This window comes from Oryctolagus cuniculus, chromosome 20 (genome assembly GCF_964237555.1).
Source record: "Oryctolagus cuniculus chromosome 20, mOryCun1.1, whole genome shotgun sequence".
NCBI classification, from domain to species: Eukaryota; Metazoa; Chordata; class Mammalia; order Lagomorpha; family Leporidae; genus Oryctolagus; species Oryctolagus cuniculus.
In genome coordinates, this window is record NC_091451.1 from 9,521,798 (window position 1) to 9,665,976 (window position 144,179).

The 144,179-nt window shown below is 43.3% G+C and overlaps 3 protein-coding genes across 5 annotated transcripts in view; 1 reads left to right on the plus strand and 2 right to left on the minus strand.

Annotated features, from left to right (window-relative positions):
- Positions 1-8,675: 8,675 nt before the first annotated feature.
- On the minus strand, positions 8,676-81,521 carry SLC38A6 (solute carrier family 38 member 6). 3 transcript variants are annotated; one of them, XM_017349424.3, is made up of 17 exons: positions 81,382-81,521; positions 80,317-80,447; positions 76,874-76,947; positions 74,159-74,246; positions 60,110-60,162; positions 56,132-56,171; positions 40,295-40,373; positions 30,357-30,439; positions 29,810-29,868; positions 20,082-20,147; positions 19,786-19,839; positions 17,934-18,013; positions 17,501-17,601; positions 11,041-11,165; positions 9,784-9,928; positions 9,578-9,672; positions 8,676-9,402 (listed from the first exon to the last, which is right to left on the minus strand). In XM_017349424.3, the coding sequence occupies exons 2-17, from the start codon at positions 80,348-80,350 to the stop codon at positions 9,322-9,324; spliced, it is 1,257 nt and encodes a 418-aa protein (XP_017204913.1). In that variant the 5' UTR covers positions 80,351-80,447; positions 81,382-81,521; the 3' UTR covers positions 8,676-9,321. The 3 variants fall into 3 exon arrangements, 2 of the variants coding, with proteins under 2 accessions (XP_017204913.1, XP_002719593.1); XR_011384849.1 differs by lacking the exon at positions 74,159-74,246 and having other exon boundaries at positions 10,334-11,165; positions 81,382-81,515; XM_002719547.5 differs by lacking the exon at positions 74,159-74,246 and having other exon boundaries at positions 81,382-81,515.
- A 71-nt stretch (positions 81,522-81,592) lies between these two features.
- TRMT5 (tRNA methyltransferase 5) lies at positions 81,593-88,649 on the plus strand. Its single transcript, XM_008271876.4, has 5 exons — positions 81,593-81,750; positions 83,022-83,677; positions 85,976-86,100; positions 87,384-88,035; positions 88,423-88,649. The coding sequence occupies exons 1-5, from the start codon at positions 81,746-81,748 to the stop codon at positions 88,494-88,496; spliced, it is 1,512 nt and encodes a 503-aa protein (XP_008270098.1). The 5' UTR covers positions 81,593-81,745; the 3' UTR covers positions 88,497-88,649.
- Positions 88,650-93,585: 4,936 nt separating this feature from the next.
- Positions 93,586-144,179, minus strand: part of MNAT1 (MNAT1 component of CDK activating kinase) — a 224,839-nt gene continuing 174,245 nt past the window's right edge. The window contains exon 8 of the mRNA XM_002719546.5: positions 93,586-94,047. Coding sequence (XP_002719592.1) covers positions 93,927-94,047 — 121 coding nt within the window. The 3' untranslated portion in view covers positions 93,586-93,926. The remainder of the gene's footprint in view (positions 94,048-144,179) is intronic.

Below are 144,179 nucleotides of genomic sequence, written 5' to 3' on the forward strand. Positions count from 1 at the left end.
TTGGGCTGATCTGAAGCTAGGAGCAAGGAGCTTCTTCTGGGTCTCCCATGTGGGTTTGCGGGCCCAAGTGCTGGGGCCATCTTCTGCTGCTTTCCAGGCCATAGCAGAGAGCTGGATGGGAAGAGGAGCAGTATATATATATATGGTGTGTGTGTATATATATATATATATATGATGCTGGTGCTGGAGGTAGAAGCTGTGTGTGTGTGTGTGTATTCTTTCATATTTAGAAAATCTAAATCAGGGTCCTAGGAATCCGTAAGTTCCCTTGAAAAAGGGCTAGAGCTTTTGTTCCTCACATACTTTGTGTTCCAAAAGTCTAACATCATTGCTAAAAAAGCTGAGGTCAGAATATGTTGATAACATTTACGACAAAGCTATGAGAGTTGCTTTTCCCTGGGAGAAGATCCTATCCGTAGTGAGAATAAACGCATCCATCAGGATATTTCTAGGATACTGTTTTCTGATCAGGCTGCTGACGAAGTGGCTGAAGCAGAGACACTGAGAGATTTGTGATTGGAAGCCATGCACAAGTACCCCGTATTCAGTACTGAATAGCTTACTCAGGCGAGTCCTAAATCTCATGGTAGCTAACTTAGAAACAAAGTACAGTTCCCCTGGTTGAGACAGAGCTCAGTCTTCAAATACTGAAAGTCTTGAGCAGGCCGGCGCTGCGGCTCACTAGGCTAATCCTCCGCCTTGCGGCGCCAGCACACCGGGTTCTAGTCCCGGTTGGGGCGCCGGATTCTGTCCCGGTTGTCCCTCTTCCAAGCCAGCCCTCTGCTGTGGCCAGGGAGTGCAGTGGAGGATGGCCCAGGTGCTTGGGCCCTGCACCCCATGGAAGACCAGGAGAAGCACCTGGCTCCTGCCTTCGGATCAGCACAGTGCACCTGCCGCAGTGGCCATTGGAGGGTGAACCAACGACAAAGGAAGACCTTTCTTTCTGTCTCTCTCTCTATCACTGTCCACTCTGCCTGTAAAAAAAAAAAAAAAGTCTTGAGCAAGCTTGAATTAAAGTGGCATGTCCAAAATGAGACAGAGGCAGAGTTGGGATCGGAACACCACTACGTTTGACTCCAAAATCTTTTTTTAAAAAAATTATATATAAATAGGTAAGTTTTTCCTTTGTTAAGCAGTTTCACTCATCAAGTCTGTCTGTAAAAATGTTTCATCACAAAATAAAAAGCAAATCTTACTCAAGGTTTTCCTCCCACAGGCAACATAGGTATCTTACTTAGTTTTACAACCTTGCGATTGCACAACTCCTAGGATGTAACACGCTCAGTGAGTAAGCTGCTGAATGAACTAACCAACCTCTGTCCTTGCACTGTGCATCAGCTTGATATGGGCAGGCATACAGGTTAAAATTTGTTAGGTTTGTGAGCTAGAAGACCACACCTTCCCCACGCCCCTGTGTGACCTCACGCCCCCACCTGGCCACACCTGAGCACCCACGGGCCAATCAGGTTAATTAACCACTCCCCCTTGAAAGTTTTCCCTCCCTTCCTTTCCTTGGCCTCCTGCCAGAACAGGACTTGCTGCGGCCCTGTGTCTCCAGGGCTGTGGCCTTCAGGCCACCTCTCCTCACCTCAGGCTTTCTGGCCTAGATGCTCCTCCACGTGGCTGGTTCCTGGTACTCAATATGAACCCAGATTTCCTTTAGATAAAGCCCTCACTCTCCTATGCATTGCTCTCACTAAATAAAAGCTTAAAAATGTACCTTGCTGCCTCGTTCATTTATGCCAGTATTCAGAATTCTTCTCTGAATATTAGGCAAGAACCCATATGTGCTTACTAATATTGGGGATTTATTAATAAGCATATGGTGATATCATATGGCACCCCAAATTCTGATAACATATGGCACCCCAGATGGGACCTTTTGGGGACCTTAAGGGGGCCGAATTCCAGCATTCTGGTATCATATTTTAAGGGGGTCAATATTGATTTCAAGCTCACAGGTGAACAGCAATAAATTATATACAATCAGGGGCCTGCGCTGTGGCACAGTGGGCTAAGCCTCCATCTGCAGCGCCGGCATCCCACATGGGCACCAGTTTGTGTTCTGGCTGCTCCACCTCTGATCCAGCTCTCTGCTGTGGTCTGGGAAAGCAGTAGAAGATGACTCAAGTCCTTGGGGCCCTGCACCCACATTGGAGACCCAGAAGAAGCTCCTGGCTCCTGGCTTTGGATCTTCCCAGCTCTGGCCATTATGGCCATTTGGGGAGTGAACCAGTGGATGGAAAACCTCTCTCTCTGTCTCTCCCTCTGTTTGTAACTCTACCTCTCAAATAAATATTTTTAAAAATAAAGTAAAAACAATACATACACAGTCCAGCAAGCCAGAGACATTTCTCTGCAAGTCTATCTTCTTCGTGGCATCTTATTACAATGCTTTTAAATTCAGTGTTTGTGTGTGTGTGTGTGTGCCCGCGCGCGTGTGTTTTCCTGGCAACTCCATCCCCCTCTCCACCCATTTACTGAGTCCCATTGGCGAATAAACCTCTCACCCCCACCCGTCTACCTGGCCATCAGCCAGGATGAGTCTTCCTTCTCCTAATTGCTTGCGCTGACTGACAGCCCGGCGAACTCAGACAGCAGATCATCATGATAGTACACACACCAACCATATAGGAAGAATGGGAACCAGGAGGGATTCCCACTGCAGTGGAGAACCTGTACCCACAATATCTGCACTTCTCCCCTACCGAAATTTTGCTTTCCTACTCTTTCTACCTCGCCAAGGAAAGACTACACCTGGTACGGAATGCACAGACTTGAGTATTTAAAGCAGAAAAACAAATTTCTCAGTACTAAGTCCTGCGATCAAACATGCTGACAGCGAAAATCTAGGCAGAAAACTTTGCAGGAAGCCAAGTGTGCTTAACATCAGGCTGATTCCAACAGTCGCACAGTACTGTCCGCGTGCCAAGAAGAGAAACAGGCCGACATGGACTCCGTCCTTAGCATCTATGTTCTGTCTCCCCGTACTGCAGAGGCGACGTCAGCACCACAGACAGCCCAGGGCAGACACCCTCTCCTCGCCCTGCTACCCGGAGATTAGCCAGTAATCCGATCCCCTAAACGTGAAGGGCAGAGGAAGGAGAAGAGAAAAAGCTGTTTACATTAAAAAGAGACCTTCTGAATCCATTAACATCTCTTATAATGTGCCTAACTCCTGGGCCCTAAAATGAATCTTTTTCTGGGCCCAGTGGTTGTAGAACTTCCTAGGATTGAAAACACATTTGAACTCCAAAGAGTACGGGTTGGTGCAACAATACATTGAGAGAAATCACTCTTTTCTGACTGTCCTCTGCTCACTCCACTACCCCGGGAACGCGGGACAAGGCAGATGCTTCATGTGTAGGCAAATACAGAACACGCGGTTTTGCAAAGATGAAAATGTTTACGAGCACAGGAAAGCCAGTGGTTATCTCATAACCCATTGAAAGGCACACACGGAATATACCTGAAAATGGGTACTTTCTGCTTTTCCACTGATTAATTTGTTAGAGGAGAGCACAAACCAAAGTTTAATGTTTTGGGTTCTTGCTGTTCAGCAAGCGAAGTGCGGGCCAAGCAGCAAAAACAGTGGCCAGCTCAGCGCACTGCAGCCTCTTATCCACTTCCCAAAGGGGCGTGGCTACCGGTGGGTGGGTACAGACGAGATGACCCAGTGGGCAGGTGGGAGGGGGGCAGTGCATGTGGCCTCCAGCTCAGGAGCCTGATTCTATCTCCTTGGTTAGTCTCACATCAAGTTTACCAGCGTACTGAAATTTAAAAACTGCCGTAGTGGGGCTGGCACTATGACATAGTGGGTAAAGCCACCACTGCCTGCAACACTGGCATCCCATATGGCTGCTCCGCTTCCAATCCAGTTCCCTGCTAATGCGCCTGGGAAAGCAGTGGAGGATGGCCCAAGTGCTTGAGCCCCTGCACCCACAAGGAAGACCCGGAAGAAGCTCCAGGACAGCCAGCCCTGGCTGCTGCAGCCATCTGGGGAATGAACCAGCAGATGGAAGCTCTCTCTCTTTCTGTCCATAACTCAGACTTTCAAAATCAATCAATCAATCCTTAAAAACCAAGCTGCTGGCCGGCACCGCAGCTCAATAGGCTAATCCTCTGCCTAGCGGCGCCAGCACACTGGGTTCTAGTCCCGGTCGGGGTGCCAGATTCTGTCCCGGTTGCCCCCCTTCCAGGCCAGCTCTCTGCTGTGGCCCGGGAGTGCAGTGGAGGATGGCCCAGGTGCTTGGGCCCTGCACCCCATGGAAGACCAGGAGAAGCACCTGGCTCCTGCCTTCGGATCAGCACGGTGTGCCGGCCTCAGCGCGCCGGCCATTGGAGGGTGAACCAACGGCAAAAGGAAGACCTTTCTCTCTGTCTCTCTCTCTCACTGTCCACTCTGCCTGTCAAAAGAAAAAAAAACAAAACAAAACAAAACAAAACACCAAGCTGCTATAGTAGAAAGAAACTCGACAGTACAGGGGCAAAGCAAACTAGAGGTTGGGCTGATCTGGCATGAAATGCCAGACATGGAACTGCCAGAGAGTAGAGAACTGTGGTGCTTTCAAGACCTCCGTGCCAAACTTTCTAGGCTGCGTGAATTCTGGATCCTGCTTCTAGATGGAAATGAGGAGGAAAACGCACAACAAAGACTTCCAGACCTGGGGTGTTTAAAGGGCCTTCACACAGTAAATCAATCCACAGCCAAACTGGAATAATACAGCCCCGGCAGAGGTGTGAATTGCCCCCATTCATCTTAATGGAGTGTTAACTTCAAAGGCTTGTTTTAACCATTTAAATGCTAAACTTATGAGTAAACATTCTCCCCCCCCCCCAAATAGAATAAACATTCACCCTCAACATATGAAAGCAATTTATAGTCTTGGTACTTTGTCTTTTAATTTTGCAAACAAATCTCCAAATGCTAGAAAAGTCTATACTTGTGCTTTACTTAGTTTTATTTCTAATAGTTGTTACCTAATAAATTATGAACATTAAGCCATAACGAGAAGGCTCCATTTCCTAGGAAAAACACTTAGGGGTCCTTGAACTGGGATTTTTGGTCATCCCGGTGAAGGGGGCACTGCTCTCACCTGCAGTCCTGTTAGTTTTGTTCAAATGGAGAAAGTTGTGTGTCAGGATGGCCGAGTGGTCTAAGGCGCCAGACTTGAATGGAGAAAGTTGTGACTCCAAATAGCACCTGGACGTATCTAGTTCCAGCAAAGTAAACGGAAGAACACCTCCACCAAGCATTTGTCTTGTTATCAGTGAAGCTTCAGTATTCAATAGGTTAGTACTTTCCCACACCTCCCATAATCCTACTCGTGAGCAAGTGACAAAAAGTATGAACTGATGCCCAGCTGTCACCACACTTAACACTTGCCCCGAGGGGCATCCTTGCATCTGTTACAGATTTAGGGTTATTTTGGTATTTCTGGAGTCGGGTTTATTTGGGCAGCTGAATACCTATTTGTGTTTGGATCCATACTTTCCTAAGCACAAAGACAATACAAGTCGTAGCCTATCAGATTGATGGGCTCTAGCAGACCTGAAGCCACATGGGAGCCCAGGCCTGGCTGGGCCTCTGGGATCATGCCAGGTGCTTGGTTGTAACAGTACAGCGGGACTGGGCTGGCGAGAAAGCACTACCAACCGCGCACTCCGGCCCAGTGCCGCCATGAGTGAACACTACAGAAGGATTCTGGAGATAAAGTCGCACAAGGGGAAGATGAAGGAATTCGAGAGGTTTCACGTCCTTGGTTGAGAGCAAACTCATTTCACTGGCTCAGAGAACTGAGAAAAGGGCCATCTATGATCTTACCTACTAAGAAAGGCTTTTTTGGTCTGCACTAATGTATACCAGGCCATTTAATCCTCCCAACACAACCTTGCACAGTAGGTATTGACTCCATTTTCTAGATATAAAAGCGAAGGCTGGGAGAGGTTAAGCAGTTTGGTTAAGCCTTTCCGTGAGGTTCGGATCCAAGTCTTCCTAACCCCAGAGCTTGGTCTCTTCCTGTTCTCAGGCAGCCGAAGCAGTGTCTCTGTGACCCTCTGGAAAGACAAGCTCAGTTGACAATGTTTCATCCTGTTTCCAAAGTGGGGGGCAGGAGAGCACCTGCAAAACCGTGCACTTCCTTACATGCAAATTAGTCCTTTGCATGCAATTCCCTACTTTACATATGCACCGGGGTGGGATCACAGTTTTACTGATACACCTTGGCTTCCACAGGCTGCTACCAATGCGCCTCTCACACCACACACTGAGCACTGAGCTTCCAGGTTCCAACTAGAAACAAGCCAGGTCAGTGGGAAGACTGCCGTGAGTAACAGCCTCGAAGCAGAGTATGATGGGCGTGACCTGTATTTGTCTCTGCGACACAGAATGTCACAGGTGCTAGGGACAAACTGAGAAAGCTCAGAGAACTTTCAAATCCACAGCCAGTCACCCAGCTCTACCTTGTAATGAACAACAGAGAAAAAGTCAATCAGTCTTCGGATAGGATTTGGAGGTAGGGCAAAGCATCAGGTGGAATAATCTCACAGTTTTGTTATTAGTGATTGATGTTGACAACATTAACCCACAAGCTAACATTCAATTTTGTATGTAAGCTTGATACACTGATCTCTTTGAAAACAAAAGATTAATCCCATAATATTTAAGAACACTAAAAACTTCTGCTTTGTGAAACACATTGTTAAAAGAATGAAATGGCATGCCACAGACCGGGAGAATATCTTTGCAAAACACATATTTCATAAAGGACACACATCTAAAATATACAAAGAGTAGCCGGCGCCGTGGCTCACTAGGCTAATCCTCCGCCTTGCAGCGCCGGCACACCGGGTTCTAGTCCCGGTCGGGGTGCCGGATTCTGTCCCGGTTGCCCCTCTTCCAGGCCAGCTCTCTGCTGTGGCCCGGGAGTGCAGTGGAGGATGGCCCAAGTGCTTGGGCCCTGCACCCCATGGGAGACCAGGAGAAGCACCTGGCTCCTGCCATCGGATCAGTGCGGTCGCCGGCCACGGTGGCCATTGGAGGGTGAACCAACGGCAAAGGAAGACCTTTCTCGCTGTCTCTCTCTCTCACTGTCCACTCTGTCAAAAAATTAAAAAATAATAAATAAAATATACAAAGAATGCTTAAAACTCGAGAATGAGAAAACCACCCAGTTAAAACAGTGGGCAAAATTGTTGAATAGCTATCGTACCAAAGAACATATGCCGATGTTAACTAAGCATGGCTTATTTAGATGCTCTATGTTCTGTCATTGGGGAACTGCAAATTAAACTGGGATCCACTACGCACCCATTCGAATGGTGAAAATCCAAAACACTGATAATGCCAAATGCTGGTGAGGATGTGGACAAAACAGAACTCTCACTCACGGCTGGCAAGAATGTAAAATGCGACTACTTTAGAAGGCATTTTGGCAGTTTCTTTCTTTTTTAAAGATTTATTTATTTATTTTGAAAGAGTCAGGGCTGGCGCTGTGGCACAGTGGGTTAAAACTGCCCACATTCCAAATGGGCACTGATTTGAGTCCTGGCTGCTCCATTTCCGGTCCAGCTCTCTGCTAATATGCCTGGGAAAGCAGTGGAAGGTGGCCCACATCCTTGGGCCACTGCACCCACGTCGGGGACCTGAAGAAGCTCCTGGCTCCTGATCAGCTCAGTTCAGCTCCAACCGTCGCAACCTTTTCAGGGAGTGAACCAGCGGACGGACGATCTCTTTCTCTCTGACTCTCCCTCTCTCTCTGTAACTCTGGCTTTCAAATAAATAAATAAATAAATCTTAAAAAAAAAAGTCTTAGAGAGAAAGAGAAATATTCTATTTGTTGACTCGTTCCCCAGATGGCCACAGCTGCCACTGTGGGGCCAGGCCAAAGCCAGGAGCCAGGAGCTGCTTCCAGGTCTCCCACGTGGGTGGCAAGGGCTCAAGCACTTGGGCCGTCTTCCACTGCTTTCCCAGGCCATTAGCAGGGAGCTGGATTGGAAGTGGAGTAGCCAGGCTAAGAACTGGTGCTCATAAGGGGCTTTACCTGCTAAGCCACAGTGCTGGCCCCAGCAGTTTCTCAGAAAACTAAATATATTCTATATATACAATGCAGCAATTGTACTCCTTGGTATTTACTCAAATAATTTTACAACTTACATCTCCATGAAAATGTGCAAACAAATGTTGACAGCTACTTTAATCATAACTGTGTGAACAGGTAGATGACACAAACTGTGGGACAGCCACACAGTTGCAGTCTGTTTACTGCTAGACAGAAAAAGCTTCTCAGGTCATGAAAAGGCATGGAAAAAAACTCAATTGTACATCACCAAATGAAAGAAACAAGTCTGAAAACTACATGGTCCTAACCATGTGGTATTTTGGAAAAGGCAAAGTGACGGGGGCAGTGACTGCTAAGAATAAACCCTAATATCGACAAGGGCTTCAGTTAATAATATCAACATTGGCTCACTAAGTGTATCAAAATGCTACGCTAACGCAAGATGCTGAAAACAGCACGGCCTGCAGGTATTGTGGAAGTGAGGGAGTGGATAGGAGCTCTCGGCACTTCCCACTCAACATTTTTAGAAACATGAAACTTCTATAAAAAATAGTCTATTCATTTTTTTTAAAGCCTCAAACAAAAGATTGACACAATTCAAAGCTCATGACAAAATATAATTAGAAGGTTTTTATTTTTATTTTTAGACATTTCTTTGCTTCTTTATTTGAAAGGCAGAGTGACGCAGAGAGGAGAGACAGAGAGAGAGATTTTCCATCTGTTGGTTCACTTCGCAGATGCCTGCAACAGCTGGGCCAGGACAAAGCCAGGAGCACAGAACTCCAGCTGGGTCTCCTGTGCGGGGGTGGGGGGCGGGACCCAGCACTTGGGCTGTCTTCCTGTTTCCTCAGGCACGTTAGCAAGGAACCGGATCTGGAAGCAGAGCAGCTGGGACTCAGGCAGTCCTGGGGACTCCAATACGGGAGGCAGGCATCCCAAGTGTGGCTTAACCAGCTGAGCACCACCGCCTGCCCCGTGAGGGGAGCTCATTTTGGTGTGAGATCTTTTGAAATCCATGCTTCTCTTTCCTAGCAAGCTTTGCCATGAACTTCTCGTCCGTTTAACAGTGTTCTGAATTTATCTTTTATCGTGGTTAAAAGTAGTACACTCCGACCCTCTTCTACACAGTGCTGCTTCGCTCTGCTTTTTCTGTGACTGATTTTTATAAAAATATTATTTTTTATCCAAGGTGCTGCCCAGAATTATTCCATCTTGCATATGGAGGTAAACTATGCTTCAAAAGAAGAAGACAAGATTTCTTTCATTTATTAATCCAATCAAAAATGATGAGCGCTAAGCTGAAATTCCCAATCAAAATTCCAGAGAGGAGCAAAACAAATGCCTGTGGAAATAAGAAAAAAAGACCAAAAAATTAGAGTATTTTAAAATCTCTAACCTTACCCATGGATATATTTTATATTTAAAAATATTACTTTTTGACAGACAAAATAATATAAAACAACAAATTATTTCTTAAATATACAAATCTTCAAAGAAAAAAACCAAAAACAACCTACCCCAAACTTTTTCCTTGAGAGAAAATCCTCTCTGCTGAGTTTCAGATAAAACAGTCCTGGGAACACAAAGATCAAACACGTTGATGTACTGGCCCCTTGAAGTTAGAGGGAAAAAAATAAAAAAGAGAATGTTGTTGAATTCAGATGTGAGCCTAACAATTTCATCCATTTTATTATGCGGATTTTTTTTTAAATACAAAACTTACCAACGACACCGAAAACATTCCTAATGTCAGGAACATATATTGCAAGTAAAACAATGGTAACGTTGAGTGCTAGAGTGATCAGAAAATGGCGAATCCACGAGAACGGGAAGTTGGAGAAAAAGATCATCGTTACAGCTTTTCTGGCCTGTGTATCAGAGAAGGAAACAGGTTTAGGCAAAGAGGAAGTATCAGAGGCAAAATATTTGACGAAAGAAACCCAACCCATGCACAGTACCCATGATATTCTTAGCCTCAAAACCACTCAGATTTCAAAAACTACAGCATACACTTCATTCTGAATTCTTTGTGCACATAATAAGTGAACTGTTTATACACACAAACCTTGCTGTGTGAACTTCACAATAAAAATTATTTTGGTTGGATTCTAGACAATATTTTCACAAGCAATTTTTTTAGGTTGCATAACTTTAAAAATTACCAACAATAACGAATGTGTGATGAAATCTCAAAGAATCATTAAATTCAAGAGACTGAAAAACAAAGCTGCAAAACGGAAAAAAGGAATCACGCCATGGGAAGCACCACTTACTGGCTTCGGTGATGTCATCTGCTTCATACATGTAAACAGGGGAGAGCTCACTACCCCACCCAGTGCTCCAGGGGCAGCCGGCAGCCACAGCCCACGAAAGTCTGTCCAGCCCCACCGCATTCTTGGAGCTGCAGACCCCGAGGGAGGAGGCAAACAAGTCTCCAAGTCCCAGCTCACTGTTCTGAGATTCAAGACATCCAAGCCAAAGCAGTTATGCCCGAAGCCTTTGTTTTCATTTGCTCGGAAATTCTTCGGATTCTTCTGTGTCCCAACTAGATGCAGAACAAAATCTGTCCCTGCCCCTTAAGTGATAATTCTAGAGCAAATGAAGTATGTTGCCTGAGGTTAAACTAGAATATCCATGTGAAAATATATCTACAATAAACCAGAAGGGGCGTATTTTTGCAGGCTTGACTCTTCTCTCTTCATGCACATTCTTCTGACAAGAGAACACAGACAGGGAGGAACAAACCCCACGCTTTAGCACCACGCTCTGCAAACCGGAGACTGACTCTCGAGAAGCACGACAGCGTGGCGTGCACTGTGACCTTGTGCTTGCATGGGGCCTTATGCAGATGCGAGGTCTTTGACCAATTCCTGGACAAATCCAAAAGATGGACCAGAATGGCTGTGATTCAAATGTTCTAGTCAGCCAAGAATTAGTGCTGTTGCTCCAGTAAGCGACAAGAGCCTTGAGGCACACTTACAGGGAAGTGGATTAGGGGCACCGTCAAAAGCACAGCAAACAGCAGGCACAGCTTCACAGTCATGAGGACAACATCACGCGGCAAGTATTTACTATACCCTTGCAGTAATTCTGGTTCCACTTTGTCTGTGAGCGAGAAAACAGTGAGGGTCACATTAGGAACCACATCCCACGAGGTCAGTGATACCAAAATGATTTTCCTTTCCACTAATGGATCAAAACAGATGTTGTGTTCCTACTGCCAAATCCATCTCTGGCTTTTTTCCTTTCTATGAAATACAGAGACATTATTAGTTAAGTGTCTTCTTGAAATCTGTAATTCTTTTCATCTTTAATGAAATTAGGAACCAGAACGAGCAGGACCTCTAAAATTATGACAATGAACATTGATAAAATATATCCTTTTTAATGGGGTCAGCGTTGTGGCATAGAGGGTAAAGCCGGCCCCTGTGGCACCGGCATCCCAAGGGGCACTGGTTCTTACCTCAGCTGTTCCACTTCTGATCCAGCTCCCTAATGGCCTGGGAAAGCAGCAGAAGGTGGCCCAAGTGCTTGGGCCCTTGCACCCATGTGGGAGATCTGGAAGAAACCCCTGGCTCCTGGCTTTGGCCTTGCCAGGCCCTGACTGTAGCAGCCACCTGGGGGAGTGAACCAGCGGGTGGAAGATCCCTCTCTCTCTGTCTTACTCTCTCCGTAACTCTGACTTTTTTAAATAAATAAATATATTTTTAAAATATTTTAGGAATATATCCTTTTAAAAACTTTTCCATATCTGAGGGTCTTGAATTTTAATGTTGTTTTTCTGTAAAGTACTTCTAAGTATAACTTTGAATTTGGTCCCTATGACAATATAAGCAGGTGGGCTCAAATATTAAATATTAAAATAGCAAATGACTTGTCCAAGGTCATACAACACACAGGGGCTATACCCTCTGTGCTAAATCGTATTCCTCAATACCACGATATTTTTCTCAGTTTTGAGCACGCAGCCTGCTTCATCAACACTTTATCTGTGGATCCAGTCTATGAAAGCGGGAGTGAAGTGGCGAGGCAGTGACTCACTGGGCGGCCGTGACAGTGACAGTGACAGTGACAGGACAGACAGGCCCCGACTAGGCTGGCCTCCAGGGCTCTTCCATCCCCCCAGGACAAGTTGCAACTTGTACTTAACACAACATGGTGCTTTATAACTTGAGGATATGTTCTAGAAAGAATGCTTTATGGGAAATAAAAAAACAAATCAAACATGCCTCTGTTGTCAAAGACCTTAAAGTCTAAAGGGGAGAGATGACAAGCACACACAGATATTACAGAAAGAACGCACACACAGTGCTATGGGCATTCTAAAGCAGGACATGCAGAGCCATGCCTAAACGTCACCACGGAACTTCTCTGCGGGTCGCACTCCGTTCCCCCATCTTTACACTGACTTCCGGTTACTGAGAGCACGCTGTCTGTGTATTTGTGGTAAATTCAAAGCTGTGGGGGGAGAGATTTTCTAGATTCAAGAAGCAGCAGTAGGGCACGTGCACTTGCAATGATGAGCAGCGCAGTCCACACCACGGTGGCCGACACACAGCGCGCCGCCGGCTGGACTGGGGAGGCAGGTGGCAGGCCTGGGAGTGCTGTGCGGATCCAGCCAGTCACCTACTGTGTGTGGGTCTGCATTCAATCTGGCAGGCCCCAGAGACGTAGGGAAGATTCAAGAACAGCTCGCTGCGATCTGGACCAAGCAGGGGTACGGGTGGAAGGAGAAAGAGACTCAAGTCAGGGATGCCAGGTAGAAAGCTACTAACACAATCCATGTAAGGGCGTGAGAATCTGGGGATGGGAGGGAAACGACCGGTCTAGGAGTTAAACACTGCACACAACGCGGGTGTAGGTGACTAAACAGGAGATTATTAAGAAGAGCCAGGAAAATCTGGTTCCTATTTCCACATCCGTGAGATAACCTCCCAGTCTTTACAGAAACATGGCAAACTATTTTATTTCCATTTTCTGAATCATAAAATGAGCTATGAATACTTCTTGCTTAGCAGCTTCAAATGGTCTGGCCATTACACAGCACGTGAGCCCTGGTGTGGTGCGCCAGAATAGTACTTCTCTCTTCCTCACCATGTAATGCTCTAATTTCCTAACAGGGTCACTATTATTCATGTGGGGACAGACTTGCAGGTCTCTCTAACCTGACAGAATTCCCACACTAAGTAAGCCTTGAAAGCTCTGGATAAAAGGATCCCAAGCAGTTCTCGCAGCCTGAAGAATCAGATTCATCACAAATTCCAAACAAACGTCACATGTGCACATCCCACCTCCCCAGGAGGGAAACCTTGCTGCTCGGGGAGTCACTGTGTTCTTAGCTGAGCCCTAACATATGTAAGGGATAGAGTGCCACACGCCCGTCTGGATCCAGACAAATCTCCACAAAGCTCACGGGGCCTCACAGCGATCTCAGCAAGTTCTGGATGCCACTGAAGTGCGGCGCTGTGCTGTTAACTCAGCCTGTCACGCAGGGCATGATGACCACAACCAACATAAGAACACTGCACCAGCACTTTCCACCCCTAAGACAAAGGGCTCCTGTTATCCTGAGATACCAAAAAGGTTTTCCTTAGTTATGACCAACTGCCAAAAAGAATCACCGAAGATAAAGTTAGTACCTGTATCTTTTGTTTTTAGAGAAGGAATTACTTTTGTATCATTGTCTAACTACCTGCCTACCTACCATGTAGTTTTGCTTCATGTATATAAAATTTGCATACTCTGAAGAATGCCCACAGGAGAAAGGAATTAAATCAGAGACAACTAATAGCTTGTCCTGATAACTGGGTAAATTCTTGTTTAAGAAACATTTTGTTTACATGGTGAAAACCTTCAGCTTTTGTGTTCAAGCAAAAGTGATAGACAGACAGATAAGACAGATAGATGGATGGATGCCTGGAGCTTATGTGACTTAAGTTTTCCTAAAAGTTCACTTCAACAAAAATGGAATGAAGGAAATCTGGATTTACAGACAGAAAAAACTAGATTCGAATCTCATCTCCATTATTCATTTATTGCAGATACTGGCCCAAGTCCTCAACCTACATGAACCTATGCCCACTTTACAGAGCTGTTACAAGAATTAGGTGGCTCACTAGGCTAATCCTCCGCCTTGCGGTGCTGGCACACTGGGTTCTAGTCCAGGTCAGGGCGCAGGATTCTGTCCCGGTTGCCCCTCTTCCAGGCCAGCTCTCTGCTGTGGCCAGGGAGTGCAGTGGAGGATGGTCCAAGTGCTTGGGCCCTGCACCCTATGGGAGACCAGGATAAGTACCTGGCTCCTGCCATCGGATCAGCGCCGTGTGCCAGCCGCAGCGCGCCAGCTGCAGTGGCCATTGGAGGGTGAACCAATGGCAAAAGGAAGACCTTTCTCTCTGTCTCTCTCTCTGTCCACTCTGCCTGTCAAAAAAAAAAAAAAAAAACAAAACCAAGAATTAGGTTAGGTGATGTACGTAAAAGGCCTGACACTGACACAAGTGTTAGCTCCCGCCTCCCCGTCCCTTCCATCTAAGCTTTCTTACGATTCAGTCCTAGAAGCCTGATGGCCCACGCTATTGATTTAACTATTTCTCACCATCCTCGACACTGGCAGGCCATCTGAAGTTCTTCCAGAGATGAGAGTTCCGCTCATCTACAGGGAGCAGAAGGCCAGTTCTTTTTTTTCTTCCCCCTTCAATGTTAAAGATACAGTTGAGCATCCCTAATCCAGAATGTTCTAGAATGTGTCTTGCTCTAGAAAGATTCAGATTTTAGCTGTTCAGATTAGGGAAGCTCAAATGATAAAGTCTACACAAAAATTCCAATGTCCAAAAAAAAATTAAGTCTAAAACATTTCCGGTCCCAAGAATTTCAAATAAGTAATATTCAATCAGCAATACTTGTGCCAGATGACTATTTAATGTAAAAAATATACACAACTATTCTATGTTAAATCTTTTTGAATCCCACACAGCAAAGGAAATGATCAATAGAGTGAAGAGGCATCCAACAGAATGGGAAAAAATACTGGTAAACCACCCACCCAACAAAGGATTAATATCCCAAATATACCAGCAACTAAATTTAATTAGTTAAAAACTAATTAAAATGTAAAATAAAATAAAATACTTTAAAAAGTCTTTTTGAACCCCAAGAAATCCTGCAATAGTATCTTATTGACACATAAAAGTCTTATTAAATCTGTTTTAAAAACTAACAAATCCAGGGCCTGCACTGTGGCTTAGAAGGTAAAGCTGCTGCCTGCAGTGCCAGCATCCCATATGGGCACTGGTTCGATACCCGGCTGCTCCACTTCTGATCCAGCTCTCTGCTATGACCTGGGAAAGCAGTAGAAGGTGGCCCAAGTCCTTGGGCCCCTGTACCTGCATGGGAGACCTGGAAGAAGCACCTGGCTCCTGGCTTTGGATAGGCACATCTCTAGCCGCTGCGGCCAACTGGGGAGTGAACCAGTGGATAGAAGACCTCTCTTGACCTCTCTCTCTCTTCCTTTCCTTCTCTCTCTGTGTAACTCTGACTTTCAAATAAATAAATTAAAAAAAAAAAAAAACACAAACAAATCCAACAACCAAAAATACAGCATATATATTTCACGTTTTGTTTTACTAGTAATGATCAAAAAACCCAAGAATCTGTTGTAACTGTCTTTGTAGTGTAGCCCGCAAGGCACCATGCTCACTCTGGAAATAACGCCGTTCCTGATGGTACACATAGAATTCCAAATCCCAAACCCAAACGCCAGCAAAAAATGCAGTAGATTCAGATTCACGATGGTTTTATTACTACTGAAATAACAACAGATACAACAAAACAAGGCCATTTAAGCAATTACAAGTTCCTGGAAGATAATACAGCACTTCCTGAAAAGTTACCATACTTATATTTACTTAAAGACAGGAGGAAGAGCAGTACAGTGCTGAGACAGAGTGTCTGAAACTACAAACTAACTATGATAATAGTGATGATGACGATGGTGATGATGATAGTAACGCACCCTGAGCAGCAGCTCTCATTTCTGGAGGACTCACGTCCTATTCCAGGCACTTACACCTCACTCACTTCTGCCTCAAAGCACCCATGCACAGTTATCCTCAAGTTACAGAGCCGGAGACACAGACTTCGCAGCGTGAACGCTCCTGTTCAGACAAAGTAGGAGCAGAGGCGTCTGAACCTGACTTCCTTCCACCAGGGTTAGGAAAGGAAGCCATACGCAAAAACTGTGCCAGCACTGTCAGACCTGGGGAAACTGTGGGAGAGAAGTCAAATGACGTACCAGTCACCCAGAATGCCTAAATCCTGAAACACGTGCACAGGGCTACCCACCATGCACTCAGAGTCAAAACTGTTGAGCACCACCAGAGTAGTAACAGCCAGTCCCAGCGGAGCGCGCGCAAGGGCACTCAGAAACGGACAAACTGAATGCGACTTACAATGTGTTTGTCTACAAACTAAGTAAGAGAGCTTACAATTTTTTCTTGTTCTAGACTTTTCTTCTTAAAATTTATTTATTTATTTGAAAGACAGATTACAGAGAGAGAGAGAGAGAGAGAGAGAGAGAGATAGAGACAGAGACACCTTCCATCTGCTGGCTTATTCCCCAGATATCTCCAATGGCCTGAGCTGGGCCAATCTGAAGCCAGGAGCCAGAAGCTTCATCTGGGTCTCCCACATGGGTGCGAGGGCCCAAGCGCCTAGGCCATCTTCAGCTGCTTTCCCAGGCCATGGCAGGCCATGCTGCAGGTGGTGGCTATACCTGCTATGCCACAGCACTGGCCCCTGTTCTAGACTTTAAAGTTTTACTTTTTCTTCAGGATCTTATCAAGAGAGAAAAAAATTCCAACATACTGAGTAGGCAGATTTTCCAAAGTAAGAGAATTTGATGTTCATTTTATGAATTTACAAGAGTTTTTCAAACGTTGAGGAGAGAGGTCAGGGTGTGTCATGGGGTGCCCATCTGCTGAATGCTGTGACACAGTGCAAAGCAGTGCGTTCGATACCTCTGAGTACAACGCAGCCCAGGGGAAAATCCTTCCCTTTCTAAGCTGTTCTTCAGAAATTAAGATGATTGATTCTCCCAACCGCCAAACTTCTGAACTGGACTCTAATTACATTGGATTTGCATTTAAAAAATCATTACTACACATTTTCTCTTATGGCAAGAGATCAGCATCCCTAAGCCTGAAGGTGCACTGAGGTGTTGAAGGAGACGCTCACATGAACTCATTGATCTGAAGCTCGATCCGCCTTCCCCAGAGACAGAATCGACACTTGAAAGCCTCTAGAGCAGCCCTGGAGGGGCCGCGCTGTCAGCCGGCGGCCTGAACAAACTCCCTCATTAAGAAAGGCAGAAAGAGGATCTACAGTGAGGCGTGAGATCACCTACACGACAAGTCATTTTGTTATCCATAATTAAAGAATATACTCACCATAAAAAGTGAGGTACCCAAAGAGCGCAGAGAGAGAGTAAATGAGGAAACTTAAAGCAACTGCTGCATTGGTGACATTCTGCATTCTTTTCTTTGAAGGGCTAAAAAACAAAAATGGTGAAAGTGTAGCAGTGATCTGATTTACATAGAAAGAAACAAGTATCTCCAAGCTAGCCAAGAGAATTCCTTCACTGACGGTCTAATCCATCCATAAGTACACACTACAACTCCAGTCTCAAATCAGCACACAAAGGCCAACAGTCTTGCAGGCCATAGTCTCAACCTGGACAGAATTCACTCTTGGCTGTTTCATTTTAAACTAACCCTTAGAATGCAACGATGGGAGGAAAAGATTCCTACGAGAGAATGACATTCAATCTGAAAGCCCTAAAGGGAAAAAGACACACAATACATTTAAAATACTTCAGGATACCTTTCAAGTTCACAGTAGATGGGCAAGATTGAGGTGTGGCAGAGAAATGAAAAAGCCATGGTTGGTATGGCATAAACACTCTGAAAAAAAGTTTTGAAATGACATGATTAGCAAATGCTACCGTACTGAAACCACATTTTCATTTCAACAACAAAGTCAGTCCTCAAAGTCAACTTGGCTAAATTTATTCATCTTTCATGCATTTATTTTTTACTATTTTTTTTAAAGAGAGACACATGTACGGCCACCAGCAGATGTTTTACTTGATAGCTGGCTTGCCCGTACTATTCAAAATTTCTTGGCTGGCTTCCCATACCACGTTGCTTTTACCACAATCACTTCTGCATTATTTGGGCATGATAAAAATAATTTAGGGAAAATAAATAATACTTAGGTTAAGATAAAAATAATAATTTAGCAATGTACTTACTCCAATTCTCATTTTTTCCTAATGTATGCACAACTGAAATACATTTATTACCATAAGCAACAGCAATAGTTAAGACTTTTGAATCTGCCTTCTCTAACTCTATCCAAGGGAACACTGAAAACATTAACCACGTCTTCCTACCAACAACATCTCCGCCTAGGATCTCTTAATGAAATGAATATCATTTATTCCAGACTATAAATTTTTAGAGACCCAATGGAACGCACAAGTGTATGTTTTATTTTGTTCTTAATTATTAGAATACTTAACAAAAGTCAGTACAAGCTATAAAGTACAACGGTTACCAGTGCAGTGGAAACACCGTCTTTACCAAATGCACGGTGGTGATTCATTTTCTCTTAACTGACTTTAGACTCTTCAGCGAAAGAAGTTCCAGGTGAAGACCCGTGTCTGGGGACACAAAGCCTGGACTCCTAAAGTACCTGAGCAGGGCTGGGAGGAAGGAAGCTGGGCTGTTTCCTGACGCTGGATTAAGGGAATGAGAGTTTAATTCACAAATTCTCTGTTTCATATATTGCTCAATTTCCTGGCTTGTCAATTACCCTACTCAGATCTTGAAGGCACATGGAGGTCTTTACGGGTCAAAGATGTGGGAAGCTCCCTTGTGGGGCCAGAGAGACACTTTTCTCATTTAAAAACTAAAAAGGGAAACTGCATGGAGTAGCCACACCGGCACACTACTGTCCTCCACAAACAGAGCTGTGCGTGGGCTGAGGGGCTTCCAGCACCTGCCACCTGCGGAAAGTGGCTGTTGGCTGGATCAGAAAGTGTGGATGTGCGGCCCTAGCAAGACTGCACAGCCCACCTGCTCACACCTCCTGTCTCCTGTGAGGACGCGGGTCTTTCAGGCCGTTCCAGGGTCCTGTGGCTCTCAGAGAAGGCAAGGGGACTGGGTCTTCCCGTCTTTGCTCCAGGCATCATAAACTTCCACTTTGGAATGTTGGCCAGAATGTATATTGGCATTGCTCAATGGCTGGTCCAATGATGAGGCTGTTCAGCAACAGACCAAGGTTCTACTCACAAGGGAGGAGTTTTCGATATAATTGGCTATTTAGCTTTACAAGTCCAGAGGGCAACAGGAAGTCTGGATCCACAGAGGACCTTATTGGCCAGAGCAGACATTCGGGAAATCTGTTCTTTTAGGCAGAAACCCATTTAAAACAGGCTGTGTTTAAAGGCACGCCAAAAGAAAAAAGAAAAGAAAAAAAAAAGGTGGCTGTTTCATAATGGGCCACCCTGCGTTAAATAATATTATTCTTCTGGTAGGCAATCCTACACTTAGCACTTTCATGAAAATTAATTAGTTACAGGTACAAAGACCTAAGAGACCCTGCTACACAAATCTCTTAAAACTTGAAATGTGAAAAATCAACCAAAAGTATCTGTTAATAACTTACACACCTCTTTGGAGAAATGAAAGAGCTTTGGTTTACAATCATCTGTAGCATTGGAAATCTGTTTAAGAGTATTGAGGGGAAAAAGAGAAACCAACAGCCATTAAAAGTCAGAATACATCAACAGAAATGATGAGTTTATTATTACTAGGTTTTCAAATCAAAACATTTTAAAACAAAGTTCCAAAATGAAATACAGCCATTACTTTTTTATTAACGAGTAAAAAAAAATCATTAGTCTGCCTTTTTTTTTCCTTCTTAGTTTAAAATAAAAACGAAGAAATTGAAAAGATAAGCTATTACCTGGAAGTATTCTTCTATGTCATTTAACATCAGAGGACAAGGGATGGACCATTTTTTAATTATTATCTGTAAGAATAAACAGATTCAGTACTCAGATTTCTTAAATAATTCATAAGAAATTGATTTCAAATGGGTGAGTATTAGTTCAATTAACCAAACACCATACCAAACAAGAAGCTAGCAGAAGATTCTTTACATATATGGAGGGTTTTCAAAAAGCTCACGGAAGGGGCCAGCGCTGTGGGTAAAGACTCCGCCTGTAGTGCCATATCCCATATGGGCGCCGGTTCAAGTTCCGGCTGCTTCTTCTGATCCAGCCCCCTGCCGTGGCCCGGGAGTGCAGTGGAGGATGGCCCAAGTGCTTGGGCCCTGCACCCACATGGGAGACCAGGAGGAAGCACCTGGTTCCTGGCTTTGGATCAGGCCAGCTCTGGCTGTTGCAGCCGTTTGGGGAGTGAACCAGCAGATGGAAGACCTTTCTCTCTGTGTCTCCCTCTCTCTGTAACTCTACCTCTCAAATAAATAAATAAATAAATAAATAAATAAATAAATACATTTCAAAAGAAAACACTATGCATGGATTCACATCACTTGCACCAACATAAACTTATCCTGTAATTCCATTTTCCATGAGCGGTCTGAAGTCACCTCGTGTGGCTTTCCCCACTTGGAATGGGGTCACCTGGGCTGCACACCTGTGTGGGGTCTTCCCCGCTGGAAACCGGAGTCCTCTCATGGCAACTCCGAAACTCCAGCAGCATCAAAGCTTTTTTTTTTAAAGCACAATTTTAAAATGAGAACATGATATTTTCACTGACAATGACACAGGGCATGGTTATTTGTGGGCCAGCTATCAAAAACGGAGAGAGAAATATCAGTGATATTTTTGGGAAGGGTCCCAGGCAGAGACAAGCAGAGACCTCATAGGAGGGGAAAGCCGAGCGGTTTCTGATGTGCGAGTGCTGTCCCTCCTTGCGTTTTCAGACTGGAGTTATTTTTGGTGGATGTGAAGAAAGCTGGCTAGAATGAGAGCGCAGAGCTAGGGAACTCCAGCTGGTAAAAATAAATTAAGAAAAACATTCGGAGAAATCCATAGGGATGCTGTTTCCCAGAAAGAATCAATGAAAATGTTTTAGGATTTCACTCTTAATTGTAGCCATCCTGTTCCCAGGCCTATGGTTGTGGCTATGTCAACATCACCATTGTTGCCCCTGTTTTGGGGCAAGTAATTACTCCGTAAATGTTTGCTCCAGGCTGAATCCCAGCATACAAAGGGGCAAGGGAGAAAAAATGCAATATTTGTCCTTTACCGGAGACCAGCAAGTAAACACTATTCCTATCCCTACTTGGTATTCATCTAGTTTTGGATTTAACTAATTCAATCAAAATTTTATGTTGTGATAAAACAAATCTTAAAAAAACATGTACTTCTAGGATTAAGTTAATGAGTGAACTAAAGAGTCTTTCTTAATTAAAAATCTCACCAAGGGAGAAAAAAGAATGTTACAAGGACCAACCAGGCAAGTTGCTTTATTTCTAGGCTAGTTTTCAACACAAGGCCAAAAAAAAAGTTACAAGGACCAACCAGGCAAGTTGCTTTATTTCTCGGTTAGTTTTCAACTAAAAGGCCAAATCACCAAGAAGAAAGAAAAGCAAAAGCAGTAATCTCACTAGCTTTTTTTTTTTTTTTTTTTTTTGGCTGATTGGTTTTCACAAAAAGGATGAGGATGGGGTGACATTCAGGCTTCACTGGGGTGCTGGCAGCATCTTCAGAGCACTTGCTGAGTACCAGGGACCTTAAAAAGCTATATTATATTATATTATATTATATTATATTATATTATATTACATTACATTATATCATATCATATCAAATCATATTAGCTACTTTACTTATTTTAGTTATTATTTCAAAAAATTTTTTTAAAGAATTATTTATTTAGAGAGTGAACCAGTGCCCGTATGGGATGTAGGTGACGGCTTTACCTGCTATGCCACAGTGCCAGCCCCATATTTCTAAACTTTCAAATCAAAATACTTCAAAATAATGCTCCAAAATGCAATATAATCATTGCTTTTCATTAATTAGAAAAAAACCATTACGGTTTGGTTTTATATTAATACAAAATTCAGCTAATTTCTTTGCAGAGACCCATCTGAAGCCCATGCCCGCAGGGTGGAGACGATGTCCTGCACAGCAGGCAAGGAAAGTCTCCCACAAAGAGCAAGTGCTCAGGATAGAGAGAATATGGTAAGAAGATAATTCCAGGCCTCAGAAAGACAAAGGTAAAGGAGAATAAGTGTTAAAAATAACTTGTTCAATTGCACCAAAGGTTCCAACTTCTTTTTCTGCTCTAAGAACTTCCTCCCACTTTAAAAAAAAAAAAAAAAGATTTATTTATTTGAAAGAGCTTCAGAGAGAGGAAGAGACAGTCTGAGAGGTCCTCCATTCACTGGTTCACTCCTCAAATGGCTATAATGGCAGGAGCTGAGCTCACCTGAAGCCAGGAGCCAGGAGCTTCTTCCGGGTCTCCCATGTGGGTGCAGGGGCCCAAGGACTTGGGCCATCTTCTACTGCTTTCCCAGGCCACAGCAGAGAGCTGGATCGGAAGCAGGGCAGCTGGTGCCCATACAGGATGCTGACGCTTGCAGGCAGGCGCTGCAGGCCGGGGCTCTAGCCTGCTGTGCCCCAGCGCCGGCCCCAGAATTTTCCACTTTTTAAGGCTCAGCTCAAAAGCCCTGAAAGCTTCCTAAAGCCTTCTGGACACTAGCTGCCAGTGATCCTTCTCTCAACTCTTGAAACTTTAACACGGAAGCAAATCAATCAGTATTTCGTTATGTATGTCCATATCGTTCTCTATCTCCCTCCAGTAAGTTGGTCTTATCTGCCCTACTAGACGGACAGATACTTAAGTGCTCAGGTTAAACTTCTACATCTATAATGTTGAACACAGTGCTCTGCAGGACAGCGTCGAAGATCCATTTAAACAGTTTACTATTTTGATTGCTGAATTACTGAAGTATGAATCAGAATACTACCATGTACTTATGATAAAACTTTTAGAAACAACTGCAATCTACTTGTACTCTAACATGGACCAAAAATGGTATAATTACCAAAAAAAAGGTCAAACCATTTGGTTACCATCATTCTGATCCATTGCTAAAATAAAATTTATTTCAACTGTTTTAGAAGTTTTATAGGGAGCAAAAATTTATGTTAAAATTTTTCCAAGAAAATAAGGATCTGGGAGAACCAACTGACTAAGGATTTTGACTTACGTAAGCTGAAGAGTATGACTGAGAAAATAATAGCTTTTTGGACTTATTTTTTTAAATGTCATACAAATGTTATACAGATTCATAAGCACATATTAGCAAAAGTAATCAAGTGAAAAAATGGTATCCTTCCAAAAATCTTTGAATACATACGCATGTTTCCTTTTGTAACCTAATACTTAGAGACTACCTAAGATAAACATGTCAATTAAAAAGAACATTCAGGGGCAGACATTTAGCCTGGCATAAAGATGCTCCTGTTCCACACTGGAACGTCGTGGGTTTGCTGCCTGGCTCTGGCCGTTGGTTCCAGCTTCCTGATAAGGCAGAAAATGGAAGGCAGCAGTGAGGGCTCAACCACCCACATGGGAGACCTGGGTTGAACCCCCAGCTCCCAGCTTCGACCTGGCCCAGGCTGGCTGATGCAGGCCTTTGGAGAATGAATCAGAGGATGGGATTTCTCTCTCTCTCAAATAAATAAAATACTCTTTTTAAATTATAAGAGCATAAAAAAGTGTACAATGTTCCTCACTGTCCCATTGTAAGCCAAATTTAAATTGTGCTCACAGGTAAAAATCTGAGCAGATGATTTGTAAAGCATTACAATAAATGCAGAAAAAGAGTAGAGTATTATTTCCATATGCCTGCTGCGGTAGAAATCTGTACTGAATTAAAGGGTATCTGCCATGACAAGAATGAAAAGTACAGTAGACATATCATACCCATATATTTCTCTTGCTTCAAACTATTGGCTATGAAAACTAAATTACTCCTACCTATGCAGTGCCTGGATTGCCAATTATCTGTGAAGGAAAAATGGAATATGTTATCTACACTGACTTTCTGTAACATCCAACATCCATACGCTCACTTGTGAATGCAGGCCACATCCAACCACTTCTCAACAAGTAGGCACTTCTCAACAATCAACTGATAATGACATTCTTGCTGTTTATCCTTTTACTATGGAGTCTAAAAATGTATGCTGGCACTGCAAACAGTTCATGGAAAACAGAACTGAAAAGATGTTTATTTTGGTGCAAAGAACTGAAATCCACACATAACTTTTCATAATACTTATTTTTTGAAGACCCTTGGTATGCATGGATTTCATTTTCTCCCTACCAGAATGAATGTACTTTTAAAATTCATTTTCCATGAAATTTTGAGGTACCTTTATATGTTCAATTCACTTATTTTTCCAAGATACGAGGATGAATGCTTTCAATGTTGATAAATTCAGGCCGGCACTGTGTTGTAGCAGGTAAAGCCGCCACCTGCAGTGCTGGTATCCCATATGGGCTCTGGTTCGAGTCCCGGCTGCTCCACTTCCAATCCAGCTCTCTGCTATGGCCTGGGAAAGCAGTAGAAGATGGCCCAAGTCCTTGTGCCCCTGCACCCACATGGGAGACCTGGAAGATGCTCCTGGCTCCTGGCTTCAGATTGGTGCAGCTATGGACGTTTAGGCCAATTGGGAACTGAACCAGCAGATGAAAGACCTCTCTCTCTCTCTCTCTCTGCCTCTCCTTCTCTCTGGGTAACACTTTCAAATAAATAATAAATCTTTAAAAATAAAAGTTGATAAATTCAACAATTAAATGCAAATTATATTACATATTTTTATGCTCCAGAGCATAAGATTACACATACTTATGTACACTGAAATCATCTATACCTCATTTGCATACTTTGTTTTATCCCTGTATCTCAGAAGATAGTTTAGCCTAAGCTAATTGTACCCTAGATAGTCCTGACAGCTTTGGAACCTTGTTTTGTTTACTTTCATATTTCTTTTTTAGAGATTTATTTATTTGAAAGTCAGAGTTACACAGAGATAGAAGGAGAAGCAAAGAGAAAGAGAGAGAGAGGTCTTCCATCCATTGGTTTAGCCCCAACTGGCCACAATGGCCGGAGCTGCGCCAATCCAAAGCCAGGAGCCAGGAGCTTCTTCCAGGTCTCCCACATGTGTGCAGGGGCCCAAGGACTTGGGCCATCTTCTACTGCTTTCCCAGGTCATAGCAGAGAGCTGGATCGGAAGTGGTGCAGTCGAGACTCAAACCGGTGCCCATATGGGATGCCAGCACTGCAGGCAGCGGCCTTACCCACTACGCCACAGCACTGGCCCCGGAACCTTGTTTTCTAATACTGCTTACCTACTGATGTGTTGTCTTGCTCTTATGTATTGCAATTTTCTTTCATTCATTTTTAATAATAAGGAAATATTTAACCAAGCTTATGAAAAGGTCATTTGGATATGCATATATTTGGCAAATTTTAAAAATGTTTAATCCTATTTAACGTTTGACATTTAGATAGTGGCTATGAAATAAACTGCCACAAAAAGAAAAAGAGGGAGTTCTAAAATTTTTTCACAAAAGGTGCTATATGTAGGATGTTAAGTTCTGTCTTAGAAAAATTAACAGAGAGGCCGGCGCAATGGCGCAGCGGGTTAAAGCCCTGTCCTAAAGCACTGGCATCCCATATGGGTGCCGGTTCTAGTCCCAGCTGCTTCATTTCTGATCCAGCTCTCTGCTATGGCCTGGGAAAGCAGTAGAAGATGGCCCAAGTCCTTGGGGCCCCCCTGCACCCACGTGGGAGACCCAGAAGAAGCTCCTGGCTCCTGCCTTCGGATTGGCACAGCTCTGACCTTTGAGGACATCTGGGAAGTGAACCATCGAAGGAAGACCTCTCTCTGTCTCTACTTCTCTCTGTAACTCTGTCTTTCAAATAAATAAAATAAATCTTAAAAAAAAAAAAAAAAAAAGAAAAATTAACAGGAAAAGCCAGTGCTGAAATGTAGCAGGTAAGCCGCCTGCGGTGCCAGCATCCAATATGGACACCAATTCCTAGTCCTGGCTGCTCCACTTCCGATCCAGCTCCCTGCTCAGGCATCTGGGAAAGTAGTAAATTTACCAAAAAAAGGTCAAACCATTTGGTTACCATCATTCTGACCCACTGCTAGAATAAAATTTATTTCAACAATTTTAGGTGATTTACAGGGAGTAAAAATTTAAGTTAAATTTTTGACTTGGAAGAAGCTCTTGGCACCTGGGCTTCGGCCTGGCCCAGTGCTAGCCGTTGTGGCCATTTGGGAAGTGAACCAGCGGATGGAAGATCTCTGTCTTCCTCTTTCTTTCTCTGTAACCCTGCCTTTCAAATAAATAAGTAAATTTTTTTAAAAAATTAAAGGAAATACATTCATATTCCTTTATTTTATAAATATCTAAATGAGTTAACATTACTATTTGATATTCTATAAGAATAAAAATGAGCTTATTTAAAATAAGAAAAAAATGTGAAGACCATATTGTTTTGCAGTAGTGTTTATACAGAGTCTCTCAATGAAAAAGCCAGAGCAGGTAGGAGAAATCAGGTACCGAAGTTGTTATTAAACCTCCCAGCCTGAAATCTCTGGTTTCATTAATGGAACAAAGACTCCAAAGTAAGGTGATGTGGGGAGCAATCCGGACTGGACTAAGTTACTGAAATTAAGACTTATTCTATGCATCTGCTCTCCCACAATATGGCGCTGGGAGAGAAGTAAACAGCTTCCGCACAGCTGCCTCCAGTTCAGCTAATAAACTGTAGGACTTGCTCCTGATTGGAGAGCAGCGTACTCGGCGTGTGGGCAGCCGAGTTGGGATTGGTGGAGAGGACTATATAGGAGGAGAGAGACGGCATGCACCGGGAACATCTATGGGGAACATCTAAGGGAACCCGTGCAGCCCCCGAGAGAGCCGGCCGGCGGTGTGCCGCTCCCCTGCGGAAGTGGGGAATGTGGCCAGGGGGAACTGCCCTTCCACGGAGGTGGAAGGGATAGTAGCCAACCCGGGAAGAACCAGCAGCAAACCCGGGGAGGGCCGAGCAGACGAGAGAACAGCGCAGGGTCCTGTGTTGTTCCTCCACGAAGAGGGGGAGCGACATAATGGTGCCGTGACTCGGATGTGAAGCCTAGGCAGGGCTTAGTGTCGTTCCTCCACGAAGAGGGGGAGCGACATAATGGTGCCGTGACTCGGATAGGAAACCTAGCTCGGATAGGAAACCTAGCTTGGATAGGAAACCTAGGATGGATAGCAAACTTAGGAGGGAAGAAACGGGAAGAAGCAGGAAAATACCAGAGAAAGAGACTAGCAAACAGCCTAGGGAAAAGCCGGACGAAAAGGGTGCCGGAAGAAGCTATTGAAAGCCTAGGCATAGATTCGGATACGGACTACGGGGGGAAGCTGGGAGAAATCTCTAAGGTCAAAAGCGAAAGTGAAAGCTAGAACAAACAGACTCGGACGCGGACTGTGGGGAGAGGCCAGGAGAAATGAGGGAGGAGATGTTGGAAGAAAACTTAGGGAAACATACCGGGTAGAGAAAAGTGTTAGGGAAATTGAAGCCGCGGGGGGCAGGCCGAGGCGGATACGAAAGCCACTTTGGGATTCTCAAGTTAGCCCGGGAATGGGGGGCGAAAAGTTGAAACCAGAAGCTGAAACGTGAGCCTGGTTGGGATCCGTCTGATTAGCCCGGGGAGCAAAGGACGGGAAGCCAAACCGTGGGGCGGAGACGTACGCTGGGTTGAATTCGCCAGGCTAGCCCGGGGAACTTAGATTGAATGCTAGTGGCGGACATGTAAGCTACGCTGTGTTACTCGCGGAAGCCGCCGCGTGCAGAGAGAGCACGGGGCGTGAATAGATAGGGAACGGGGCTGGCGTAGGCCGTGGTGCAGACGCGAAGGGCGTGGAGACCGCGGAGCGCGCGAAGCCAAGCCGCGGAAAGCCGGGAAGCTGCGCAGATGAAAGAGGCGCGGGCTGAAGCAGCTCAGCTGGGAAGCCGCCGAGAAGTAGCCTCGGGGCGGGCAGCGGGAAGCTGCGGGGATAAGAGAAACAGAAGTTTTAGAAGTAAAGTGAGAGAAATAGGAATGCTGGAAGATAGAAGTGGAATGGGAGAAATAGGAATGCCCGGAGATAGAGAAATAGAGAAATAGAAAGGCCTCCCCTCAACATGGCAACGAGAAAGTTTGGATTCGGTCTGCCTGATTAAGTGAGGCGATGAGCACGATGAGCACCTGCGGGCAGCTAGCAGCTTATGCGCCGCAGGTCACCGAAGACAGGCACGAATTAACATCAGTAAGGCTTCCCCACAATACAACAATGAGAAAGCTTGGATTCGGTCTGCCTAATTAAGGCGATAAGCGCCAGCAAGCAGCTCGACCAGAGTATGAGCTGCAGGTCACCGAAGATAGGCACAAACCAACACTAATAAGTCTCCCCCACAATACGGCAATGAGAAGGCTTGGATTCGGTTTGCCTGATAGGTTTTGTAAGCACCTGCAGGCAGTTCTAGCAGAGTAGAGCATGCGCTGCAGGGCACCGAACACAGGCATGCATCAGTGCCTAAAAACCTCCTCACAACATGGAGAAGAGAGGACCCGGATTCGGTTTGCCTGATTGATAGGACTTGTAAGAGCCTGTGGCAACTCTAGCAAGTAGAGCAGAGTGTGTGCCGCGGGACACCGAAGACAGGCGCGTATCAACGCCAAAAAATAAAAAGAAAGGGGGATCTGTGGGGAGCAATCCGGACTGGACTAAGTTACTGAAATTAAGACTTATTCTATGCATCTGCTCTCCCACAATATGGCGCTGGGAGAGAAGTAAACAGCTTCCGCACAGCTGCCTCCAGTTCAGCTAATAAACTGTAGGACTTGCTCCTGATTGGAGAGCAGCGTATTCGGCGTGTGGGCAGCCGAGTTAGGATTGGCGGAGGAGGACTATAAAGGAGGAGAGAGACGGCATGCACCGGGAACATCTATGGGGAACATCTAAGGGAACCCGTGCAGCCCCCGAGAGAGCCGGCCGGCGGTGTGCCGCTCCCCTGCGGAAGTGGGGAATGTGGCCAGGGGGAACTGCCCTTCCACGGAGGTGGAAGGGATAGTAGCCAACCCGGGAAGAACCAGCAGCAAACCCGGGGAGGGCCGAGCAGACGAGAGAACAGCGCAGGGTCCTGTGTTGTTCCTCCACGAAGAGGGGGAGCGACAAGGTGACTCGTATCAAACTGCTTTCACAGGCCAGAGCGCCGGACAGTCCTCACACAAGACGCTTGGGGAAATGCGCCGTATCTTTTAATTCCATTTTCCATGAACTTTCTGAAGCACTCTCGTAATGTACAGAAACAAACTGACAAACCCACTAAAGAGTCAGACTCCGCCCAGACTAGGTTGGTGTGCTCCCCTCCCTAGTGAGCCATGACAGAGACTGAATCTGAAATGCTGCTTTGGCTAAGCCTTCTCAAAAATAGATGCGGTGAAGGAAATAATTGTGGGGGAACCAAAGTGCTTTTAATAACACATTGAAATAAAATGGGATTCTCTTCTCAACATAAAACAGAGGTAAAAGAAAAAAAAGACATTAACACTATGAGTCCGACTTCAGGGAGGAGATAAGCAATGCATTATGTTGTAAACTTACCACGAGAGCAAAGAACACCATAAAGAAAAATGATAAACTACTTGTGTAGCCAAGAAAGCCTGTAAAATAACAGTAAAATAAAAAGCAATTTATAAGGCGAGTGATCCCTAACATACACTAAAGCTATACATCTCGGGCATGTTTTCCATTACGGCGCTTGGCATCTGGGGCTGAGGGCTCGGAATAACAACATTCCAACTATCTGTCACAGATCATTTAGGCGGCTCTGTACGGCAGAATTGGAACTGGCTTACCACTAATGGTACACTCTACGGAAAGGCTGCTCTTTCATGTTCCACTGTAAAGATTTTATTTTAGTGGGCCAGACAAAATACTACTGCAAACCAAGTAACAGGCTAACTAGGCAGGGCTGAAGGCTGAACAACCTAAAATAAGGCCAAGTTTAAAATGATTCACAGCCACTCCCCTTCTGCTCAAAATGTGGCCCTGCGAAATTTAAAAGCCCCTTGATACTTCTCTCTCTCCCTCCTTCCCTCCCCCTCCCCTTTTACTAAACAGATCACGTGCTCTTCTAATATAAACTTACCTATTTTGGGAAGAAGGGCAAGAGGGAACACAATGCCAACACAAATGATGATTAGTAGTGTCTGTCCATCAAGATACCAAGACCTATTAGAGAAAAAGTTCTATTTTAGGGACAGGACTCCAGTGTTTGTTCTAACATATGTGCAGAACACAATACAATCTTGACAATTACCTGAAAGGAAAAACCCACTTCTTTTGTTCTTATGGGAGCCTATTATTCTTATTCATGTATTTATGTTTAGGAAATGTATCAACATATTGGAATAGGGGTTGGTACTGCGGTGTAGCAGGTAAAGCCAACCACCTGCAATGCTGCTGCTCCACTTCCAATCCAGTTCTCTGCTATGGCCTAGGAAAGCTGCAGCAGATGGCCCAAGTCTTGGCTCCTGGCTTCAGGTTGGCGCAGCTCCGGCCGTTGCAGCCATCTGGGGAGTGAACCAGCAGATGGAAGACCTCTCTCTCTCTCTCTCTCTCTCTCTCTCTCTCTCTCTGCCTCTGCTCTAACTCTGCCTTTCAAATAAATAAAAATAAATCTTGAAAAAAATAATGGGATGCCACTTTTCAACTACTAAAACTACAAATATTTAAAAATAAGAAAAAAAGATAATACTCAATATTGTTAAGGAGTGAATGGTGTGTAACAAAAACTGATGAATGGACAGACTATGTAAATTATCTTTCTAGAAAGAAGCTGGGCAAAAGACATGGAGAACGTTCAAATAATTATATCCCTTAACACTTATAAAAGATCATGAAGCATAAGGAAACAATCAGCAATAATAACACAGTCTGTGGGGGCCAGTTCTGTGGTGTAGCGGGTTAAGCTGCCGCTTGCAACCCCAGCATCCCACACTGGAGTGCCAGTTTGAGTCCTGGCTACTCTGTTTCCAAGGCAGCTCCCTGCTAATGTGCCTGGGAAAGCAGCGGAAAATGGCCCAAGTACTTAGACTCTGCCCACCCACATGGGAGATCCAGGTGAAGTTCCGGGCCCCTGGCTTTGGTCTGGCCCAACCTTGACCACTGTGGCCTTTTGGTTAGTGAATGAGTGGACAGAAGATCTCCATCTCTGCCTTTCAAATAAACAAATAAACATAACAATGATTGGGGCCGGTGCTGTAGCGTAGTGGGTTAAGCCTCTGCTTGCCATGCTAGCATTCCATATGGGCGTTGGTTTCAGTCTCAGCTGCTCCACTTCTGACCCAGCTCTCTGCTATGGCCTGGGAAAGCAATGGAAGATGGGCCAAGTCCTTGGGCCCCTGCACCGGCGTCGGAGACAGGAAGAAGCTCCTGGCTCCTGATCAGTGCAGCTCCGGCTGTTGTGGGCCTCTGGGGAGTGAACCAGTGGACGGAAGACCTCTCTGTCTCTCCCTATCTCTGTAACTCTGCCACTCAAATAAATAAATAAATAAATCTTTTAAAAAATGATTTTTGTAAAGAAACGTTTACTGAAAACATTTAAAATAATGAAAATTATAAACAAACATGTAATACTACGACAATTTGGAAATAACAACATAATGAAAGTTCAGTAAATAGTGTGCATGTCAGTGTGTGTATAGTGTAATACTAATTTTGAGGAAGAATACAGATGCCCTAAAAATGGAAAAAAGTACAATATATCAATAACCATTATCTCTACATAGTAGGATGAGACAGGCAACTTTTCTTCTTTATAGTTGACTATACTTTTCCAAAGTTTCAGGAAAGGGCATGAGCTACAAGGTAAAAATATTAAAATTTCATATGAAGACACTAAAATACTGAATTTAAAAAGTAACTTAATAGTATGATTCTGAAAATTTAAAATAAGTCTGAAGGATATACTTAAAATACCAAAACTGAGTATTTCTATGTGGTAGCAATATAAGAAATTTTTATTTTCTCCTTGTTTGCATATTATATGGTTTCAATTTTTCAATTTAAAATACACATGTGGAAGTTTTAAAAACTTGAAGTTAATTCCCCAAAACCTTAGTAGATTTAAATGTAAACAAAACAATCCATGACATAAAATGAAGAATTGCTGGTATGGATTAAATAAATAATAAGATGCTGAAATTAAATTAGTAAAATTATTAAAAAGTACTATCCAAGGATGTGGCATGATTGATCCTTCATATACTGCTAGTGAACTTATCAACCACTACCCTCTTCAGGAAAACCAATGTGTAGCAAGAGCAATAAAAATACAGTGGCAATCTGCTTTAAGAAAATAACCTTGAGGGGCTGGCAATGTGGCATAGTGGGTAAAGCCACCACCTGCAGTGCCGGCATCCCATATGGGGGCCAGTTTGAGCCCCGGCTGCTCCACTGCCATTCTAGCTTCCTGCTAATATGACTGGGCCCCTGCACCCACATGGGAGACCCAGAAGAAGCTCCTGGTTCCTGACTTCAGATCAGCTCAGCTCCATCTGTTGTGGCAGATGTTGTGGCTGTTTCTATCTCTCTCTGTAACCTCTGTCTTTCAAATAAATAAATCTTAAAGTCTAAAATGGAAAAAATGATACTCTTACAATGTTAAAAAGCTGGGGGAAGCCGGCGCCGTGGCTCAATAGGCTAATCCTCCACCTTGCGGCGCCGGCACACCGGGTTCTAGTCCCGGTCGGGGCGCCAGATTCTGTCCCGGTTGCCCCTCTTCCAGGCCAGCTCTCTGCTATGGCCAGGGAGTGCAGTGGAGGATGGCCCAGGTGCTTGGGCCCTGCACCCCATGGGAGACCAGGAAAAGCACCTGGATCCTGGCTCCTGCCATCGGATCAGCGCGGTGCGCCGGCTGCAGCGGCGGCCATTGGAGGGTGAACCAACGGCAAAAGGAAGACCTTTCTCTCTCTGTCTCTCTCTCTCACTGTCCACTCTGCCTGTCAAAAAAAATAAATAAATAAAATAAATAAATAAATAAATCTTTAAAAAAAAAAAAAAAAAGCTGGGGGAAAACTCTATATTCCAAACAATAGAAAATGCTTACTGGGGCTGGCGCTGTGGCACACTAGGTTAATCCTCCGCCTGTGGAGCTGGCATCCCATATGGACGCCGGTTCTAGTCCCGGCTGCTCCTCTTCAATCCAGCTCTCTGCTGTAGCCTGGGAAAGCAGTAGAAGATGGCCCAAGTGCTTGGGCCCCTGCACCCACATGGGAGACCAGGAGAAGCACCTGGCTCCTGGCTTTGGATCGGCGCAGCTCCGGCTGTTGCGGCCATTTTGGGGAGTGAACCAACGGAAAGAAGACCTTTCTGTCTCTCTCTCTCACTGTCTGTAACTCTAGCTGTCAAATAAATAAATAAAATCTTAAAAAAAAAAGAAAATGCTTACTTAGGTCAATAACAACTAATCAATGGGAAGTTAAGCAACTTTAAAAAAAAAATACAACCTGGGGACCAGCACTGTGGCATAGTGCGTAAAGCCTCTGCTACCCACATGGGAGACCTAGAAGAAGCTCTTGGCTCCTGGCTCGACTGGCCCAGCCCTAGTTGTGGCCATCTGGGGAGTGAATCAGCAGACAGAGTATCTCTCTGCCTCTCCCTTCCTCTTTCTGTAATGGCATGACACCAGCCCCTAAACCAAGAATTTCAAGTAAATAAATAAAATAAATAAAATCAATAAAAATTTAAAAATACAACTTAGTAAAACAGAAAATGCTAATGGCAGAAACACAAAATATATGGTTACTAACTATATTTTTAAAGAGTTCTTAGGAAAAATTAAAAGGAAATAGAACCGGAAAGTTATATGTGATTTTTTCCTGATTTCTTGCTCATTCCACCACACATTCCTGTAATGCAGCCGTCATACTTTTTACACTTAAGGACAAGCACATATACTTGCACACACACAACAGTAAGAACATAAATCCATGCTAAGTGGGAGTTGCAAGCTTCAAAAACTAGTAAGGGACACTTTTCCCAGTCACTTTCGAGCTGGTCTCAGAAGCCGCTGCTGCGGTAATGCGTCCTCTTACTCCATCTCCGGGAGCCAGTCTCCCACTGCAATGTTATATTGCAGAAGGGTTTTCCTCTATGTGGGTTTCTTTTTTTTTTTTTCTTTAAATATTTATTTATTTATTCGAAAGTCAGAGTTACACAGAGAGAAGGAGAGGCAGAGAGACAGAGAGGTCTTCCATCTGATGGTTCACTCCCCAAATGGCTGCAATGGCCGGAGCTGTGCTGATCCGAAGCCAGGAGCCAGGAGCTTCTTCCGGGTCTCTCACGCGGGCGCAGGGGCCCAAGGACCTGGGCCATCTTCTACTGCTATCCCAGGCTGCAGCAGAGAGCTGGATCAGAAGAGGAGCAGCCGGGACTAGAACCGGCACCCATATGGGATGCCGGCGCTTCAGGCCAGGGTATTAACCTGCTGAGCCACAGCGCCAGCCCCTCTATGTGGGTTTCAACCCCTGGCTTCTAACATGGACTTTATGAGCCGCTGCATGTCTTGCACACTCTGGGTTATGAGGAAGCCTTTTCCAATGCACCCTGAATCACTACTTGGCAGGGGGGGGGGGGGCAGTGCTGGTTAACTTCCTCTTTACTAGAACGAGAGCGGGAGCAGCAGCAGAAATAGAAGTAGGATCACAATGTCCCCTTCTCCACTCTCATTCACGTCCTTAGGAGACGCACATGCCAGCAACTCGAACCCGTGCACAAGTGTTTCAAGCTCTAACGGACCTGAAGCTGTGCTCTCTGCAGGTGCACAAGTCCGCAACTGCGGGGACGCAGGAGGCACCGAGAGAGGCCAGACACTGAAAACACAAAGCTGTGCTCAACTTCCAGTCACTCCGAACAAGAATCAAAATGGGAACCTCAACACGTCCCTGGGAAACACCTGGCAACTAACCTTCCAAAGCTGGCACAAAGCCCAGTGCTGTGTGTCTGAAACGTCTTTCCTTCTGGGGTCTGATCCCAGCCCCCGTGCCAGGAGAAAACCGGCCCAAGGAGCAGCAGTTCTGCTGCCCCTGCTACGGAACAATATGGCATTGTATACTTGAAAGCTGCTACGAGGGCAGAGCTCATGTTAGGTAGTTCTACTATAATAAAATAAAATAAAATAAATTGCTATAAACCAATTTGCCTCTTGGAAACAAAGCAAGTGTTATGAAGGCACTCAAGGGAGCATGTCCGTTGTCAGTCACAGCATCCGGGACAATTTCCTCTTGCGTAAGAATAAAGGAACACTGTTGGAGATCCTGCAACGACAATTACGTTACACTATTTCGGATCGTGATTCGAAATAGTCGGCGAGGCACTGAACGGGCGTCTGAAGGTAACTGGGCCTCGTCCCGGAGGAACGCAGCATCACGGGTAACAGAGTGTGAGACTGCAAGAGGCCTCAAGACCGTCTGCAGCGGCTGCATTTGTGAAAATCAGCTGAAGACGGGTGGTGTGCGATGACCGCAGCCATGGAAACGCGTCTTCTGCTGCTGCTCCAAATTCAGGCTGTTTCTCAGCCGCTGTCTCATTTACTGCTCGATCACGCCTCATACTCTCCTTTTCACGGGATAGAACCTTAAGTTCTTAATCTAAAAGTAATTTTATCATAAAATATCACTTCTCTACCCCTGGCATGGCTACTGATTATTATAGATCACTTCTTAGCCTTCCTAATTTATGTTAATAAGCCAAGTGTAAAAAGAGTGCTGTTTTCTTTACCATTCGTTAACAAGAGAGGCTGCACAGCAATGCATAGTTTAGATTTCATGTTCATGTTGCATCATGAATTGTGTTTGGCAATGGAGATTTTCAAAGAACAGAAAAGATTAAGCTTACAAATAAAACCCCAGCCTAAGCAATACAACCAAGCAAAAAGAAATCTCAAAAAGTACATATTAGTAAATTTATTTTATAGATCAATAATTTATTTTTTAAAGATTTTTTAATTATTTGAAATAAATAGTTACAGAGAGAGGGAGGGAAAGACAAAGATCTTCCATCCACCGGTTTACTCCCCGTATGGCTGCGATGGCCAGGGCTGAGCCAGTTGGTTCAACCAGGTCTCCCACGTGGGTGGTAGGGGCCCAAACATTTGGGTCATCTTCTATGGCTTTTCCCAGGCTATTAGCAGAGAGTGGGATCAGAAGTGAGCAGCCGGGACACTAACTGGTGTCCATATGAGAAGCTGCCATCATGAGCAGCGGCTTTACCCACTACACCACGACACCAGCCCCTAAACCAAGAATTTAAGAAGAATGTCGTAATCTTAAATTTTTTCTAAGGGGAGCGGGGAAGAATTATCCAACAGAATCTATTTTCCTACTGTGATCCAAATATATATGCTCTTTAAGCCAAAAGAATTAGAGTAAAAAGTTTTATACTTCCTAGAAAACTTGTTTGATCTGTGGATTTAATCCTATATGATAAAAATGTTCCAAGTATGAAATATAGAGCATAAATCTTTAGCTGTATTGTAAATGCTTTGGCATGCAGATGTTTTTTCCATATTTTAATGAAAACCAGATTTATTTATAAGTTGCTTTAATTTCATTCTCGAATGGAATGGAACAAGAGTATCATATGTTCTGAATTAGGATCTTACTCACATCCCATATCAATTATGTAACTCAAATGCAAGACAACTTAATTGTGTCAATCATATTCCCCTGACAAGATCATTAAACGTTAACAGAGAGCTTCCAACTTTTAACAGCCATAGATTTAAAAAATACTAGATACCCTGTGAAAAATATAGATGTACCATAAAAGCTCAGTATAAGCATTATAGCTTCTGACTTCTAATCACAATTTTTGAAATCAGAATATAATGAGTACAAAGTCTTTTTGATAACATCTTTATAAAGGTCTATATTTCATAAAAATATATCAAAATCACAGATAACCCAGAAAATCAGCATACCTGAAAGATCTAATTACAATTGATCGTAAATTGGACCCTGACGTAGAAGAACATCGATATCAAATTGATCTCACAGAAGCTAGCACTGCTATGTAACCACCTAGAAGCAAACTGCTCTGTACGGACAACAATATCAATCACCATAACATGTGCTGCTTAACTATTTTACAGCATTAAGCTTTAAGATCAGTGACTAACTTGCATTCCAATTAATGTAATTCATCATTATTGTTCTTTAAAACTCTGAAATCCAAATAAGTGATTATATATACTTAAAATAAGATGAATTTGTTAAAAAGATGCAATTAAAAACATCATAACAGATATGATGCAAACTGCCAAAGCATTTTTGAAGTAGAGAGTTTGAAAATCCTTCAAGTATGTAAGATAACATTTTAATTTTCTACTAATACAAATGGGATAACATTTAATTTTATTCTTTGTTTTTCAAATGAGCCAAAAGAAAACCCAGTAATTTAAGTGACAAGTGATTTAGAATGGAGTGATGGTAAAAGTATAATTTTAATTTTTTAACTTTTATTTATTTAGTTGAAAGACAAGTGGAGAGAGAGAAAGAGAGATTTCCCATCCAGTGCTTCACTACCCAAATGCCCACAGCAGCCAGGTCTGGGCCAGGTGGAAGCCAGGAGCCCAGAGCTCAGTGCAGATCTCCCGGGCGGGTGGCAGCGCCCTGGCTAGCTGTGTCTGCACCTGCTGTCTCCCAGGGTGTGCACTGGCCAGAAGCTGGGAGTAGAGGCCCACACACTCTGATATGGGATATTGGCATCTTTTTTTTTTTTTTTTTTTTTTTTTTTTGACAGGCAGAGTGGACAGTGAGAGAGAGACAGAGAGAAAGGTTTTCCTTTGCCGTTGGTTCACCCTCCAATGGCCGCTGCGGCTGGTGCACTGCACTGATCCGAAGCCAGGAGCCAGGTGCTTCTCCTGGTCTCCCATGGGGTGCAGGGCCCAAGCACTTGGGCCATCCTCCACTGCGCTCCTGGGCCACAGCAGAGAGCTGGCCTGGAAGAGGAGCAACCGGGTCAGAATCCGGCGCCCCGACCGGGACTAGAACCCCGTGTCCCAGCACCGCAGGCAGAGGATTAGCCTATTGAGCCGCGGCACCAGCCAGATATTGGCATCTTAACCACCATACCAAATGCCCTCCCCAAAGGAGAATTTTAAGAAAAAGAAAGCATAAGCATCAATACCAGTTCTGTCACATACTGTTTTAACTATTCGTAAAAATTGTGCTTGTATTTATATCTCTTCTCTTTCCACAAAGACAATGTAAGTAGTAGTCATCAAATTCCAGGCAATAAAAGGTGGGAGGGAACACATGTTAAAATGGTGTTAACATTGTGTATGTGACACCTGGAGATATGAATCTGAGCTTCCTGGCGGTTGGAGCAAAAAGGGAAGTATTATCTTTAATGTAGTGACTGTGGAATGTCTTAATTCTCCACATTTACATTGTGCTGTCAGCATACAAAAGCACGAGGATGTGTAATATCTTACTTGACGATCCCATTAACTCGGCTAGGAAGGCAGTATTCGGTAACCCTAGTACACCAGGTAAAGAAACCTATGGTTCAAAGTTAAGTTATACGGCTAGGAGAAGCTACACTCCTGAAGTTAGTGACTATGAAATGGACAGGACAGAACATGTAATTCTACTCTAAATCTAGCATTGCTTATGCTACCTCAGAGTGCCTTAACTTCTTAGCCCTAAATTCTGAAACAAATTTCTCACATAGAATTCAAGTAATAGAAGTCGTCTTCAACCTTTTTACAGCAACACAATAGTGAATTTTACATAGCTATTTCTTATAGCAAGCCTTTATAAAACTAAGAGTATAAAATAGAAATGTAACTAGATAAAGCTGTAGATAAAACAAGGAAGCTGAAAGCATCAGATATGATAAAGTATGTGGAAACCCTGTAAGCCGTAAAGGCACAGTATCTTCTGATGGTGAAAGTCATTAAAGACTTCTATATCCTTTTTTCAACCACATTTTCTGGATGATTCCTATGCAGAGCAGAGTACACCATGCTTTCCTTACAAACACAAGCATACTTAAAGAGTGCCATGGAAAATGGAATTAAAAGATAAATTCATATTGGGGCAAAAAAAAAAAATTGAAATCCATACATATATGCAGTCTTCAAAAAGTTCATGGAAACTCATTATGAAACAACTACACATGGATTTCAGATTTTTTTTCACCGAAATAAAGTTCATAATTCTATCATCCACAAACTCTGTGAAGTACCCTTGTTAAATCTCTACAGTTATTAAGTAAAATTCTCTATCAGAGCCAAGTTGTCAAAGCTAAAATCTAAATTTTGAAAACTTGCCCTGAATTACTGGAGCAAAATAACCACTCAAATCTAGAAACCCAACATGTTTTATGTTATAGTTTGAAAACTTTGCGAAATAACTTCACACTGAGATTTAGCCTATCCTTTCAAGTTCATTAATCTGAAAATTTCTTGTCCTACATAGTGAAAGGAAAATCACAATTGATTTGCCTTTTTTTTTTTTCATTAAAAAAGAATCAATGGTCTTTAGGATCCAGGATTTTTTAAACAAAGAAGGCAAAAGGAGCTACAATGTACAGGTATAGTATTGTCTGTAATATCATTAAAAAGCAAAAAATAATAATAGTTGTGTCCTGCTGCATAAAAGGAGTCTCCCACAGGTGTGTGTGTGGCTGACACATCTTTCTCACTCTGACTTGCTGAGAAGTGGCAGTAACAGCACTCGCTCCCCCCTGAGTCGAGACCTTTCCTGTCAATACCTTCAGTCTTGCTGTTTCTCCGAGGCCCTGGCCCCGCCTCGCCCCATCGCCTGCCCAGGATGAGTCTTGCTGTTTCTCCGAGGCCCGGCCCTGCCTCGCCCCATCGCCTGCCCAGGATGCCAGGATCCTGTCTGGGGCGTCACGTCACAGCAGCTGGCAGACATCTGCTGAGTGTCTTCTCTATTCCCTCATGCACCTGCCTAACCTGCAAGTGTGCTGAGGACAAGGGCTACATTTGTTTTACTTGCCAATGGCCCTTAAGAAACATTTTTTTGAATTATAAATGTGAAATATTTTTTTTCTTACCCACTGTGGTCTCCATGCAAAAATGCTGAAATAGCAGCAGGTAGCTCTGTTTTAATAATTAAAAGATAAGATGACATAGCTGCAAAGGAATCAAGAGAGTTCCTATTAGTGTTTTATAATTTTAAATCATTTTTACAAAAAGATTTATTTGAAGGGCAGAGTGACAAAGAGAAAGGGGGGAAACAAACAGAGACGGATCTTTCTGTCTCTATTCAGCGGGTTCACTCCCCAAGTGTCGGCATCAGCCAGGGCTGGGCCAGGCTGCAGCCAGGGAGTCAGGAACTCTACCAGGAAGCAGGAAAACTGGGACTCCAAGGCACTCCGATGTGGAATGCAGGTGCCACAAGTGGTGGCTCAGCCCACTGGGCCACAATGCCAACCCCAATTTTCAATCGTTTTTCAGAAAAAAATTATCCCAGAACACAGATGTCCACTAGAGCTATGATAACATATGGAAGATTAACTCATAATGTACTGTCCCAAAGATATACAGACCATGAAAAGAGACACAACCCTTTTTTTTCCTTTCTGTGCTACCCACCCCCTACATCATAAACACATGTTATTATAAGAATGGAATGCATAACTTATATTTTAAACTGTCCTCTAAAATACATTTAAAAACATTCAATGGAAACCACTAAGCATATTAAAGACATGAAACTTCCAATTTTTATTCCATTTTATTAATGGGGCTCATCTATATTATGTAATCAGAACATGAAGCTAGCAATATTATATTTCATCTGACAGGATTCAAGAAATAACTAGCTCTTATAGCAATTTAATAATGACCCTATTTTTGATGTAGCTATAAAAACACAAATTCTATAAACCGTCTACTAGGAAAAGTTTTAATATGGTTACAGAATACAGTACTCATTTATATGTAAATACTGAGTTTAAGCTTAAACGCATAAATATATAGGAATGCAAATCATTTGGAGTCAGAACTTCAGTTTAACAGAGTAAGACTCTCCCTTTCTCCCAGAGATTAAGTATATATACATTAAAACAAAAACCAGCAAAAAATGCCCATGAAGAATAAAGAGTGAATTCTGTGTGCACATTAATTTTATTGCATTTTTATATTTCAGGAAACATTTCACTTTCTCCTTGGACCTATAAAACTAAGACCACAAATGAATGCCAAGTCTGAATGACAAAAATCTGGGAGAAACTCTGATTTAAAGGCTCTAAAGGTTAGAAGAATGTGCGTTTCGCAATCAACATATGTGAAAGTAGCTGAACGTCTTCCCAATTACAGTGTTGAAATGAGTTTAACTCTGTAACTCTGGAAGAAAAGAGATACTTACCAGTTTGTGCACAAATTTGTATGAATATAGATAATGGTATACACCGACACACACACACACAAACACACACAGTATTTTTAGTAAAGTAATAAAAACCCACGGCAAATTAAAATTTTCAACAGTGGCACACCCACTTCTCGGTAGAGAAAACACACAAACACAAAAGTGGCAGCTGCTTTTTCCCCAGCAGAAACAGAGCTGCAGACGAGGGCCCACGCAGACACAGCTGCAAACTCTTTTGAGTGCTGGGTATTCCGCCTGCTCGAGAAGAGATGTCCCACAGTGTCCACGTTCTCAGGAAGAAAGATGTTATCAGTGGGGCACAGGAGGAAGGCTTGGATTAACCTCCTCCACCCAAGGATTTGCAGTCTGTACAACATGTCGTCTACTGCAAAGAACCACACACACACATGGCGCAATGATGAAAATCATGAGGTGAATTTTCTGAAAATGGCCTAAAATGACTTAAGTGTATCTTGAGAGAAGGTTGAAAGAAAGAGAGAGAGGGAGGGAGAGAGAAAGAGAAAAGAGAGAGAGAGAGAGAAAGAGAGAGAAAGAAAGAAAGAAAGAAAGAGAGAGAGAGAGAGAGAGAGAGAGAGAGAGAAAAGTACCCTGAACACAAGGAACGCGGACTTCCTACACGATTTAATTTACTATTTGCTCATCATCAGTCTTTCTCGCTTGGATTCATCTACTGCATGAGTTCCCAAAGTTTCAGACATTCATCTATTTCAGTCATTTTCTATTATTTCTTTTGGATCTCTAGTTGTGAAAAGCTTCAATGAATATGAGATCATATTTCTTTCTAAAATGCAATCTGTCATTCTTCCCCGAATCTCTATTAGCCCCTGGCTAATCATTTGATCACTTTTACCCTCTGCTGCAGCCTTAGCTCTTTGGTTTTCAAATGGGAGTCCAATTTCATTAGATTCCGGTCTGAAAAATCATGTATATTTTAAGAAATTCGAACTCACCAAACATATGTTTCTCTCTCAAAAAAAGACCTCCACATACAAGAAACAGATATAATAAAACATGCAAATATATATATATTTTTTTTTTCTTAGAGAGTGCTGGTACATGTTTTAAGAGCTACAAAAAAACCCCAGAGCTTACAATGGGGAAAAAAGCTGACTGATTAAGCAAGTAAAACAAAGAAAGACACTATGCAATTCACTGCCAAAGTGATCTTTTCTTAACCACAGACTTCCACGCAAGGGAAGCTCACACACGCACTGTTTCCAGCTGAAAGGTTCATGAATTCAAAGAGCGCCTGCCATACCTTGCGTCTCATGTCTTCTACTGGCATAAGGAAAAGCTTACGAGACTTATTTTAGAGACAGGCCACGAGCAAGAATTTGTAAGTGATTTTTGCTGGCATTGAACACGGTGTGGACTCTGAATACAGGACACACCACGTGATGCTGGAAATGAATGGGAACAGGGTCCTCCATTAACGCTCCGATGATTGGGAAGCCAAGCTGGCCTCCATACCACCAAGGCCCACCTGAAAGCTATACCCTGGTGACAGGGACCCCGCCATTACAAATCACTTCGCTTCACCGTGTTAACTAAGGGAGTGTTTCTTCCCTCCTCATTTTAAGTAACTGATTTGCTAGAAAATTCCTTGGGAAGGAAACAAAACCAAACTCTTGTCAGCCTAATCAAGACACAGAAACTGAAAGCATTCTTTAGAAACCACACGGAGAAGCAACTGTTATATGAAAAGCCAGTTGGGTGAATCATGGGAGAAACACATGAGCTGAGCCAGAGAGGCTGACGGGAGAGATGTCAGCGACAGAGCAAAAGGGCAGGGGGTGGGGGTGGGACACCCACGAGAACAGCTCACAACCCTGGTTTTTTGGGGGTGCCTATGCTACATGATATGCAAGCTGTTTCCTCACTTCATTTTCACACAAAACTGTGAGGTAAATACTATTTATTTCACAGATGAAGAAGTGGAGGCACAAACAATTAACCTGCCAGACTGGTCTGAGAAGCTTCCATGACCGGCTGGTGCGCTATGGGCAAGTGCAGGGGTGGAAAAATAAAAAGTCATTAAAAATACACTCTCTAGAATTTTTTCTCCCATCGGCATTTAAATAACAAACTGCATTTAAATACAGAGTTCTACAGTAGGGTTTTTTTTTTTTTATTTATTTGAAAGATTTATTTATTTTAGAGGCAGTGATGCAGAGGGAGGGAAGAGAGACAGAGAGAGAGAATGAATTTTCCATCCCCTGTTCACTCCCCAGTTGGCTGCAATGGCTGGGACTGGGCCAGGCTGAAGCCAGGAGCCAGGAGCTTCACCTGGGTCTCCCATGTGGGTGCAGGGGCCCAAGCACTTGGGATCTTCCACTGCTTTCCCAGGCGGATTAGCAGGGAGCTGGATCAGCAGTGGAGCAGCCGGGACTTGAACTGGTGCCCATGGGATGCAGCGTTGCAGGTGGCGGCTTCGCTTACTGCACCACAGCACTGGCCCCACAGCAGGGTTCGAAGGAAGTCAGAGTCCCGGAATCCAGGACGTCAGCCAGAGGCTCAGTAACACTGATAACTTTCATTTCACCTTGAAACAGATTTTCAGTGAAGTCCCTTCCAGCTTTGTAGCTGGCTTTGTGAAGCGAAAATCCAAGATCCACGGGCTGTCTAGGAGTCTACTACATCTACTGCATTTACAGCTATGACGGTAGCTCTGAAGAGAAGGTTTCCTAGTCTCACACAATTTGCGATTTTAATACTACAGTGAAATCTGGACAATAAACACAAAAACCATTACCTTTGCCCCCAAACCCTGTACTCTTCCTGTGGACTAATCCATTCTCCACCCTTCCGGAGTTTGGGCAAAAGAAATCATGAGTTTACAAACAGAGTTATCCTTTTTATTAAATATTTGCAACGTGTGATGGAGGTAGGATTACTTACAGCTATTTTTAAAATAATTAGCTTTTCGGCACGTGGGGAAGTTCAGCAGCTTCTTAAAGGATTAGTGAGTTGGCCTTGAACAAACAGATATACTATGGGAGGAAATACGTTTGCCTTTCCATCTCAGGGAGGCTCCATTTTGTTTCAAAACTATTTAGTCATGGATGGTAACTGGTTTATTCAGCATGTCTTATTAATCCAGTATTCCCACTAAATGTTTAAATGCCTTTGAAATTCCATCCCACTTGAATAGCACATAACACAATCTCTTTTTTAAAAAGTTTTTAAAAACTCAAAAACAATGTCATTTCCCTACCTTGTGCACGAACAGAAATAAAAATATATGGAGGAAAATGTTTCCCCATAATCCTAATAAAAATATGTTTTACCAATTATCACAATCTTAAATTTGGATAAAAAGTGGTCAAAATAGCTACTATTGTGAAAATCTTACAATTAAACTTCAATATAAATCTTCACCAAGTAATAGATTATTTTCAAAGCCTTTATTCTTGCTTTTTTAATGACATGTTACTAATACATTTTGGCAAAGGAAGCACTTGTCAAAAAAGCTGTTCTGTTCTAAGAGTGTTTTCCCGAGTTCCCGACAATCATGCCCCGGGCACAAAAGAGCTGCAGTTTGATTAGAGACGAGCTGACCAGCAGATGGCGCTGTAACAGCACACCTATTCCCAGTTTCTCAAGAGGACAACACAAACCAGTTCATTTCAGACTCCTAGTACTTGTGTACTCCCGTTTCCCACTCCCCGCACCCGCCAAAAAACAAACACAGGAGGAAAGGAAATCCAAAGACTTTTATCAAATATTGATAACGTGAGATTCTTTTAGTTTTCTATTAAAATGCTCTTATCTATACCTTTCAGCTTGTGATTTATAAACTGTGCTAACTACACAAAGGGTTGCTGGGTCTCTTCCTTTTTAAAGATTTATTTTATTTATTTGAAAGGCAGAGTTACAGACAGGGAGAGACAGAGAGAGAGATCGGTCATCTGCTTGGTCATTACCGAAATGGCAGCAATGGCTAGGGCTGGGCCAGGCCAAAACCGAGGAGCCTGGAGTTCCATCTGTGTCTCCCATGTGAGTGCAGGGACATGAGCACTTTGGAAGTGGTGCAGCCAGGACTCAAACTGTCGTCACCCATTTGGGATGCCAGTGCTACGCAACAACCAACGCTGGCCCCTGGGTCTCTCCTAAAATTTGTATTCCTTTTTTTTTTTTTTTTTTTTGACAGGCAGAGTGGACAGTGAGAGAGACAGAGACAAAGGTCTTCCTTTGCCGTTGGTTCACCCTCCAATGGCCGCCATGGCTGGCGCGCTGAGGCCGGCGCACTGCGCTGATCCAAACGCAGGAGCCAGGTGCTTCTCCTGGTCTCCCATGGGGTGCAGGGCCCAAGCACTTGGGCCATCCTCCACTGCACTCCCGGGCCACAGCAGAGAGCTGGCCTGGAAGAGGGGCAACCGGAACAGAATCTGGCGCCCTGACCGGGACTAGAACCGGTGTGCCGGCGCCACTAGGTGGAGGATTAGCCTAGTGAGCCCCGGCGCCGGCCTAAAATTTGTATTCCTAAATGCAAGTGTTAGTCAAGGCTGCTAGAGTAAGGTCTGGGATTCTGTGCCATTCTGCGCCTGATGTGAAAGCTAGGTGATTTTAGTAAAGTCAGAAAGGTTCACTGAGACTAACATTTAGGATTCTTTCACCATGGTTAAATCTTTAATCTCCCTGACACTGGGACTTCACAGAGCTAAGGGAAGATTAGACTATCCACATTAGTCTTTCATATATTTTATAGAAGCCAAATAAGAACTTAACATACTCCTAGGATCCACCTATCCATCTATGTTTTGAGTTCAGCAAGATGTGAAACCAGATATAACATTAACTGATGGGGCCGGCGCCGTGGTGGATTAGGTAAAACCACAGCCTGCAGGACCGGCATCTTATATGGGCGCCAGTTTGAGTCCCAGCTGCTCCTCTTCCCATCCAGCTCTCTGCTACGGCCTGGGAAAGCAGAAGATGGCCCAGGTCCTTGGGCCCCTGCACCCACGTGGGATTCCCAGAGGAAGCTCCTGGCTCCAGATCGGTGCAGCTCCAGCAGTTGTGGCCAATTAGGGAGTGAACCAGTGGATGGAAGACCTCTGTCTCTAGCTCTCCTTCTCTCTCTGTGTAACTCTGACTTTCAAATAAATAAATAAATCTTTTAAAAAATTAATTGGTTTAAAAAAATCAACTGACTTGGCTTTTACCAAGATCCGATGGCCTTTCTGCGGTTTGACTAAGAAAATGAATTGGGGTTTACTGTTTGATTTCTGGTGACGTCCTAGACTACTGAATGGTCTGTTTCAGGAGTTCAAGAGACTGAAACTACCTCCCTTGGTTTTAGGAAATGAAACACATACTGCAACTCAGTCACCTATACTTATTTTCTACCACAGTTTTTTAAAGATTTATTTTGAAAGAGTTACAGGGTTGGGGGCAGGTGAGTCAGAATTAATCTTGTATCCACTGGTTTACTCCCCAGATAGTTGCAACAGCTAGCACTAGGCCAGGCTGAAGTCAAGAGCCAAGAGCTTCATCCCAGTCTCCCACATGGGTGGCAGGGGTCCAAACACTTGGGCCATCCTCTGCTGCTTTTCCCAGGCCATTAGCAGGGAGCTGGATTGGAAGTGGAGGAGCTGGGACTCGAATCGGCGCCCATATGGGATGCCAGCATCGCAGGAGTTGCTACAGTTCATAATCCTTCTACGAGTCAGTTCACCAAATTCAAGTTCTCTAACTAGAACTGTGATGCCTGTAACAGCATTAAATATTACAATTTCTAGATGCCTCTTTCTGGACTTCGCGTCCCAATCATATTTCCAGTGCTGGGGATATGGGCAGCATACGGCTAACTTTGGCTTGGGCCTGCTTCAGGTCCCCAATTTGTCATTCTTATGAGGAGACCAAGAATTGCTTTTGAGTAGTATTTCACAATACGGAACTTCATTTCCCAAAGGCAGGAGTGTCTATAATTTTAAAACACAAATGCTAAATTTCATGAGTTGCATTTTTTTCATTATAAAATTCATAGATTATCTGAAGACAGATCTCTCCTATCAGCTTTTAGACCACATGCCCTGTAACTAATACTTGTTGCCTGATTGATTTTGAGAGAAGAAAGAGTCTCTGTAAAGCAGTGACTGTGTTCTTTTTGCAAGACACTACACTCAGGCTGACTTATATGTGTGTATTCTGTGGACTTCCTGGTAGGTGATGTCTCTTTTCCTTCCTTAAGAAAGGTCGTTAGCTTCCCCAGTTTATGCTTCTCTTCTCCTTTCCTTTCTTTCTGTAAAAATGATCACTTATCGGGGTCGGCACTGTGGCACAGGGGGTTAACACCCTGGCCTGAGGTGCCGGCATCCCATGTGGGAGCCGGTTCAAGTCCCGGCTGCTCCTCTTCCCATCTAGCTCTCTGTTACAGCCTGGGAAGGCAGTAGAAGATGGCTCAAGTCCTTGGGCCCCTGCACCCGGAGGAGGCTCCTGGCTTCGGATCAGCACAGCTCTGGCCGTTGCGGCCAATTGGGGAGTGAACCATCGGATGGAAGATCCTCCCCTGCCCCATGTAACTCTGACTTTACATCTTTAAAAAAAATGATCACTTATTGAATGTGTACTGTGTGCTAGGGACGAGGGACGTAAATGAACGAGCAAATAACCTTGACTTGTGAACTATGGAAATGTAGAGAATAAACTGGGTCTTAACTGAGAGACTCATCGAACCAACACTGATCAAAGCACAAACTGTGCTCATTCTGCTTTCACCAGTTATTTTTTTAAAGATTTATTTTTGTATTTGAAAGGCAGAGTTAGATAGAGGAGAGAGAGAGAGAAATTTGAAACATGATCACCTAACCTAAAAAAGACAGATGCTCCTTCTCTTACAATGGGGTTGCATCCCCAACAAAGCCATCCTACACTGAAAATATCCCAAGAAATGCACTGCATACAGCTAATCTCCCACACACTCTAGCTTAGCCACATAAGGCTGACTGGGAACTGCTCGCTGCCTCCTACTGCGAGGTGCTAGCCCAGGAAAAGACAAACACTGAAAACTGCAAGTGCACTACTGACTGAACGCACGCTGCCTTCACCACATCGTAGGACTGGAGATACAGTAAGTCAGGGACTACCTATAGGCTGCAGAAATACTCCAGTCCACCTTAATCATTTACATAAGAGCTAACTCCAACACTTCGAACTTATAAGTTTTTTATATATAATACTATAGAAATCATTGTATAGGCTTCCAAGGTTTTTGTTTTTACCATTCGCTATGTGTATAAAATTGTCTTATGTACAGTCTTAGGCTTTTAAGTTGAACTATTAAAACTGTCTCATTATCAATTACTAAACTACTATTACTAAATCATAGCTAATTATTATCTCATCATGAAATTGTCTTATTATTAACATATTTTTTTAAATTTTTATTTTATTTTTTATTTTTTGATACTCAGAGTGGACAGTGAGAGAGAGACAGAGAGAAAGGTCTTCCTTTACTGTTGGTTCACCCTCCAATGGCCGCCATACTGCGCTGATCCGATGGCAGGAGCCAGGTACTTATCCTGGTCTCCCATGGGGTGCAGGACCCAAGCACCTGGGCCATCCTCCACTGCACTCCCGGGCCACAGCAGAGAGCTGGCCTGGAAGAGGGGCAACCGGGACAGAATCCGGCACCCCGACCGGGACTAGAACCCGGTGTGCCGGCGCCGCTAGGCGGAGGATTAGCCTAGTGAGCTGCTGTGTCTATTATTAACACATATTATTTATTGATTTCCTCCCAAAAACTAGTTAAGTTGGGAAAAGAAATGAAAATACAGTTCCTATCCTTACAGAGTTGTTTTGTTTTTAAAGATTTTTTTATTTATTTGAAAGGTAGGGTAAGAGAGAGGGAAAGACAGAAAATCTTCCATCAGCTGGTTCACTCTTCATATGGCTACAACAGCCAGGGCTTGGCCAGGCCAAAGTAAGGGTCCAGGAGCTTCTTCTGGGTCTCTCATGTGGGTGGCAGGCACCCAGGAACTTGGGCCATCTTCTGCTGCTTTCCCAGGTGCATTAATGGGAGGCTGGATTGGAAAAGTGGAGCAGCTGGGACTCAAACTGGTGACCATATGGGAGGCCAGCTGTGGCTTAACCCACTATGCCACAGTGCTGGCTCCCTATGGAGTTTTAAGAATCCTCAACATTTGATTTCAGTTTTTCAAATATTTACTGTACCACAGCAGAAGGGATAAGATGTTAGTAGTAGACTCACAGAGCAAGGCTCGAGTCCAGGCATCATGTGGTAAAAGTGAACGAGTTACTTATTCCCTCCATACACTGTGATCATTCTCAAGTGAGGATAATCTCAGGTACCTTGAAGAATCGTTTTCTCTTAAAAAATTTTATTTATTTATTTGAAAGGCAGAGTGATAGAGAGAGAGAGAGAGAGAGAGAGAGAGAGAGAGAGGGAGAGGGAGGGAGAGGGAGGGAGAGGGAGGGAGAGGGAGAGGGAAAGGGAGAGGAAAAGGGAGAGGGAAAGGGAGAGGGAAAGGGAGAGGGAAAGGCAGAGGGAGAGAGGGAGAAATAGAGAGCGCTCTTCCATCCATTGGTTCACTCCTCAAATGGCTGCAATGGCCAGCTGCTGGCAGGCTGAATCATTCTATCCAGGTCTCCTACATGGGTAGCAGGGGCCCAGAGAGGTTGGTCACCTTCCCCTGCCTTCTCAGGCACATTAACAGGGAGCTGGAGCAGAAGCAAAGGAGTCAGGACTCCCATCAGCACTCCAATGGAATGCTGGTATTACAAGCAGTGGTTCAATCTGCTCTACCACCATGCTGGCCCCAAAAAGCGTTTTCAGTGCAAGGATAGTGTCTAGTAGAATGCTTGATGTAAGTATGGTCCCTTGTGGGGCCAGGTTGTGGGGTAGTGGGTAAAGCTGTTACCCATGATGCCGGCATTCCATAGACACTGGTTAGAGCTTCCTCTCTATGTTAACTCTGATTTTCAATAAATAAATAAATAAAAAATTTTCATCTGTTGCATGGCTTTTCAGTTCAAATGTCCACTGCAAAAATTCCGATCATTTACAACTAATAATGAACGTATTATGTTTTGAAAATTCTATCTGAACTAAATTATATGCAGATGGGCAAACAGCCAATTTGGTGCCACACATCATGTAAACTTATAAATAGGCAATGGATTTTCAGTTCATAAAACATCAAAATGCATTTTGAAATAACATCAAAGTTGTGCACAGTATACTAAAGATTCTCCCAAGTAAGTAAGAGGGCACTTTAAAAAATTAGTGAAAAAATGGAATTAAAAAGATTAGTTTATTTTGGCACAAAATATTTCTGAAATTCATCCGCAGGTTTTTCAGAACAAGTATCTTCTGGGAGCTTTCTGAAGATCCCTCGTAAGTTGTTCCTTCTCAAGCACACAGGCGCTAGCAACTGACTCAATGCGTATCAATGAACAAACTGTTTCAAATTTTTAATTTATTTATTTGAAAGGTAGAATTACAGAGAGAGGGAGGGAGGGAGAGACAGAAAAAAGTTCTTCCATCTGGTGGTTCACTCTCCAAATGGCTGCAAAGGCTGGGGCTGGGCCAGGCTGAAGCCAGGAGCCAGGAGCTTCTTCCAGGTCTCCCACACTGGTGCAGGGGCCCAGGCACTTGGGCCATCCTCTACTGCTTTCCCAGGCTACAGCAGAGAGCTGGACTGGAAGAGGAGCAGCCAGGACACAAACTGATGCCCATAGGCAATGCTGGCACCCAGGCAGAGGCTTTGCCTACTATGCACATCGCTGGCCCTGAACAAACTATTTTCTACGGCTGAAGTTCCCGGACTTTTAATTTCAGAGGCTGAGAGACTGCCCTGAAGGATATTCCTAAGAACTAAAGTTCCTGTTTTCTTAGTGACAAAGAATAGTAAATACAAAGGCTTTTAGGGCAATTGTTATTGATTTATTCAAAATACCTATCAAAGCACAAATCTTCTCATGAAACAAGTATAATCCTCTCATTGAGCTTTCTTGTACCAAAATAAATTGATGTCTCAAAAGAATTAATATGCCTCCCAAAGTGCTAAATCAAAATTTTTATTTTGGCGTAAAAAGGGACCACAGCCTCCCTGATTCCTACCCTATACCTAACCATTTGACAAAGATAAAAATGAAGCCAGGAGAATGAATGAGGCATTTCCCCAAGACACAGGGCTGCGCAATGACAGAGACAGGAGTAAGCAGACAGAATTCAAGTTCCCTGACTTCCTATTAGGTGCTCGGCCTACAAGAGCAAGTAACCAATTTTTTTTTTTTTCTTTTTGACAGGCAGAGTGGACAGTGAGAGAGAGAGAGAGAAAGGTCTTCCTTTTCCGTTGGTTCATCCCCCCAATGACCGCTGCGGCCAGCGTGCTGTGGCCGGCGCACTGTGCTGATCCGAAGCCAGGAGCCAGGTGCTTCTCCTGGTCTCCCATGCGGGTACAGGGCCCAAGCACTTGGGCCATCCTCCACTGTACTCCAAGGCCACAGCAGAGAGCTGGATTGGAAGAGGGGCAACCGGGACAGAATCTGGCGCCCCAACTGGGACTAGAACCCGGTGTGCCGGCGCCGCATGTGGAGGATTAGCCTATTGAGCCGCGGCACTGTCCAGCAACCAATTCTATTAGAATAAAGAAATCATTTATGCACACCTAAGAAAAAAATTCTGAAAATGCATATTCAATTATAACCCAGGTGGGCTCTCCATAAAAAACTTTCAACTAATGTAAAAAAAATCATGAGAAGATATCACTCTAAAAACTAAAGAAATATTACTAACTTTTTGAATTTAAACAGACATTAAAAACTGATGTCTGTTTCTAAATCATGTTTTGAAAAAGTTGTAAAACAAAATCAAGCAAACCAACAAACTTTAAGAGGTGGAAGGACTGATGATTTATCCGACCACCAAATACACAAAAACCTTTCTAGAGAGCATTCTGATAATTGACCAACCAACGCTGAACATTTTCAGAGAAAAAGAATATTTTCAAAGGAGTGTGGGCCATCTCTACTGTCAAACAGCTCAGATACGAGGAAGACTGCTATGGTCTCAGTGTGTCTCCCAAAGGTCCTGTTTTGGAGACTTAAGCCCCAAAGCAATGACACTGGGGGCTGTGGCCTAATGGGAGATGTTAGGTCATGCGGCTCCTCCTCGTGAAAGGATTCACGCAGATCATAAACCGGCTACAGGCTGCGAGTTCCCTCTTGCCCTGTGCTGCAGGTGGTGTCTTCCTCCACCACGTCAGGTCCTCAGCAGCTGTGGCTCCTTGATCTTGGCTTTCCAGACTCCAGAACCACGAGCCAGATAAACTTCTCCTCGTTATACATTACCCATTCTGCAGTACTCCGTTAAGCAGCACAAAATGAACTACGACACGGTTCTAATTCGGAAACCTAAGCTTCTCTGTGGACTTCTATTCGTTAGAACTAGTTCTGCCCTCCGAATAATACTGAACTAGTCTCTCTTTTTACATTTCATGTTCAGTTTTTCAAATAACTGTAGCTGGTCTATGGCACTTCAACAGTCTTGATTAACAAAGGTTATTCAGAGTTGAACTTTATCGAGTCCCAGGAACTACAGGAGGTGCAGGGAGCTCAGAGGGAAATGTGATGTCCTGGAGGAGGACATGACATAGCAGGGGAGAGGACGTGAACAGAGATTAACTTCACTCTAACAGCGAGCAAGCACTGAAATAGAATCATGTCCCATAATAACTACAGACAAGACTAGAGAACAAGGAATAAGTCAAAGTAGAAAATACAACAGTGGGCACTGTGCCAGGGGACACAAATTAGGATCCAAATGCCTGAAATGGAAGTTCTATATAAATTGTTAAACAATGTTTCAATATAATACAAACATAATGTGATGGTCCTTAGTACAACAGAAAGGATAAGGAGGTATTGAAAATACCACAATATACATTCATATTCAGAAATACTACCAGTGTACATATTTGCTAAACAAGATAAATTATTCCAAAACAGATCCTAAATGACACTAAATAAATTCATAAAGAAATAGACTGGCTTTCCTGACCTCTATTGTGAAATATAAAATATTGTTTTGGAAGGAAATTACTGGTAATGGCATCTAAGGAAGCAGTCTTCTGTTGTGATAACCTACTCATTTTTTTTTTCCCATGAAAATTCAAAGAACTAAAACATGAACATTCAGAATTCCAAAATAATTGCAAGCACAATTCATCAGTAGATGTTAATTTTTCCTTGGCCAAGGAATTAAGATGGAATTTGAGTAACATTTACTGTGAAATAGCTCAGCACTCTTGACTACTAGAGCTGAATTTTATCAGAACTGTCACCTTTGGTGTGGGTCTCTGGCCTAGTGGGTAAGACACCGGTTAGGATGCTGGTGTTGCTCCCTGCTTCTGGGACCTTATTCCAGCTTCCTGCTAACGCAGACTCTAGGAAGCAGGGTGATGGCTCAAGAAAGTGGGTGCTTGACTGACCTGGGAGATTTGGGTTGAGTTCTGGGCTCCCAGCTTTTGGCATCCTTCATAGCTGCCTCCCTCTGCCCCTGCACAACACTGTGGGCATTTGGGGACTGAACCAGTGGATACGGATATTCAAACTCTTTCTTATAAACAATTTTTTTTAAAGTTTATTTTTTTTTAAGATTTATTTTATTTATTTGAAAGACAGAGTAGTAGAGAGAAGTAGAGTCAGAGAGAGAGGCCTTCCATCCGCTGGTTCACTCCCCAATTAGCCGCAACGGCCAGAGCTGTGCCGATCAAAAGCCAAGAGTCAGGAGCCTCCTCCAGGTCTCCCACGTGGGTGCAGGGGCCCAAGTACTTGGACCATCCTCTACTGCTCTCCCAGGCTGTAGCAGAGAGCTGGATTGGAAGAGGAGCAGCCGGGACTAGAACTGGCACCCATATGGGATGCCAACGCTTTTAGGCCAGGGCATTAACCTGCTGTACCACAGCGCCGGCCCCATAAACAATTTTTTTAAAAATAAAACCTATAATCTTTCGATTATATTCCATATAAAAATTACGATTATAACTTTCTCTGACCACATCATCTTGTGTGAGATACAAATTGCATTTCAACCTTCTCTGTGTACCTTCTTTAGGATTTATTTATTTATTTGAAATGCAGCATGACAGAGTAAGGAGAGAGAGAGAGAGAGAGGGAGAAAGAGGAGAGGGAGAGAGTTAGAGAGTTGGAGAGAATATGAATCTCCCATCAAGTAGTTCACTCCCCAAATGTCCAAACAGCCAGGTTTGGGCCAGGAGCCAGGAGCTCCATCCAGGTCTCCCAACTGTGTAGAAAGGACCTAAATACTTAGGCCATCATCTGTTGCTTTCCCATGTACATCAGCAGGGAGCTGGACTGAAAGTAGAGCACTCTGATATGGCATGCCATTTGCAGGCAGTGGCTTACCCCACTGTGCCATGATGCCAGCCCTCTGTGTATTTAAATAATAGCTTTATTTATCATTTCACATACTGGTGAGAAAAATCAAGACATTTTTCAGCACTGTGGTACTTCTTTACAACATACACATTCTTGATTCCGATATATTGGATTTAAATATTTAATACATTTAGTCAATATTTTATAATTAACAGTACTTTAAAAAATTCATTTGAAAGGCAGAGACACAGAGAGAGAGAGAGAGAGAGAGAGAGAGAGAGACAGAGAGAGAGAGAGAGAGAGAGAGACAGAGACTATCTCACACCTCCTGGTTCATTTCCCAAATACCTGCAACAGCCAGGGTAGGGCCGGGACAAGCCCAGGAGCTGAGAACTTAATTGAGGTCTCCAACCTGGGTGGCAGGGGCCCAGTGACCTGAGCCATCACCACTGCCTTCCAAGGGCTGCATCAGCGGAAAGATGGAGTCATGAGACAGGGGAAGGCAGCAAAGCCCAGCATTTCAACGTGGGATACGAGCTTCTGAATAGGCATTTTAACTACGAGGCCAAGTGCCCACCACAACAGTAATTTTTATTTCTACATAGTTCTCAATACGAGGTCACTTCTAGAATCAGTTTTTAATAGAAAAGATAAATATGCATGTGCTTTTTATTTGCCTTTGATTTATCTGTTAAACCCTTTGGTCATTTTTCGTTTCTTGGTTACATGAGGACATTGTTCACCCACACCTGATTTTCCACAGCCCATAGAACACCTCTGCCTCGGAAGCAGTATCTGCTGAAGGGGGAGATGAGGACAAATGGGGAGGAGAAATATTCTAGAACTAGGCCGAGTTTTTCTAAACTATACCGCACCATCACCACCACAGGAAGCCAATCCCTTGGCGGCGAGCTGCAGACCTAACGACTGGAATACAGCCAGTGTTAGCTGGGACTGACTTCAGGGGCTGCCGTCACGGATCCAGAAACGAGCAGTGAGGCAAACACAGGCACTCCGAGGGCAGCTGTGGCTGCACAGCTCCAGATCCCACATGAGAACTCAGTGCGGTAAGAAAGCAAAGGAAGAAGACGACATCCACACATCTGTGTATGCGCACAGCACTGCCCTTTCTTACCTCCTATATTCTGAATTATTATGGTGCCTGCCACCACCACCTATAAAAGAACAAATGGATTCAGAAGATAAAAGGGGAAACAATATAAAACGATCAGTATTCTATTAAAGGCCAATAACTAATAGTGAAAAACAGATGCAAAACTCATGAGTGAAGAGAAATTGGAAAGAATAAATTTTTCTGGCTATTTGCAACACATCAAATTAATAAATATCACATAAAAAGGCATTACTAGTTCCACAGTTACTCTAAAGAATACGTTTGAAATTTTTTGGCAGTCATTTCTGAATAGTGAAAAGTGTTAAAAGCTAGCAACAGGTGATTATCAAAACTTAAATTGATTCTACTAGTGGAGTCTCATTCTCCCTTTCTTACTGGTTTTACCAAGCTGCTTTCTCTTTCTTTCTCTTCTTTCTCTTCTTTTCTTTCTTTTCTTTCTTTTCTTTTCTTTCTCTCTCTCTCTCTCTCTCTCTCTCTCTCTCTTTCTCTCTTTCTCTCTTTCTTTCTTTCTTTCTTTCTTTCGACAGGCAGTTAGACAATGAGAGAGAGACACAGAGAGAGAAAGGTCTTCCTTCCGTTGGTTCATCCCCAAAACAAATGGCCGCTACTGCCGTTGCGCTGCGCGAATCTGAAGCCAGGAGCCAGGTGCTTCCTCCTGGTCTCCCATGTGGGTGCAGGGCCCAAGCACTTGGGCCATCCTCCACTGCACTACCGGGCCACAGCAGAGAGCTGGTCCGGAAGAGGAGCAACCGGGACAGAATCCGGTGCCCCGACTGGGACTAGAACCCGGTGTGCCGGCGCCGCAGGCTAAGGATTAGCCAAGTGAACTGCAGCGCCGGCCACCAAGCTGCTTTCATAGTTGATCAAGACAGACTGGGGTGTACTATCCTGCAAAAAAGAAATTATACAGGCTCCTGAGTCTATCAGTTCAGCATATAGCAAGCTTTTGTGCATCCCACTTCCAGGAATTAGTCTACAGCAGAAAATTCTACAGCCCAAACATTCTCAGATCTTGGAAACTTAAGCACAATGTTTCAAACATAATCATGTGAAGTGGGTTGGGTCTGAAACACCGGGAGATGGCAAGGACGATGGTGTCCTGGGGGCTCTTCCTCCCTCTTCGAAGTGGAGCAGCTGATGGCATATGAAAATGTAGATTAAATCTTCTGATTCTTAATAGAAAGTTAGAAATTAAATTTTTTCAGATTTTCATGACTCTTGGTTGCTAAGTAGTCAAGAATAAAAAGACTTGAGCTAAACAAAATATGCCTGAGGACGAGGTTAAGTTTGCAGTACTGTTCGCTTATGACCTTAATGAGTTTCCTGGGAAACCCCAGGTAGAATTCTGTCCATCTCTGACCATCATTCAGGACTCAGAGGCAATGATTAAACACTGTGCTTCCACCTGGGCCTTTTCATCGCTCAAATCTTGGTGGATCAGAATTCCTGACATGTGCGGTGTTGACTAGCTACCTCCTGTCATTTGGCCTCCATGGCTAGGGCACAGATCACCCTTCAGACCCGTCTCTGCTGGGATTCCATCTTGGCACCACGTCTGCCCAGCACAGATCCAGTCTGTTAGTGGGAGCCAGAAGCCTTGAGACCTGCAGAGCAACTCTAACGATATGAAAATGTGGCAAGGTGCCTTTGGACATGTCATTTCAATTTTCAGGTTTTCTAGAAAGAACTTTCCATTTCAGCTTACTTAAAAATTAATTTCAAAGTATCACAGATATTTGTGAAATAACTACTTTGAACTTGGGAACATTTTCAGTGATGACACTATCAGACATAAAACCTGGATTTATTTAAATTAAAATATTACAAAAGCAGTAATATCTTACTGATGACTATTTTTCTATTCTTTGGCTGTGTTTAAGCATTTTGTATCTAGAAAGCTGAAATGACTATCTATCACCTATCTATCTTCACAGTATACAGCACATATCTGCATAATAAATATCTACATGTCCAGTAAGGATATTTAGAAATAATTTTTAAAATACTTCCCAAAAAGTTCAAAATATTTCAAAAAAATTTTGATTCTCAGAAAAACATTACATATTATATTTCATAGCCATATAAATGAGAAGAGGAAATAAATTTTTTTTTTACGAAAACTGTAGAAGCAGAGGAAATACAAGCAAAAACCACAGCAGCTCTCAGAGCACTGCCTGTCTAGTGTGCCTGCTGCTATGAAGCAGAAGCACAAATAAATAATAATCAGACACCGTGGAGTGGTAGGAAGAAGAGAACCTCACCAATCCTTTCTCTTTTTTTCGATAGCTGCTACAGGGGAATGCAGGAAATACTCATTTGAAATGACACTTAATAATAATGTGATGCCAGCGATATTTACAGCCACGTTTGTAACATATTAAATCACTTGGGGCACCTTCTTGTACAATTAGAAATTTTTCTTCTTCCTTGGTTAACTTAGATGGGGGGCGGGTGGGCGGCATTGTGGCACACAAGGTAAAGCAGCCATCTGCAACATCGGCAGACACCAGTGTCCCACCTGCTCCACTTCTGATCCAGCTGCCTGCTTATTGGCCTGGGAAAAGCGGCTAAAAGTTGTCCAACTGCTTGGCCCCCGCCAGCCACATGGGATGAAGTTCCTGGCTCCAGGATTCCCAGCCCCAGCTATTGTGGCCATCTGGGGAGTGAACCAGTGGGTGGAAGATCTCTGTCTCTCTCTGTAACTCTTACAAATAAATGCATCTTCATAAATAAATAAATGCTAGATGTAGGAAAATGGCCGCTGATTACACCAAACATCCTGATCTCTAGGAAAAAGAAATTGTTACCAAAGATGATTAACAAAAACCCTTTATTTTCCAATAATGTATTCTGTTTTCTTCAAGTTTCAGGTTATTAAGGTTCAAGCCATGAAACTACATGGTACATGAGTTAAATATTCTCTTTTGAATTTTGAAAAAGGAAGTTAATAAGAATGTGTAAATAAAGTTTTTCCTTCCCACTACATGGCTATCTTTTTCTTCATGGACTCCCCTATTTGGAAGGTAGCTTAGTCACCAAAAATATGGTATCCTTTTTTGATTAAAAACCACATAAAATAAAAATCTGAGGTAATGCATATATCAATTACTAAAATTTAGTCATTCTACACTGGATACATATTTCAAAACATGCTGTACATAATAAATCTGTGTATTTTTATTAATTTAAAAATAAATAAAACAAAAAATATATAAACCACACATTTAGAAATAAAAATTCTTACTTGGAACCAAAATAAACATGTGTTTTTGAAGTATGGTAGTGCTTCAAAAAACCCAAACCAACCAAAGAACAATACTACAACATTAGTAGGAATGTTGAGTGCCTCCTTACCTATGGAAGACAACATTTTCCTCATTTCTTAATGAGTGCCCAATAAACGTTCCCATTTTCCCCCCTATGTACAAAGGGCACATTTGAAGCTTGGAACCCTTGGATGTGGGACAGGCTTTGTGTAATTATTGACAAATGGGCCCCTTCGTTGCTCTCGTCCTCAATTTCCTCTCCTATAAAAGGGGGGATAACTACATCATCCTTCAGCACTGTTCAACTCTTCCACTTACCGTTTTCACCAACAGCCATGCTATAATTTTAATTTTATGCAGTTTTCTTCTGTCTTTACAAGGATTTACTCCAAGAATACAATTAAAATTAGTAAGGGAAGAAACTTAAAAACAGGGCACTGGATACGATTTTGAAATTCTTAAAGAGTCTGCTTCATCCTTCATCAGGATGAAAGATACTAAAGACCGAAGCATTGAATTAAATTTAGTAATGCATTTTCAGGAAGAGCACACAAAGGTTTCTCCTCTTTCTCTTCCTGCTCCCATAATTCTTTTTCTTTTTGGCTTCCTTTAATGTTGTTCTCTTTCATACACTTTTCTCTACTAACTCCGAACACGGGAAAAAAATTGCCTCTTTGGTTTTGGACACAATGAGAAGAGAAAACAAAATTACCTTTCCCGGTAATCCAAATGCAAAGAGTCCAAGATCTTCATAAGATGTGACCGCTGTTAAAAGAAACGATAATTTTCACTTTCACACAAAGCTGTTCGTGTGCCAGGTCTTAAAGGGAAGGAGGCTATTCACTACTACAAATTAAGCTTAGTGTAATTCTTATGATCAGGACTAGACACAAGTGTGAGAAAAGAAAATTCTCTCCAGCATCCTTGAATAAAGGCTGTGACAAGAAGGAAGACTGAACTAGGCTGGCTACTTTCTGTAAACAGTTTTAATGATTTTCCTCATGTAATCTTTAATTTTCATGGCAACATATAATCTACAAGGTCCATGATTTCCAGATACGCCTTTTTACTCAGTAGTGATAGCTTTCACTTTTTGAACGTTACCAAGTACTCTTTTATCTGTCTCATGTTCTGAAAGATTTTGTCTTGCAAACTGTGCATATTAATAATTATTTTCCATTTTAACTAAGCAAAAATTTCTGGTCAATATGAAGTAACCCATATCAGCATATAGAATTTATGTCATCTTGGTCACCAACTAACAGCCATTTATCTATCCATCTGACATTTCCCTGTATCTAATTTTAAATTAATCTGTGCAGGCTGATGGTAGGTAAATACGTGAATTCCCTCAAGTATTCTTAAGTACTGAAAACAGCTCAGACACTTCCAATATTCATTAAGCAAACTCTTAGTAGCTTACATCCATCTAACTTCTATGCTATATATAAACTCCTAAGTGGAAGCGACCACTCTGGCAGGGGAAACTTTGGAAGATTTATGGTCTGTTAGAAAGAACTCTCCTAGGGAAATAGAGCTTAGCAATTTCCAAGGCTGTCTAACAACCACAGGCTGAACTAATTCAAAGGGAACAATTATTTGCTAAGACCTTCCTTCTCACTTTGCAGCACTTGCTTAGCCACTGCTGAAATGTTAGGTTTTCATTGGCGGTAGCGTCTACAAACTGGATGTGTAAACTGATGAGGTATGAAAGCTAATCACACTTTCAGAGATGGTCCAGGTATCTACGATGATGACAATATGTTCCAATGGAAACAATAGTCTTTATTCTTTAATTAGCAAGGCATGTACTTTTTGAAAAAAAAAAAAAATTTATTTGAAAGGCAGAGCTACACAGAGAGAGGGACAGGGATCTTCCATCTGCTGGTTCACCCCCAAAATAGCCACAACAACCAGGACTGGGCCAGGCCAAAGTCAGGAGCCAGGAGTTTCATCCAGGCCTCCCACATAGGTGCAGGATCAGAAGTGGAGTCTCCGGGACTTGAACCTCTATCCTTATGGAATGCTGGCATTGCAGGTGGTAGCTTCACCCACTATGCCACAATGCCAACCCCAGAACTTTAATTATTTTAAGACTTAAAAAAATTTATTTGAAAGGCCGAGTTACATAGGCGGAGGAGACTATGAGTATAAAACTTTAATAATGAAAGGCTTCAATAATAATTTTATAGAGGTAGATTTAGATATATTTTAGAAGACAAAATTCAAAAGTAGAATTATAAAACTAAGCACTGGCATTTTTTCCTATGTAAAATGCCAAAACTTCATTTTTTCTAATATCCTAAAGTAAATAACATCATGAAAATTAATAATTACCTTCATTAGTAAATCTTTGTGAGTTTGATAGTCTTTAGTTGAAAATGCTAAACTGGCACAATTCCTTATATTTAACATTCTAAATATTGGTATATGTATTAAATTAGCAAATTGACTAAATATTAGCTTCTATTTGACACTGAGAACATAATTTTGTTATGCATTATATTATGTAAACAAAGCCTCCAGAAGATTGCTACTTTGCCATTGAGACTTGAAATTTAAGAAATATCACTGGTTGGGGCTGGCGCTGTGGCATAGCTGGTAAAGCCGCCAGCAGTGCCAGCATCCCATATCGGCGCTGTTCAAAACTGGGCTGCTCTACTTCCAATCCAGCTCTCTGCTATGGCCTGGGAAAGCAGCAGAAGATGGCCCAAGTCCTTGGGCCCCTGCACCTACGTGGGAGACTGGGAAGAAGCTCCTGGCTCCTGGCTTCAGATTGGCACAGTTCCAGCCATTGCAGCCATTTGGGGAGTGAACCAATGGAAGAAAGACCTCTCTCTCTGTCTATCCCTCTGTCTATAACTCTACCTCTCAAATAAAATAAATAAATCTTTAAAAAAAATCACTCATTTTTAGCATCCCTTCTAAGAATTTAAAGCCAGGAGGTTTTCCAGTGTTACCTGTGGGAATGAATCAAAAATACCTGCTTTTCAAATGATCTATTTTGCATCAGTTTCTTAGTTAGTGACACAGTTATCAAATAAGTATTCCTCAAGATGCTGGCACTGTGGCTCAGTGGGTTAAGCTGCTACCAGTAATGCTGGCATCCCATACGGATACCAGTTTGAGTCATGGCTGTTCTACTTCTGATCCAGCTACCTGCTAATGTGCCTTGGAAAGCAGTGGAAGATGGCCCAAGTTCTTGTGCCCCGCACTCTTGTGGGGGACCCTGATGGAGTTCAGGCTCCTGGCTTCAGCCTAGCTCAGCCCCAGTCATTGAGGGTGTTTAGGGAGTGAACCAGAGGATGGAAGAGCTCTCTCTCTCTCTTTCTCTGTAGCTCTGCCTTTCAAATAAATCAACCTTAAAAAAAAAAATACCCATCAAAAAGTTTCTTTGAATTCTAAAAATCAGAAAATGAGCAGAGATTATACTTAGCAAACATGAGAAGCAGATACTTTACTATGAGCAAAACTCATAAAACTGAAAGATTCCAAAACAAATCGGTATTGAAATAAAACAAACATTTATTCTAACTTTAAAAAGTAAAACACAACCTTTAGTACTCCAGAAAATAGAATCAAACTAACAGCTTAATGAAGACAGTTTTCATTACAACTCTGACAATAGGGGCAGCCATTTTCAGCCATCTCCAACTTGCTCTCCGAGTCCATTATTTTTTAGCTTCATAAAAATATTATAAAATACAGCAGACTCCGAAATCGAAAGTGGAAAAAAAAAGCTCTGGACTTTCAAGTGGAGACTGAAGACAGTGCCTAAGTCCTAATTCTAGCTTTCCAGTCAGCATGCTGGCTAGTCATCCAGTTCTGTCACTGTCATCAGACTTCTTTTATGCTGCAAAAATTAGAAGCACTTCTCCATCCGGAGACATCATGAATATGAATAATGGCTCTGGCTTAGCATTGAGGCTTTACAAAAATAAAATGTGCACTCAGGTCAGCCAAGTGCTTCATTTCCACATACTCACTTTTTTATGGTTTTCTGAAGCATCTCACCATATTAACCAAAACAACACTAGCAAAATGCTTTTAAAGTTCTTTTCTGTCATTTGGGCAGTTTCTTAAAATGCTGGTAACAGTGTAAACTGGTACTGACTACAGGAATGCAATTCGGACAATGAACCTTTTAAAATATTCAAACATTTGACCCCAAGGAGCTTCCATCTTCAGAGAGGAGACTGAAATCAGAAAAATCATTACCCGCAGATACTCATCCTGGCATCTTTTTCACACTGGTAAAGCAAAACCAACTTGAATGCCTAACAGTAGGAAAGTGGTTAAGTCAATTATGGTAGGTCTATCTGATAGAATAATCACAGCCACTAAAATTCTGTTTATAATAACATGAAAAATGCCAATATTATTTTAGATGACAAACCAGGGTCTGAATATCATCTATAAAGCAAAACACAAAAAGAATGGAATGAATTATATATTAATGGTAACAAAGGTTGCTTAGTCTTTTTTTGTTTTCTTCCTTTCCTTTTGCGGGGATCTGGACATAATGACTATAATGAGGGTGGTGAAACTATTTTTTTTTTAATTTTTTTAAATTTATTTGACAGAATTAGACAGTGAGAGAAAGAGAGAGACAGAGAGAAAGGTCTTCCTTCCATTGGTTCACTCCCCAAATGGCCACTATGGACGGAGCTGTGCCAATCCGAAGCCAGGAGCCAGGTGCTTCTCCTGGTCTCCCATGGGGTGCAGGGCCCAAGCACTTGGGCCATCCTCCACTGCCTTCCTGGGCCACAGCAGAGAGCTGGACTGGAAGAGGGGCAACCGGGACAGAATCCGGCGCCCTTATGGGATGCCAGCGCCGCAGGCGGAGCATTAACCAAGTGAGCCATGGCGCCGGCCCCTGAAACTATATTTTAAAAATCATATTACTGGAGGCAGGTGTTTCGCCTGGTGGTGAAGGTGCTCATATCAGAATACCTGGATTTGACTCCTGGCTCCAGATTCCAATGCCAGGTTCCTGGGGGGTAGCAGGTGATGGCTCAAATAGTCAAGGCCCTGACTCTCCTGTGGGAGACCTCTACTGCGCTCCTAACTCTCAGCTTCCGGCCTGGCCCAGTGCTGCAGGCCACTGTGGGGTGAACCAGCAGGAGAGTGCTCTCTGCCTGTCTGCCCCTGTTCCCTGCCTCCCAAAGGGGAAAACGAAACAAACAACGTATTAAAAAATCCATAGTACCTGAACAGTTCCATTTCCTCCTCCAAATGTCTGATAGGTTTTATTTAAGCTGCAATTTAAATTTTCTCTCATGTTTAGCAAATGAAGTATTGATTGGTTTACTAACAGGGAATGTTTTTTGGCTCTTTCACATGGTCAACATTTTATGAAAATGTTTTGAGAGAAAGAAAAGTAATATGGTGATGACTAGTCATATTCCTACAGAACAGGAATAACATTTATTATGAAGGTTATAAAATTAATTCGGTCTTTTACAGGAATTCATACAATTAGTACTTGGCACAACCTTCCCCAAATAAATAACTGAAAGCAATAATTAGCAATCTATTTTAGCAAACCATTTTTTTGAGAGTAGAGGAATCAATGCTATGTTTTGTGGGGGCAGAAAGGCTATAAATCTTAATCAACTAAACTGAGGGGAAACGTCTGTAATGTACCATCCGGGCACACTTTAGTGCAATTCTGGATACACTGAGAGTTTGGCCTCCACAGGAACCGCTTGGAAAGCCGCTTCCCATGAAATAGTGGAACATTTCCAGCAAGTTACTCCATGTTCTGTCAGCTTTGCATTTTTTCAATGAAATGGGACAATTAATAAACTCTGGTTACAGTACAAAGCCCAAGTTTCAGCAGCAGCAATATTATCTTTGGATCTGGATTGAGGCACTTGAGTTATTCAAATATAGTTCAACTCTCAGAAAGTTGGCCATCGGAATGTACCCTTATTTTGAAATTCCTCTCTCTCTTGTGTTTCCTATTGTTTTCCTAACAGTGTCCTTTCTAAGTCATTCAGTCTTGGAGTATTCTCCATGCAGGTTTATCATCCCTTCTGCCTTTTCTTACCATGTATTCAAACGTCAATATACTACGTGAATGTGACATGACTTGAGACCACTTGATGCAATAAAACAGAATGCTAGGCTGGCGCCGCGGCTCACTAGGCTAATTCTCCGCCTTGCGGCGCCGGCACACCGGGTTCTAGTCCCAGTCGGGGCACCGGATTCTGTCCCGGTTGCTCCTCTTCCGGACCAGCTCTCTGCTGTGGCCCGGTAGTGCAGTGGAGGATGGCCCAAGTGCTTGGGCCCTGCACCCACATGGGAGACCAGGAGAAGCACCTGGCTCCTGGCTTCGGATCGCTGCAGCGCGCTGGCGGCAGCCATTGGAGGGTGAACCAACCGCAAAGGAAGACCTTTCTCTCTGTCTCTCTCTCACTGTCCACTCTGCCCCTGTCAAAAAAAACAAAAACAAAAACAAAAACAAAAACAAAAACAAAAACAAAAACAAACAAACCAGAATGCTAGCACACTGCGAGCGGCAAGTGGCAACTGAGGCTGTAGTAACGACAGGGCTCCGGGATCTCAATGTGCGTAGCTCTGCAGTGAACATTATTATTATTATTATTTTTTTTTTTGACAGGCAGAGTGGGACAGTGAGAGAGAGACAGAGAGAAAGGTCTTCCTTTGCCGTTGGTTCACCCTCCAATGGCCACCGCAGCCGGTGCGCTGCGGCCGGTGCACCGCACTGTACCCAGGTGCTTCTCCTGGTCTCCCATGGGGTGCAGGGCCCAAGGACTTGGGCCATCCTCCACTGCACTCCCTGGCCACAGCAGAGAGCTGGCCTGGAAGAGGGGCAACCGGGACAGAATCCGGCGCCCCGACTGGGACTAGAACCCGGTGTGCCGGCGCCGCAAGGCGGAGAATTAGCCTAGTGAGCCGCTGCGCCGGCCTTGCAGTGAACACTATTTACATAGTCATATCTTACAAATGGTATCCATTAGTTTTCATCTTCTAGACTTAACCACAGACATGAATATGAACAACTCAAATATGGTTACAAAACAATATTGTCAACTTCTGCCATGTAAGGGCACAGCAGACAGACTATGGGGAACAGGGGAAGGACATCAAAGAAATGATGGCTGCACCAACGTCACACAGGAAGGCAGAGTCAAAGGACAGTGTCTAAAACTGATGCAAGAAGAGTTTCAATGTACTATTTAGAGCTACAAAATAATCAATGAAACAGCTACTGAATACAACAAACTAATGAAAATCAGAAAGGGAAGGTGAGGGATTACTGTACCCAAGCTAAATCCTCACCTTTCGCAATGCAGTGTCAACAAGTCACCTCTTAATAACCAACAGAAGAATATTATTTAGACTTAAAAAGGCATCCTCCAAAAGAATTGAAAGCTAACTATGAGAAACAGGACAGAAAGGGGGGAAGAATGGGTAGGGACCTGCTCCAAGCCCTGTATAAGCACACACACACACACACACACACATGTGTGTGTGTCTGCATCTACAGTACTTTTTATAAAGATAAGGGGGGAGGTGCTATCATCTGAATGTTAGCTTTGGTATTAAAGGTTTGACCTAAGGGTAGTGCTCTTAGGAAAGGGTAGAGAATTGATCCAATTACGGTATTTAGGAAGTGGGTCTGGAGGAGGTCCTGGGGTCACTGAGGGCATGACCTCACAGGGCAGTTTTTGCAAAAGTTGGTTATAGAAGCCCTGCTTCCTGGCTTGCCCTGTGATCCCTGCTCAGCACATGTTCCTCCATCTACTGCCCTCACCAGTCACCAGACCAAAAGGGCCACCCAGTCCTGGACTATGAACCTCCAAAGCGTGAGCCAAAGTAAACCTTTTTCCTCCACAAGTAGCTCTTCTCCCACTTTTGTTAAGTGATACAAAGCTAATACTAATTTAAAAGTATGTTTAATCCAGCAGAGACTCACACCCATCTTTCCCTGAAGCTCAACGACAAAAACAAAATTAGCTTCTGCTGAATCAAGAAGTGCTTGCTCAACGTCAAGGTGGGGATTAAAAAGGAATCACTATTGAGCACAGCGCACACACCGTCTAGCCCAGGGTTTCTCAAGCTTGCCACTGCTTTTTGTCCTAGGTAATTCTTTGTTGTTGGGGGCTATCCTGTGTATTGTGGGGTGTTTAGTATGAACCCTGGCCTTTACCCACCGGATGCCAATTGCCCTCCCCCTCATCCCTGGATGTGACAATAAGAAATGCTTCTAGACATTGTCAAATGTTCTGGATGAGAAAAATCAAGCCCAGCTGAAAACCACTCTTCATAAAAAGGATAAGAACACTAGTCCACTGAAGCTGGAACTACATACACATTAATCATGAGTCTCCTGAACTGTGCTCGTAATCAACAGATGAAGACGGCTGTTATCACTGCAAACGGTAAGTAAATACAGACAGGGAGCTTTGAGATGGGAAATGTGAGGGCATCTAACAGGGCTGCCTAGAATTCACCATGACCTTAAAGCAGTTCATATCCTCATAGGATTCCTAGACCACTAATGCTGGGCTAGATAAATAAATGAATAATAGAACTGAGATAATAATAATAAATAATAAATGAGAAATAGTAATGTTCATGTCCAACATGTCATGTACATACAGAACAGTCTATTTACAAGCTACATAAGGAATTTTCAAAGGCTGACTATGATTGTCACGAGTGGGCTGTGGGGAAGGAGAGTGGAGGCAAGGAAATGAAAATGCAGGCTCCTTAGGACCCTCAGTGGTGGCAGGAAGGGAGCAGTACGGCAGGGGAGAAGTATTTAGACAGCCGTTCTTGGAAGGAGGGAAACACGATGCTACGAACTGGGCTTGGAGAATCAGGGGAAAAAAAACAGGAAGCCAACAAAATAACCCCAAGGTTGTCTTTTTTGCTGTATAAGGTAACATTCACAAGTTCGGCGATTTGGTGGTGGCTGTCCTTGGGAGGGGCCGGTATTCAGTCCAGCATAGTTAGATTATAATAACTATGAGAATTTCATTTCATGCAAGAAAAAGATCATTTACGAAATATTTGTTATAAAAAGGTTCTGAGAATCACTTAAAAACCTTTTGTGTTTTCTAAAAACACACACACACACACACAAAACAAACCAAATAAACTCAAAACAAAAACAGAATAGAGATAACAAACAGGCTACCACTCTTTTATTTCTTCATCACTACTAGAAATGAAAATTCTCATAAAGAACTGCAACCTCTTTATTGAGAGGAGACAACATTCTCATTCTCATTCTCAGAGAACGTTTTGGACCGACGTTCTCTTTGGAAGCAACAGGCAACTCCAGCCTCCACCCTGACTGCATTCAACAAGCCGAGTGGCTTCTCAGCCTCAGCAGAAACTCCAGGCTCTCGAGGACCTGAAATCTGTCCGCCTCTCCTCCACTTTCTCCTCTGCACCTTGTCCCCGTCACCACCCCGCATGAGAGATCATTTGCTACTGTTCTTATCTCTTCTATTAGATCACGAGCCTTTTCAGGGAGGGAAAGGATTGGCTCTTATCTGTCCCTCTATTCCTAACAAATAAGGTTATTCAGTGAATGGACCACCTTCTATGTGCTTTGATTCTACCACCTGCATACACTTCAAGGTCCACATTTCCAATGAACTCATTTTTATTTGAACCATCTCCTCCTTCTGTGTTCCTATCTCCATTAATGATACTACCATTAACCCAGTAGCTGAAGCCAGAAATCTGGGAGATACACTAGGCATCCCCTCCTCTCCACATTCATTTAAACATCGACTTGTCTCAGTTGTAACTCCTTCTCATTTCTTAATTTTATCCTCCTTATAATTACCTGAGTTCAATTCCTGCTTTATTCTGAGCCTTTTTTAACAGCCAGGCCAGACTGCTAATGTATTCAAGGCACTATCTTTTTTAAAAAAAAGATTTATTTATTTATTTGAAAGTCAGAGTTACACAGAGAGAAGCAGAGGCAGAGAAAGAGAGAGAGATCTCCCATCTGCTGGTTCACTCCCCAATTGGTTGCAATGTCCGGAGCTGCACCAATCCAAAGCCAGGAGCCAGGAGCTTCTTCCAGGTCTCCCACACACGTGCAGGGGCCCAGGGATTTGGGCCATCTTCCACTGCTTTCCCAGGCCACAGCAGAGAGCTAGATTGCAAATGGAGCAGCCAGGTCTTGAACCTGGGTCCATATGGGTTACTGGCACCTCAGGTGGCAGCTTTACCTGCTGTGCCACAGCACTGGCCCCTCAGGGTACTATTAGTGCAAATCAGAGCTAACTGACAAATGAGAAGGTACTTCCTTCAGGAAGGCATTTCAGATGAGAATAAATGCTGCACAGCAAAGAATAAAGCAGAGAAAAGGGTCGAGAATGTTTGGAGTGGGTTGGGTTGCAATTTAAATAAGATTTACAAGCAATTGTAAGAATTTTGGTGTGTGGGGGTGGGAAGGGTGGTGTCGTGGCTCACTTGGTTAATCCTCCGTCTGTGGCCCCGGCATCCCATATGGGCGCTGCATTCTAGTCCTGGTTGCTCCTCTTCCAGTCCAGCTCTCTGCTGTGGCCCGGGAGGGCAGCGGAGGATGGCCCAGGTGCTTGGGCACCTGAACCCGCATGGGAGACCAGGAGGAAGCACCTGGCTCCTGATCGGCGTAGCTCTGGCTGTGGCGGTCATTTGGGGGGTGAACCAATGGAAGGAAGACCTTTCTCTCTGTCTCTCTCTCTCTCACTAACTCTATCTGTCAAATAAATAAAAAACATTAAAAAAAAAAAAAAAAAGAAAGGGGCTGTGGGAGTGGTGGTCCACTAACTGTGTGAAAGACTACAGCCCAGCTCTCTGCAATATTGAAGGTTTAAGAGCTTTGGCTAGAACTAAGCCAGTGTCCTAGTGTCATAGTTCAAGCTGCACAGGTCAGCCCCTTAATTTAAAAAAAAAAAAAAAAGAATTTTGGTGTCGGGGCCACTGTTGTGGCACAACAGGTTAGGGTACCGCCTGTGATGGGCGCTGCTTTGAGTCCCGGCCACTCCACTTTTGATCCAGCTCCCTGCTAATGCACCTGGGAAGGCAGCACAAGACGGCCCAAGTGTTTGGATACCCACCACCCACATGAGACCCAGATGAAGCTCCTGGCTCAGCCTGGCCTGACCCTGGTCATTGTGGCCATATGGATGAGCCACTGGCTGGAAGATATCTTCCATTCTCTCTATCTGCATCTCTCTTCTCTCTGTAACTGCTTTTCAAATAAGTAAATATTTAAAAAAATTTTTCGGCGTTTACTTTGAGTGATATCTCCAGTGTCTTCCCAAAGAGGTAATATGACCTCATATTAAGAGGCTTACTATGGGGCCGGCGCCACGGCTCACTAGGCTAATCCTCTGCCTTGCGGCACCGGCACATCGGGTTCTAGTTCCAGTCGGGGCGCCGGATTCTGTCCTGGTTGCCCCTCTTCCAGGCCAGCTCTCTGCTGTGGCCAGGGAGTGCAGTGGAGGATGGCCCAAGTACTTGGGCCCTGCACCCCATGGGAGACCAGAAGTACCTGGCTCCTGGCTTCGGATCAGCGCGGTGCGCCGGCCGCAGCGCGCCAGCCGCAGCAGCCATTGGAGGGTGAACCAACGGCAAAGGAAGACCTTTCTCTCTGTCTCTCTCTCACTGTCCACTCTGCCTGTCAAAAAAAAAAAAAAAAAAAAAAAAAAAAAAAGGAGGCTTACTATGGTTGTCACAAGTGGGCTGTGGGGAAGGCGGGTGGAGGCAAGGAAATGAAAATGCAAGCTCCTTAGGACCATCAGTGGCGGCAGGAAGGGGAGCGGTACAGCAGGGGAGAAGTAATTGGACAGCAGCTCTTGGGAAGAGGGAAACACGATGCTACGAACTGGGCTTGGAGAATCAGGGGAAAAAACCAGGAGGCTAACACAATAACCCCAAAGTCTTTGGTCTAAGCAGCTAGAAGGAAAACCCAGACGGGAAGAGTGGGCAAGTGTAGGCAGTGGTGAAGATGGTGAGTTGGACAAGTTTGAAAAATATATTCGACACCCAAGTAGAGCAGTCACGGAGGCAGCTGACTGGGAAGCTGAAGCTCGGGGCACACTTTCAGACGGGGCTATAAACGTTCGTGTCATCACGAATCCCAGAGGAGTGTACAAGAAAGGCAATCAGCGGCGGTGTCAGGGCTCTCTGGTTAGAGGATGGGGAGACGAAGAGGATTCAGAGGACGCAGAGAAGGAATACTGGGGGAAACACAGGGAAAATCTGGAGAGTTAGTGTCTCCCAGAGGAGGGGGTTATCAGCTGGGTCACGTGCCGCCGACCGATGAAGTAAATGAGGACTGGGAATTCCCCGGCGGGGTCGGCGCGGAGGCAGAGGCGTGCCAGCGCGTCACTGAGACGATGGGTTCGGGAGACACCTGGAGACACCTGGTACGCACAGTGCTCCCGAGGAGGGCGTGACGCATACGGAAGGCATGCAGGATCAGATGCTGCTTTCCAGCCTGAAGAAATCAGAGGCTGTTTTAGGGCCTAAGGAAGGACCAGGAGAAAGGAACAAGGACAGTAACGGGGGGCGGCAGTGGCTGGTAAGAGCTAGGTGAGAGCAGCCAGGATCACAGCGCACGTGCCGGGGCGGGCCTTGGATGGCCATACAAAGCTCATCCCTCATGACAGAGGAAACCAGCAGGTAAAACTGGTGGATAGAGCTGATGAAGTTCTTTTATGATTGCTTTACTTTCTCAGTGAAACAAAAAACTTAGAGTACCAGTTAAGAGTGAATCAAGGAGAGGATGTTAAAGGTTTTAGAGAAGGAAGATACGGAAGAATTCTGTCCTTGACAGCAGACTAAGCAAGTGGATAAACTCAAGAAGTGGAACAGGACTGCGTGACAGCAGCGCAGGTCCACTCGACACAGAATGACAGGAGAAAGCTTCAGAAGTTCATGGAGAGGGGAACTGAAAGTATTTTTTTAAAAAAAGATTTATTTATTTGGAAAGCAGTTATAGAGAGAAAGGTGGTGGAGGGAGAGTGAGAGAATCTTCCATCTGCTGGTTCACTTCCCAAGTGGCTGCAATGGCTAAGGTTGCGCCAGGCTGAAGCCAGGAGCCTGGAACTCCATCCAGCTCTCCCACCATCTTCAGCTGCTTTTCCCAGGTGCATTAGCAGGGAGCTGGATGGGAAGTACAGCAGCCAGGACTTGAACCAGCGCCCATACGGTATGTAGGCACTGCAGCTGGCTTAACCCACTGCTCCATAATTCAGGCCTCGGGAGGTGTTTATTTGGAAATCTATGCATAGTTTTTTCAGAATACACATTCTCCATAACATCAGCTTGCTTGGTGTGTATTTTTCTTCATGAACATTCAAATGCATGGATGTATGTGTGAAGCAGGTATAGAATTACATTTCATTATGGCTGGAATTTTGCCAGGGTAATGTGATAAGGCAAGGAATAACAATCCACTATGAAACCTCAACCGGATACCAAGGTAAGTAAGGACAAGCGTGTGGGATGAAGTGCAAAGGTGGAAGGATGAGCAAACAGGCCAGATGGGAGCGAAGAACCGACAGAGTTGGAGTACCTGTGAGAGGGAGACAGGAGATGGGGGGCTGGAGGTGGGACACCTGCAAAGGAGATTTGGAGGGAAACACAATTTTGGTAATGACAGGATCAATGGTATGGCCATGGAAATAAGTAGCCAAGGTGGGTGGAGAACGTGATCATTAGAAGAGTTTAGGACGGAAAGTATTAGAAGGATTCGCTACATGGGTAGTGAAATCATGCAGCATTATGACAGAGGAAATAATACTAAAGATCCTACAAGGAGAGGCCAGCACAGGAGCTAACATTTGTATCAAGTGACAGGAGCCTGCCTAGGAGTCCCTCGATGGTGACAACGAGAGCACAGCAGAGAGGACCCCGTTGAGAACAAAGCTGGGGGTGGAGGCTGGGAAGCCGTAGATGGCTGACAGGCGGAGATGAGGTGCAAACAGGGCACCTGTGGCGCGGGCAGGTGAGGATGAGAGCCATGCAGGAGAGAGGGGCCACCTAGGGGACTACGGGGAAGCAGCAGCCTCAAACGAAGCACAGGTGTCTTAGAACAAGGAAGCAGATGGTGCCTTTCGAATGCTGAGCACGTGGGCCTTCTGCTGATGTCTGAGTTCCACAGAACGCAGCTGGAGGGTCTGGGCAGTGGGGGGAAAGCAGAGGAAGTCAGAGACAGTGGCAGCCCTAGGGGATGAGAGGGGAAGCGAGGACAACCCGAGACTCTTTCTGACATCGAGGGCAGTCTGGGAATGTCATCCACTGAGGTGTCTCAAGGCCAACAGCGGTGACGATGCAGTGAGCAGTGGGGGCGAGGGACTGAGGAGGCGGGGCTCGGCCGGGCACGCAGAGCAGGGGAGCTGTGGGTGTAGCCTCGGAGCACAGCAAAGGGACCACGGCTTCTGCAATGGCAGCACATACAGCACCTTACGGCCCAGGCCCAAGTCAACACTCCAAGCAGGAACGGGCACTTACCAAGGACTCGACATTTCACATACACTGTCATGTTTCATTCTCATCACAACGCTAAGAGGAAAGTATTACCATTGCTATCTTATAAGGCCACAGAAAATAAGGTACCTTATATGAGGGTACTTAAAAACTCGGGGAAAATGAGAATGAAAAGATATTTACTTTGAGGCAAAACATAATTTGAAATGCCAACAACGGTGGACAATTAGCAACATGTTATTTCTATTCTTATCATAAAAGAATGTAGTGGAAAACAAAAGCCTACCTCTACAGAGAATTTTACAGTGACTGAAGACAGGTGCATCAGTAGATACGAAGAACCACGAAGAAGTTAGTTCATGGACCCAAGAATGCTACAAAATCAAAGAAGAAAAGAGAAAGAGAAACAGATATTTTCATTTTATATGCCTCAGAGTTATAGAACAGAACAGTGTCAGAATTTTAAAGTTAAACACAGAGAAACTGAGAGGAAAAAATATTACTTACAAATATCTATAAATTGAGCACTACCTTCAATTAAATGAAATTAATAAAACATTTTACTTAATGAAGACATAATTGGCACATAGTTGACTACAGTGTTAAACTTTTAATAGAATTCACTAAAAGAACCTAGTAAGATGTTAAAGTATCATTATTGGGTAAAAGTGATTTGTCCACGCAAGCAGAAAAATCTCAAAATACATGACTAAAATTCTGGTCAAGTTTCAAAGGGATTTAAAACTATGTGGATATTTACCTTCAGCTATTATTCTGCGCTCAGGATACTGTTTTGAACAACATGTTACTTTGAGATTAAGATCTGCATAGTTTCCTAGTATTTTTCTCTGTCTGCACATTCGCCTCCGCTCCTAGACAGCAGAGGCATGCCCTTGTAGGCTGGATGGCCAAACACAGTGATGCACCCGCAGCCATGAACTACAGGTCCTAGGCCAGTTTTGCATAAGAACACCTGGAGGGGTCTGGCGTTTGGCCTGGGGTTAAGTGCTGGTGAAGATGCCTGCCTCCCATACTGGAGTGCCTGAACTCAGTGCCACCTCTGCCGCCCTTCTCCAGCTTCCCAGCATGACAACCCTAGGAGGCAGCTGTGATGGCTCAAGTACTTCGGTTCCTGCCACCCGCATGGGAGACCCAGATTGAATTCCTGGCTTTGGCCTGCATCAAATCCTGAGGTTGGAGCCATCGGAGGGGTGAACCAGCAGACGGGAGCGCTCGCTCTCACCTCTCTCTCTATGTATATATTATATATATCTGCCTCTCAAATAAATTTAAAAGAGAGAATACTTGGAGGAATTGTTAAAGTATTTTTAAAATCCTTATTTGAAAGGCAGAGAAAGGGAGAGGCAAAGAAAGTGATTTTCCCTCTGCTGGCTCACTCCCCAAATGGCTGCAACAACCAGGGCTGGGCCAGGCCAAAGTCAGGAGCCAGGAGCTTCATCCGGGTCTCCCACATGGGTCAAGGACCCAAGGACTTGGGCCATCGTCCACTGCTTTCCCCGGCACATTTGCTGGGAGCTGGACAGGAAGTGTTAGCAGCCGGGACTCAAACCGGTGCCATATGGGATGCTGACAAAGCAGGCAGGGACCTAATGACAGTGCTGGCCCCTAAAAAACATTCTTGAATCCCAGCTCAGAATTTTGGAATTAGAATCCCTGAGGCTAAGAAATCTGTGTTTACAAAAAGTTCTGCAGGTGTTTCTGATACACAGACATTTCTTAGGAAAACAAACTAGAGCGTGGTTTTAGAACTGTGTTCTTTCTGAAGGGTCTTAAAATCCTTGAGAAATAACTTTGGGCTTCTGACACCTGTTTCAGCCCAGAATAATACCATTTAAAAAAAATTATCAACTTTGTGTATCTATTCTGCTTCTTAAAGTCTGAAAACCTCAAGACCAAAGTGAATTCCCCCATCCAGGAATTAAATCCATGATTTTAGTATCAAAACTGACCTAATCCAAAGAGAAAGGGGCCAGACAGATGAAAAGACCAGGACTGATGGACACAGAATATTCAATAAGGCCAAAGAAAAACCTTACAAATATGGTTCTAGAATTCAAATATTTTTATATTTGCCACAGCTTAAGACTTAATTCAATACATGATTGAAGCGCAAAATAAAGTCCCAAAGTGAAAAAACACAGAGCGGTGGGCTTTGATCTTCTGGCTGAGCACCAGTTGTGATGCCCTAAACCCATTACCAAAGTGCAGGGGTGTGAGTCCCAACTGGCCCTCCTATTCCAGTCTGTGGCTAACGAGAACCCCTGGGGGCAGCAGGTGACGACAGCCGACAGGGAAGACCTGGACTGCTTTCCCATCTCTGCTCTGGGCTTGGGCCTGGCCTGTCCTGTCGTGCCGGCCTTTAGGAAGTGAACCAGCGAATGAGCTCTGTCTGTCTCTCTTCCTATCTTTTTGTCTCTCAAATAAAAATTTGTGAAAGACACATATCTATTAAATGTACATACTTTTGTTACTTAGGAAAAACTATCTTATTATAGACTTACAAGTGAAAAATACAAAGCGTTTGGAAACAAATGCAAAACTTTGTGATCCCGCCTCCTACAATCCTAATTCTGCTGCCCCTACCTGGGTGTAGCGGGCAGGAAGGGGGTGCAGGGAAGGCAGTGGTGGATCTGTGAAGCTGTCTTCCTTGAGGAGATGATCGGCCCAGGAGAGACAGGATTATACGCTTCCCCACAAGCGTAGAGTCTGGCAGCTGCTAGATGCCTCCCCTGATCCGTGCAAACCCAGGAAACTCTGTTGAGTGCTGCGAAGGGAGGCAGAGAAGCCTCCAGTTTCTCCTCCCATCCCGTCCTGGATACTCCTCCAGGGGACTGAGTCTACACAGGCCTTCTCAGTCTCCATTTCAACCACCCACCTAATGATAACGGAGCCTCAGGGAAGTCAGAGTTGAGACCGGTAGTTCCCTAGTAAACACACTCAAGGGGCTGCTTCATCAGACAGGTGCGACACTTCCACTCACCTGTATGGATACACATGCTGAGCAGGAGGTGCACGGAGTAAGAAGCCAGGACAGCGACCACCAGCAGCAGGAAACTGAAGTTTGAAAGAACAGAGAATCAACCTCTCCCCAGAAAGTTTTTCTTTTTTATGGTATCTCATTACAAAAACAAATTTCCTCACATTCAAATATTAACAGGGACTGTCTCTGATTTAAGAATACACTTTTCCGGCCGGTGCCGCGGCTCACTAGGCTAATCCTCTGCCTGCGGCGCCGGCACACCGGGTTCTAGTCCCGGTCGGGGCGCCGGATTCTGTCTCGGTTGTCCCTCTTCCAGTCCAGCTCTCTGCTGTGGCCGGGGAAGGCAGTGGAGGATGGCCCAAGTGCTTGGGCCCTGCACCCACATGGGAGACCGGGAGGAAGCACCTGGCTCCTGGCTTTGGATCGGCACAGCGCGCCGGCCGTGGTGGCCATTTAGGGGGTGAACCAACGGAAGGAAGACCTTTCTCTCTGTCTCTCTCTGTTTAACTTTGCCTGTCAAAAAAAAAGTACACTTTTCTATATTTACCAAATTTTATTTAAATGGGAAAGGACTCCTTTCAACATCAAAAAAGAAACTGTAAAGAAACAAACTTTATTTAAAAATATAAATGTCCTCATTTTCCACTGTTGCTGATTGCTGGTTCAGTCACTCTACAATCTACAATTTTAGCCATTCTATACTCTTTTTTTTAAGATTTATTTATTCATTTGAAAGTCAGAGATGCACAGAGAGAGACAGAGAGAGTCTTCCATCTGCTGGTTCACTCTCCAGATAGCCACAACGGCTGGAGCTGCACCGATCAGAAGCCAGGAGCCAGCAGCTTCCTTCAGGTCTCACATGGGTGCAACGGCCCAAGGACTTGGGCCACCTTCCACTGCTTTCCCAGGCCAAACCAGAGAGCTGGATTGGAAGTGGAGCAGCCGGGACTTGAACCAGTGCCCATATGGGATGCTGGCACTGCAGGCGGCGGCTTTATCCACTATGCCACAGCGCCGACCCCCATTCTGTACTCTTGCTGTGCCTATTTCTTCCTATTCTAAGTCTAGACAGAAGTTTTAATGATGAAATCTCAGTATCTTCTCTTTTCCCCTCCCCCACTCCATTCCAGGGAAGTGGACCGTCTCCCCATACCTTCACCTGTAATAGTAAGGCTGTATTTTCTAGCATCTACTCACAAAATCTCTAAACAATGCAGCTTACACACCCCGAAAATGTGCCCACAAGGTAACAACTGATGTCCTTCCACCAACAGTGTGAAACAAATACACAAACGTGCAAAATCTCCTACTTCTTGCAGGAACACACTGGCAGGACAAGCTTCCCGCTCTACAGCTCTTCCCAATGCACTGTCCCAGCAGTTGAAGAAATTCTGTATTGTGGTCCACTATTACTACTGATTACTAAGTAGCCAAACCGAGAGATGAAAGTTCACACATCATTACGTGGAACTCAGAGGCCCCAGAAAGCAACATCAGCCACAACAGGAACATCTGATATCCTTCAGTGAGTACGTGGTCAGCGCTATGCACCTGCGTGGAAGGCCCTGACTTATACAACACTATTCTTCAAAGGAGACGAAACAAAAAAATAAGTCCTCTGATTATGTCTTGCTTAAACTTTTAATTTTAAATGACAGTTTGTCGACAGGATCAGATTCACTTGCTTATCAAGAAAACTGGAAGAAAAGCAGGAAATAAACCTAAATGAGACTTTCTAGTATATATTGTAAATTTCGTAGTAAAACAAGTCTGCTTCGTATTGACAAACAAAACAAACGTGTATCCGTTCCATTCGCCATGGTTCCGTTCCATTGGCAACAGTTGCAGACGCTAAGGATAAGGACGAGTTCTAAAGGATTCCAGGCTCAGTGGGAAGATTCACCTGAAAGCAAACCACTGTAACACCTTACAGTCACAAGATGAAGATACAAATGCTGGGAGCACAGGAATGTCTTCTGTTTGGGGCAAACTAGCCTGCCACTCTGTCTTGAAAGATGCCAAGGAACAGTCTCACAGCGCAAGCCTGGCCTCAGAGTTAACAAACGTCCTAACAACAGAGGGCGAGGAGGAGATGGCCAGGAACGAAAAGTTCATGCGCAAAGTCGCTACCTGGAAGCAATCTGCACTGCTGACAAACTATTCATTTTTGGCAAATCTTTGTTTTTTAAAGATTTACTTATTTACTTGAAAGGTACAGAGAGGCAGGGGTATATTCTATCTGCTGGTCCACTCCCCCGTGTCTGTAACAGTGAGGCTGGACTAGGCCCAAGCCAGGAGCCAGGAACTCTGTCCAGGTCTCCCACGTGGGTAACGTGAAGTCAAGTACTTGGGCCATCATCAGCTGCCTGCCTCCCAGGCATATCAGCAGGAAGCTGGATTTGAAGCAAAGTAGCCAGGACTCAAACCAGGCACTTTAATACTATCTGGGTTCCCTAAGCAGTGGCTTAACCTGCTACACCACAACAGCTACCCCAATAAGCCACTTCTTAAGGTTATAAATGAGTGTGGATCAAATTCACTCTTTTTTTTTTTTTAAATATTTATTTGAAAGGCAGTTACAGAGAGAAAGGGAGAGACGGAAGGAAAGAGAGAGAGAATCTTCTGTCCGATGGTTCACTCCACAGCGGCCTGGGCTGGGCCAGGCTGAAGACAGGAGCCAAGAGCTTCATCTAATTCTCCCATATGGGTGCAGGGGCCCAAGCACTTGGGCCATCCTTCACTACTTTCCCAGGCCATAGCAGAGAGCTGGATTGGAAGTGGAGCAGCCAGGACTTGAACCACCGCTCATATGGTATGCCGGTACTACAGGCGTTGGCTTAAACCTGCTGTGCCACAACACGGACCCCAAGCTCACACTTTTAAAAACAAGCCACACATTTGGATATTTAAAAACACAAACTAGCATCTATCTCTAGAAGCTATGGATTAGCAAAAAGATAGGAGTAGCAAGAAAAACACTAAAACCCCAGAAATAATTTAACTAGAGCTAGGATAACAGCGGCTTGCGGAAGCTACCTCTTTGCTTCTCAGTGTACTATAAAAAAAAAAAAAAGGTGAGGACCAGCTCTGCAGCATAGTAAGTTAAGCCTCCACTGGTAGTGCTCGGGCTGGCTGGAGTCCTCGCTGCTCCACTTCCCATCCAGCTCTCTGCTAATACACCAGGGAAAGCAGTGGAAGATGGCCTAAGAGCTTGGGCCCCTGCACCCACATGGGAGACCCAGAAGAAGCTCCTGGCTCCTGGCTTCGGATCGGCCCAGCTCTGGCCATTGCGGCCAACTGGGGAGTAAGCCAGCCAATGGAAGACCTTCCTCTCTGTGTCTCTCCCTGTCTCCATCTGTAACTCTGCCTCTCAAATAAATAAATAAATATTTAAAAGGGAAAAAAAGGTGATGGTAAGATATGAAAAAAACAAAACGACGCACCTAAACCCAAGGATCCCGGTGTTCGCCATAACATAAGCTAAGCCGAGAATGCCACTTCCCATGATGGCGTTCATCAAGTTAAACACTGAGAAGCCAAAGGAAACACCAGGGGCTCGCGGTCGACGCAGTTCCTGTAAGACACAAACAGCGGGGCAAGGCTGGGATGGCGACGCGCAGGTCTCAGCTTCCCGGCTTTGTGGGGCGCACCAGCTGCTTAGGTCTCCTCTCCTTTCCTTCCCGGCTCCAGGAATCTGCAGTTCCCCGGACACCATCTCCACCAGCACAGAGGCCAGGCCGGCTTCCGGAAAAGCCAGGGCTAACCTGCGGCTGCAAGCGCAGCAGACCAGGTCGTAGGACTGGGGGAGGGCGCCGATGGGGGCAGGGCAGGGATGTGGCCTCAGCTCATGTGATTCCCGAAGAGTCTCTGAGTCAGCGTGGGTCTGCTGCCTTCAACTGTTGCTTCCCAAATCCCAGGACTGCAAAAACTACTCTCTCTGCGCAAACTGAACGAACTCAGAGCGCTGCCAGGAGTGGTCAAGGAACACCTGGCCGTGAGAATCTATAGTAACTAGCAGGGTATCCCCGAAAACCGCCTCCCGCCAAACAGCAGCCGGTGCAAAGTCCTGGAGAGCATTACAGTCCAGGAGCTCGAGTTCACAGGCGGAGTGCGCACTGCTCCGTCTGCAGGGTCGGGGAAGGGGCTGGTGCCACCTCCACCCCTTCGCGGCGGAGCATCTCCGCGGTAACACGACCACAGCCCCTCGATGACTAGGTCGCCACAAGGAAAACCGTGGGACTCTTGCAAAGACCTCGCAAGGCGGGTGGAGGAGGCTGCGAGGGCGACGAAGGCGCTAAGGAGCGGCAGGGAGGCAACAGAAATCCCGGGGACCCCCGCGTCCGCTCGGCTGCGTCGCTCCCCCTCGAGCCTGCACCTTCCCGGCAGCTTTCCCAGGGCACGTTTCTCCCCCGAGCCAGCACCCTCAGAGCTCGGCCGATGGGGCCGAGGCTCGCACCTGCAGGAGCCCGGCGTCCGTCGGCGCCCCGGCCCCAGCGGCGTCCACTTACGTTGCTTAGCAACGGGCTCGCCTCTTCCGCCGCCGCTGCCTCTTCAGGCTGCCGGGCAGAGACGGACCAGCCCCGCTCCGCGTTGATGCTGCCCTGGCTCGCCTCCATGCCGCCGTCGGGCCGACTATCAACTCCATCTGCGAGCCACTACCCCTGGCCGACGCGCACGTCGCTGGTCAGCTAGAGGCGGAGCCATGCGCCCGGCCCTTCCGGGTTTCCGTACCTCAGCCGGGCAGTGAAGACCGGAGGGAGTCGGCGGGATCTGATGACGCCTACCGCCGTCCCCGGCGAACAGTGATGATGTCATCAGGGCCAGCCCCGTCCCCCCCGCCCCTCGCGACCCATTTCCGAGCGGCGCTGGAGCATGAGGTGAGGGGCTGGCGGCGGAGCCCGCAGCGGGGCGACGCCCGCAGTTGGGGCGGTAGCGGCAGCAGTGCCCTGGACGGTTCAAAGGGGTTTGTGGTCCGGGGGCGGCCACCCGCGAATTAGGGCCGAATGAGAAGGGGTAGTGAGGAGTCGGCTTCGTCCTAAGTCACTTGTCACAGATGGGAACCCGAGACCTGAGGTTTCTTTGCTTTATTTATTTATTTGAAAGGCAGAGTTACAGACAGGAGGAGAGAGAGAGAGAGAGATCTTCCATCCCCTGGTTCACTCCCCACATGGCTGGGCCCTGGCCAAAACCAGGAGCCAGGAGCTTCCTCCAGGCCGCCCACGTGGGTGCAGGGGCCCAAGCACTTTAGCCATCTTCCACTGCCTTCCCAGGTGCGTTAGCAGGGAGCTGGATTGGAAGTGGAGCAGGCGGGACTCGAACCAGTGGCCACGTGGGATGCCTGCCCTGCAGGTTGGAGTTTGGCTGCACCACAGCGCCAGCCCCCAGACCTGAGTTCTAATCTTCCTGCTTATCAGCAATGAGACTTTGAGTTATTATTTTTTTAAGATTTGTCTTCGCTCCACGGTTCACTCACCAAATAGCCGCTTAAGCTAAGTCTGGGCCAGGCCAAAGCCAGGAGCCTGCACCTCCGTCCTGGTGTGGCGCCTGGGTGGCAGGAGCCCAAGTACTGGGCCATCACCCGTTGCCTTCCCTGGCGCATTGGCAGGGAGCTGGATGGGATGCAGCTGCCCCCTGCACCACTAAGGAGCCCCTAATTTATCTACTTCTGAGCTTTTGTTTATGATTTATAAAATGATGAAGTGACACCTACATTCCGCCCAAGGCTGACACAGTGTTTACAACATGTGATACTGTAAGCACCTGGAAGAGTGTCCTAGTAAAGATGGCCACTGGTGTCTTCATATACTGGGACCACTTCGTTAGGAGATGGCCCCTTGGGCCCCAGTCACAGCCCTCCGATTCCAGATGTATTGTGTAGAGAACTGATGGAGAGGTCCGTGGAGTAGAGCGGGGCTGATGTCCCCAAGCCCTGTCTGGGTTGAAGATGCAAGTTTGTTGTGTACCGTAAACATCACCCTTTCCTGGAAAGACGACAGGAAGACAGTGGTCCACATCAGCACTCCGCAGGCTGTGTCCAACACAAGTTAGGTTCTCATTCTCAAAAGCCATCGTGTGTGTGTGTGTGTGTGTGTGTGTGTTCGTAGCTTTGTGGTGTCTTTTAAGTTAACGCTTTTTTTTTTTTTTAAAGGGTCTTTTTGAGGCGGTTTGGATTCTCAGGGAGACTTCTCAAAGCGGAAAGCCGTAAGCTAACTGGATCCGAGTCGCTGGGTTGGCTTGCTGGGACGTCATGGCCACAGCAGCTTAGAGAAGCGCCTGGCATTGTCTTGTCGGATCCGAGACAACGGTTCTGCACCATGCCAGAGATGGAAACCACCGAGAAAGACTCCGAATTGTTTGCTCCACCGCCTGAGGTTCGAGGAATGACAAACCTTGACAGGTCAGCCTTTAAAAAGACAGTCGCTGTACCAGTGCTTAAGGTGAAGAAAGAAATAGTCAACAGATTGATGAGAGCCCTGAAGAGGGTCGCACTGCAGCGGCCAGGCGTCAAGCGGGTGATCGAGGACCCAGCAGATGGCGAGAGTAGGTTGGTCCTGCTGGATCCTCGCAAGGTGCTTGGCCACGACTCCTTTGAGAAGGCAGAACTCAGTGTTTTGAAGCAGCTAAACGTCCATCCTCAGATAGCGGAGTATAATTTGGAACTCACTTACGAAAACTTTAAGTCGGAAGAAATCTTGAGAGCCGTGCTTCCCGAGGGTCAGGATGTGACTTCCAGCTTCAGCAGAGTGGGACACATCGCCCACCTGAACCTCCGCGACCATCAGCTGCCCTTCAAGCATTTAATCGGTAGGTGTGTTACGGTGATAATTCACGTATTGGGATGCTGTTAGCAAATCCCGATTTTAGTTCTTAGGATTGTTTTTTTAAAGATTTATTTATTTATTTGACAGAGTTATACAGAGAGAGAGAGAGAGAGAGAGAGAGAGAGAGAATGAGTCAGTCTTCCATCCGCTGGTTCACTCCCCAGATGGCCGCAATGACTGGGCCTAAGCCAGGAGCTTCTTCTAGGTCTCCCACGCAAGTACAGGGGCCCAAGGACTTGGGCCATCTTCTACTGCTATCCCAGGCCATAACAGAGAGCTGGAATGGAAGAGGAGCAGCTGGGACTAGAACTGGGGCCCATATGGGATGCCAGTGCTTCAGGCCAGGGCGTTAACTCACTGTGCCACAGCGCCGGCCCCAGGATTAATTTTTAAATGCCATATTGCAGAAGTAGGACATTTTATCATTGTCATTTTAAACTAGATCTCGAGTTGAGGCCCTCTTTGACCATTTTAAAATTTCTCTCCAGACATAAGCCTAGATTAAACTCGAATCGTTGGCTTTGGCAGCTACAATGAACAGAGGCCTGGGTACCCAAGACTGAATAGGCCGTCAGGATTATGTTTAGTATTAGGTTTTTTAAAAATTTCTTTTTATTCATTTGAGAGACACACGGAGAGTAACATGTGAGCACATTGGCTCCTGTCTGCTGCTTTGCTCCCCAGATGGACTCAAGACGCCAGCTGGGGCAAAGCAGGGAGCCATGTAACTTAATCCAAGGCTCTCACGTGGGTAGCAGGCACTCAATTATTTAAGCCATCATCACTGCCTCCCAGGGTCTCCTGGAATCAAACCCACATGGTGTGATGTGGGTGTCTAAACTGCTAGGCCACACTGTCAGTTTGTGTGTGTTTCAGTAAGAAGGTGCTACGCTGTTTATACTTCATTCAGCCAACTGATTAAGCCTCTTGTATATCCCAGGTACCATACTGTGTTTTTTAGTGCTCCTTAGTCTTTTAGAAATAATCTTATGTGTATCCAATTACATTTCCCAGGTTTAAACCTGAGGCCTTTATTTAAGAAAGTAGAAGACTTAAAAAAAAAAAAAAAAACTTACTGTATTGAGTGAAATCGATATCCTGTGATCTGATGGTCGTTTATAACCCTTGTCTGTATTCCTGCTGAACAGGAAGATGCTTGTCCAAGCATTAAGCCTGTGATTATAAAGTAAATTTAAAATATGTTATTGCAAAAAAGTTTAAAAAGCAAGGAGGAAGTAGGAAAATAAAGTGAAAAAAAAAAAAAGAAGAATCAAAAGTCTTACCAAAAAACAGACTTTGATTAAAGGGCATCAGTATGCCATTTCTGATGTAGTTTGTTTTCTTTGTCGCTTTTCTGCTCTGATAAGTATTTGCCATAAAGACCAATTTAAGTAAACGGACATTTAGGTAAGACTCTCAGGAACCTGCGTGTCTCTTCTGGAGACACTGTTTTGCTGGCGTGTGTTTCCAGCGTGGAGACATTCATTTCAAACCCACAGGAAAGCAAACATTGGCTTTGCGGCCGGCGGGGACAGGCGGGTGTTGTTGCCAGTGCTTTCTGAGACCGTTTGTTGCCAGGGCTTGAGCTCTCTTCTTTCCATTCTTTCCAGATTCCCTAAGGTCTTCCTTTTTGCTTCCTTGTCATATTGATACACTTGAGAAGATTTAGTAAAAATATGGAAGGGCAGTTCAAATTTTTTTCTTTGGAGACAGGTGTTGTGGTGCAGTAGTTAAGAGCACTGCTTGAGATGCCAGTGTGCGCTGTCAGAGTCCTGGCTCCTCCACTTCTCGTGCAGCTTCCTGCTAGTGCACACCTGCCTTGGGAGGCAGCAGACGATGGCTCGAGTACCTTGCATCTCTGCCACCCGTGTGGGAGACTGGGATGGAGCCTGGGCTCCTTCCTGGCTTAGCCTGACCCAGCCCTTGCTTGCTGTGGGTATCTGGGAGGAGAACCAGCAGATGGAAGATCTCTCTTCCTCTTGCTCCCTCTGTTTTTCAAATAAAATGAAAATAAATATTTAAAAAATTTTTTTATTTAAGAAAAGGTACCCACACATTTCTGTGTGTGTATTGGAGACTGCCAGGCATGAACGTTAGTAGTATGTTGAATTTTAAAAGTTGTGTGCTATATTATACACAGTAGATGCAGCTTTTTATCTATATCTATAATTATAATATCTATAATCCAAAAGGAAATACAATTCATTTGTTTCATATTTGCAGTTTTAGCTTTTATTTTACAACCAATTATTTATTATGAAATTTTTATCTTTTCCTTTAGGCCAAGTTATGATTGACAAAAATCCAGGAATCACTTCAGCAGTAAATAAAATCAATAATATTGACAATACATACAGAAATTTCCAAATGGAAGTGCTGTCAGGAGAGGAGAACATGATGGCCAAGGTACAGAGTACTGTATTATCTCCTGGTAACGTGTATGTCCAGACTAATGTGTAGGAACAGAGTGGATGACACAGATTAAAAATACTTGCTCAACACTGTGGATTGATAAAAATTGAGCACTTCTATATACTGATGATGGGATAACATTAACAGATAAAGCCTTTTCAGAAGAACTGGTTAAATTCTGGCATAGTGATACAATGCAATAGCCCATCATTAAATTTTTTTCCTCCATATTAAATTGCCTCATGACAGGTTAAGTGACAAAAAAGCAAGTTGTAAAACAGTCTTATAAAATAGTTATACCTGGAAAGACTTTTGGTTGGCAGAAACATATCCAACTCTGGAACCTTAATAATGGCCAGAAGCACCTTATGTGATTGGGAGGGGGAAGAAGCATATACGAATTTGGAATTCAGGCCTAGTAAAGAAGTTAGAAAGAAGACAGAATTTGGGGAATTTCAGACCTTTGATTCTTTGTCTGTAACATGTGGGGCTTCAGATGATTCCATGACTATATTTGTTTTATTTTCTATGTTCTAAGAAGTCTGTGATAGACCCAAAAAAATGCTGTATAAAGTCTGAGTTTGGCTTAAGATTTAAGCTTCCTTGTATATATTTCATTTACCCATAAAAACTCAAATGTGGGAGAGGAAAGAAAACATAGGAATGATTCATTCTAAACACTGGCTCTAATTTATAGACATGAAATTTGCAAAAGGTCCAAGTAATTATCTAAAAACACAGTAAAATACCTCAAAATTCAGTGACACATCTCTTCTGCCTCCTTTTTATTATCTGAAAACCAGAGAAAGGAAGCTTGTTTGTTGTGTGTGTGTACCATCTGCGACTTCGCTACATGCCCTGAAGATAAGTGTGGTGGGGTTCAAATTACAGGTTCTTCCCTACCCATCTGGTGACATAAGAAAGTATAATTAGCCGGTCAATTGGCCTTTCTGAAAAATTCCTCAAGTGATTTGGAAACTGCTTTACGGCCCTTGAAGACTGAGATGAAGTTATGTAGCTTTGAAGAAATGACTTTTCTCCTAAAAAAAAAAATTAATGCAAGATATGAATTGACCCTAGGAATAGCATAAACACCAGGGTTCAGTTAAGATGCTTTTAAGTGCACTTTGATTTGGTGAATGTGATTGTGGTGTGTGAGTGTGTGTGTGTGTGTGTGTGTGTGCGCGTGCTCACATGTGCACATGCACACTTATTCAGTGGCGGCAGCTGAAATTTAGGACCGAAAGGGACAACCAAAAGCCTTTTACCTCTTTCAGGTTCGAGAAAACAACTACACCTATGAATTTGATTTTTCAAAAGTCTACTGGAACCCTCGGCTCTCCACGGAGCACAGCCGCATCACAGACCTCCTCCACCCCGGGGACGTCCTCTTTGATGTTTTTGCTGGAGTTGGGCCCTTTGCCATTCCAGCGGCGAAGAAAAACTGCACCGTGTTTGCCAATGATCTCAATCCTGAATCCCACAAATGGCTGTTGCACAACTGTAAATTAAATAAAGTGGACCACAAGGTGAAAATCTTCAACCTGGATGGGAAAGACTTCCTTCAAGGACCGGTCAGAGCGGAGTTAATGCAGCAGCTGGAGCCGGCCACGGAAAGGAAACACGCCGTGCACATCGTCATGAATCTGCCGGCCAGGGCCATCGAGTTCCTCAGTGCCTTCCGGCTGCTGCTGGACGGGCGGCCGTGCAGCCGCGAGCTGCTTCCCGTGGTGCACTGTTACAGCTTCTCCAGAGAGGCGCGCCCCGCGGAGGACGTGCGGCGGCGGGCGGCCGCGGCGCTGGGCAGCTCCCTGGAGGCGGCCAGTTCGGTTCACCTGGTGAGAAACGTGGCCCCCAACAAGGAGATGCTCTGCATCAGCTTCCGGCTCCCCGCGGCCGTGCTCTACAGGCCCCGGGCCGCAAATCCAGGTGGGGACGGCGGGAGCGTAGGTGTGAACTGCAAGCGCCTTCGTGCGGCTTTCCTTGCGGGGAGGGGAGTGGGGGGAGCAGGGCGAGAAGGGCAGGAGATGCATATAATTAAATTTGGAAACACGGAGAATAAACTAATTCCAGTTACTTTGGTTCAAGACCCCTTGCCGTTCAGTTGTGACTAGCTTCTTCCTGTTTTATGCATTGTAATACCGTAACTGTTTATTCTAATAAAATGCTATTTGATTAAAATACTAAATCCATAGGAATGTTAATTCACATCTAAGTTGGCCAGATAAAGACTCTTAAAAATGCCTATATTATTTGTTATTCAAAACTATTTTCAGCTGTTACGTAGCTAAAACGAGTTTTCTGGATTTGTTACAGAGAATCAGGACGACCCGCCTGTCAAACGGCGGAGGACAGATGAAGCCTTTCCAGAAGGAGCAGCACTTAGCTAGCAGCGCTCTGTCCGGCTCTCCCAGACGCTTACACAGCCAGACTCGATTTGTGGGAGTTCATAAAACACTCACTTATGTTACTATTTAACCCTTATATTTTGTCCTGTCTTATAAACAAGATTATCAAATTAAAATTTAACCAAGTCTATGAAATCTAATATCTAAATTATAATGCATAATTGTAATTTCATGAGCTACATTATCATTTTTATTAGGTAACTGTATGTAATTATTTGTCAGTCTGGGGAAATTGTTTTGAAGGTTGGATAGTCGGAGGCTAACTCAAAAGGCACTGATAGGACTTTCTTGGTTAGCTTTAGTTGAAGAGTGTAGCTAAATTGTATATAACTTTTCTACCACCTGTTAACTCTCAGTGTGAACGTAATAAAAAATGAAATTACCATTTTTATTGCATTGTAGGTAGGGAAGCTACCTCCGGCAGCCCATCTCTGGGCTATCAGCTGTGTTTGCGTTGCTTGTGATTTGAGAATATTCTTACAATTTCTAAATGGTTGAAAAAGATTCCAAAGAATCCGTTTTGTGACATGTTAAAATGATGCAATATTCTAGTTCCTGCGCCCATAAATAAGGTTTTATTGGGAGCTGCGATGCCCCTGTGCTCACATCTGCCTCATGACAGGCAGCATGTGGAGTGGCTGCAGCACACCTTAGGTGTGACCCGGCACACAGCAGGTCACTGGCACGGTGGTGACTCGGCAGCTTTTTGAGGGCTGTGTGTAAAGCCATGCTACACGGGTTAGTTTTCATATCACCGGTACATCCCCATCGTGGCTCAACAAGAAGAGTGGGTTTTGAATCTTGTGTTTTAAAGGCACAGCGGGGTGTGAATCCTTTGGATACTGAATTAGATTACAAAACATCTGTAATGGGGCTAAAAGAACACACTGTACAGTGGCCTTGATGGACAAAACACTCACACCAGTATGTCCAGCTCACAGGCGAGCAGCTGCAGGAAAATCAGAGACGCCACAGTGGAGCTGCCACAGCAGCATTTTTTCATAAAATCCTCCACCTGCGGCGCCGGCATCCCATATGGGTGCTGGGTTCTAGTCCCAGTTGCTCCTCTTCCAGGCCAGCTCTCTGCTGTGGCCCAGGAGTGCAGTGGAGGATGGCCCAAGTGCTTGGGCCCTGCACCCCACGGGAGACCAGGAGAAGCACCTGGCTCCTGGCTTCAGATCAGCGCAGTACGCTGGCCGCAGTGCAGCGGCCATTGGAGGGCGAACCAACGGCAAAGGAAGACCTTTCTCTCTGTCTCTCTCTCTCACTGTCCACTCTCAAAAAAAAAAAAAAAAAAAAAAGAATTGAATGGACATTTACAAATGCTTTCCAAATGATGAAAATGCTCATTTAATACATCTCGGATGCTTCTGGATTGAAACTATTATTTGAGTATCTATCTGTGTGGAAAGACATTTTAAGTTGAAATATGTAAAATCTCATTACAGATAACCATTAACATAATTTATAATTCATTTTTAAAAAATATTTGAAGCAGAGAGAGTCTTCCATCCGCTGGTTCACTCACCAGATGGCTTGCAATGGCCAGAGCTGTGCCAGTCCAAAACCAGGAGCCAGGAGCTTCTTCCAGGTCTCCCAAGGAGTTGGGCCATCCTCTACTGCCTCCCCAGACCATAGCAGAGAGCTGGCTCAGAAGTGGAGCAGCCGGGACCCATATGGGATGCCAGCACTGAGGTGGCAGCTTTACCTGCTATGCCACAGTGCTGGCCCCCAATTTATAATTCATTTTGATGATAGGGAACACTTATTTAGCTAGCTAAAGTTTTTTTTTTTTTTTTTTAATGTATTTATTTGAAAGGCAGAGCATCAGAGAGGAGAGGCAGATCTTCCATCCACTGGTTCACTCCCCAGATGCCCACAAAATCTAGGACTGGGCCAAGCTGAGGCCAGGAGTCACAACTCCACCATGGGTAGCTGGGGCCTAAACACCTGGCCGTCTGTGGCTGCCTTCCCAGGCACGTTAGCAGGAAGGTGGACTGGAATCAGAGCAGCCAAGGCTGGAAGTGGCACTGTGACGGGATGCTGGCACTGCAAGAGTGGCTTGACCCACTGTGTCACAATGCTGCCACCCCCATTCAAGGCAATGCTATCCTCTCCTTAAAATTGTATTTTATTAAATTTACTGAATTTTGTCAAAAAAAATTACGACAACTTGTTTTATCTCATGTAAGGACCCACATAATTTCCTTGATTTTGCCTCTTAGCCTATGGAGCCTAAAATATTTACTATCTGGCTCCAAGAAAAAGTGTGAGGCCCTCTGATCCAGATCATTCATGACAACCTCAAATGCCTTTAATGTAAATGACTGAAGACAATAAACAGAAGTGTAGAGAAGTAATGAACTGGAGTTCTCATCCTTCGTCTAAAGGTATTTATATTCAAATCGTTCTGAAACTCAAGTACTGTACACTGACGTGTCTGGTTATGACGTACGTGGACAAACAATCTTCACACACTCTTGCCTCCGTGTAGGCACCCCTTAGACAAAATATGCACTATATAATTGTAAAATAGAATGCTCAAATGCTTCTATTAACATTTTAACCTCCTCCCCACTTTTCCTTCAGGGTGAATGAATCAGTAAGTGAAGTGTGTTTACTTCATTTTTTTTTAAATCTATGCTCACCCTAAACTTAGATGAGATCCCTAGTAAATGAACACTTAATGAATTCACTAGGAAATGGCAGCCAGAAACCTCACTGAGGGCCTAAAGACAGCTTCTAAGAGAAACGAAGATGAAATACTTACTGAGTTAAAGGAATACTAGGCAATACTGCACCTAATTGTCATGTAAATGTATCCATACCATTAATGTCTGCTTAAAAGAGTGTAGTTCTTAGTCAAATAATTTTCTAGCAATGAATTTCTCAACTTCTCTCAGGACATCGACAAGATCATTTAGTTGATGTCATTTTTGCCCCCTGAAAGATTTAGGTACTTGATCTGTAGAACTTCCTGGAAGTCTTAGGAAGTTTGATTCCCCAGACCTGGTTGTAGCACAGCTGTTGTTTGTAGGTTTGGCAGTTTGACAGTCGTCTCTACGGCATGAGCTCTGGAGCCTGACCACTTGGATTCGAGTCCCAGCACACTATTTTTAAGTTGTACTGACTCTTGGCAAGTTACTTAACTTTTACTTCCCCATCTATTAAAATGGGGAAAATAATAGTAGCACTATTACACAAGTTAGATAACAGAGCTTGAAGCACAGGGCTGGGCTCACAGGCAGCACAGTAGTTGTTAACTATTGCTTCTGTGCCAGTGCTGTGAAATGTTAGTTCATGTAGATGAAGAACTTGTTCAGTCTTTGTTTCTAAGCAAGGAAGTTCCTGGGAGGGTGGAGGATAGCACGATTCAGAATATTCTCGTTTGGTGAATTCAGTGAATTGTCATTATAACGGTTAGCTTTCCACCATTCCTTTTGATGTAATAGGGGTCATTTAACTTTTTTAAGAGATTTATTTATTTGAAAGGCAAAGAGAGAAAGAGAGAGAGAGAAAGAGACAGAACAAGATTTTCCATCTGCTGGTTTGCTTCCCAAATGGCTGCAACAGCCGGAGCCAGGCTGATCCATGGGTCTCCCACGTGAGTGGAGGAGCCTACGCACATGGGCCATTTTCTGTTGTTTTCCCAGGCCCACCAGCAGGGATGCTGGGTCAGACAGAAGTGGAGCAGCCAGGACTTGAACCAGCACGCTTATGGGATGCTGGTGCCACAGGCGGCTGCTTTATCCACCATACCACAGTGCCAGCGGTCAGTCAACTTCTAAATATGGCCTACCGAGCAAATTGTGCCGTATACAATATAAAGCCTTTGGAATTTATTTGCCAAACTAGGTATATGCAGTTTCCATGACAGGTAGGCTGGAAAACTTTGAAATGTTTTATTAATTAGTTCATTCTCTCTAAATACACTGTATAGGTGTTAAGAACAAACTGTTTCCTGGCCCAGCCCTGGCCATTGTGACCATCTGGGGAGTGGACCAGGGGATAGAAGATCTCTGTCTCTCCTTTCTCCATAACTCTTTCATATAATAATCTTTAAAAGGCAAAAACTAATCTTCAACTGGAGAATGCCTAATACAAGGTATATGAGAGTATAGCTAAAACTGGACTTGGATTTAAAACAGACAGACAAGTGGTCTAATTCTGCCTTTTTTAGTAATGTGTATACATGATCTTGGCCTGCTCAATCATTTGATGTCTCAATCATTTGATAAACGAGAAAACTTGTATGTTCTGTAAAGATGAAGATGGACTCTGAAATTAATACCTGCTTACTAAAATAAGGTGGCGTTGTTACATGTGGATATTCCACTTTAATGTAACCACACGTCTTATTTCATCTAGACTTCTACCCATAAAACTAACATCTGTTGTAAAGGAGATCTGATAGGAAATCCCTTAATTTCCTTGAGAAACTATGTCCCACACCCCGTGGTCTATCCAGTAGACTGAAAAGGCTGGGGTACTGCAAATATCCACCCTATCCCACATCCAAGCACTTAGCAAAACCCTGGGCATAATAAAAGCCTTTGAAGTTTCTACAGAAAACTACATCAGAGTCTACATTTCACACACAGGGAAATTTCACTTAAAATGTACCTTTTTCCAGTCCAATGTTTCATCATAAAATGTGCTCACACTGGAGGTGAAAGGTGCCATTTAAGTATTAAGTTTTATTAACTTACTTCTTTGAATCTGTCATTAAAGCAGGTTAATGCAGTGTTCTGGTCTACCCTGAATGTGCCTCACAGCTGGGAACCATAACACCTTGATCAAGGCTGGCCTCACTTTCCACTGGTCAAACAAGCATTAAGTCCTTAATACTGAGGGAGTGACATTATCACCAGTCAGGTTTTACTTGCCACAACCTGCTGGCAGAAGGAAATATATCCACTTGTCTGGCACAGTATTGAGGAGACATTAGAAAAAAAGAAAGATTTTATGAGAAGAATAATAGACTTGGATATTAACACTAAATGTTGTAATCAAAATGGCATTTTAAAATGTGTTCAAGTGAAACACTATAATAAGAGAAAAACCACAAACCTTATATAAAGTCTAGCTTTATTTTTAAAATGATTTTACAAGTCTGTCGACCTCAAACATACACAGGTGAATTATTTACTCCTCTTTTCCATCAGATGAATCTTGCTGCATAGCAATCACCCTCAGAAAAATACGAGTGAAAAAGAAATCTTTCCCACAAATATGCACGCCCTGTATTTCTCAGCTGGTTCTGCGATTCTCTCTTTATAAATAGTTTAACACAGCTGCTGGTGAGGGTGCTTTTGTGCAGCTGCATGTGGTATAGTTTTACACGTCTGCTTTACTTTGCTGGCTCCCTGGTTCAGCTCCAAGGTCCAAAGCTTATAAATGGAGAAATCCAGGTTAACTGGGCTGCCAGAAAAGCCCGCTGAATGCGTCCTGTAGGGCTCTGTGACAAGCAAGGGACGAAGTATAGCCGCCAGCGAGGTCCTGTGGAGAGGCAGCTCGGACGTGGGTTAAATACCTAGAAGAAAACAAAAGGCGGAGCGTGATGCAGATGCACACAGAGACTGGTAACATTCTTTAAAGGCGACAGTAAAACGGAGTCCAATTTTAAAAAAATTCTAAAACCAAATGTCTAGGCTTTCATAAATGGATTATTACCTCTGGGAAGGAAGTGTGCCAACTGTACATGGAGGGCCCAAGCAAGTACTGAATTACAACGGAAATTACAGCTCTGTCAGTTTCAGAAACAAAGCTTGCTATTAAAATGCCCACTGTGCCACACTTTTCAGGACTGATTTGTTTTGTTGGCTGTTGTTTGAGCAACTAACTAATGCTCTCCTTCCTGGCCTACTCTTACATACACAATACTGTGTCACCACGCTATCGCATTACTATAGTTTACATAAATGTTTTAAAGCAAACTCTTAAATAATATAAATGGCGGAGAGGACACTAGTTACTTCAAGATTATTTCAATATTCCAAAAATACACTGCTTCCTTGCAGGGAAGGAAACTTGGAAAATTACATGTCCAAGAAATCTTTGAGACTGGGCACAAGTTCAAAATAATGTCTCAAATAGTAAATACGGGAAAGTCCTGAACTGATCGTAAAACACAGTGTAATGGGCACAATTTTTCTTTGAATTCAGACTTTTGAGCAATTAAAACTTTCTATATTGACAAAACAGGCTAAAAAAATAGGATAAACCTGGCCAACGAGGGGCAGCTTCTTAGCATGACTGCCAACAAGGCCAGAAAACAAACATTCCCAGCTTTGTTTCAGTGCCTGGTGCAGAAAACCACATTGTTCCTTCAGTCGGAGGAAGTCCAGGAGCTTCACCCACCTTACAATTACAGGTATAGCAAATGAATAAATCAGGTCCCAGAACATTTTAATAAGCTGGAAACTTTTCCACTCATTCATTCAAACTTCCTGTGTGTCAACATCTTAGTGCATGAACAACTTAGTCTTTCTAACATAATAAGTCTGTTTTTCATTTGTATCCTTGTTTAATAAGCTTTTGTGATTAAAAAATATGTGCAACACAAGAGACCAAATAGAAAAAGTGGTCAAAGTAAGATACAGGCTAAGCTCCTGGAGCTGGCTATAATTTATGCACCTTGCCACAAATCAAGGTGCTAATTCAGTTCTTGGCTTCTCTGCCAAGGGTGAAAAGGGGAGAGTGGAAGGAGGAAGAGATTTAATATTCCCTGAGAAACAATTTAAAACTTTCTTGGTAGTATATTTATAGTATACTTGTACATGCATCTCTGAAACCCATACACTTATTTATAAATTATATAAAGTATTAACACGCCACATCATATACATAATATAGTAGAGTATACATGTTATAAATATATAAGTAGAACATTTAAAAGATGATAATATTTCAAGGTCTAATTCTTTCTCCTCGTAGCCCATCTTACACACCCTTGCAGGTGCATGCCATTGGTTAGTGGTCACTGTCAAGCACTTGATAGAACCTTGGCTCCCAGAGGACTTACATAAACAAGGATTCAACAAACCTACCCAAGCCAGGGTTATCTGCTTATGAGCTTCCAGGACACAATAAAATGTCAACTGTTCACATTCTGATACACGAGCAATGAGGTAAGTGTTAAGTCACCTCAGCAAGTCTAGAAATCAACCTGGCTTCACTAGGAAAGCAACATTACCGTACAAATAATATGTGAGTGGCATTTTTACAGGGGACATGGAAATGAATGTTCCATTCCTGATGTCAGTTTTCAACTAATGTTTAGCTCCACTCCAGATGATGTGATAGCACCCTCTTTTCTTTCCTCGGGCCCTCAAAAGAGAGGCACAGTCTCCACTCCAATGTCGCTCACTTGTGGCCAAGTTCAAGCACCACAACAGAATGCTTGGCAACCTCAAGAAGCCAACTGTCATAAATGAGAACTGGTTTTCATAGCTGCGATACAAACCACTGTGCAACTAACTGTTTTGATTCATCACTTTTTGGTACAGCTTGCTTCTGGGAAAGGTGAGTCATACCATCTCTGGCTTGGCAACTTGAGCATAAACTTGCCATGTGCATACAGCTTTTTATATGTTCTCCTGAGAAACCTGAAACAGCTGCACTGCTGGCAGGAAAACATAGGACCACCAGTAAAATATCCCAAACAGTTGCATCTTTTAATTTATGACTGTGCACTGCTTCCATAAAGAATATATAAAACAGTTCAGCTTTTATAGGCAAAATGTAATAAACAGTCATACTCATTGATGCCATAAATGTGTAAAAAAGGTTTATCTAAAATGATTAATTAGTGTTTGAAAATAGTATTTCTTGAACACAGTCATAATCCAAAGCAGTGAGCAAATATTTTTAATTTGAGCTATTAATGTTAAGTTGTACGATTCTCACTGCCAAAGTCAAGTCAATTAAATTTTCTTTGCATAGCATTGAAGAAAATCCACTTCCCTTCCAGGATTATTGACATCAAACCTGTCTATAAGTGTGACTGTCGAAGAGTCCTGCTTATTTACACTGCTGTTTTTGATCTCTAGGGCTGCACAGAACCAGTACTGTTAACTATGTCAAAGTATTTTCACCATGGCAACCTATATTAATTCCAATTTTAAAAAACAAGACATAGCTCATTCTTGTAATTCAGTTGTGGGTTTTTATTTCCTAGGTATCTTAACTCAGTGTTCTTAAACCTCTTAATGACTGTGGTATGCCGAAGTATTTCAAAAGTTCTGCCACACTGAAACCACACAATGAGAATTTAGTGTTTTCCCGACTTTTTCACCTTAATCCACATCTGTGTTGTTTTAATTCTTTCATGACCGTTACAAGTACATCACTGAATAGGATTCCTGGGGTTTCTGGCAGAGGTCAATATCATTTCATGTACACCTTTATGCAACAGAATAAGGAAGAAAAGTCTTAGCCAAATTTATTTCTAAAAGTCAAGCTCAGTTGGGTTTTGGAGCCGGAGGTAATTGCTCTATTTAGCCAATCCCAGGACACTGTTTCTGTTTTTCAAGGGTTTATTTTAAATATGTGTAAATCTTATAAGCAGAAAGGAGGAAAGAAAAAAAAAAAAGAGGTTTGCTTATTTTGGTACCTATACTTTATTTTTACTAAAAGCAGACTAAACTAAGAGATTTTTTAAAAAAATCATACCTTTATTTTCTTAATAAGACCAAAAAAGGTTATGTTTTCAAAAGCATGTCTAAGATAATTCTGGGACAAAGGACATCTTATACCCTAATTTATGCTCTGTCTGAAGTTGCCTGCCTGTGCCACTACCCATCAAAATGCCTTTCAAACAGACTCTGGAGAGGGGAAGAAAAAGGAGCGGCGCTCCTGTGCGGGGAGGAAGGAGGACGGCACCAGAGCAGCACACCGGAAGGTCTGGGCCTGGGCTGACTTCCTCGCCGTCGTCTTCTCCTGTTGCACTTCGCAGCTTCTGCTCCCAGAGAAGGTGACATAATTTACACTTAGCTCCAGGAAGCTTCTCTTCTCAGTCCTTTAACATGCAGGGGAGTGCCTCTGGGATTACTCCTTTACTGTTTCCCTTCCGTTAAAAGCCCTATAGTGACCATCTGGCTGAAGTCGTGGACTCGGCTCATTTCAGTGCCATTCAACGCTGCTTTGAGCTCCCAGGCAGGGGCAGAGGGCAGGGGCTGTCACTCAAGATAAGAGGCGGCACTCTTCCTTCTGTCGCACAGTTGGTGATGACCCTTGAAAAACGCTGGCTCCACAGAACCAAGAACCATCAGAATTTAAATGGAAATGAAAATATGAATTTCATATTAGTTTCTTCTACCACAAACTACCAGGTCCCATGATGAGTTAAAAACTTGCCTTGGTTCAAACTAAGACAGTGAACTCTAGAGACTAAGACTGTCTTCTTACAAGGTGGCCCACTCATGCCAGCATGTATTAAACAGACCAGTTCCAAACAATACGCATCCCAGACCACAAAATTCAAACCCGTCATTAAGAGAGATCAGACAGCTGATCTCAGCTGTCAAGACCAACAGCTCTTCTAAGTTCAGCCAAAGCTATAAAAGATTTAAGGTTAACAACTTAAAGTCTATCTCAATAAGATTTCAAAACATCAGAGCAATAGTGTGCTCAGACACCTGTCACTGAAACAGAAACATTCTGACCTAAGGCTAACACTTAGGTACCCTATGCTGATCATAGCATCAGACTAACAGAAAACTGTCTACAAAGGGGAATGAATCATCATATACTCGAAGATAAATGGGGGACAGCATTACTACTCACAATTACTATCTATATCTAAAACACACATACACACACACATGCATAGCCTGAGGCTGGTATTATGGTGCAAAGTGTGTTAAGCTGCCACCTGCAACACTGAGTGGTTCGAGTCCCAGCTGTTCAACTTCTGAACCAGCTCCCTGCTAATGTGCCTGAGAAAGCAGCAAAAATATGGCCCATGTACTTGGACCCCTGCCACCCACATGGGAGACCTGGAAGGAGTTCCATACTCTGGCTGTTGCAGCCATTTGGGAGTGAAACAGAAGATGAAAGTTTGAGATCTCTCTCCCTCTCTCTGTCCCTCCTTCCCTCCTTCTCTCGTTCCCCTCCCTCCCTTTCTAACTGCCTTTCAAATAAACAAATAAATCTTAAAACATGCACATGCGTGCGTGCACACACATACACAAGTGTTGTGATACTGTGGTTAAGCTGCTGCTTGGGTTGTCTGCTTCCCACATGTGAGTGCCATTCTGATTCCTGGCACTCTGCTTCTGATCCAGCTTCTAGCTAATGTGCCTGGGAGGCAGTGGATGATGGCCAAATACTTGGGTTCCTGTCACCCATGTGCACCCAGATGCAGTTCAGGTTCCTGCCTGGCCTAGCCTTGGCTGTTGCAGGCACTTGGGGAATGAACTCGTGGATGGAAGATTCTCTCTCTCTTTCTGTCTCTGTCTCTCTGTCTCTCTCTCTCTCCCCTTCTTACTCTACCTTTCAAATAATCTTTTTTAAAAATGTGGGTTTATAAACTCCAAACAAATCCATAACAAACTTCTATAGTTCTACAGCCATGATGTTACTCTGCACTTTAGGATCTAGCCAGCAGATGAGAATACAACTTGAGTACATTAGACTTCAAATTATGCCTGCCTTTTAAGCCATCCAAAAACCAAACCTCACGTATGGAAGTTACAAGCCACTTGGTATTCAAGTGTACAGCATGATTTATTATTATTTACATTCAGTAACTAAATATAGATGGCTCAGATAAGCCTTTCTGACAGATTACTGAAATAAACTGCAATTTATTGCTATCAAAGAGCACACTAAGTATTTTAGAATAGCTCTTACTGACAGTGAAGGTAATTCGTAGTAAGAGAAACGCTGCTTTGCCTTGAGTGTGAACTACAGGACGCGTACGATGCAGCTACTTGAGTGTGACATACTCTAGGAGTGACAGTGCTGGTAGTGTTAGACGGCTTAGCTGCTAGATCCCTAAGGACAGATCCTGGCTTTATAATACATACAATTAAAGAACATCTCTGGAATCAGATCCCATGAGATCCATTTGGGTGGAGCCATGAACACAGGTAATAAAACAGTAGCCAATAGACCAAATCATTTTTTATAAATAAAAATACTCAAAATCAAAACTGTTTTTACCAACAGCAGATTACGTATGGCTAATTTCAGTCCTGTAGTCTCCCCTTATCTACAGGTTTTATGTTCCAAGACACCCAGTGAATGCCTGCCACCACACATAGTACTGAACCCTATATGAATATATATTTTTTTTACATATATACATTCATGACACAGTTTAACTTATAAATTAGGCACAGTACAAGATTAACTAATAAACTAGAACAATTATAATCTATCATAATAAAAGCTATGTGAATGTGGTCTCTCTAAATTTTTGTTTTTGTGACATGTGGGGTTTCTTTGCTCTACCCTATGCCTGACATTTTTACATGCTTTGTAGCGTTGCCACATTGTATCAGAGTTAGTCTGTCCTTCCAAGTTTTATGCCCGGATACCTCCTCTTTCCATTTTTATGAATGTAGATTCTATGATTCTATTGGGAAGCTTCTTGGTATCCTTTCTTTTTTCTTTTTTTTTTTTTAAGATTTATTTTATTTGTTTGACAGGCTGAGTTACAGAGAGAGGTAGAGACAGAGAGGTCTTCCATCTGCTGGTTCACTCCCTGGATGGCCGCAACGGCTGGAGCTGCGCCAATCTGAAGTCAGGAGCCAGGAGCTTCCTCCGGGTCTCCCACGTAGGTGCAGGGGCCCAAGGACTTGGGCCATCTTCTACTGCTTTCCCAGGCCACAGCAGAGAGCTGGATGGGAAGAGGAGCAGCAGGGACTAGAACTGGCACCCATATGGGATGCCGGCGCTTCAGGCCAGGGCGTTAACCCGCTGTGCCACAGCGCCCGCCCCCTTGGTATCCTTTCTTACTAACTCTTTCAACCCTATTGGAATGCAGTGGCAGCTTCATCGGTAGACGAAGCATCTCTCTGGGGCTGGCATTGTGCCGTCGTGCATACAGCATTGCCTGCAATGCCGGCACACCACATGGGCACGGTTCATGTTCTGACTGCTCCACTTCCAATCCAGCTCCCTGCTGATGTGCCTGGGAAGGCAGCGGAAGATGGCCCAAGCGCTCGGGCCCCCACACTCATGTGCGGGACTTGGAAGAAGCTCCAGGCTTCAGCCCGGCTCAGCCTGACTACTGTGCAGCCATTTGCGGAGTGAACCAGCAGATGGAAGAACTCTCTCTCTCTGCCTTACAAATGAGTTTAAAAAAAAAAAAAAGACGCCGCCTCTCTAGCAAATCCCCAGTCTAGACCCATTTCTGACTTGTATTCGAAGTAAAGTTGCTGAAACTTCAAGTAAGTTCAGTGCTTCTTGGTGCACTACATTGCCATCAGTCAAAACATATCTCTATTCATGTCTTCCTCCCACTAATTTAACGCCCTTTCCATCTTAACTAAGCACTTAGCACACTGTTGCCATAAACTGCACAGCTTGAGGTATGACAGCAAAACCAGTGTGGATTTTTTTCCTTCTTCACAATTCATGGACAGGAGAGCCATTCTACTACAGATGTTAGCAGACGATTTTGTCTTTCTATATTGAAAACTTCCCACAGTTTTACTCAAGGAAAGCACTTTACGGCTTCTCTTTGGCATATCCAAACTATCAGCATCACTACTCTCCCACGTCTGAGCCATGATTAAGTAAAATAAGGGTCACTTGTCCAAAGCACTGCAAGACTATGACAGTTGGTCTTACAACCATAATAGCTACTAAGTGACTTCTTGATGGGTGACACTTTTGCTGGACAAAGCGCAGATTCACGTCTCAGGCTGGGTAGAGTGGCTTGCAAGATTGTCACAGTACTCAGAACAGTGCATAATTTAAAATGTATGAATTGTTTGTTTCTGAAATTTTCCATTTAATATTTTTGGGCCATGGTTGTCCTTAGGCAAATAAATTTTGGAAAGTAGAACCACAGGTAACAGAGAACTACTACACTGTTCTTACATGATTAGAGGAGATTGAACTGAAAAAGTGGGATAATTTTTAAAAGATTTATTTATTCATTTATTTGAAAGGCAGAGTGACAGAACGAGAGGGAAGAGAGAGATCTTCGATCTACTGGTTTACTCCTAGATGCCCACAACAGCCTGTCTGGGCCAGGCTGAAGCCAGGAGCCCAGAATGCCTTCCTAGCATCCCATCCTCTGCCTTCCCAGATACCGGGAAGCTGGATCAGAAGGAGAAGCCTGGATTCAAACTGGCTCTCCAACTGGGATGCCGGCATCACAAGGGGCAGCTGGCACACGGTGCCACTATGACTGGCTCTGAGGTAATTTTTTTGCTTACTGATTCTTAAAACATTATGATATGGATGTCTATGAATTTAGTTAAGATAATAACCGGGAGAGAAAATGGTACTTTCATTTAAAAAAATTAAAAATATCAAGTCATGTAAAAGCCTAGAGCTTGTGTGTCCCAGTGAGAAACAAGAACCATTTAGGTGGAAATACAGTAAAGATTATAAAAAGAAATGGCCCAGTTTCTGAATTTCTTCTGTAACATTTCTTAAAACTCTAGTGCCAGAATCTGCTTTGTCTAATGTATCTTTTTTGAGTGTGAATTCTGTGTTACTAACAAATGCATGCTAGAATTTTCATCGTTCTCCTTATAAAGGCAGGATGAGTGAGCACCCCCAAGAGTGGGATAAAGTACAGAAATTCTGGTATACGGGCACATTCATTCCTCAACAGAAGTTACTGAGTGCCTACTGCATGCCAGGTGTGAAGCAGCTCTGGTAACGAAACGGAGGCTCATGGTCTCATGAGCCAAATAATCCAGCAGAAAAGATGTTAAATACTGAGCATGAGTGAGAAAGTCAGGGCTCTCTGAGTGTAAATAAAACAAGAGTCAATGGGGCCGGCACCGTGGCGCACTAGGTTAATCCTCCACCTGGGCACCAGCATCCCATATGGGTGCCGCCGGTTCTAGTCCCAGTTGCTCCTCTTCCAGCGCAGCTCCCTGTTATGGCCTGGGATAGCAGTAGAGGATGGCCCAAGTGCTTGGGCCCCTGCACCTGCATGTGAGACCAGGAAGAGGCACCTGGTTCCTGGCTTCAGATCAGTGCAGCTCCGGCCGTTGCAACCATTTGGAGATGAACCAACGGAAAAGGAAGACCTTTCTCTCTGTCTCTCTCTCATTGTCTGTAACTCTACCTCTCAAATAAATAAATAAAATCTTAAAAAAAAAAATAAAGTCAACATAAACAAGATCAGAAAACTCTCCCTTAAGATCTCAGAGTTGGCCGGCGCTACGGCTCACTTGGCTAATCCTCCGCCTGCGGCACCGGCACCCCAGGTTCTAGTCCCGGTTGGGACACCGGCTCTGTCCCGGTTGCTCCTCTTCCAGGCCAGCTCTCTGCTGTGGCCCGGGAGTGCAGTGGAGGATGGCTCAAGTGTTTGGGCCCTGCACCCCATGGGAGACCAGGAGAAGCACCTGGCTCTTGGATTCAGATCAGCGCAGGGCGCCGGCCGTGGCAGCCATTTGGGGGGTGAACCAATGGAAGGAAGACCTTTCTCTGTCTTTCTCTTTAACTGTCTAACTCTGCCTGTCGAAAATAAATAAATTCAAAAAAAAAAAAAAAAAGATATCAGAGTTAAGCTTAGATTCACAGGATGAGGAACAATGAGTAGGAAGGCAGGGGTGTTTAGAAGGTGTCCAGGCAAAAGGGAGAACATAGACTGTTAGGAAACTGGCGCAGTTGTGGCCAGGTGGCCGCGTGGCCCAGCTACCTGAGCCAGGCTCCACCCCCATCCTAATGGGGTTCACTGCTCCTGCTTCCCTGCCCGCCCTCAGGCGAAGTTTTAAAAGGGCCTGTTCCTGAACAGTGCTCTCTTGGCTCTTGGTTCTTCTCCCTTGGCTCTGCTCCCTTAGCTCTCCTCTCCTGCTCTCTGCTCTCCTCTCCTCCTCTCTGCTCTGCTCTATCTTCTCTCCTTGCTAGCTCCTCTCGTCTCTGTTTCTCTCTTATACTTTCTCTCTTTTTTCCTTCGCTGCCCCTTCACTCTGGTCTGTAGGGTGTTCCCCAATAAACCCTTTCCCTTACTCCGGTGTCCGGTGTGTTTTGCGATGGCTAACATTAATATATAACATAGACAAAGTTGCAAGGAGTCACAGTTATACGTTGGGAATATGGGGAGGGGTGGCTCCAGCCCAGGATGAGGCTAGAGCGGCAGGCAGAGGGGTATAAAGGAAATGAACTCCAAGGGCAATGGGAAGCCACTGAAGTTATTATTAGGAACCTGATCATTTAAATATGCTGTGTTGGCACTTTGCTCCACGTGGCTCCCGGCCTGCTCTCTTATGCTTTAGACTTCTTTCTCCCCTAAAGAAAGCCCTCACTTTCTGTGTCCTTCTATCACTACAACCTTAGTAAATAAATAAATGCATAGGCTGTGTCGGCTGTGCAATGGATTAAAGAAAAAGCAGCGGCTGATGTGGAGAGACTGCCTCACGGGAACGTCTCTATGGTCCAGGCATGAGACAGTGTGTCTTGGATTAGGGTGGAGGCCCTGGTTTAATGGCTATTTCAGAGCCAGCTGAGTGAGTGACTATCTGGGGAGAGGAAAGAGAAAGTGGCGTGAAAGTCAACCGCCAGACATTTATTTGAAAGATGCCTTCACAGAGGCAATGTGAAACTATAGCAATACACTGAAGAACAAAATCTTGAATAACTACACAAAAAAGATAACTTGGCCTGCGACATCCCACTTTCAAGGCCAGTGCCACTCAGAACAGGGAGAGGCCTCCCCTGCTTGTGAGTCCTCCCTGCGTGGAAATGGAGAGCAGGGTGAACGATCAGCTTTCCCAGCCATTCAGGGCCCTGCATCACTTACATCCCACCTACATGACTAGACAGGGTGACTGAGTATGACAAAGAAGGGTAGGAGCTTCAGTATCAGTCACATGGAAGAGCCCCCTGGCTGGTCCTCAGGGCCCTGCCTTGCACGGATTCCAGCAGCCTTCTCTGCTGAGGGTCTTCTCTGCTCAGCCCTTGTGAGCCCCTAGCCCGCCCCCTCCACCCTCAGGTCTTGCCATGGTGGACTGAAGGTTTTGCCTTTCCAGTCTGAAGGTCTGCTCTCCCTCCTCACTCCCCAGAGCCATGCTCACTCAGGGACCCAGGTCTGTTGCTGCATGTACAATCACAAATGACCCCAATACCAACCGCCATGTGTATACCCCGAGGTGATCCCTGCTAAGAGCCCAAAACAAAAACAAAATAAAAGCTTAACGAGGACAGAGAATATTAAACAGAGGGGCTGGCACTGGGGAACAACTGGTTACGCAGCCATTTGCGATGCTGGCACCCCATCCTGGAGTGCTGGTTTGAGCCCCAGCTGCTCTAGTTTTGAACCAGCTCCCTGCTATGGCCTCAGTGAAAGAAGTGAAGGATGGCCCCAGGTGCTTGGACACCTGCCACTCATGTGGGAAATGCAGATGGAGGTCTGAGCTCCTGGCTTTGGCCTTGCCCAACCTCAGCTGTTACAGCCATTTGGAGAGTAGACAAGAGACATAAGATCTCTCTCTCTGTGTCACTCTGTCTATCAAATAAAGAAATAAATCTTTAAAGGTATATTTAAAAAAAAGAACCAAAGAGAAACTTTGGAGCTGCAGAACACAATTATTGAAGTTCAAAAAATGCAATATAGGGCCGGCGCCGCGGCTCACTAGGCTAATCCTCCCCGTTGCGACGCCAGCACACCGGGTTCTAGTCCTAGTTGGGGCGCCGGATTCTGTCCCGGTTGCCCCTCTTCCAGGCCAGCTCTCTGCTGTGGCCCGGGAAGGCAGTTGAGGATGGCCCTAGTGCTTGGGCCCTGCACCCCATGGGAGACCAGGAGAAGCACCTGGCTCCCGGCTTCGGATCAGCGCGGTGTGCCGGCTGCAGAGCGCCGGCTGCAGTGGCCATTGGAGGGTGAACCAACGGTAAAGGAAGACCTTTCTCTCTGTCTCTCTCTCTCACTGTCCACTCTGCCTGTCAAAAAAAAAAAAAAATGCAATATAGTTTCAATAGGCTATTAAGCAGAAGATCTATCAAAGAATGAACAGATAAAGAAAATTATATATGTATACACACACATGGACCACTACTCAGCCTTTAAAAAGAAGGAAATCTTGTCATCTGTGATAACATGGATGGACTTCAAGGACAATAATGCTATTCTAGATGAGCTAGAAATAGAAAAGCAAATATTGAGTAACCTCACTTGTGTAGAAACTAAAAGCAGTGGAACTCCTAGTAGCAGAGAGTAGAAGGGTGGTCACCAGGAGCTGTAGGGAGGGAGTGCTGGTCACATGGAACAAGGTTCCCATTAGGATGAGTAAGTCTTAGACATATACTGTACACAAAGAAGACTACTATCAGTAAGAAGGCACTGCTGGCTAGAGAGTGGATCTTAAATGTTCTCAACAAAAATTAAGTATGTGAAGTGATATGAAAACCAATCAGCTCAATTTAATAATTTCACAATGCACAACTGCATCAAAACAATAAGTTGTATACTGTAAATATATGCAATATTAATTTGTCATCTATGCCTTAATAAAGCTGAGGGAATAAAAGAAAAGCAACAGAATCATAATATCATACTCAGGTGGGGTCACAGCACTGGGAGAGGAATGCACATAGCTGCATTTCAACAGCATTGGCTTCACTGCATGTCTTAAGTTAATGAGTGAACTGAAAATACAGGACAAGAAGGAGCAGGGGAGGGAGACACAGTAAGAACAGAAGCAATTAGCAATTGCTTTCACATTACTCTTTGCAGTATGTATGCTATATACATTTTCTAATTAAATAATTCTTTTTTTTTTGACAGGCAGAGTGGACAGTGAGAGAGAGAGAGACAGAGAGAAAGGTCTTCCTTTATCGTTGGTTCACCCTCCAATGGTTGCCGCGGCCGGCGCACGGCACTGATCTGATGGCAGGAGCCAGGTGCTTCTCCTGGTCTCCCATGGGGTGTAGGGCCCAAGTACTTGGGCCATCCTCCACTGCACTCCCGGGCCACAGCAGAGAGCTGGCCTGGAAGAGGGGCAACCGGGACAGAATCCAGTGCCCCGACTGGGACTAGAACCCGGTGTGCTGGTGCCACAAGGCGGAGGATTAGCCTAGTGAGCCACGGCGCCGGCCTAAATAATTCATTTTTAAAAGATTCATTTATTTATTTGACAGAGTTACAGAGATACATGGAGACACAGACACCTGTGTGCATACACACACACACACACACACACACACACACTCAGAAATCTTCTATCTGCTGGTTCACTCCCCAGATGGCTGCAACAGCCAGGGATGGGCCAGGCTGAAGCTGGGAGCTTGGTACTACTCTATCCAGGTTTCCACATGAGTGGTAGGGGCCCAAACACTTAGGTCATCTTCCACTGCTTTACCCAAGCCATTAACAGGGAGTAGGATTGGAAGTGGAGCAGTAGACTCAAACCAGCACTTATATGGGATGCTGGCATTGTAGGCAATGGCTTTACCCAATCTGTGACACCACCAGTTCCATAATTCAATTTTTTATGACTATGAGCATAGTCATAGCTATAGCTGCCATCACGCCAGTCCACAACCTGCATGTTAATACCTGAACCATTCTTAGGTAGGTATCACCAAATACTACTACTGTTAACTACTATGACTCCATTTGTAATAATTCATATTTATCATGAAAATTCATCTCAAAGTATATCTAATACTGAAATGTGACACATCATTCATGCTACTATTCATTAGTAGACCCTTGGTTTCCTGCAGGGTCAGTATATCAGCTTAAGATGGGAAATGAATTCATTAGGATAATCAGAGTTTTATTCGCAAAGAATCCTTTAAGGATTATACATCTGAAGAGTAAATCTAAGTACTGATCAGTGGTTAAAAAGCTGGGCAGTCAAAACTGTAAAACTAAGTGGTAAATAAATCAGTGAAGTGGTCAATGAGAACTCAGCCAAGTACCTGATAATGTTTAATTTCCCCCGACTACAATGCTGCAAATTTCTATATCAGAGTGAAACACAGTGAACTCTGTATGGTTAATGTAAAGTTGCTACACAGATGGAGAAACCAAACTCATTTGACCTCCCCAGTGAGTTAAGCGCACTCCTAAGTTCACAGAAGGACAAAAAGCTCTCCATGTTGGTACTGTTTTCTGCTGACTACAGACTCTCTAAATTAAGTTTAAATCTCAGCCTGTTCTCTCGTCCCTTTCACGTTTCTATTCTGCACAACATAAATACATAATGACAGCACGGTTTAGTAGGAAGGACAAAGGCATGGGAAACACATTTGAGTATGAGTATTGTCCTTCCTGGACAATTACTAACACTATGATTTTGGAAAATGCTTTTACTTTTCAAGCCTTAGTTCTCTTATCTATAAAAAGGCATAATAATAATACCTCACAATGTCTTTTCAGAAGATTAAATAAGGTAATACATGAAAGCATTTTTCAGAGAACAGTCGATGAAGTGTAGTCCTTTCTATCCGGCATTTTCTCTTTGACACTATTAGTACAAAGTATGTTGTCACAAGGAAAAGGCCTTCCATGGCTCCAGCTTCCAAAATTTCTCCCCTCCTTTCTGAACCCCACGACCTTCTTGTTCATTTCCATGTCTATTCCAACAATAATATTGTTGCACACTCTCTCTCGCTCCTTCCAATTTACTCCAATTATTAAGATTTGGGTGGAGATTTCAAAGCATAAGGAAAATTTAGCTATTAATTTTTTTTTTTTTTTTTCTTGACAGGCAGAGTGGACAGTGAGAGAGAGAGACAGAGAGAAAGGTCTTCCTTTGCCGTTGGTTCACCCTCCAATGGCCGCCGCGGCCGGCGCGCTGCGGCCGGCGCACCGCGCTGATCCGATGGCAGGAGCCAGGAGCCAGGTGCTTTTCCTGGTCTCCCATGGGGTGCAGGGCCCAAGCACCTGGGCCATCCTCCACTGCACTCCCTGGCCACAGCAGAGGGCTGGCTTGGAAGAGGGGCAACCGGGACAGAATCCGGTGCCCCGACCGGGACTAGAACCCGGTGTGCCGGCGCCGCTAGGCGGAGGATTAGCCTAGTGAGCCGCGGCGCCGGCCTAGCTATTAATCTTTTATCACAGAGTAATACAGTAACCCAAGGATGTTAATAACTACATATTATAAGACATAATGGGAAAATTTTACATATACACACATATAATGCTTAGATTTATATGAACAAAAACGTGTATGCACAGATCTGTATTTCACAAATACTCTGCATGCTCTAATATGTTTTATTTCAAAAGCTAAATCACACTTGATTTCTATTCTCACTGCCCCTCCCCTCATTCTTCATATCCTCTACTTCAATTCCCTTTGCCTCTCAATGGCGATTTCTGGGTCCTCATCCTTCTGAGCACCTTCCTCCACCTCTCCTTACAGAGAGCCTCTCACTGGGAAGGGCCCCAGCCTTTGGCTTTGATACACCGGCCTGTGCTCTGGGCTATACTCCTACCACTTGGACACTTTTTCATCCTGCTTCCTAAACCTAATAGGTTTCTGATTGGCTTACCTCCTCTTTCCCCTAGTCTTGCTTCTATTCCTGCAATGTATGGCTTCAGTTAACATCTCTGTTCTTCTGAGTCTGACAGCTCTTTTGACCAGCCCTTCTTTCTTAACTGTGGTGATCCTTTCATAACCAAACTTACTATTCTTTACAAAAGAGATGAGTCTGTGTCTGATTTCTCTTAACAGTTTCAAAATGCTCACTGTTGTCATCCTGGAATCCTCTATCCTGCAAATCAGTGTAAAACCTACAGCGCAATATCTCTATAAATATCTGCGTACCTCTCACATCACCTCCACTGCCACTACTGTTACCTTACTTCAGGGGTCTCTATTCTTTCGTGGATGGCTGCTGATAGTGTCTTAACTGATTTCCCTAATTTACAGTATGTGCTCGCATTCTGACCTTTCATGGTTTCCAGATTAATCTTAGGGCAAAGTTCTGGGTGACTTCTATACAGACACTCATTGACTCCTTGCTGTTTGTAGAATAAGGCCAAATTCTTTAGCCCGCCATTTAAGGCCTACTGTACTTGATGCCAACCCATCTTTCCAAACAAATTGTCCATTAACCATTTCTATGTACCCCAAACTTAAGACAAAAAGCCAACCACGAGATTTTTTGTTATTTTCAAATAAAGCCTCATAACTAACTATTCTATACCACTGCTCATGCTGTTTCTTTTTCGCGGAATGTTTCATGAATACTCTTATCACTACCCATCTTTCAAAGTCATGGTTCAAATGCCAATCACTCAATTCTGAACAGAGATGTGAGACGCTTTCCTTGCCAACACAGAAATGTTACTTATACTATCAACAAAAGTAAACTTAAAAGAAAAAACCTCTCAAACCAGAAAAACAACAACAAAACAAACCCAAAATTATGAGGGAAGAAGTAATTAGAGAAGAAATAAACAAAATTGAAATAAAAAACCCAAAATCATTGGCTAACAAAAAAGAAAGAGGAAGAAGAACCAAATTAATAAAATCCGATGTGACAAAGAAAATTAACAATGGAAACCACAGAAATAAAAAAAAAATTAGGAATTACTATAAAGAGCTGTATGGCAACAAACTGGAAAATCTAGAAGAAATGGACAGATTCCTGATACATAGAATCCACCAAAATTGAGTCAAGAAGACACAGAACACCTAAACAGACCCATAACCAAGATGGAGATCCAATCAGTAATAAAGACCCTCCCATCAAAGAAAAGCCCAAGACCAGATGGTGGCTTCACTGCTAAATTCTACCAGACATTTAAAGAACTAATTCCAATTCTTCTCAAGCTATTCAAAAAACAGAAAGAGAAGAAATCCTCCCAAATTCCTTCTATAAAGCCAGCATCACCTTAATTCCTAAATCAGAAAAAGACACAGCAGAGAAAGATAACTATAGACCAATATCACAGATGAACACAGAGGCAAAAATCCTCAACAAAATACTAGCAAGTTGAATCCAACAACACGTCAGAAAGATCATTCACCCAGACCAAGCGGGATTTATCCCTGGTATGCAGGGATGGTTCAACATGCACACATTATTAATGTGATACATCACATTAACAAACTGAAGAATAAAAACCATATGATTATCTCAATAGATGCAGAGAAAGCATTTGATAAAATACAACACCCTCTCATGATGAAAACTCTAAGCAAATTGGATAAAGAAGGCACATTCCAACGCAATTATAGCAATTTATGACACACATATCTTAATGAATGGGGAAAAGCTAGAAGCATGCCCACTAAGTTCGAGAACCAAACAAGGATGCCCATTTTCACCACTGCTATTCAATACAGTCCTGTAAGTTTTATTAGCCAGAGCCATTAGGCAAGAGAAAGAAATCAAAGGGGGCCGGCGCCGTGGCTCACTATGTTAATCTTCTGCCTGCGGTGCCGGCATCCCATATGGGTGCCGGGTTCTAGTCCCGGTTGCTCCTCTTCCAGTCCAGCTCTCTGCTGTGGCCTGGGAGGGCACTGGGGGATGGCCCAAGTGCTTGGGCCCCTGCACCAGCATGGGATACCAGGAAGAAGCGCCTGGCTCCTGGCTTTGGATTGGTGCAGCGCCAGCCGTGGTGGCCATTTGGGGAGTGAACCAATGGAAGGAAGACCTTTCTCTCTGTCTCTCTCTCTCACTGTCTGTAACTCTACCTGTCCAAAAAAAAAAAAAAAATCAAAGGGATAACAAACTGGAAAGGAGGAGGTCAATTATCCCTATTTGCAGATGACATGATTCTGTATATATAGGGGAACCAAATTGAAGAAGATTAAAAAAAAAAATGGAAAAGCCTTCCATGTTCATGGATTGGAAGGATTATTATCATCAAAATGGCCATACTACCCAAAGCAGTTTAGAGATTCAGCATATGAAAGAGTTATCTGTACCCCCATGTTTATTGCAATTCAATTCACAACAGGTAAGACATGCAATCAACCCAGATGTGCATCAACTGATGACTGCATAAAGAAATTATGGTATATATACACTATGGCGTACTACTCAGCAGTAGAAAAGAATGAAATCCTATCATTTACAACAAAATGGATGAAACTAGAAACCATTATACTTAGTGAAATAAGCCAGTCCTAAAAAGACAGATATCATATGTTTTCCCTGATCTGTGGTAACCAATAGAGTACCTAAAATGTAATGTATTTTTTTCCTTCTTACTATTTGTTGAACCCTTTACTTGGTGTAGGGTTAATCTTATGCGTTTAAAGTAAACTGAAACTAGATCTTCATCAAAACTGAGAGTGAGAATAGGAGAGGGACAGGAAGAAGGGTGGCAGCATGGGTGCGAGGGAGGGTGGGGTGGGAGGTATCCCTATGCTCCTAAATCTGTATATATGAAAATACATGAAATCTGCAAATTTTAAAATGAAATGAAATTTTAAAAATATTTTTAAAATAAATAAAACTCTCAGATGCCAGAAATTACACTGAACTCAAAAAGGCAGTGAGCAGAGGCTGAAGTTAGGAAGATTTTCTAGAACATAAATACTCTAGATCTGCAAAGTACTATCCCAAGTATGGAACAGCTTGTAGGAAAATTCTGATTAGCCTATGGATAGTCGGAGACAAGCTTAGAACTCATCAAGGGGCATGCGTAAAAAAGGAATGACACAAAAAAATTAAAATGCCCAAACCTGTTCTACCTCCAAGAAACTAAGAATATAATTGGTTTAGAATCACTGACGCTGACAGGAATTTTGCAGAAACAAATGCCAATCTCTCTTACCGGCATGTCTTTACAATCCAAGGCCCAAGGGCCATGGGGAAACAGCTGCCATATAAAAGGTGTTACAGTAAAAGAAAAATAACCAAACATAAGCAGGGGCCTTCCTTAGAAAAGAGTCAGAGGCACAACCGGTGGCAGGACTCACACACCCAGAATCACAGCCAAGAGAGGAATCTGAAAGAAACTTTAAAAAAAAAAAAAAAAGCTTGTTTAATGTCAAGGGAGATAAAGAAAGGGATGGATATCATAAGGCAGGAAAAGGACAACATGAGAAGAATGGGCATGTTCTTTTTTTAAAGAATCAAATAGCAAAGCTTGGAAAAAAACCGCAATGGACAGGCTGATTAGCAAATTATCCACAGATGTAAAGAAAACCAATGAAATGATAAATATACCTGAGGGAAACATGCAGAATAGAGCTGAAAGCTATGTGTGTGGGGGTGAGTGTGTAGAAGAACTACTAAAAAGATGTTTCAGCAAGAAGGAAATTAAAGCAAGAATCAACATAAATAACAAAGATAAGCTAACAACAACATCAAAACAAACTTAACAAAAATAGCAAGGAGGGGTGGGTATGGCGACCCAGTGGGTTAGGCTGAAGCTGGCAGTGCACACTCGCGTGCTGAGTGCCAGTTCAAGGCCTCGCTGCTCTGTTTCCGGTCCAGTTTCCTGCTGCTGCCCCTGTGAAGGCAGCAGATGATCGCCAAGTACTTCCGTTCCCTGCCCCCCACATAACAGACCTGGATGAACTCCCTGGCTCCTGGCTTCACCCTGGCAATAACTGTCTCTCTCTCTCATTCTGCCTTTCGAATAAATAATAAACAGATCTTTAACAAGGAGCAAGGAAAAGAGAAGAGGAAGTCTGAGTTTAAGCTTTCTAAGGTCTCTGTTTTCTTTAGGAAGAGGAGAGAGAGATGTTAACTTTAGACTTTGGAAAATAGGATTAATTCTGGGGCAGAATTAGATTATTATATTACTCTCTGTACTTCTCTATGTCTAAAATATTTAGCAGCTCTTTTAGATTACACCGCTTCAGGACTGTCCAGGTACAATTACTTCCTCCCTCACCTGAATTCACAAAGCCCATAATCTATACCTTCCTTATACATACTGTGGTTATTTATCAATGTTAAACATTCCTTCCTAGAGAGTTTCCTGATAGCAGGATAAATATGACCTGGTGAACAGCAATCATTAAAAAAATCATCCTAACTTCTAGATAGAGAGAATAAAATTTTGAAAATTAATTCAGAATTTTAGTGAATTTAAGTATAAAATCTTGCTATGATAATAAATGGCAAATAAAAGCAGAGAGAATATGAAAACAGTGATCACCATATCACATGAAGCTGAGGATGATGATGGTAGAAAACTGAATGGAGGGTCTGGGGCTGTGGCTCAGTGGGTTAAAGCCACGGCTTGCAGCGTCACCACCCCATATGAGTGCTGGTTCAAGACCCGACTGCTCCACTTCCGACGCAGCTCCCTGCTAATGCTCCTGAGAAAGCAGCTGAGGATGGCCGAAGTCCTTGGGCCCCAGCCACTCACATGGGAGACCCAGGGGAAGTTCCTGGCTCCTGGTTTTAGCCTGGCCCAGCTCCAGTCATGGCAGCCATTGGGGGAGTGAATCAGCAGATGAAGATCTCTTTCTCTCTCCTTTTCTAACTACCTCTCAAATAAATAAATACATTTTTAAAAAAGAAAAAGAAAAAGCCTTAATGGAGAAAGTCTGTATACCCATCATTGAGAGGGATAGGAAACCTTGGAAATTAGAAGACACCTGTCATAATGACACAGAGATAGTGTACATTGCACAGCGTCAAATAACTTTATTTAAAATATGAACATTTGTATCCTCCTACGTGAGTATATATTTTTAAAAGATTCATTTATTTACTGGAAAGGCAGAGTTAGAGAGAGAGAAAGAGAGACAGACAGAAATCTTCCATTGCTGGGGCTGGGCCACAACAGCTGGGGCTGGGTTAGATTGAAGCCAGGAGCCAGGCGTTTCACCCAGGTCTCCCCCAGGGGTGCAGGGGCCCAAGCACTGGGGCCATCCTCAACTGCTTTCCTAGGCCAGTAGCAGGGAGCTGGATCAGAAGAGAAGCAGCCAGGATTCAAACTGGCACCCATATGGGTTGCTAGCGTCACAGGTGGTGGTTTAACCTGTTATGCCACAATACCAGCCCCCTAAGTGAGTATATTTGAAAACTGCTTTGAGATTTAATTCATCCTTTATCTCAATAAGGTGAACTCTCAGCAGTAATCAGTCTTATATTCAAAAGATAAATACTGTACTAGAATACAACCATGAATGCAAAGAAAAACAAGAAATTCAAACAGGACTGGAAACACCCAAAGCTAGAGGTTTTGTAAGATATTTATTTTTCCATTCAAAGCACCTTCTCCTCAAAACCTCTATTTCATTTCATTCACTGGAATCTGAATAATGTTAACAACTTAGATAAATCTCTAAAGCAAACAATAACAAGCAAAGACAAAGTCAAGTGGATAAAATAACTGATGTTTTGTCTTAATTTTGAAAAATTCTGTTTTCCAGCAAGTACAAACAGGTTCATAGAAGAACTAACTCAAAGGGCCAATGACAACTGCAGTAAAATCTGAAAATCTCCAGGAGTTCTGGTTTAATGTATACTAATTTCAAGTTTTGAAGAAGCATTGTTAATAGGTAAGCCCATGGAAAACTTGCATTGTCTTCCAAAAAGAAAACCACAGCATCACTTTGGAAAAAAAATCTAAACCCATTAGAAGGAATGTGCTAATGCAATCAGTGGTACCAAAAATGAAGCTTTTCTGAAACAGAATGCTTTACTAGACTAGTCACTTAATTGGTTAAATATCATTTCAACCAAAAACTTCATATGTAAAGAAAATATTTTCCCTTATTTAAAAAATTACAGCATTATTTTCAGTATTTTTTTTTTTTTTGCTTCCAGACTAAATTTTTGGCAATGCCTTGTATCTGTGAACATGCTGGTATAATTTTAAATAAAAACACATTCTAATAAATTACATATGACTTCTTTTAAAAATCACCAGTTTTAACAGTTTAATTTTACAGAGCCTGCTTCAATACTTTATAAAAATGCTTTATAGTTAAAAATGTAGATTCCTTATTTCATCATTCTAAAAGGCTAAACTAAAGAAAAAAGCCCTACTGTTTTCTTGAATTCTTCTTGTGAGACAGAAATTATTTCCACCTGTCATCCCCAGTTCAAAACAGGCCACACAGTTTTCTTATCTCTAGATCCTGCTTTGAAGTAGACCTGCTACAATGAGTCAACAGAAAGAGAAGCAAATTCCAAACTAAGATTATTCTTGATATATTTTGTTCCCAATTGGCTTCATTTGCAAAAATCAGTATGTTATCAAACTTTTAAAAGATATTTATTTAAAAGAATATAAAATAAATATCAAGAGGAAAACATCTATTTAAGGTATACTTAAAAGTGAATTCTACAATGGAACACTAAAAATAAATTTTAAATGTTTTGTAAAGTGAGAAGAATCAAGAGCACAGACACAGTACAATGAGGTAAGTAACACAGAATCCTGAAGCTGAGAGAATTAGAAACCATGGTATCACGCTGCCTCATCTAAAGATAAAATAGCTGACACCAGACGTGTTTTAAAAAAACAGCATCTTCCTGAAAAGAACCCAATCAATCATTCCACAAACATATGGTAATCACTTACTATCTACCAGGTACTGTGCTAGATGACACATGAGAACACAGTCCCTATGTCCATGGAGTTCAAAGTCTAGTGGGAAGAAAGACATGAAAATGAACAATGTTTAATAAGAACAGGAAGCCCAGAGATGACATGAGGGTAGAAAATATTAATGTGTAAAAGTGATATACACAGAATTAGCGCCAGTGTTGCAGCCTAATAGGTTAAGCTGCCTTTACAACACCAGCTCAGAGTGCAGGTTCAAGTCCTGGCTGCTCTGCTTCTGATTCAGGTTCCTGATAATGTGTCTGGGAAGGCGGTGGAAGATATTTCAAGGGCTTGGGTCCTGTCTCTCATGTGGGAGAACAAGAGGGAGTTCCTGGCTCCTGGCTTTGGCCTGGCCCAGACCTGGGGGACATTTGAGGAGTGAAACAGCAGATGGAAGATCTCTCTCTTGTCCCAAGTGCTTGGGCCTCTGCCACCCTTGTCAGGGAGACCAGGAGAGATTACTTGACTCTTGGCCCAGGTTTCCCAAGTATTTGGGGAATGAACCAGTAGATGGAAGACTCTCTCTCTCTCTCTACTGCTATACCTTCCAAACAAATAAACCTTTAAAAAGAGAGAGAATGATAATTTTCCTGGCATATAAATATGCAAATTTTTGATTTTTTAAAAATATTTTTATTTGAAAGGCACAGTGACAGGGAGAGAGAGAGAGAGAGAAATAGAGTGAGTGAACCTTCCAACCACTGGTTCACTTCCCAAATGCTCACATTAGCTAGGAATGGGCTAGACCAAAGCTGGAAGCTGAGAACCGATGCAGGTCTCCCATGTGGGTACGAGGGACCCAAGGACCCAAGTCGTCACCTGCTGACTTCCAGGTTTGCATTAACAGGAAGCTAGATCAGAAGTGGAATAGCCCAGACTTGAACTAGACATCCTGATATGCATACATTAAAAGTGGTATTCTAGAAAGAGACAGAAGAACATGCAATAGTTTAAGGCCCGAAAGAACATGGTATATTCTGAGTGCCAAATTCTGAGGGCCTTTGTATGCCCTGAAAAAAATATCTTTTTTTAAAAAAAAATTAATATAAGGTGAACAAATTTCATGTATTTCACATATACAGACTTAGCAGCACAGTGGTCCTTCCCACTCTACCTCCCTCCTGCCCACACTCATGCCCTCTCTCCTCTCCTCCCTTTCTTACTCTTTTAATTTTTACAATGATATACTTTGTTATATAATCAGAAGCTTGACACTCCATTATGTAAAGAATAAATAAACAGTACGAAGAAAAAACCAGGGGTCCTGAAGGGCTGCAAACAATAATCAATCCCAAAATGTCGATTTCACACCATATTGTGTGGATCTGAGAAGAATGTCATTGTTTTTTTTTTTTTTTTTTTTTTTTTTTTTTTTTTTTTTTTTTTTGACAGGCAGAGTGGACAGTAGAGAGAGAGACAGAGAGAAAGGGCTTCCTTTGCCATTGGTTCACACTCCAATGGCCACGGCAGCCGGCGCGCTACAGCCGGCGCACCGCGCTAATCCGATGGCAGGAACCAGGTGTTTATCCTGGTCTACCGTGGGGTGCAGGGCCCAAGCACCTGGGCCATCCTCCACTGCACTCCCGGGCCACAGCAGAGAGCTGGCCTGGAAGAGGGGCAACTGGGACAGAATCCGGCGCCCCGACCAGGACTAGAACCCGGTGTGCTGGCGCCAAAAGGCGGAAGATTAGCCTAGTGAGCCACAGCGCTGACATCATTGGCATTTTGATTGCAAGTGTGTTGAATCTGTATGGATATTTTGATATTAATTTTTCCAATCCATGAACATGGAAGATTTTTCCATATTTTGTGTCTTCTTCAACTTTTTTCTTTAATATTTTGTAATTTTCATCGTAGAGATCTTTGACCTCATTGGTTAAATATATTCTAAGATATTCAATTTTTTTCTGTAGCTATTGTGAATGGGGTTGATGTTGAAGTTCTTTCTCAGCCATAGCATTGTCTGTTGTTAGAAATTATCAGGAATAACACAAGTGCCTACACAGAACCTGGCACACACATGGTAGGTGCTCAAGTTTAGGGAATGAATTCAAAAGGTCAAGGAAATAACAACTTTGGCAGAGGAGAAATTAGTTGGCCACAAAGAGTTACAAGGAGGTAGAGGAAGAAAAAAAATGGAAAAAGCAATGTCACAAAAAAGTATGTGAAGAATAAAAAGAATGAATCAGCAGGGAGGTAAAATAAGAAAAGAACTATTAGGTATTCACTAAATTATACAACTAGAAAGTCAATGGTAAATTTACACAATCAGATTGTACGTCAAAGCTATATTAGATTAGGTTTTGTAGAGGAATCAGAAATAAGGAAGACAGCAAGTATGATACTAGGATGTATCACGGCGGGCCTCAGAAATGTTCATCTTCCCGTTCTGCTTGAGGCTGGCCATACAGAAATTCTTTAAGCTACCCCTGCCTGACCATCTGATACAGTGCATTAAGTTCTACCTCATTCCAAGGAAGCATGACCCCTACCTTGGAGAGAGAAGGGTTGAGCAGAGCGACCAAGAAGAATGCTAAAGCTGACAGTTCTTACTGCATTTCCTCGCCCAGACTACTAGGCATCCTCCAAGTTCATGGAAAATGCATATTGTGAAGCCGATACGGATGAATTTCAATTTTTCTTGCACCAAAAGGAACAATTCTATTTTTTGACAAAATTTCTGAATTACCCTCATTTTAGCAGTATATCATACGCTTTAGAATCAATCCCATTTCTACATGTTTGTACACACTTCTCTGATGCCTATGAAAAAGCCTCCATAAAAAACCAAAAGGACAGGGCTTGGAGAGCTTCTGGACCATGCGGAGGCTGCTGAAGGGGGCGTCCTGGAGACAGCAGCACTCCCCATGTCTCTCCTCCATGTCTCATCCTGTGCATCTCTCCACTTGTGTCCTCTGTGACATCCTTATAATAAACTAGTACACATTAAGATAGTGTTTCCCTAAGTTCTCTAAGTGGCTCTAGCAAAACAACTGAAGCTGACTCGGGGTCATGTAAATCCCAATTTGTAGATAGTTGGTCTGAAGTTTGGGAGGATGGACTTGAGACTGAGTCTGAAAGAAGGGGGAGTCTTGGGAGCTGAGCCCTCAAGTGTCAGAATTCAAAAGAATTACAGGATACCAGCTGTTATCCGCTGCTGCAGAACTGATGGCCTGCTTGCCGACAGAGAACCCTACAAGTTTGGAGGTCACAGAAGTCTCTGATAACTGTTGTAGAGTGAGAGCAGAGGGAAATTACTGATTTTCAACATAACAAACTTTCAACAGTTTGAATATGAAAGACAGTGTAGTAGTTAGGGGAAGTATGCTATTTAAAGATAGAAATTTGAATATGTGAACTTGCTGAAGGTAAAATTCCAACAGAGAAAAGATAGGAAACAGGTGAGGAGACCACTTTGATGGTATAATACCTTGAGTTGGATGGAGATCAGGAAACACAGGGCAAGGCCTGGCCTCAGAGGCAGGACAGGCCATTTTGCCTCTAACAACAGGTACAAATACATCTGTTCATTAGGGTGCAGTTTTTGAGGGAACATGCTCAGACATATATTTTCATTGTGTACCAGGTTGAAAGGCTGCTGCTTACAGTGAAAGGGGTAAGCGTGATTGAGAAATTTGAGAGACTGGTGATCTGGGAAAGCAGTTGTAGCATTTGAAAGAAGCCAAGCACAGGTGCAGGCAAAATGATTGTTAAGTGGCACCAATCTGCTCACTTTTGTGATTTTCTCCAGCTGTACTCAGAACTAACACTCTCACACACACATTTGAATAAATATTTCCAGATAGGCATTTGGGACAGTTAATGGCACGCTGCTTGAGATGCCCACACACCGTATTGGAGCGCCAGGGTTAGTCTGGCCTCCGCTTCTGATTCCAGCTTCCTTCTGATTCATACCCTGGGAGGTAAAGACGAGGGTTCAGGTATTTTGGTCCCTGTCACCTACATGACAGAAGTGGATGGAGTTCCTAGTTCCCAGATGGCCCAACCCTGGCTGTTGTGGGCATTTCGGGAGTAAACCACTAGTGAAAGATCTGTCTCTCTGCCTATCTGCCTTTCAAATAAATAAAAAATATATAAACGACTCTAAAAAATTCACTTGCTCTTGGCATACAGACGTAATATTAAAACACTTAAAATAGGGGTCAGCGCTGTGGCACAGTAGGATAATCCTCTGCCTGCATTGCCAGCATCCCATATGGGCGCCAGTTCTAGTTCCAGCTGCTCCTCTTCCAATCCAGCTCTCTGCTATGGCCTGGGAAAGCAGCAGAAGATGGCCCAAGTCCTTGGGCCCCTGCACCCATGTGGGAGACCCGGAAGAAGCTCCTGGCTCCTGGCTCTTTGCTTTGGATGGGCACAGCTCCAGCCTTTGTGGCCATTTGGGGAGTGAACCAACAGAAGGAAGACCTTTCTCACTGTTTCTCCCTGTTTCTCCCTTTCTCACTGTTTCTCACTGTTTCTGTAACTCTACCTCTCAAATAAATAAAAACTTTAAATAAAAAAAAACACTATAACTAGAAAAAACGTGATCTTGACTCATAAAAGAAAAAGACACATATACAAAGGAATTTTATAAAGTTCTCCTCAATGACCTATGTTCTTATCTTGTAGTTACAGAGGGAAACAAACAAAGATTGTTCAGCCTCAAGTCTGGGTCCTATTGTTAACAGTTTACTATAAGGAATATATTTTATGTTCAGATTTATTCCAAATAATAACAAGGAAAATACTTATTGTTAGAATCCCTTCATAAAAAGATCCTCTACCTTTTTTCTAGCAAAGAATTTTAGAAAGATCTGAAATTACCTTTTTTTTTAAGATTTATTTTATTTATTTGAAAGACAGAGATACAGAGAGAGGTAGAGACACAGAGAGAGGTCTTCCATCCACTGCTTCACTACCCAATTAGCCGCAACGGCTGGAGCTGCGCCGATCTGAAGCTAGGAGCCAGGAGCTTCTTCCGGGTTTCCCACATGGGTGCAGGGGCCCCAAGGACTTTGGCCACCTTCCACTGCTCTCCCAGGCCACATTAGAGAGCCAAATCGGAAGAACAGCAGCTGGGACTAGAACCAACACCCATATGGGATGCCGGCACTTTAGGCCAGGGCACTAACCCACTGTGCCACAGTGCCGACCCCTGAAATTACCTCTTATAAAATAAATTTTCTCTCTCTCTTTCTCTTTCTTTCTTTCTTTCTTTCTTTCTTTCTTTCTTTCTTTCTTTCTTTCTTTCTTTCTTTCTTTCTTTCTTTCTTCTTTCTTTCTTTCTCTCTCTCTCTCTCTCTCTCTCTCTCTCTTTTTCTTTTTCTTTTTCTTTTTCTTTTTCTTTTTCTTTCTGACAGGCAGAGTTAGACAGTGAGAGAGACAGAGAGAAAGGTCTTCCTTTTTCCGTTGGTTCACCCCCCAAGTGGCCTGGCCGCTATGGCTGGTGCGTTGCAGCCGGTGTGCTGCACTGATCTGAAGCCAGGAGCCAGGTGCTTCTTCCTGGTCTCCCACGAGGGTACAGGGCCCAAGCACTTGGGCCATCCTCCACTGCATTCCTGGGCCACAGCAGAGAGCTGGACTGGAAGAGGGGCAACCAGGACAGAATCCGGCGCCCAGACCGGGACTAGAACCCGCTGTGCCGGCGCCGCAGGCAGAGGATTAGCCTAGTGAGCCGTGGTGCCGGCCTGAAATAAATTTTCTTGACTCATCATAAACTCAAAAAAAAATTTCCTTTAAAAAAATAATGAAAATACTATGTGTATCTCAAGAAACCATTTCTGAACACAATAGGAAGCTGTAAGTATGGAAATACTCTTATTCCTAATCAAGCTTACCTTGAACAAGAAATCACATTACTAAGACTTAAAGGAAAAACACTTGAGCTTCCGTCATGATGGTAAGTGGATCTTACTAGCTTTGAACTCTGATTCATGTCTTCACATTAGTCACCTAATTGCACTGACTGAATTTTTCATTAGCTGAGAAAATGCCTATTTTATTTGCTTTGGGAAACTGCTACAATCATATTTACAGTAAGACTCTAGATATTTATTTCTTCAGAGGGAACAAGTATGTAACATTCTTTAATACCTATGTTTGCATGCAAATTCCTAGAGCTCTCATTATTTATTATTGTATGAATAGTTTAAAGAACAAAATGATTCTCAATACTAGCCAGGCAACAGATAAAATTTCTCATAGGAAATTATGAGTTCTAGAAACCAAAATTAAAGGGGCCAGTGCTGTGGGGTAAAGTTAAGCCCCTGCCTGCAATACTGACATCCCATATGGGCACCAGTTTGAGTCCTGGCTCCTTCACTTCCAATCCAGCTCCCAGCCAATGCATCTGGGAAACAGCAGCAGATGGCCCAAGTGCTTGGGCCCCTGTGCCCATGTGGGAGATCTGGAATAACCTCCCGGCTCCTGGCTTCAGCCTGGCCCAACTCCAGCCATTGTGGCCATTTGGGTAGTAAAGCAGCAGATGGAAAACTTTTATCCCCCAAACCCCACCTCCTTCTCTCTCTGTATCTCTGCCTTTCAAATAAATACATAAATACATAAATCTTAAAAAAAAAAGAAATCAAAATTAAAAAGCCTAACTTAGCAGAACTTTAATATTTATCACTTTAAAAATGTATGGAAGTTTGAATTATTAAAGTATCAGAAGGAGGTACCAGCATTCTGTTGTAGAGGGTAAAGCCGCTGCCTACAACGCTGACATCCCATATGGGCACTGGTTAGTGTCCTGGCTGCTCCACTTCTGATACAGCTCCCTGCTAATGTCCTGGGAAAGTGGCAGAAGTTGGCCCAAGTGCTGGGGGCCCTGCTACCCACAGGGGAAACCTAGAAGAAACTCCTGGCTTCAGCCTGGTCCAGCACCAGCTGTTGCAGCCCTCTGGGGAGTGAATCAGTGGATGGAAGATAGATTCTCTCTCTCTCTCTCTCTCTCTCTCTCTCTCTCTAGTAAATAAGTAAATCTTAGGGCAACGCTGTGGCATAGCAGGTAAAGCTGCTGCTTGCAGTGCCGGCATCCCATATGGGCGCCAGTTTGAGACCTGGCTGCTCCAGCTCTCTGCTATGGCCTGGGAAAGCAGTAGAGGATGGCCCAAGTCCTTGGGCCCCTGCACCTGCATGGGAAGACCCGGAGAAAGCTCTTGGCTCCTGGCTCCTGGCTTTGGATCGGCACAGCTCCGGCCACTGCGACCAACTACGGAGTGAACCAGCAGATGGAAGACCTCTCTCTCTCTCTGCCTCTCCTTCTCTGTGTAACTCTGACTTTCATGTAAATAAATAATTTTTTTAAAAAAATAAGTAAATGTTAAAAAAAATTTGTCTGCTGCATTTAAAAACCCATAATATAGAAACATTTTCCCTAAAGAATATTTTAATTGCATACAAGGAAACTTTCAATTAACAAAAGCAAAAGACCCTATATTCAAAAACTAATTTCATATACATATGCCTATGGCTCATCTCTTCATTTCTGTGTTTTCCTTTAAAAGGGTAATATTTTCAGCTAGCTAACGGAGTACCTTTGGGTCTTATGCCAGGAACATGGAGATATATATGAATCTCAAGAAAACAGAAGATTAAGAAGGATCTCTATCACTATATTAAGTGAAAAAAAAAAAAACCATAGAAAGCCAAATATCACATGCTTTCTCTCATATTGAAATTTAAAAAAATAATTGTATATGTGTGTTTTGTCTGTATTTGATCTGAAATTTAAAATAGGGATCCCCAGAGACTGGGAAGGGTGGGCAGGAAGGGGGCAAGGGAGATATTAAATGCATACCAAAGCGCAGTAAAGGGAACATAACAGGCTCTGGTACTCTGCAGCACAGTGTGGTGGCTACAGTTCACGGTAATGTGTTACCTTTCGTATAAGGAAACGGAATAGAGGTGCTGGTGCGCTCCAAACACAAAGATAAGGAAATGGATAGGCTATATCCCTCTTATGATCGGTGAATGCTATGTACAGATGAGGGAGTAAGTACTCCTTACATATACGCATGCTAAGCCAAAGTTTTAAATTACAAAAATGCTCCCTATGATATGGAAAACTAAGTTTAACTTTGTAATAAATCTGTGCTTCAGTACTACAGGTACAAAAGCTCAAGAATGTGACTGGCAACGGTTAAGCTGAGACTTGACTGTAGAGGACTGAAAAAAGCTTGATGATGTGGATTTTCCACTAGCTTGTTTCCTCCTCTTTCTCTGCTCAAAGGCAATCATTTTAGGCTGCAGTGATCTAGAAAGCATGCATGTCCTGCTGGAACCATAATTTGTGACAAAATATGTGCAAGTAGACTCACAAAGCTCTCAGCTTAACTTATTTACACTCAGTGGCTTCCAATGAGTCGTGTTTCATCGACAGAAGAAAGTAAGCCATTGAGAAGGTATTCTATCAATAGAGTAGGTAATGAATCTAATTTTATACAATGTTCACGAAATGTTTTCCATATTTATTTTCCTCCTAGTGAGGGAAGAAAAAAGGAGTGAAGGAGAGCAGGCCAAGGCTCAGAGAAGTGATTCATCCATGACGTTGTTACCAGGAAAAGGAAACAGAAATACGAATAAAAATATCCATAATGTGACACACAATGGCAGTCAAGGAGATAACGAATGAATTACAAAAATGAATGACGCGGGGCTGGCATTGCGGCCCAGCAGATAAAGCCATCACCTGCGACACCAGCACCACAAATGGGCACCGGCTTGCTTCCCGACTTCTCCACTTCTGATCCAGCTGCCTGCTAACGCGCCTGGGAAAGCAGCGAATATGGTACCTCTTCCTTTGACCTCTGCCACCCACATGTGAAGCCTGATTCAGCCCTGGCCGTTGCAGCCATTGGGGGAGTAAACTGGCAGACAGAAGATTCTTTCTCTTCTCTCTCCCTCTTTCTGTAACTCTATCTTTCAAATAAACAATTAATTAAAAATTTCTGAGAGTAAAACATATGTTGTGTCCTTATCAGTAAAAAATTTAAAAAAACTTTAAGTGAATGAGGAGCTATGACCACAAGAAATAGTAGAGAAGGTTAAAGTTCCTTTCTTTCCAAAGAAACACTGAAAAAAACAAACAAGCAGAAATTGTGAGACTCTGGAAAACAGCTCAAGGTTTATAGCAACCAAGCAAATGCTAAGAAAAAGTCAACTTAAAAATGGTTGGAAAACTTTGTAGCATTCTGACTTGCCCTCATTACTTAGCCTCCCTGGTTTGGCAGTCTGAGTTGCCAGTGTGGAGCCAGGGTCCACAGCAGAGAGAACAGAGCAGACAGCATAAGTAAATCATTCTGTTTATTTGTTCTTAAAGTCCGAGAGAAGATCTGGGAAGGGAAGACAAATTTTTTTGAAGTGCACATGAAATACTCTCTGGGACATGTTAGGCCACAAAACAAGTCTCAATAAGTCTTAAAGACTGTCATCATACAAAGCATCTTCTCTGACCATAATGGAATGAAGCTAGAAATCAATAAAGAAAACTGGCAAACTCAAGAATATGTGGAAATTAAGCAACACATTCTTGAATGAATAAGGGGTCAAAAAGATATCCCAAGGGGCCGGTGCCGTGGTTCACTAGGCTAATCCTCCGCCTTGCGGCACCGGCACATCGGGTTCTAGTCCCGGTCGGGGCGCTGGATTCTGTCCTGGCTGCTCCTCTTCCAGGCCAGCTCTCTGCTGTGGCCAGGGAGTGCAGTGGAGGATGGCCCAGTGCTTGGGCCCTGCACCCCATGGGAGACCAGGAGAAGCACCTGGCTCCTGGCTTCAGATCAGCGCAGTGCGCCGGCCGCAGCGCGCAGGCCACGGCGGCCATTGGAGGGTGAACCAACGGCAAAGGAAGACCTTTCTCTCTCTCTCTCTCACTGTCCACTCTGCCTGTCAAAAAAAAAAAAAAAAAAAAAAAGATATCACAAGGGAAATCAGAAACTACTTACAGAGATGAATAAAAACAAAAACACATTATACCAAAATACATGGGATGCAATAAAAGCAGTGGTTAGAAGGAATATTATAAAATTTAATGCCTACATTAAAAAATAAAAAAGATCTTAGATTAATAACTTAAAGTGATACATTGAAGAAATAAGAAAAAATAGAGAACCAAAAAAGAGAGAGAGAGAGAGAACAAAACCAAAAACTGGCTCTTTGAAAAGAATAACAAAATTGGGGTCCAGCGCTGTGGTAAAGTGGGTAAAGCCACCGCCTGCAGTGCTGGCATCCCATGTGGGTGGTGGTTTGAGTCCTGGCTGCTCACTTCTGATCCAGCTCTCTGCTCTGGCCTGGGAAAGCAGCAGAGGATGGTCCATAGGATGGAGGACTTCTCTCCCTCTCCCTCTGCCTCTCTGTAACTCTGCCTTTCAATTAAATAAATAAATCTTTAAAAAAAAAATAACAAAATTGACAAACCTTACAGAGTACCACATGACTCTGCAATTTGGTTCCTCAGTGTATCTCAAAAGGAAAAGAAAAATACTGAAGTAAGTGTATGTATAGGCATTTTTATAACAATATTATTTCCAATAGGCAAAAGGCATAAACAGTTCATTCATCAATAAATTAATGGATAAACAAATTGTGGATTATCCACGCAATGGAATACCACTTGACCACACAAAAATAATGATACACTGATATGTGCTACCACATGGATGAATCTCAAAAACATTGTAACATGAAAGAAGCCAGAGACAAAAGGATGCATAGTATATGATTCTACTTGCACAAAATATCAAGAATAGATAAATCTATAGAAGCTGCTAGTTATCAGGGACTGGGAGGTGGAAGAACGGGGAGAAACTGTTTAATGGGTGAAGGATCTGCCTTGGAATGATGAAAATCAGAACCAGATAGAGGTGGTGGTTGCACAACTTCGCCAAGGTACCAAATAGTTAACGGGGGCCTATGTTGTGGTGCAGCGTTTTTAGGTATGCCGCCATTTACAGTGAAGTGCCCACTTCAGTCCCAGCTGCTTCACTTCTGATCCAGCTTCTTGCTAATGCATCTGGGAAAGCAGTGGAAGATGGCCTAAAATCTTAGGCCCCTGCCACTCACATAAGAGACCCAGATGGGGTTCTGGACTCCTAGCTTTGGCTTGGACCAGACCTGGCTGTTGTAGCCATTTGGGAATAAACCAGCAGATGGAAGATATTCTCTGTCTCTTCCTCTCTATTGCTTTGTCTTCCAAATAAAATAAATCTTTTAAAAAATTAAAAACGAAGTGGTTAATTGTACATTACATGAACGTTACCTCAATATATTATTTTTTAAAAAGAAAAGATTAGGATACATTCAATACATACTAGATCTTTTTTTTTTTTTTTTTTTTTTTTTTTTGACAGGCAGAGTGGACAGTGAGAGAGAGACAGAGAGAAAGGTCTTCCTTTACCGTTGGTTCACCCGCCAATGGCCGCTGCGGCCGGTGCACCGCGCTGATCCGAAAGCAGGAGCCAGGTGCTTATCCTGGTCTCCCATGGGGTGCAGGGCCCAAGCACCTGGGCCATCCTCCACTGCACTCCCAGGCCACAGCAGAGAGCTGGCCTGGAAGAGGGGCAGCCGGGACAGGACCAGCGCCCTGACCAGGACTAGAACCCGCTGTGCCGGTGCTGCAGGCGGAGGATTAGCCTATTGAGCCGCGGCACTGGCCTCACTTACTAGATCTTAAGACTGCAAATTGTACAGTTATTTTAAAAAGTATCATTACTGGGTCCATTGTTGTGGTATAGCAGATAAAGCTGCCTGGCATCCCATATGGGCACCGGTTTGTGTCTTCACTGCTCTACTTCTGATCCAGCTCCCTGGGAAAAACAATAGAAGATGACCCAAGTGTGTGGGCCCCTGCCACTCATGTGGGAGACATGGTTGAAGCTCCTGGCTCCTGGCTTCAGCCTGACCCAGCACTGGTTGTTGCAGCCATCTAGGGAGTGAACCAACAGATGGAATTTAACTCTGATTTGCAAAATACATAAATAAATCTTTTTTTTTTAATCTTTAAAATAGGTCTTGAAATATGTAAAAGTTAAGCTTTCAAGTGAAAAAGAAATGGCTCTCCCTGCTTAGGACAATCCGAGGAAGGCCAGCTTCCAAAGGCCAGCTACTTAGAGCAGTGAAGCGGCAAAGATACACAAGCGCTGGTTCAGTGTAACCCAGCAGAGCAGCATCGGCACTGTCACGTATGGGCAGAGAAACAAGTACAAATATAGTTCTGAGAACCCAAAAAAGAATCACTTACAGAGACGGCTGTCCTGAAAAGAACAGTGACTTTCCACTGAAGGACACAGACAGCATATGGCATCCCAGCACGGAAACAAACAGCCTATCTCATCTCCCTCACTGGGTGATTGCCTGCTGAGGCTGCCCACTGCCCACTGCCCACCTCCACCCAACTGGGAAACCAAAAGGCAGAAGAGGCATCGGCACAGTCTACTCATATACTGTTGAGTATCCAAGGGTATACAGAAGGGTGGAACTAGAGCAGACCACAAGGAGTTAATACAAGACACTCATCAGGAAAAGTATTCCCAAGTCATACGTGCCACTCTCAGATCTCCAACCAAGAAACATAGCTATTAACTTAGTTACAGAAGGATAAAGACAGGGCTGTTTACCTTGGACACTGAATAAATTATAATTCTTACGAGAAGTAAACAAACTACAAGAGTGAACTGATTACGTATTTACATGGGTTCTGTGATTACGGAGCTCTGCTATATGTACTGATTGGAGCAATTAAGATGCTCAGATTTACTTAATTTTAAGTCAGATTCTTTAGAGAAGTTCTTGGAAGATTTTGTTAATTTGTAATTAATTTCTGTTAGGAGTCTCATGTTCCAGTCATTGTGGCTATCTGGAGAATGAACCACGGGACAGAAGACCTCTTTCTCTTTCAAATCAATACAAATAAAAATCTTAAAAAAAGAACGGAATCACTTTAATTACTATAAACAGAGTTCTTTTTGTTTTAAAATATTAAGGAATAGGGGCTGGTGCTGTGGCATAGCAGGTTAATGCTCTCACCTGAAGCGCCAGCATCCCATTTGGGAGCTGTTCGAGACCTGGCTGCTCTACTTCCGATCCAGCTCTCTGCTATGGCCTGGGATAGCAGTACAAGATGGCCCAAGTCCTTGGGCCCCTGCACCCGCGTGGGAGACCCAGAAGAAGCTCCTGGCTCCTGGCTTCGTATTGGTGCAGCTCCGGCCATTGCAGCCAATTGGGGACGACCTCTTTCTCTCTCTGCCTCTCCTCTCTCTGTGTAACTCTTTCAAATAAATAAATAAATAAATCTTTTAAAAAAATATTAAGGAATAACACTAAGGGTTTGACTTCTGTGACTGCAGTTGGTGAACTCAATATAAGATTCTGGCATTACAAATAAAGCTTACACTAGTTAGCTTCTATACACTTCCTATAGGACAAGATGGAAAGAGTCTCTAAATCTTCAACTAACCTGTAGGAAGTAAAAAAAAAAAGTATGTAAAATAGGGCTAATAAAAACTTAAAAGAATTGTTAAAATTGTTGAGTATTCCAATGACTACCCAAACAACTTGATACAATCTAATTCTAACCTACCTTTTGAACCTATTCCCATTTATACAAGCGATTCTTCACTCAGGTGTCAACATTCATTATTTGTCCTATATGCCCTGTTGCTTCCCCTAACTCTTTGATTGTTCATGCCCTCTAGCAAGCTAGTCATCCTTCACTGGAGCATGCCAAAATCCTATCTATCCTCAGTTGAAATTCCTGGAATACTTTTAAGTTTTCACGAATATCTTCCAAAGAGTGGAAAGAACATACACATTGGAGTCAGACAGCTCTAGGCTTATGTCTCACTTCTAAACTCTGTGACTTTGGAAAGCTATTCAGCCTCTTTAAGCCTGGCCTCCATTTTTATAAAATGGCGATAATTTACCAACATGTAACAGGGTTGCTGTGAAATGAACTGATGTAATATAAACATTCAACACAGTGTCTGGCAAAGAATACTGCACATTAACGACCTAGGACTCCATATGTTCCGTAGTAGCTTCCCTTCCACTGCCGCCTCTGAATGTCAACACCACTCTTAGCTATCACTCAGGTTCTTCCCACTTTCAATTCGTCTCATATTTTACATATTTACTTTAAATACTTATACAGCTAGTCTGTAAGCTCTGCGAACAGCAACCTTATCTAACATATTTTGAATTTTCTCACAATGTCAAACCCATTTTATGCCTATAACACACAATATTTTTTAAATGGACTTAAAATACTGAAAAATAAAATACCTCTTGTATAATAAGAGTGACATATTTGAAACTTAAAATAGTTTCCACTTCTTTCACCTAATGGGAAATGATAGAGTATCAGTAAGAATCAGAATGCCAACATTTTATCAGAGGCACATCTAAGTATATTCTTGTACTTTACATAAAGTACTTTACATCAATTATAATGCAAAAGGAGGAAGGGAGAGCAGGCTGGAGAGAATTGAGGGAAAGAAAGACAACTGTGGAGAAAGTGACCTCTGTCTTAGACACAAATGGTCCCTCTTAAAGAGAATTTTTTTTTTTTTTTTGACAGGCAGAGTGGACAGTGAGAGAGAGACAGAAAGGTCTTCCTTCCTTTGATTCACCCCACAATGGCCGCTGCTGCCGGCGCACCGTGCTGATCCAAAGCCAGGAGCCAGGTGCTTCTCCTGGTCTCCCGTGGGGTGCAGGGCCCAAGCACTTGAGCCATTCTCCACTGCACTCCCAGGCCACAGCAGAGAGCTGGCCTGGAAGAGGAGCAACTAGGACTAGAACCCAGCGCCCATATGGGATGCCAGCGTTGCAGGCGGAGGATTAACCAAGTGAGCCATAGCACCGGCCCCGAGAGCTATTTATTTATTTATTTATTTGGCACACCGGGTTCTAGTTCCAGTCGGGGCGCCGGATTCTGTCCCGGTTGCCCCTCTTCCAGGCCAGCTCTCTGCTGTGGCCAGGGAGTGCAGTGGAGGATGGCCCAAGTACTTGGGCCCTGCACCCCAGGAGACCAGGAGAAGCACCTGGCTCCTGCCATCGGATCAGTGCAGTGCGCCAGCCCCAGCACGCAGGCCGCGGCGGCCATTGGAGGGTGAACCAACGGCAAAAGGAAGACCTTTCTCTCTGTCTCTCTCTCTCACTGTCTACTCTGCCTGTCAAAAAAAAAAAAAAAAAGTGAGTTCATTCATTTAAAGGTGGGGGGAGGGGGGAGCATCTTTACCTGGATGATTTCTGAGATTCGTTAAATCCGCCTAAAATTAGAAAAGTTAATAATGCTAGTTGTGAAATGCTGCATAGCTAATATGTGACAAGATAAGATTTAGAACCTGTTCCGGTGCTGTGGCTCACTAGGCTAATCCTCTGCCTTGCGGCTCCAGCACACGGGGTTCTAGTCCCAGTTGGGGTGCCGGATTCTGTCCCGGTTGCCCCTCTTCCAGGCCAGCTCTTTGCTGTGGCCTGGAAGTGCAGTGGAGGATGGCCCAGGTGCTTGGGCCCTGCACCCCATGGGAGACCAGGAAAAGTACCTGGCTCCTGCCATCGGATCAGCGCGGTGCGCCGGCCACAGCGTGCTGGCCGCGGCAGCCATTGGAGGGTGAACCAACGGCAAAAGGAAGACCTTTCTCTCTGTCTCTCTCTCTAACTGTCCACTCTGCCTGTCAAAAAATTAAAAAAAAAAAAAAAAAAAAAAGAACCTGTTAAGGATGTCTACCTACTCTACTGCTTCCCCTAAACTTATAGTTCAACTTTATTATCACTTAAGATTCAAAAAAGAAAAATAACTAAAACAGATACAAATATAGTACTGAAAATTCTGCCTCACCTGAATACATTTAAGGAAAGCACTCCCACACAGATGATCCCTAATTTATGATCTTTGAACTTTATAACTTTCCACTGGAATCAGTGGAAATCAAATTTTTTTAAGATTTATTTTATTTATTTGAAAAAGTGACAGAGAAGCGGGGGAGGATTGGGATGAGAGAGAGAGAGAGAAATCTTTCATCTGAGGTTCACTCCCCCAGATGGCTGCATCGGCAATGGCAGGGCTGGGTTAGGCTGAAATAAGCAACCTGGAATTGCATGCAGGTCTCCCAAGCGGGTGCAGGTGCCCAAGGACTTGGGTCATCTGCTGCTGCTTTCCCAGGTACATTAGCAGGAAGCTGGATCAGACAGGCAGCAACTTAACCGGGTGAACCACAATGCCAGCCCCAACTTTAAAATTTTTACTTCTAAACTTTTCCTGGGCTAATGACAGGCCCTCAGACAGTCTGCACAGCACAGAGCAGGGCAGAAATCACAGCTCTCAGTAAACCATGTTATCATGAGAAGAAACAACCGGTACCATGCGGTTCCTGTGCTGCCAGTGTGGTTTTTTTAAAATACAGGAATAACAATAAATTATATAAGATATTCAACATTTTTAACCAGAATTTGTGTTAGGTAGTTATGCCCCAACATAGTCATTAAGTATTTTGAGTTCATTTAAGGAAGGCTAGGCTGAGCTATGATGTTGGGAAAGTTAGGTCTATTACATGGGGTTTCTAATTATGGTATTTTCTTTTACCATGGGTTTATTAGGATGTAATCCCATCATAAATTCAGGAGCATCAGTATTTGCATTGTTTATTTATTTGGAAGGAAATACCTGATAAACCAACCGTGAAAGAAAGTGAGACGCTCTGCCCCTCCCAATTGCATCACCCTTAATGAAACAAAGGAAAGAAAGGAAAAGAGAGAAAGGGAGTGAGACAAGCAAGGTAAGATAGGGTCATAAAAGGGTACTCAAAAGGTTCAATCAAAATTGGAATAAAAAGATAAATTTATTTTGGTACAAAAATTCTTTAAATCCACGCAGATTTTTCATAATACACATTTTGCATGATTTTTAGGTCTCTTTATACACAGTTCAAAAATTTTGCCCCTAAATAAACATTTTATAAATCAATTTTCCACAAACTTTCTGAAGTGCCCTTATAGTTATAAAGAGGTTACATAATCCCTCTCTATATACCTTAAATCTTCACAAAAACAAAGTAAGTAAACTTTCAAGGGAATCCACTTAAGTGACAAAGTTCCATATCCAAAGTAACAGAGTAGGGCAGAGCCTCCCAAAGGAACATGAGACACATACAACGGGGATAAACAAGGAAAGCACAGAAATCATGAATGGAGAGCTTCAAACTATGGAATTGTCACGGTCCAGGTTTTCAGATATAATTATACTTTATTTATTTATTAAGATTTAGTTATTTATTTGAAAGTCAGTGTTACAGAGAGAGGAGGAAAAGCAGAGAGAGAAAGAGAGAGAGGTCTTCCATCGCTGGCTGCAACAGCGAGAGCTAAGCCAATCTGAAGCCAGGAGCCAGGATCTTCTTCCAGGTCTTCCATGCGAGTGCAGGGGCCCAAGGACTTGGGCCATCTTCTACTGCTTTCCCAGGCACAGCAGAGAGCTGGATCAGAGGAGGAACAGCCGGGACTAGAACTGGCACCCATAAGGGATGCCGGCACTGCAGGTGGTGGCTTTACCAGCTATGCCACAGCACCAGCCCCTATACTTTATATTTAAATAACAAAGGAAGGAGATCTTGTTTCCTTCTTTTAAGATTTATTTATTTATCTGAAAGACTGAGAGACAGTGGGAAAAGTAGAAACAGAGAAGGATCTTGCAATCTGCTGGTTCACTCCCCAAATGGCCAGAACGGCCAGGACTTAGGAGCCAGGAACTTCATGCTGGTTTCTCACATGGGTGGCAGGGACCCAAGTAACATGAGCCATCTTATACTGCCTTCCCAGGTACATTAGCAGGGAGTTGGATCAGAAGCAGAGAAGTGGGACTTGAAGCAGCCAGCACCCTGATATGAAATGCGGCTGTCACAGGTGGCAGTTTAACCCACTGTGCCACAAAGCAGGCCCTTGGCTCATGTCTAAATCCTCAATAACTTCAAAAAGGCCCTATCATTTCCTTTTGTGTAAAATTTTATTTATTATTTTTGAGATATTTTAAATTTAATTATAGTCAAAGGCATAATGCTCCACTAAATAAAGAGTTCAACAGATATAAAGTAAAAAGATCATAGCTGAGCAGAAAGGTAGGCAAGGGCTATAAATAAAAATCATGAAAAGATGCTTAGCTTCATAGAAATTTTAAAATAATCACAATAACATTACAGCTATAGTAGTATGTGATTCTTTACAATATGACAAAGATTTAAAACAAGGCTTAACTAAACATATTTGCAGCAAAACTGATATAAAGTCATTTTATCTGGTTTTGTTCTATTTTTTTTTTAATTTAGCTCTCACATTTAAGGTATAATCTCTTTAATAAATGGTGCTGGAAAAACTGGATGTATGTATGTACATGAATGAAATTAGACCCCCACCTCTCATCATATTCAAAAATCAACTCAAGATGGATCAAAGACATAAATTTAACACTTGAAATAAAATGATAGCAAAAAATGTAGTGGAAACACTTCAAGACATTGGTATAGGTGATAACTTCTTAGATAAGATCCCCCAAGGCACATGCAACAAAAGCAAAACTAGACAAATAAGATTGTTATATTAAACTCAAAAGCTTTTATACAGCACAGAAACAATCAATAAAGTGAAAAAACACTCAACAGAATGGAAAAAAAAATTGCGAGCTACTTATCCAACAAGGAATTAATACCCAGAATATATCAGCAACTCAAAATTCTTAGTAACAAAAAGCAACCAATCTAGTTAAGAAATGGGCAACAGAGAGTTCTCAAAGAAATACAAATGGCTAGCAAATAATGAAAAAATGCACAGTATCACTAGCAATCAGAGAAATGCAAATCAAAACCACAATGAAATATCAACTACTCCTGTCAGATGGCTATTATTCAAAAAACGGAGATCAGCAAAAGCTGGCAAGGATGTGGACAAAGGGCAATTTTGGGGCCTGTTGTGGCGTAGTGGGTAAAGCCAGCACCTGTGACTTTGGCATCACATATGGGCACCAGCTCATGTCCTGGCTAGTCCACTGCCGATCCAGTTCCCTGCTAATGGCTTGAGGAAAGCAGCAGAAGATACCTGAAGGTTGGGACCCTGCCACCCTCAGGAGACCCAGAAGAAGCTCATGGTTCCTGGCTTCAGCCTGACCCAGCCCCTGACCATTGCATCCATCTGAGGAGTGAACTAGCAGATACAAGCACTCCCCTCTCTCTCTCTCCCTCTCTAACTCTTGGCTTTTAAGTAAATTAATAAATCTTAAAAGGGGCCGGTGCTGTGGCATAACAGATAGGGTCACTGCCTTCAGTGGGCAGTTTGAGACCCAGCTGCTCCATTTCTGGTCCTGCTCTCTGCTGTGGCCTGGGAAAGCAGTGGAAGATGGCCCAAGTGCATGGACCCCTGTACCTGTGTGGGAGACCTGGAGGAGCTCCTGGCTCCTGGCTTCAGATCAGCACAGCTCCCGCTGTTGTGGCCAGATGGGGAGTGACAATGGATGGAAGACCTCTCTCTCTCTCTCTCTCTCTCTCTCTGCCTCTCCTTCTCTTACGTGGAATATTATTGGGCCATAAAAAAGAATGAAATTGCATCATGTGCATCAAAATGAAACTGGAGAACATCATGTTGAGTAAAATATTGAGTAAAAAACTATTAAAGTCGAAGAACTAGTTGAAAATGTCCCCCTTTTTTTCTTCTCAGTGTTCCTTAAATTCTTATCTGCACTTTTTTTTTTCTCATAGTTTTGTTTAAAGCAGATGTGAAATCAGTGGGACAAAACTTCTTACTAGTTACCTTGTTCGATTCAAAACATTAGAAAACCACAGTAGTCTTCTGCAAAGGTAAACTAAATTTTTATTTTAGTAATTAGAAAATACAGGTGGGTATTATCCAAATACCAAAAAATATCCAAAACTACCTATAAGAATAATGCTATTATTACCTCTCTTTTATAAGGAAAGAAACAAAATGATCATTGTGGTACAGTTAAGCTGATGCTTGGGATGCCCACATGATACATCGGAGTGCCAGCTCAAAACCCAGCTACTCTGCTTCCAATCCAGCTTTCTGCTAATGCACACTGAGGAGGCAGCAGATGATGCCCAAGTACACAGGTCCCAACCACGTACACATTCGAGACAGTGATGGAGTTCCAGGCTCCTGGCTTGGGCCTGGCTGAACCACAGCTGTTGTGGACATTTGGGGAGTGATCCAGTGAATGAAGGCCTCTAACCCTCTCTGTCGCTCTGCCTTTCAAATAAAAACTTTTAAAAGCAATTAGAAAATATGTAATACTTAACTAAATTGCAAAAATACAAGGAAAGTGGCAATGAAACCATTTATTATTGAGCTGATACCTCAAATTCATCAAATTATGGGGGCAGAAGGCAAAAAATGGGAAGGCAGGAAATGTCAATAGGCCTTAAAAACAGCATAATTTGCCTTACATATGTGCTCTTATTAAATATTCAAAACTACCTATAAGAATAATGCTATTATAATCTCTCTTTTATAAGGAAAGAAACAAAATGATCAAGTAACCTCCCAGGATCATAAACCAATCAAGAACACAGCCAGGATTTGACCCAACCAATTCTAAAAACTTCTCAATTTCTCTACTGCACTGTATTTTATTATTACTTACAAAGTAATCATATATATTTATACTCAAAGTTTTGTTTTTAAGATTAGTGTGATATTTACCAAATCGAATTTTCTGAAAATATTTAGACTGTAAGATGTACATGAGTTTCTGGTGTAAAAACACTAATGTTTAGCTATTTTGAAACAAACCTGACTTCTGACACTTGGCTTTAAAAACAAGAAACACAAAATACACGAAAAAGAATAAGCATCAACTGACTGATCATCTATTAGGTTTAACTATATTGGGAACTAATGTCGTAGATGGAGAGAGGTCTTCCATCCACTGTCACTCCCCATTTAATGTTCCTTAAATGACATTAAATGGAAGACAGGAGATATATGCATAACTTCGACAATCAAAAGTAATGTTCTAAAATGGATCTAACATCTAAAGAATGATGAAAAGTAAGAAGACAAAGAACGGAAAATACCTGCACATTCTACCTATGACATTTCCTTCAACTGCATTAATCATTATTCCACCATGTCTCTAAGGAATAGAAAAAAAAAACTTCCTAAGTTTCTAAAAATGGTAACTTCTTTCTAAAAATTGAAATGCAATGTCATACTGAGTGGAATTACAGTTCTGGGATGCAAGCCAATTTATGAGGAACCAATACAGAATACCTATGGCACAATTTGACATTGTTGTAGTTTTGCAACAAAAAAGAAAAACAATATTATTCTCTAAAAAATGATTTATTACTAAAAATGAAACACATTTTAAGAAATACGAATGAATATAAAAACAAATCTGTCAGCCTAATTTTAGGCTGTACTTACATAAGAAAAAAAGATAACAGGATTTTAATAATACTTGTTTGAGAGAAGTCATTTCCTAAAATTTAAGTAATAATAAATTCCTGATGTTGTTGGGTAGTAAAGTATCAGTACAAAAAAAGTAACTGCAAGTTTTGGAAAGAGTGGTTCATTTCTTTTTCCATCTGTAACTGAAACCAATATCACGCCAATTTGAAAGTATCTGTCTCTTTTAAAGCTATATAGCATGAATCAGAAATGAAAAAGGCAGTTGAGGCCATAAAATAAATTGTTCTCTTTTTTATTTGATAATCTACATCAAATAAGTTATAGCAAATAGAACAGAAAAATAAAAATGAATTACAACTAAAAACTCAACCTACTGATCATCAGAAAAGTAACTAACAAAATGATACTGTAACTAACAAAACGAAGTTGTGATTTTAAACAGTAAGGCAAGCTTACACAGGTAGAAACATATCAAATGATTGAAAGAGATTATTTTATACAGAAAGATGATGGGGACTGGCTGTGCTCACCCATTCCAGATGGTACAATTCTCCACAAACAGAAGTGGAGCATAGAGGGCAGAGAATGTCAACATGACACAAAAAATAGTTTATGCTACAGACCTGTGTGTATCACAAAAATGACATTTATATCTTAGATTACCAACAAGCAGAAATAAATAGAATGGTAACCACTCCCTAAACACAGTCTTTTAGAGAGCTTTTGCCCTCTTCAGATCAACATCTATAACATCAAGAACAAGATGAAGGAAAAAAGCAAAAGGATTTTAAAAATAAATAAATTCCTAGATTTTTCATTCTAGAAAGAAAAAAAATCAATGAGCTTATACTAAGCAAAAATAAAGACATATACTAGAGGAAGAAAAAAACTTGATAATTAAATATAAAATAAACAAATAAATATCCTTATAATATGAAGTTTGGATCAGAGAAAAATTTGTAAGAGTAGGAAGTATCAATATTCTAGAAACAGCAAATATTTAAATACAAACTATCTGATGGACAAATAACATGATTAATTCACAAAATGAAGGAATGAAAAATTAATAGTTCACTGGGTATCTAAGGGAGTATATATGTAAATTAACATTATTTGAAAAAGCTGACCTTGAGAATGTTTAAAAAAATCTTTAACAACCAAGCAACCCTTCTTAGAGTGTCACTGAAATTCTACAGGTATAATATTAAAATATAAAATACACACTCAGAGCTTCAAAATAAGTGGTTAGTAGTAGTCAACCACATTGACTAAATCATGCATTCCAAGTGCTTAGCATATTAAATGTACAATTCAGATCTAAGATATTCATCTACAGATTTAGAAGAAAAAAAGTTGAAGAAATATAAGGGATAAAAACAATTGTAAGTTACACTCAGTGCTGCCATGGGCTTTTTACATTTTACCTATTTTGGTCGAGCCCAGCAGCTGTGGCAAGTGGTGGTGGGGAATCACAAGGAAGCAGCAGCTGCACATCTTCTCCAGCAGCAGAATAAATGCTGGCCCTGTCCCACCGACTTCTCTCCCAGGGCCTCCGCTCACACAGCACCAAGAGTGAGCAGTGAGAGAGCAGCTGCCTTCATCATTCAGATCCTTATAGCTCTCACACAGTTCGGGTCTAAGTGGCATATTCTGCAAGCTATGCAAAACTCTGAAGGAAGCTTTACCTCTGTAAAAGTCATCATGAACCAGCCAGATTCTCAAGGCAAAAACCTTGGCACTTTCTTAGAATATGTTCCTTACCCTCCACCTGAAGTTAGCTGCCAGCTCCTATTAATTTTATCCCTTAAGTCTCCTTTTATTCATTCTCTCAGCTCCCTCCTCCCTGCCTAACCTCTCTTATTTTGGCTCTCTCTTGTTTTATTTCAACCTCTCAAATATATCCTCCATACTGCTGCCTTCAGAAATACTTTTCTAAAACATAAATCTGAATATCTCACCTATTTAAACTTCAATAGCTCCCTGTTTCTAAAAGTGTATGTCACTTTCTCAGAAACTTTGTGCTCTCATTAGACTGAACTACTTAATTCTCATCAAAGGCACCATATTCTTCCAAAACTTTGAACCCTTTGCATCCGATGGAGCAGTCTACACAGGAACATTTCTGCAATGTATTCACCCATGAAAATGGAGCTGAGACAAGGCCTTCATGACACTGCCCTCACCCCTCCCATAGTAACATGCTCCTGTTTTCTGAGTTTCCTACCCCAGACCACCAGTTCTTGAAAGAGGACCCACAGCCAACTTGTCTTCCTCACTCTAACACCCAGCAGGTACCCTTAGAATATACTTCAGAAGTACAAGACATGCATCAGAAGGAGGACTGGCCCCTGGCACTATCACACCTCTCTGCTATGCCTCTTCAGTTGTCTGCAGGGTAAAAGTCACTTCAGAGTCATCTTTGTCAAGACACTATGTGGTGAGGTGAGATGGAGAGGCTCGAGCCGAGTCCAGTGAGGTGCAGAAGCAAAAATGAGGAGGAAACACTCCTGACTTCTGGAAGCTTGCAATGTAGGGGAGCAATCTTTCTCAAGAAGATAAGAAGGAAGATGAATCTGCAGTAATAAAGATCTTGAAAGAGGATGTCTTCTTAAGCAGATACTCTGGAATTGGCTGATGGCAATGTTTTCAACACAGCCAGAACTAAAAGTGTCTCAATGACCTCTACTTGTTGACCTGGAAAAGTAATTAAGGGAACCAGTTTTATTTTACCAAAGCATGTTGTATTTTTGTGACCTCTGAATACAAACATTTTGGGTTTACAGAGTGAAAAAAAATTTAGACCTTTTGGTATTAAGGTTTGTTTATTTTAGGCTGAAAACAGACTGGTTCCTTGTCAAAATGCTTCATGGATTAGGAACTGGAGACCCTCATAGATGATTTATTTCAAGATTAATTATAAATTGACAGGAAAGATATGAAACACATCCTTATAACCTTCACATTTAAAATTAGAAACTCCTCACACCTCTAACACTCACTGTTTACTGCTCACAGAACTCTTTCCTTGCTATTCAGTGTTGCGCTCCTTCAGACACACAAGTACCTGCAGATTCCTCATAGGCACACGAGGGCTCACACATCTAGTCCTGCCCTTCCTTGCAGCCACAGCAACTCAGGGTGCAGGCAGCAACAGTGACTGAGCAAACAGGGAATTGCTGGCTGACAAGCCGTTGCAAGAAGGCAAAATCATTTGGCTCCACACCTCTAGAGCAGGCTCCATTGTCCCATCAGACTTCACTTACAAAAAACAAATTCAAGCCGGCGCCGTGGCTCAATAGGCTAATCCTCCACCTTGCGGCGCCGGCACACCGGGTTCTAGTCCCGGTCGGGGCGCCGGATTCTGTCCCGGTTGCCCCTCTTCCAGGCCAGCTCTCTGCTATGGCCAGGGAGTGCAGTGGAGGATGGCCCAGGTGCTTGGGCCCTGCACCCCATGGGAGACCAGGAAAAAGCACCTGGATCCTGGCTCCTGCCATCGGATCAGCGCGGTGCGCCGGCTGCAGCGGCGGCCATTGGAGGGTGAACCAACGGCAAAGGAAGACCTTTCTCTCTCTGTCTCTCTCTCTCACTGTCCACTCTGCCTATCAAAAAAAAAAAAAAATTCAGACATAAAATCGTTAAGAATTCAAGAAAACAAGCACAGAGCATTACACTGCCAAGTGCAGGGCCCTCTTATGAATGCGGGATTCCCTCTTGAGCACGAGTCTCTTTGTGACTGCACTGGTCACTCATACATGAAGCATTGATGGCTGCACAACCTGATACATTTATCAAAATGACTCTTAAAATGAGCTTACTCTGGGGAATGGAAATTATACTTCAATACAGTTTAGCTTTTTTCAAAGGGCTTTAAATATTTGGTGGCAGCAACTAAAATTCACCAAGCAGTGTGAATCATCGTAGAGTCTGCACGTGCTGTCCTTTGTGTCTAGGCCTGACCAGTACCCCAGCCTGACCTCCTCTACCTGGGTGGAAGAAGCAACGGTCTCAAAGGATGAACCCTCTGATAAAGGAACTGGATAGACCTCAGAAAGTCTCACATCAGGTCAGAAGACAGTTTGCCTTTTGAGTATGTGAACTGACAACTGTGAAATAGTAAGAAATACACAATGGTCTCTGTGCCAGGTTCCTGGCACAGAGCTCTTGATATCCGTGTAGACAGGAGTGTTAACAGAATCCTATGTTCTAACATTTGGTCTTTGACCTCAGTTCTTGAAGCAGAGTTCCAAAATCCTTTGGAATTTCTTGGATGATAGCATTTTTTGTTCTCATGAGGTGATTCGTGGTAGACTACTGGAGCGTCTCAGAATGGGCTGGTCCCAGGAGAACAAACCCCATAATCAGTGTTGAAAATTTCAGACTTGCCCTCTGGGGAGGGAAGAGGGGACTGAAAGTTGAATTAGTCACCAATGGTCAATGATGTAATCACCTATATAAAGATTCAATAAGTACCCAAAAGAACAGGGCCAAGGTGGCCTCCAGACAGTTCTACATGCAGAGATCTCTGGAGGATGGTATGCCCAGAGAGGGCACGGAGGCCCTGCAACCCTCACCTTACGCATCACTGCCATCATTTTGGCATTTCATCTGTATCCTTGACAATAAATGAGTGTACCTAAGTAAAGTGTTTCTTGGAATTCTGTGAGTAGCTCCAGCAAACTAAATTTGAGGAGATGGTCTGGGGAACTAGCTTTACAGCAAATAAGTTAGGAATAGAGGTGACGACCTACCACTTGCTATTGTCACCTGTAGTGGGTGGGGGTTGGGGGAAAGAAGTGCAGTCTTGTGGTACTTAACCCTCAATCTGTGGAAACTAACACTACCTACTTAGAGATAGAAATGAATTGAATCTGGACTGGTGCTGTGGCATAGTAGGCTATTCCTCTCCCTGTGGAGCTGGCATGCCATATGGGTGACAGTTCATATCACAGTTGCATCTCTTCCTATCCAGCTCTCTGCTTTTTGCCTGGGAAAGCCTGGGAGATGGCCCTAGTGCTTGGACCCCTGCATCTGAGTGGGAGACCTGGAAGAAGCTCCTGGCTTCAAATCAGCCAGCTCCAGCACGTTTTGGCCATTTGGGGAGTGAACCAGCGGATGTGAGTCCTTTCTGTCTCTTCCTCCTTCTACCCCTCAAATAAATAAAATCTTTTAAAAAAAATAAATGAATTAAATTATAAGACACCCAGCTGGGTGGGTTATAATTTTCCATTGGAAAATTACTTTGGTTGGTATATAAGGAAAATACCCAACATGTCTAGTATCAAAAATAATGTGCCATGTGGTATGTAGGAGTAGGGAAAGCACTTTTTTTATTGTTTAAATTATAAAGCATTTATCTATTAATTCATTAAAAACTAAAAAAAAAACCATTGTATATTAACACTGAAAATGTATCTTAATGAAAAATATTGAATAAAGTGTTCTGTAGTGGTCAGAAGGATGACATTATTCTGTATTTTTCCCCTGGAGATCTTTTTTGTTGTCAGTTTTAAACATGCATATAAGGTGAACAACTTTCACGTAGGTCATACGTACAGATTTAGGAGCATAGGGATGTTTCCCACTCCTACCTCCTCCTCCTTTCCTTCTTTATTCTTTTAATTTTTGCAATGATATACTTTCAGTTTATTTTATAATCATAAGCTTAATCCTTCACTAAGTAAAGAATTTAACAAACAGTAAGAAGGAAAAAACACAGGTCCTCAACAGTAGAGACAGGGCTGTAAACAATAATCAAATCTCAGAATGTCTGTTTTGGGCATATACATTATTTTGTGAGTGGAATAAGGGTGTTTCTTGAGGTAATGAATTCATTCCAGAAACAGAGAAGGCCTTTTCTAACTGCGAGGGGTCTCCAGCCAGAGAAGAGGGCCCAAATGAACAGCTCTGTGAGGAAGCCCATCACCAAGACTGAGTCTCACCGAAAGACCTCCTATCACAATAAGGAATTCCAGGCGCCAAACTGCTTCGGACTGGGCCTTCTCAATGAACCGAAGTCCTGCAACTCTGCTCTGGCATTTCTGTAATAATGTAATTATTCTAAAGATCTTACATTGTGCTAAAATATATACTTGAAAATTACAGGTAAAACAAAAAGCTGTCCATGCAAAACCTACATCATGAATCTCAAAAATATGAAAGAAGCCAGAAAAAGAGCACATGACAGAAGACCAACAACATCAGCAATCTCCCCTAAAACATTTAATACAATTTATTTTAACAGGTGGGCTAAATTCCAAGTAAGTAGGTAATACAGTAAATACAGGTTTTATGAGAAAAGAATAGTAAATATAACTTAATAGAAGAAAGAAGGGAAATGGCTCCCAAGTTATTAAAACAAGGTCAAAATACTCAAAAATTGGAGTGAACTCCAAAAGTAGTACTTCTAGCCAAAAGGATGAACATGAGTGAGCAGACACCCTGTGGAGCACTCTTCTCGTTCCGCTGCAGCGTATGGCCTTCAGCTGTGTTAACATGTGCTTATCTGAGTTCAGCTGCCATTGCTTGGGAAAGTAACACATTTACCAACAAGAGAAAATTATGTGCAGACCAAAATGACTTCCACATTATACAGATCTCATTCGACTATTTACTAGTCACACATGAGGTAATTCATACTACAGATACGTGTT

Excerpts from the sequence above, each read along its gene's own strand:
- SLC38A6 (XM_002719547.5), bottom strand. The coding sequence starts at position 81,489 with ATGGAGGCGAGCCAGGGCAGCATCAACGCGGAGCGGGGCTGGTCCGTC. Across the intron at positions 9,929-11,040 it reads TGCCCCTAATCCACTTCCCT|GCCAGAAAAGCTGTAACGAT; the intron begins GTAAGTGTGCCT and ends TCTGATACACAG. Across the intron at positions 9,673-9,783 it reads GAATGTTTTCGGTGTCGTTG|GGGCCAGTACATCAACGTGT; the intron begins GTAAGTTTTGTA and ends TCTAACTTCAAG.
- TRMT5 (XM_008271876.4), top strand. Across the intron at positions 83,678-85,975 it reads GCCCTTCAAGCATTTAATCG|GCCAAGTTATGATTGACAAA; the intron begins GTAGGTGTGTTA and ends CTTTTCCTTTAG. Across the intron at positions 86,101-87,383 it reads AGGAGAACATGATGGCCAAG|GTTCGAGAAAACAACTACAC; the intron begins GTACAGAGTACT and ends TACCTCTTTCAG.